Genomic DNA, 144,179 nt, shown 5'->3' with positions numbered 1-144,179 from the left:
TTAATGCTAGACCAATTAAATTGTAAGAATTGGTCAATAAATTGAATCTCTGTAACATCTTGTAGCAACAAATAACACAATTTTTGTACGCACTGCGTGTCTCACATTTTATTATTTCTTCTTCTGTTTCCAAATTAAAGTCGTTATTATCTTCATTTGAATGATCTTCTGCAGAGCCGGATTAACCTCTAGGCACGTGCCTAGGGCCTACGAAATTCAGGGGTCTACGAAAAACTTGGGAGAAAAAAATTTGTTGACAAAAATAATTTAGCTTTAAAAACAACAAGTGTATTTTGCACAAAATTATGAAGATACAAATAAAAATATAATATATTTCGGTAATAAATTATTTTGCAGAATCTTATGATCTAATATATTACTTTTTTGCGATTTTTGGATAAAGTTCGATAAACAAATTTGTAAATTAAAATCCATATTAATAAAAATGTTAAAAAAATATGCAAGAAAATTTTAGCATATATTTTGAAAAAAGGGTAGGAGTGGGGGAAGGAGGGGAGGCCCCAAAAACGGCTATGCCTAGGGCCTACGAAAGGTATAATCCGGCTCTGATCTTCTGTGATTATTTTATAATCTTCTATGTCTGAATTAGTTTTTCCCTATGTAAAGCTAAATTTCTTAGTTCAATCCGCAAATTTTTACCCATAGCTGTTTCGTCAAATTTTAGCAAGAGTTTGCTTAACTTATTTAGTTCGCCAGATTGAAGCTTGTTAAGACATATTTCCGGGAAACGTTTCGGATCTAGATAGGAAAAATCGGCACACAATTCTCCATTTGCGAGATACTGGCGTTCCATTGACGCTACAACTGTGCTGAAAATAATGTTATGGACGTTTATCTTAAATGCAGTGGTTTCATCATCAAAAACTGTTTCACTCGACGCTGTCTAACCCGGCATCAAGTTTCTTTTCTTCAATCTTTTTGGTGGAAACTTTGTTTGATCTTTGAATTTCTATTTCAGTTTCTTCAAATTCCTTATTTGCGCGAATAATAAAATCAACTGTAACTTTTTGTACACCTTCAAAATCTCTTACTATTGTTTTTGTGATACCATTCCAAAAGCTTTTTAAGATGTCGAAACAGGAGGTTTGCAAATATTGGGAGAGCGGTGTAGTTAATTCAAATATTCATGAGAATATTTTGGCGGTGATTACTGTTTCATGTTTGTAAAATATCTTGCGGATATCTGACTTGAAATTTGAATTTCGTTGTATAGTTTCTAAACTTGTAATCAATGTGACATATAACGGCTTTATAGTTGAATCTGAGTTTGAAAATGAACCAAAAATTTTCTTTAATGCAGAATCTTTGAACCACCAACGTGTTTCTCCAATAGTTGTGAGCCTTTTTTTATTTCTGTGCTCGTTACTTTGTTCCCAGATGTTCATGCGTTGGTATGATTCACGGAAAAATACTGCGACGCTATTTAGTAGGCTGAAAAACGATGCACTTTCAATTAGTGCTTTCATGGTACCTCCTAAAACTAAATTTAAGACATAAATTAAGTTATAAAATACCGGGTGATTCAGATCATGCGTGCCACCATTTTTTTCGAGAATGGAGCGAATAATCGATTTGAAATAAAAAATCTAATAACTAAATCAACCCCAAGGAATTCAATAGTGATATTGTTAATTCCCTCAAGTAGCCGGAAGTACCGTAATTTGAATACAACTTTGATTTTTTAAATAAAAACCTATTTCTTATTTGGTATCATTAGAGAGAGTTTTTGAAAAGAAATAACTTTTACTTAAAATATTTTTTAATATCTCTTTATTTTCGAGATAATAGATAAGAAAAAATACATATTAAATAGATTTTGACATATTTACTAAAAAGGTTTTTTTCGTCGTAATGTCTTATATCTTCATTAAAGCACATTTGTGCTTTTCTTCCCTTGTTTTATAAAAATTGAAGCGATTTTGATAGTTTAAGTTAATTATTTTTGGTAAAAATGATAAATTGAAGTAATTAATCAGAATTTTTCGTATTTATTATCTTGAGAACAGTAAGAGATATAAAAAAAGTAAAAGTTACTTTTTTGCGAAAACCCTCTCCAATGATGCCAAATAAGATATAGTAGGTTTCCATTTAAAAAATCAAAATTGTATTCAAATTCCGGTACTTCCGGGAATTAACAATATCACTATTGATTTCCTTGGGGTCGATTTAGTTATTAGATTTTTATTTCAAATCGATTATTTGCTCCATTCTCGAAAAAAATGGGTGGCACGCATATTCTGAATCACCCTGTATATTAAAACAATATTATTACTACATATATCATATATATATGTTATTTAATATTATTATTATTTACGCAGTATTATTTTAAATTCATGCAATGTATAAAAAAAAAAATTGCGCTGCTGGCTCGGCTCAACCGGCCCTCAGGCCTGACCGGCCCACCGGGCATTTGCCCGGTCTGCCTACTGGCCAATCCGGGCCTGCATAGGCGTATGGTATCTTGCCATACAAATTTCTATGGTAGCCATAGGCTTATGGGGTTCTGCCATACAAGTCTCTATGGTAACCTTAGGCGTATGGTATCTTGTAAAACAAATTTCTATGGTAGCCATAGGTTGCCATAGATTACCATAGGCTTCTCTATGGCAAATTTTCCTAAGGGGGTACTTTTAATTTTTGATATGTACTGGTAAAAAATTACTTTAAAAAAGTACTAAGCTGAAAATAAATGAAAATTTGATACTACGAGGCGCATCCCGAAAGTAAGTTTGCCTTATTTATAAAAAAAAAAAGAACTCATACTTTCAGGAACATATTTATTGGCAACAAGTACAGCAATGCTCAAGCTATTTTTCAACATAGCCACCACCGGAATTGAGACACTTATCGTATCGTGGGATCAACTTTTGTATCCCTCTGTTCTAGAACTCTGCCGTCTGTGAATGGAATAAACGTGTGACAGACTTATTCAGCTCTTCGTCGTTGCCAAAACGCTCACCGGAGGACAGGGATTTCTTGAACTGCAGGAAAACTTGAAAATCGTTGACAGCCATATCGGGACTGTAGGGATGATGATCAAACAACTCCCAGCCAAATTCCAAATTCAAAACAGCTGCTGTGCGTCATGCCGTATGTGGACAAGCATTGCCACAGAGGAGCGCAACACCTGCAGTAAGCATTCCACGACTCTTGTTTTGAATGACAAGTCACGATTTCCGCAGTGTGTCGCAGTAGCCGTAAGCGTCTGTCACACGCTAGTTCCATTCACAGGCGGCAGAGTTCTACGACAGAGGGACACAAAAGTTGACCCCACAATACGATAAGTGTCTCAATTCTGGTGGTGGCTATGTTGAAAAATAGCTTGAGCATTGCTGTACTTGTTGCCAATAAATATGTTCCTGAAAGTATGAGTTCTTTTTTTTTTTATAAATTAGGCAAACTTACTTTCTGGATAACCCTCGTATATAATAGTGTGTTGAATAGCTTGAAAATGAGGAAATTCGATGTCAATATTATGTATTACATCGTGGCCCTATATCTCCCCGTAATATTGACCCATAATATTCAAATTGGATCACGCATTATATTACCGGGTACTAGTGTAACCTGCCGAAGGAAATAATTATAGGCTTATTAGGGGGTACACAATGGGGTCCTATTGATTACAATTGATGTATATATATAATAGTGTGATAAATAGCGTTAAATGAGGAAATTCGAAGACAATATTCTGTTTTATATTAAGGGCCTATATTTCTTCTTTATACTGACCCATAATATTAAAATTGGATCACGTATTATATTGCCTTATAATAGTGTACTCCACCAGGGGAAATAATTATAGGCTTATTAAGAGTTATACAATGTGGTCCTATAGGTTACAATGTGGGAGGCAAAGTTACTCGCGTCCGTAGCATCCCTAAAGCTACACGTGCCTCCTGGGTGGTGCTAAATGAGTAACAACTCTGCAGCCGAGATCTCTCTGTTTTTGATTTTGAACTGGGTAAGTCTCCTGGTCCTGACCATATTTTTGCTGAATTTATACATCATTTTGGAGAAAAAGCAAGGAAGACGCTTTTGAGGCTTTTTAATAAAATTTGGAATGAAATTGATGCTGTTCCATCTCTGTGGAAAAAGGCCACAATCATCCCTTTGTTAAAGAAAGATAAATCAGCATCTGATTTTAATAGCTATCGACCAATCTCTTTAACCTGCATTATGGCAAAGTTAATGGAGAGACTTGTTACTAATAGATTAAAATGGCACCTTGAAACCAAAGAACTCCTGCATCATGCGCAGGGTGGTTTTAGGAAAAACCGTTCCACTGAGGAGCTTGTTACCACTTTTTCTCAGAATATTAAAGACAATCTTGATAAAGGCAACATTGTGGGTGCCATTTTTGTGGATTTTAAAGGAGCATACGATACTGTTTGGAAGACTAAGCTCCTATATAAATTAGCTAGTAAACATATATCAGGTAACATGCTGCGGTGGTTCAGTGACTTTCTTGATCAGCGTCTTATAAATATTCGATATGGAACCGCACTGTCTGGTTTTAAGACATTGCAAACTGGTCTTCCCCAGGGCGCTGTGTCCAGCTGTTTGCTGTTTGATGTGTATGTTGATGATCTGATACGATCTTTGATTGATGAAAATATAGGTGTACTTATGTATGCTGACGATCTCGTTATTTGGACATCTAGCCCCAAAAGAAGAGCAAACGAGAGACTTGAAATTTCCCTAAACAACGCCATGTCCAGACTCTATTCCTGGTGTTTAGAAAACAATATGATCGTCAACACGGTGAAAACAACCTACCAAACCTTTTCATTATGTCATCAACCATTACAACTACATATATCGTATAATAATATAGCCCTACCGTGTAGTGAGAGTACTAAGTACTTGGGGGTAATTTTCGATCGTAAACTCACTTGGAAATTATATATTGATGATATCAAGCAACGGGCTGAGAAGCGTATGATACTCCTTAAACGCCTCGCAGGAGTTAGGTGGGGCTGTGCTACATCAACTGTACTTGATACCTATAAGACTTTTATAAAACCTGCCATGACTTACTGTAACGCTCCTCTTATTACAGTATCTGAGGGAGGTATAAATAGACTGGAACGACTGCAAAATAATGCACTTCGTCTTGTCACCGGTGCTGTCAAGACCACACCTATTGACGCACTTCTACTATATACCAATGAATTCCCTATGCAATATGAAATAAAGAAATCGGCTTTGAAGCTTTATCAGAAGCTAATTCGTCTTCCTCATAGCGATATGTTGACCAAATCTGAACCTCGTAGGCTGAAGACTCAGGACGGCTACCTTCAAGCTGTATTAAAAGTGATGGATGAATTTGATATATCTTCCCGGATTGAACCTTTGCTTCCCCCCTTAAATCCTATGGAAGCTAGCAAAATATTATATCACCTGGACCTTATGAGTCCTGTCTTAAAAGCCCAGGATTGTGCAGCAGCTTTGTTCAGCGCGGGCATGGAGACCATCCACAATCGTTTTCCTCTTGAAGCATGGTTGCACGTATACACAGATGGCTCAAAGCTTGAGATGGATGGCGTTGCCGGTGCTGGTATTTTTTGTGAGCATTTCTCCCACTATCTTTCATTGGGAACAGCCAAGACTGCCTTTGATGGTGAGGTTGAGGCAATCAAAGTAGCTTTAACTAATTTAAATGCTCGTCCTTCTCTTTACGATCAAGCTGTCATCTTCTCGGATTCCCAAGCTGCGATTCTGGCCATTTCCAACTACTCTCAAGCCCCTAGCTCTTTGTCCATTGTGAAATGTAGATCTTTAATGACAGAGATAGGTGAAAAACATAAAACGATTGCCTTACAATGGATCCCATCCCACTGTGGTATCCCTGGCAACGAAAAAGCTGATGCACTGGCCAAAAAAGGTTGCTTTGTTAATCAAGCCCCAAATAACTTGGTTAGCTATAAGTCCACTTCATTAATGATTAATCATGCAATTAAGACAACACATATATCATTGCTAAAGGAACGAACAAAAGAAAAATCGTGGGGAAATGACATCTTTAATCTCCCCGATTGCCCAAGAAGCAGTGCTGTAGCTGCCTTTCGTCTTGCTACCAAGCACGACTGCTTATACGACCATCTTTTCCGTCTTAAAATAGTGGATAATCCTGCCTGCCCCCTCTGCCGCAGTGGTGCGACGATGAATGCTGGACATCTTCAAAACTGTTCAGTTCTGACAAAGAACTGCATCTACTCCCGATACTGGGAGGCCAGAGAACTTTTGTTCAATTTAAGTTCTTGAATTAATTTCTGTGTTTGATGTTTTGCTTTTGTTTTTGTATTTTGTATATTTCATCTCCTTCTGTATTTGTATTTTTGTTTTATTTCGATCTCTGTACGGCGTTAGGATAATGTCCGTATCGCCTGCTGCATTGGAAATAAAAATAAAAAAAAGGTTACAATGTAGGGGAGAGGGGGGCACATGTGAACAATTTTTTTTATTTCTTCATTTTTCAAAAAATATCATCAATTTCTCACAGTAAAGAAGTCCACATGTTTAAATAGTCTTTTCTTTGTCTTATGGAATTTTTTGAGATTTTTCAATACAATATTTTTTTACTTTATGATATTTTAGAAAAATTACTTCAATTTGTTCACATGTGACCCTATTAGGGGCACATGTGAACATGCCTGGGGCACATATGAACAAGATTAAAAACGCAAAGCAATCATCACATTTCAAAGAAGAAAATCTTTAATATAACAGATATAGATACGCATTATACTGAAGGGGTTGTAGCTAACTATGTGAATTTAAGTTGTACAGTCCGCAAAAAAAAAAAAAGATATCACCCTGAATAACTTTCGTTCTAATGATCGGATTTTCACGAACTAAGCGTCAATCTTAATGGTTCCTGGGGGTAACCTCAAATATACTAATTAATTAGTGCTAACTACTAATTAAGTTACGAAATCAGACACAAAAACGTACTTTCTCTGAATAAACATACATTTTTTTTACATATTTGGATTTTTCATCTTCAAAATATAGGGGGTAGCCGCAATCTAGGAAATGTGGTCCCCATAGTTTGGTCAGGAGAGCGATTCAAAGTTCGGGCCCCTTAATATTAATTTCGCTTTTTGCGTTTTCAGTCATATTTTAAAAACTAATAAAGCAATTCAAAACAAAATTTTACCCACTCATAAAACTCATTTACCCAAAGATAATTTCATGAAGAAAATAATTTTTAATAATTATTTATTATTTTTTATTATTTAATTAAAGTGAGGATGAAAAAAAGTTGAATTAAAAGGTATGAATTTTTTTATACCACTTTAATCAACATATTTTTCAATTGAAAAATCTAAAGTTTCAACTGTTTTTATTTATTAGAAGATGAGAAAAATTAAAATTAATTATTTAAGAAAAATAATTTGGCGACAATGAAGAAATGATTAAGTGGGGCGATAAATATTAAAATGTGATAAACTTACGAGGAACTTAACTTAGCGCGCGCAGCGAAACTTTCATTCATATTTTATTCGCTAATAATCGTTTGCAAATCTTTTTATTTTTATTTTTTTAAAACTATAAAATACGATGTTTCTTTTTTAATAGTCTAAAATTCTATTTGCAATTTAGTAAAGAAATTTGAATAAAACATCTTATTGAATAAAAAACATTTTATTCAACGAATGTCGAGTTTTATAAAAGCATGCTTCTGATAGAATATGATTATACACCAGATTGTGCTTATTTAATGTGATTATTTTTTAGTTTTTAGTTTTTTCTTCTCAATAACTGATACAATATCAATAATATACATACGTATGAATTGATTTGGAATAACATATTTATCAATTTCTTGAATATATTTTTTATAAATATTAATAAAAATACGTAGTAAACATATTTAAGCATACCTCACATCATCGCAAATTTCTCAACATTTTATATATCGTCTTAATGTTAGAAGTAATTTTTTAATTACCTGTCCAGAAGTGTTTCGCAGAACTATTTTACCAACTATTTAATTAAATTTTAACATTTTTAAAAATCTTATTCTTTACCCTACTACGCTTATTATATCCTCATTAATATACTAATCAATTTTTTAGTACTTTAATTTAGGTTTTCTTTAAAGTGAAGTTCCTTTTTAAATTATAGTCAAGTTTTTTTTAAACGAATTATTGTCTGCTAGCTAAAAATAAAACCTTGTTAAGAAATTAAAAACATTCCACTGTTTACAATTAGTTAATGCAAAACAGCTGATTATTTACTAAGCATACTATTTTTTTCGAGAAAGGAATATAAATCATTGATAGTCTTTCTTTTGTTTTGTTTCTTGTGACTTCAACATAGATTATCTAAAATAGTGTTGATGTTTTAGAAGTCACTACAAAGAGTCTAAAGATACCGAACATAAAAAGCTGTCGAATACGTAGCCAAAATTTTTAAGCGTCTTAAAATATTTCAGTATCTTAAATGTCGTCCTAACATCTTAGTTGTGAAATTAAATTTTTAATTATCTGACCACGCGTGATTCAATAATTATTTCATTATCTTTTACTCTTTCTTTATGATTACATGTAGATTTTTTTCCGGATAATATGCTAAACTATTTTGTTTAATTTTTTTCTTTAGCACGATTAAGAAGATATTATTGCAGTATAATTTGTTATCAGGAGAAATGCCTTATTTTGTTAAGCAGGAAATAATAAAAATTGAACTTTGTAAGAACATTCCAACGCCGTGGCAATTTTAGAACCATCGGATTTTTTAAAAAAAAATTCAATAAAAAATACGCAATTTCCGATCTTATTTTGATTAAAAATAAAAAAAACGTGGAAAGAAGGCTAACATACTTTTTTCAGAAATTGTGAAAACCAATTTTTCCTATATTTCGTCAAAATAGGATAAGAATAATATTGCTCCAAGGGACCTACTCAATAATTTCGCTATTTCCAGAATGAAATCTGTTTGATCGAAACATATTTCCAGGAAAATTAAAACGAGAAAACAATTAATTTTATTATTTATCTAAGCTTATTCCATTTATTTAATGATAGCGATATCAAGGTTAAGGATATGCGATGGAAGCCCCGTTTACTATTATACTATAAATGCATTAAATCAGGTAGCTTGAATATTTTATTTTAAGCAAATTATTTAATAATTTTAAGCAAATAAGGATGTAAAAATAAACTCGATCAAAATACTCCGAAAGTATACCCTAAAATATATGTAGAATAAACTTTGGAATCGATAGATAAAAAATACCTTTTCAAACAACTTCGAGTAGGACGGAAACGCTAACATTTTTTTTTGAAATAGCTGTCCTTGAAACTATTTAATTTCGATTCCTGGTGCTAGGGGACATTCCATTTTCACATTCGACTTTTAAAATTTATAGCTTGCAGCAAAAAAAGAAAAAAAAATGCGTTGATTTTTTTAAAAAGTAGTGAATTATTATTTTTTTCAATCAAAGAACCTGTGCCTATAGCTTATGTAAAACTTATTTTAATATCGAGTGAAATAATTTAATATGTTGTGTAACTAAATAGATAATCCTAAGAAACTGAACCGAAAATATAAAAACTTCATTGATTTAAAAAATAATAGATGATAATAAAAATAGACATGTTTTGAGTGTCCAATAATAAAAGTCACAAGTTATTCAAGCTTGACAAGTTTTGAGAATGGGCGATTATATTTGAACGCTCGAAACATGTCGACTTTTACTTCCCTCGTCATATTTTTTGAGCCAGGTGAGTTTTTATCATCAATTATACCGTTTTACATTTGAGTCTTGATCATTATTTTGATAAGGATTTTACACTCGTTAAAGTAAACATAAGCATTTCTATATTTTAACAGGATTTATGTGGTCTTTAAAAACGTAATAGTATCAATATTGTAAAAGTTATAAGTACTTAAAAATTAAAATTTTGAGACCAGACATTTTGAGTTAATGAAATTAAATATTTTATCTTTTAAATTTTTGTGCCTCCATTTCAGTATCTTAAGGATCTTACGAGCTCTACTTAAAAAGAGAGTATCAGATATATATAAGAAAACAAAAATAATCATAGTAGCAGTATTTGGGGGTAAATGTATCTTATCGTAATTAAAGAATATGCTGTGCGACATTTTATGGTGAATTTGCGAAGTTTCAGAATGTATCGAAACATGAGGATGCTATTTGCTAATAATCTTTATCCAAAGAAAACCATGTAACCTAAGTATCTAGCAGAATGAAGCGATTTTTTAAACAATGAATCATACAATATGCAACATATTATTTCAATATCTTATTCTTAAATATAACATGTTTCAATGTTTTTAGAATGCCACTAAACATTCAGCAATTCCTTGAGTTATAGAAAAAAGAAATATCGTAAATTATAGAAAACCTTGTGAATGTGTATTAGAATTACTATACAATCTACATTTTATTTTTCAAGCATTTTTTGTTTCTACAAAAATTCTTGCCTAGAAGACTCGATTAAATCTGTAAAAATGATTATCCCTAAAATTTTGTATATAGCTATAATAAGTTATGTCAATTTGATTTTAGTAAGAAATCCTCGAATAAATATAGCAAAAACAACATATCTAAATAATATCAGATAAAAAGTTCATGTATTTAAATTCTAAAAACTTAAAAAATCATAAATAATTTATAAATCAATTCAAATTTTCCTTTCAAAGGAGATTTAAAAAATTTTTTTTTTTTGCTTTTTGGACAGAAATCAGCTTAAAAATTGTCTATTGCCTAGAAACTTCGAGATATTTTCTATTAACAATTAATTAAACCTCTCCCAGCAATTACATTATGAAATTAATGAACATTATTTCTTTTTCTTTTACATTCAGAGTTCTTTTACTAGCAACCTCATTACTTCAGAGTTCTTTTACTTCAGGTGTAACACCTAGCAACCTAGTAAAATTAAGCATTAAGTTTTTGAATTAGTCAATGGGTTATCTTAAAATATTCATTTGCGCTGGCGACTTTTTTTGGCGGTTTTCTGGACAATCGCCAAATATATAAACCTTTATTGCGGCCCAATTTACCACCCAATTTTTTTAAAATTTTGTCTACTCCCCTAATTCAAGTGTCTAGATTCCAAATATGTAAAAAAAATTATATGTTTATTCAGAGAAAGTACGTTTTTGTGTCTGATTTCGTAACTTAATTAATAGTTAGCACTAATTAATTAGTATTTTTGAAGTCACCCCCAGGAACCATTAAGATTGATACTTAGTTCGTGAAAATCCGATCATTAGAACGAAAGTTATTCAGGGTGATATCTTTTTTTTTTTTTGCGGACTGTACAGTCCGCAAAAGAAAAAACGAATCTTAATGGTTCCTGGTTTATCAATCTTAATGGTTCCTGGGGGTGACTTCAAATATACTAATTAATTAGTGCTAACTATTAATTAAGTTACGAAATCAGACACAAAAACGTACTTTCTCTGAATAAACATACATTTTTTTTTACATATTTGGAATCTAGACACTTGAATTAAGGGGGGGGGGTAGGCAAAATTTTGAAAAAATTGGGTCATAAATTGGGTAGCAATAAAGGTTTATATATTTGGCGATAGTCCAGAAAACCGCCAAAAAAAGTCGCCTGCGCAAATAAATATTTTAAGATAACCCATTGACTAATTCAAAAGAGGAGTGCTTAATTTTACTAGGTTGCTACGCAACCAAGCTTTGATAGTAAAAAAAATTGAAATAATGTTCAGTGATTTGCTCGGAGAGGTTTAATTTATTGTTAATGGAAAATATCTCGAAGTTTCTAGGCAATAAACAATTTTTTTAGGGGATTTCTGTCCAAAAAGCAAAAAAAAAATTTATTTTAATCTCCTTTGAAAAGTAAATTTGAATCGATTTATAAATTATTTATGATAGTTTTTAGAATTTAAATACATGAACTTTTTATCTGATATTATTTAGATTACACTGCTTTTACTATATTTATTCGAGGATTTTATACTAAAATCAAATGAACATAACTTATTATAGTTATATACAAAATTTGAGGGATAATCATTTTTACAGCTTTAATCGAGTCTTCTAGGCAAGAAAGTTTGAAGAAGAAAAAAGTGCTTGAAAAATAAAATGTAGATTGTATAATAATTCTAATGCACATTCACAAGGTTTTCTATAATTTACGATATTTCTTTTTTCTATAACTCAAGGAATTGCTGAATGTTTAGTGGCATTTTAAAAAGATAGAAATATGTTACGTTTAAGAATAAGATATTGAAATAATATGTTGCATATTGTAGGATTCATTGTTTAAAAAATCGCTTCATTCTACTAAATATTTAGGTTACATCGTTTTCTTTGGATAAAGATGATTAGCAAATAGCATCCTCATGTTTCGATACATTCTGAAACTCATACGTTCGCAAATTCACCATAAAATGTCGCACAGTATATTCTTCAATTACGATAAGCTACATTTACCACCAAATACTGCTACATTGGTTATTTTCGTTTTCTTATATATATCTGATGCTCTCTTTTTAAACAGAGCTCGTAAGATCCTTAAGATACTGAAATGGGAGCACAAAAACTTAAAAGATAAAATATTTAATTTCATTAACTCAAAATATCTGGTGTCAAAATGTTAATTTTTAAGTTAAATATAACTTTTGCAATATTGATGTTCTTACGTTTTTGAAGACGACATGAATCCTGATAAAATATTAAAATGCATATGTTTACTTTAACGAGTGTAAAATCCTTATCAAAATAATGATCAAGACCCAAATGTAAAACGGTATAATTGATGATAAAAACTCACCTGGCTCAAAAAATATGACGAGGGAAGTAAAAGTCGACATGTTTCGAGATTTCAAATATAATCGCCCATTCTCAAGACTTGTCAGGCTTGGATAACTTGTGACTTTCATTATTGGACGCTCAAAACATGTCTATTTTTATTATCATCTATTATTTTTTAAATCAATGAAGTTTTTATAGTTTCGATTCAGTTTCTTGGGATTATCCATTTAGTTACACAATATATTAAATTATTTCACTCGATATTAAAATAAGTTTTACATATGTTATAGGCACAGGTTCTTAGATTGAAAAAATAATAATTCACTACTTTGTAAAAAAATCAATGCAGTAAAAAAAAAAATTTTTTTTTTGCTGCAAGCCTTAACATTTTAATTTAGGGTCATAAAACAATTCCGTTTACAATTGAAATTTCAAAAGTCGAATGTGAAAATGGAATGTCCCCTAGTACCAGGAATCGAAATTAAATACTAGTCACAAGAAAAACTTTTTTAAACAAGTTAGCGTTTCCGTCCTACTCGAAGTTGCTTGAAAAGGTATTTTTTATATATCGATTCCAAAGTTTATTCTACATATATTTCAGGGTATACTTTCGGAGTATTTCGATCGAGTTTATTTTTACACCCTTATTTGCTAAAAATTATTAAATAATTTACTTAAAATAAATTATTCAAGCTACATGATTTAATGCATTTATAGTATAATAATAAACGGAGCTTCCAACGCATATCCTTAACCGTAATACCGATATCATTAAATAAGTGGAATAAGCTTAGATAAATAATAAAAGTTAATTTTCCCCTCGTTTTAATTTTCAAGGAATAATATGTTTCGATCAAACAGATTTCATTCTGGAAATAGCGAAATTATTGAGTAGGTCCCTTGGAGCAATATCATTCTTATCCTCTTTTGACGAAATATAGGAAAAAATAGTTTTCGCAGTTTCTGTAAAAAGTATGCTAGCCTACTTTCCACGTTTTTTTTTTTTTAATTTTTTCTTATCAAAATAAGTTTGGAAATTTTGCATTTTTTATAGCATTTTTTTTAAAAATCAGATGACTCTAAAATTGGCACAGCTTCGGAATCCTTACAAATTTCAATTTTTAGTATTTCCTGCTTAATAAAATAAGGCATTTTTCTGATAACAAATTATACTACAATAATATCTTGGAAATCATGCTAAAGTAAAAAATTAAACAAAATAGTTTAGTATATTATCAGAAAAAAAATCTACTTGGTATCATAAAGAGTAAAAGACATAATGAAATAATTAGTGAATCACACGTGGTCAGATAATTAAAAATTTAATTTCACAACTAAGATAGTAGGACGACATTTAAGATACTGAGATATTTTAAGACACTAAAAAAATTGGCTACGTATTCCACAGCTTTTTACGTTCGATATCTTTATCCTCTTTGTAGTGACTTATAAAACATCAACACTATTTTAGATAATCTAAGTTGAAGTCACACGAAACAAAAAAAAAAGTCAATCAATAATTTATATTCTTTTTTCAAAAAAATAGTATGCTAAGTAAATAATCAGCTGTTTTGCATTAAATATTTTTAAACAGCTGAATGTTTTTAATTTCTTAACAAGGTTTTATTCTTAGCTAGCAGACAATAATTCTTAAAAAAAAAACTTGACTATAATTTAAAAAGGAAGCCTAAATTAAAGAAAATCTAACTAAAAGTTCTAAAAAAATTTATTAGTATATTAATGAGGAAATAATAAACGTAAAATGGTAAAGAATAAGATTTTTAAAATGATAAAATTTAATTAAATAGTTGGAAAAATAGTTCTGCGATAAACTTCCGGAAATTTCTTTTAAGATTAGGATGATATAGGGTAAACCAACAAATGAAGGAGCATTTCATAGATATTTCTTAGAAATAAGATTTTAAACGTTTTAATTTAGATTGATTGGTAACAGTAGCTTACTACCTAACAATAGGAAGTCATCTAACAATGCATTTAGTTACCTGGTCTTTGAGTCTTCTCTGGAAAAAGTGTCGAATTTGTTAGTATCTGTTCAACGCCTTGTTTCTTTGACAAAATTATAAGGTCAGTGTTTGTTGTTATCCGTTTAAACTACAATTAATTGCATATAATAATGCTTTTTTTTCTCATTGTGAAAAAAGAATTCAAAATATGGTCATTGAAGTTACGTTTTATTTATTTTAAGCATCATAACATAAGCAAGTGCTGAGATTAGGGGGTGTTTATTAACTGGATTACCGAACGATGAAAAACCAATGAATAAACAAGTGTTCCTTTACTGGGATTTTTTCACGTTAATGAAAATAAAAGAAAAATTTTAATTTTCCTGTACCTTTTGTCACATTATAAATCAAAATTATGTTAAAAATAAAAAAAACAACTTCTAACCAGTGAAGGAACAGGAATGCTTCTTCACTGAGAATAGATTTCCCAGTGAATGAATAGTATGTGTGAAATATGATTTTACATGGATAATTAGTAGTTCAGTGACATAGAGGACTCCTAAAATTCAGTTAAATGTTGTTTGAATAGTTCCTATAACAATTTCATTGAAATATGCAAATTTAATTGCTAAATTTATTTAAAGAATTATAATAATAATTAATTTATTATTTATCTTTATAAATGTAGTGATTAGTTATTACATCATACCTTAGACACCTTAATAAACTATGTTTATTAACTAAATATAACAACTAAATATAATAATAAAAGCTTGAATGGAAAATTTCTTTGCAGGATTTTATGCCAATAATTAGCTAAATTATTATCTTATTGCCGTCTTTAATGTCCTAACGGGAACTGGTAGGAAAAATCCATTTAAAGACAATTATCTAGGTGAAAAATGGGTTAAGTTTTTTTTAGGCGACATCCACCGATAACTCAGTGCAATGCGAAGATAATTTCAAAAGGTAAAACTTCCCTTAGAGAAGAATGTTCGAAATACTGGTTTTAAGAACTTCAGAAGAATCTTTAGGAGGGAAGTAGCCCTGGCATCCTTTTATAAAGTGATTGCATTTACAATGCGAATGAAACAAGAGTTGAATACTGCCATTAAACGGGAAAAATCTTCGGCCTTAAAAATTATAAGGATTTATTTTCTAAAGTACCTAGGAAAGAAAAAGTACCTCCATTGGTAGTTTTTCCTTACAGAAGAATTCGTTGAGATATTACAGAATCAGTCCCTGCTACATATTTCATTGGAAAAAGCTATTCATGAAATGAAACGATGACCGCAACAACATTTTACAAATATATTGCAAATGTTTCTACCCATGGCTAATTAAAAATGCAATCAAATTGCTTTTGCAAATAGATTTTGCTTCTTCTGGATAGGTATAAATCTCATATCAATTTGAAACTGAGCAAGTTTTGTTCCTCAAAACAAATTTTCTGGTTTAGTTTTCTACCTAATTCATGGAAATCTCTCGTTAGATCTTGAAAACAAAAGAATTGTAAAACAATATGTCTAGAAAATTTTGCATCTATTTTTAAATAAGATTTGAGGCATCAACTGATGAAGTTAAAATGCTTTTATGAAATGCGATATTTTTCCATTCGATGTAGAAAACGTTGACTGTAACAAATGCATGCAAAACAGACACCAAGAGTTAATGAGCAAGACAACTTATCAACAAAACACATGCTTCGAGAGTAACGTTGCGCTATTTCTTCAGAAGCTTGAGAAGGAAATCTCACAAGTTATGTTGCAAATTTTTAAAGGAACATTGACAGAAAAGTTTAATCTCCCAAATATCCAATAGCCTGTGCTTTTCTCAATATTGAAGAATTTATTTCAAAAAGAACAATTGTATAATCAAATTTTGGCTCTGAAGCTGAGACAACTAACATTAATAATGAAAGTATCTTGAAAACTGATTTTGAGATAAGTCCTCTTGAGGCATTGTTAGTTGCAAAAACAATTGGTTTCATAAGTGACTACTGGATATAAGTCAATGAGAGATGGGTTTAACTCTTAGAAACTCCTTTTTCTCACTTATTATCCAGTGAGGAATTCTGGAAATGGTACTGGAAAATCAAAAGAAATTTCGAAGATACATTTACATTGGCCAAAAATTTGGAAAAAAGAGGAAGGTTAAATCAAAAGAAAAAGAAATAAATTACTCATGACGAAGAGAAAAAGAATACTTAAAAAGATTTTAAAAAAAAGCTTAAAAAATATGGGGAAAAGAGTAAACAAAAAAATGATCGAATTATAATAATAATAAAAACATCATCGGATTACAGAATGATAAACATTCATAATTTAGAACGGACTATTAAACTGTGAGAAAAAAATGAAAAACATTTTTTTTAAATTATGTATTCAAACATATTTTACTTTCCATTCCATGACTGAAAAAAAATTAATATTATCCGCATTAACTAAGGTTATCTGTCGTAATTCCAAGAAAAATCTTGTTTTTAGACATTTGTGTGGCCTATGGATTCCTATCGAGGATCAAACATTCTCAAAATTAAGTGTTCATTCACTGGAAAATTTGGTGTTTATTCACTGGTAAGAACTGTTCTTTCACTTGGTCATCTTACTACTTATTATTTAAACCACCAAAAGCTTAAAACAATATTATGTAAGTTATCTAATTTTTTTTTACATAATTTGCATTTAATAACAAATATGTCGACACCATCATTTAGCTAAAATTACAAATTTTGAAATATTTATGAATTTTTTTTAACGGCAAGCTAAGCTTAAGTGTTCCTTCATTGTTTAGTTTACCCTATAAGATGTTGAGAAATTTGCGATGTTGTGAGAGATGTTTAAAAATGTTGACTACGTATTTTTATTAATATTTATAAAATATCTATTCAAGAAATTGATAAATATATTATTCCAAATCTATGCATACGTATGTATATTATTGAAATTGTATCAGTTATTGAAAAACAAAATAAAAAAAATAAAAAATAATCACATTAAATAATCTGGTGTATTCTATTAGAAACACGCTTTTTTAAAACTAGACATTTGTTGAATAAAGTGTTTTTATTCAAAATTCTTTACTAAATTGCAAATAAATTATTAAATGACTAAAAAAGAAACATCGTATTTTATAGTGTGAAATAAATAAAAATAAAAAGATTAGCAAACGATTATTAGCGAAAAAAATATGAATGAAATTTTACGCTACGCGCTCGAAGTCAAGTTCCTACAAGTTTAACACATTTTAATATTAATCGCCCCAATTAGTTATTTCTTTATTGTCGCCAAATTATTTTTGTTTAAATAATTAATTTTAATTTTTCTCAGCTTCTAATAAATAAAAACAGTTGAAACTTTAGATTTTTCAATTGAAAAATATGTAGATTAATATGGTATAAAAAAATTCATACCTTATAATTCAATATTTTTCATCCTCACTTTAATTAAATAATAAAAAATATAAATAATTATTAAAAATTATTTTTTGCATGAAATTATCTTTGGGTAAATGAGTTTTATGAGTCGGTGCAAATTTTTTTGAATTGCTTCATTAGTTTCGAAAATATGACTGAAAACGCAAAAGCGAAATTAACATTAAGGGGTACGAACTTTGAATCGCTCTCCTGACCAAACTATGGGGACCACATTTCCCAGATTGCGGCTACCCCCTATATTTTGAAGATAAGAAATCCAAATATGTAAAAAAAAATGCATGTTTATTCAGAGAAAGTACGTTTTTGTGTCTGATTTCGTAACTTAATTAATAGTTAGCGCTGATTAATTAGCATATTTGAGGTCACCCCCAGGAACCATTAAGATTGACACTTAGTTTGTGAAATCCGATCATTAGAACGAAAGTTATTCAGTGTGATTCGTTTTTTTTTTTTTGCGGACTGTACAACAGTACTGTCAGTAAGAAAATAATTTTTCAGCTATACAATAATTTTTCCGCTGTTAGGTTTTTCGCAACTTCATGTTCCTCAGGAGTTGTAATGGGCCTTTTTCTTTCTTCTCTAATACTCTTTCATGCTTTCTTTTTCATTTTTTCTTTCTTTTCATTTGTAGCTTTAGCAATTCCATCTTTCTCAGGTGTATGAGTTAATATGCGTGATGAGCGATCAACCATTTAATAAAAAAAAAAATTTAAGGAAAAAATTTATAAATTAATTATGGAAAATTAAATAATAATAATTTTAAATGCATATATATTTTTCAAACGCATAATATCATGAGGATAATAATCTTAATACTATGTAGGGGCACATGTGAACTGTTCACAACTGCCCCAGATGTTTTGTTCACAAGTGCCCCATCTTCCTTCTTAAACCTAACTTGAAAAATAAAGAATTTTTAATTGAGAATTAAAAAAGAATAATTGTCATAAACTTACCTAAATGTTCATATAATGGTCTGCAATAGTTAATTTTAGCTTATTAGTTGATTTATACTATGCTTTCACTTGAAGAAGTGAGCGATTAAAATATATACAACACCAGCTGATACAAAGAAATTGTCAGAATAGAACAACAAAATTTCTCATTGCTCTGAAAGTTTAGCAAAGAGTTAAGACTAGTACTGGTATCAATTGAAAATTTTTCAAGATTTTTTATTTCAAATCATATTGGTAAAGCATACCATGTTCACTTGTGCCCCCTTCTCCCCTATGTATATAAACAATAGCCTTTAAATGAGGAAATTCGGAATCAATATTATGTATTAAAACATGGCCCCATATCTCCCCTTAATATTGACCCATAATATTCAAATTGGACCACGTATTATATTAACGGGTATTAGTGTACCCTACCAGAGGAAATAATTATAGGCTTATTAGGGGGTACACTATTGTGTCCTATAAGTTACCATGTATGTATATATATATTAGTGTGTTGAATAGCGTTAAAATGAGGAAATTCGAAGTCAATATTCTGTGTTATAACATGGCCCTATATTTCCCCTTAATCTTGTCCCATAATATTCATATTGGACGAGGTATTATATTACCGGGTGTTAGTGTACCTTACTAGAGGAAATAATTATAGGCTTAATAGGGGGGCCCACAATGCTGTCCTATAAGTTACAATGTAAGTATATGTATAATAGTGTGTTGAAAGCGTTAAAAGGAGAAAAATCGAAATCGATATACTGTATTACAGTATCATAAGTGGGAGCTAATATAAGAAAATATAGCTTTTCTTTAAACGTTAATGAACCACTACTCGTCATATAACTTTTCACATCATTGCAAAATCTTAGAAAATCATCCAAATTATTAGACTCACTGTACGGTTTTATGTAAAATTAGAAGGTGATACTATACAGCATTATTATTTTTACGCGGCTGAAACCCATTTATACTAGTTTATGTTCATGCATCATGAGGTTAACATTGTAATTGCAATACGTTATAAATAAGGAGTATATAAGAAAACTCCTTAATAAAAACCCATTACATGTATGTTTAAATATTAAAATATTGCCTATAAACTCGTGAAAAACGTGCCATTATTAAAACACTACAGTGAGTCTAATAATTTGGTGTAAATATTATAATATACTAACATGATATAATAAATATTCTATGTTTATATAATATATCATCTAATTTATCCTATCGTTTAATTTATATTATATGTCGTCTAATTTAACCCATTGATACACGAACATAAGGAAGTGCAAAGCGGTTTCAGCCGCGTAAAAACAATGATGAATGAGATCTCCTGATAATCTTACATTCTATGTCTAATAAATTGGCCAGGGACTGTAGAATGACAGGTGTTAAAATCCGTAAACGTCCTGTAGTGTGGCAATTTGTGAATGTCCCCCCAGAAGACGCCTTGGATAGCCTTGCAAATTCTAAAAAGCAAGAAGGCGGCCGTCATCATTCGAGATCGAAATAGCAACTTCCAGCATCTCCACAGAGCGACTTACTTTCTTCTCTCTCTCTCTTTATCGCCCTCTCCTCATCTTCCGCAGCCTCTAAACTTTCCGTGAGTATTTATTTACCTTTCACATCTGTAATAAGTCTTCTTTTTGATATTTTAGAATTAAAATGTATGCTCCAATTGCTTGATCACGAATTCAAGAGGGTTTAGAATGAAGAAGCAAATGTCGTTATTTGAATAAACTTTGTGATCAAACTGCATATTTATTTTTTAAAGGAATTACAGTCCCTGACCAAATGATTAGACACACTATAAGATTCTATGTAAAATCTTAATTATCAGTTGATACTATACATCTATATTGTTTTTACGTGGTTTGCACTTGTTTACGTTCGTGTATCAATTGGGGTTAACATTGTAATGCAATACATTAAAAATAAATACAAAAAGAAAGTATATAAAAAAATCTCCTGCATATAAACCCATAACATGCGTATTTAAATATAAAAGTATTGCATATAAACATGTGTAGAAAGTTTAATTATTAAAAAGCTACATTGCTTCTAGTAATTTGGTCCAATTTTTATAATATACTAATATAATACGTGATATAATAAATAATCCATATTTATGTAGTATATCGTCTAATTTATCCAATCGGGGAATTTTCATTTATCGTCTAATTAAACCAATTGATACACGAACGTAAACAAGTGCAAACCCATTTCAGTCTCGTGAAAACAATAAAGCTGTATAGCATAATTAATATTTAACATATAATCTTATAGTGGGTCCAATAATTTGGCCTGTATTCCAGTTTCTTTGAATGTTATTGGAACTTAAAGTATTTTTATAAACAAGTATGAATGATAGGCAATCAACGGGTGTTGGAGCATCCTCCTAACCATATGCAAAATCTTTAAGTATATAATTTGGATTTAAATTGAATGAACTTTTATTATTCGGTTTTCCATGGTCACACAGCTGCAAAGATTCTTTTCGTTTCTGAAATTTAAAATTTTTCATCCTGAATTATAATTACATTATTTTATGACTGTTAGCTATTGAATAAAAATATAATACAGCATTTCTTTTTAATTATTTAGCTTACATTATTTAAAATAGCGTTATGGGAACTACAAAGATTTAGCATGAAGAGAGAGGTAAAATAATAATAAAATAAAATAAATATTCATCGACAAGTGTACTTTCACTGAGGAAATTATGAAGAACGGTTAAATATTCAGGACTGTTAAACTTGAGATGTGTTAACCCACCCCCCTCCATAATGTTTACAGTGATAATAAAATGACAACTAAGCAATCAGTTTTCATAAAGAAAAAAAGAAAAAAAAACCGTTGCCAGCGTTTAAGACGGTTATAACATAATTATCTGGTCGTTTATTTACATCTTTTAAAAGAAACTGTTTATGCGTCGTAATCTAAGTTTTCCAATTGAAATAATATTTCTTAAAATATTCTTTCTTTGTCTTAATTTCAAAAACTTTAAACGTTCGGTGAGATGTTATTTATAATATACATTTACATGTTTTTTGAATTAACGGTATAGCATTTTCGACAAATTTGTACTGCCAAAGCTTTCGTTCAAATTGATAAACTCTCAACCAGGGTTGGCCACAACCGGAAAAAAAATATAAAGTAGTGACAAATAAAGAGTTTAATAAAAGGTGCTATTTCTAGGTGCTGCAGTTTCTATAATCTGTGTAAGAAGAACAAGAGTGGTGTCAGAACTATTTTATTATAGTTTTATTAAAGCGTGGGGATAAAATTCCTTTGCCTTTTATTATTTATCATTACCAAATTTCAAATAGAAATCATGCAAGTATACTCAAAATTAATGTGAATAAGTTATGTCAAGCAGTGTTGTCTCAGGGGAGAGAGCATTCTAATGAGGTGAGCCGGGTTTGAACCCAAACGATGGCTGGTTGATTCGAATTCCGCATCCAGCTTGCACTGACCACAGTGCTGACGTAAAATATTCTCAGTGATGGACGGATCCTGGGTTAGAGTCCGCCTTTTATCACGATAATCTAGGGAGGTTTTCGTGGTTTTCCTCTCCCTGTAACGTAAATGCGGGTTTGTTCCATCAAAAAGGCTTGCACGAATTTAAATTTCTCCTCATACTTGATCCAGGTGTTCTCTTGTTTTTTGGATTAGATTCAAAATTACAAGGCTACGGAGTTGAGCATTGGATATAAGTAAACCCAAAATTGGGTCGGCTGTTAAAATAAAAGAAAAGAAAAGAAGTAAAATCGGTTATAAAATAAAATAAGATTAGCTATGTCAAATTTAAAGTGATAGCAAATCTATATTAATAATCAACTATATAAATAATCTATATAAATCTAATGAACTGTATTAATTATCACTATTGCTTCGAAATTTTAAAGTAAGCATTTTCCTTTATGCTTAGCAACGGAACTAATTAGCAGGTATTCAATAATAATTATAATTTTTATAATGCTTTTATAAACAATATTAAATTAACAATTTTAAATTAATAACATCAAACGGGCTTTTAAAAAAAGGATAATTCACAGGCAGGGCACAGTTGTTTGAAAGCAATTTATTACAATAACGATAATTACCATTGCTTCGAAATTTTGAAGTAAGCATATTCTTTTATGCTTAGCAACGTAACCAGTTAGCAGGCATTCAGCAATAATTATAATTTTTACGATGCTTTAATGAACAATACTAAATTAACAATTTTGAATTAATAACATAAAAGAATTGAATTAATAACATAAAAGAATTGAATTAATAACATTAAATCAACTGTTAAAAAGGATAATTCCGAAATTTAGGTATAGTTGTTTGAAAGCAATTTATTAGTAACAAAAGCAATCATTATGATTGTCTAAAGATTTCCCAATATGCGTTTTCTTTTTTTGTTTAGCAAATAAACTAGATAGCAGGTATTCGGCAATAATTATAATTTTTACGAAGCTTTAATGAACACTATTAAATTAATAATTTTGAAGCATTAAATCAGCTATTAAAGAGGATAAAGTTAGGCACAGTTCTTTACTAGTAACAATACCGATATTCTATTGTTTCTAAATTTTACAGTATGCATTTTCTATTATGTTTAGCAACGAAACTAATTAGCCACGAATCCGACACAATGAAAACGAAGCTTGCCAACTTTTCCCTCTACCGTCTCCCACAGAGAAATATAAACATCGCTAGTCAATGCTGCTATATATAGCGACCACCTAGTTATAGCACAACAACTCAGCATCTCGGATGAGATGAGTGCAATAAAATAATGCAATTTTAAAGCAGAAAGAGAACGACCCCCTCGCTCCATTTCATCGTTCGTTTTTAGTGACTACAGCTACTGGAATTTCGATGAAACATTTTGTTCTAAGAAGATTCCAGATATTTCCGAGGACTCTTAAAAAAAATTCTTTTTATTGAGAATGAAAACATACATTGCTATCTCTTCATTTTCCCTAATTACCGAATCTTTATAGAACAGAAAATTCAAATAAAATGAAAAATTTTTAATATAAACTCTTCAGTTTCTTGATTTTATATTCTTATCCTTTGTTTAGTTTGAAATACTTCTGAGAACACTTAAAACAATTTTTCTTTACAAAGTTAAAGTCTATTGCATTTCTATGGAATTATATTTTTGCTAATTACTGAAAACATATCGAAATGAAAAATTAGAAAATTCAAACAAATTCTTGAATGAATGTTCTTTGCGTTATTTTAGCAGATACATATTTTTTTGAAAAATGTTTGTTTGTTTTTTAGTCAATTTTCTTCAAAGATGTATATTTCTAAATGAAAATCTGATTTTCTGTCATTGTTTAAAGCTTGAATCTCCGAAAAACACAACTACTTCTGAAAAATCTTAAGAATTTCTTTTTTTGTGGTTGACGTTGTTTATTAAATTAATGAACTAGTTTATTGCTAGTATCATGCAAATATTATTTTATGATTTGGTAAAGTAGAAATTTTATTCGACAAATTCAAAATTTTCATCCTGCCCAGAATATCAATAAATATAATTGAAAACAAGATAAGCTGGTTTTGAAACAATACTCTGCTTACTTCACAGTCATAGTAGTGTTCTGGAACTGGGCACCAGGTCCGTGAATTGGCTTCTATGAATTTGTTTTAGCACTTTTTTTCGAGGAAATAATGTAGGTAAGTGTAAAGAAACAAGTTGCTCAAAATTTTAGTTTTTTGTTAGCAGATGAGAGTAAAGTATTAGCATGAAGAAAAACTTCGTATTCTTTTTTTTTTTTTTTTTTTTTTTTTTGCAGGTTGAACAGTAGCAGCAATTGAAATCCCATTTTTTATTGTGCTTATTTCAGAGACAAATATCTTTATATAGATAAACTTATTTTATAAATGGACATGCGGATGATTCTTCTTTTCCTCTTTTCTTGTTCCTCCTGAACTTGATGGACAGAAAGCACTTGTTGGTACAAAGGATATCATTTATTTTAGATACACTAACATTTGTCTGGTAATATGTCAGGTTTTGGAATAGTTCCCGGCATTTATTCATAGTTCATTCGAAGTGACAGTTGCAGATAAAGTGAGACATGTTAGCTTTCATATCTGATTAACTTCAATTTTTCTTTTTCTTCATAACTTATTCACTTTATTGGAACAAATGTGATTAGAGGTATGTATGTGCATATGCGCTTTTGTTCTTCAGGCTATACACAAATTAAAAGCAAAATTCACGAAAATAAACTTACAAACGAAGAATTCTGAAATGTTTCAGACTGGAAACCAAAATAGAATAAATTGTTGAAGGTCATCATCATCATAATTGGCCAGAAAGTCCAACGTGAGCCTTCCTCTGAAGATTTCTCCATAACGACTTATCTCTGATCTCTAATTCTTTTCACTGATTGAAGACTCCACCGATTCAGCCCATCTCAGCAGCGGCCTTTTCCGCTTTCTTATTCCACTGTGTCTAAAAAGAAATATACTTTTTTTATTACGTTGTCTAATCACGTGGACCATCCAATTCATTCTATTTATCTTTATATATTTAATAATATCAGGTTGTTTATAAATCTTCCACAGTTCAAACTTAAATCTCCTACTCCAGTAATTGTTTTCATTTACACCACCCAGTATACTCCGCAAAATCTTTCTCTCAAGTATTTGCGATACAATTTTCCTCCAGTTCTGTCCAAGCTTCAGAAGCATTTGTCAAGAGTTTTGTAAATCAAGAACTTTGTTTTTCTAAATCTGTAAATTAAAAAGATTTCAGCTTCTAAATTTCGTTTTTTAAATCGTTTCCATGAGGTCTTCCGAAATTTTTCTTCAAAGGATTTCGTAACAAGAAGTTTTTGCAGGATAGAGGTGTCAACCCTAAGCCCCAACTTGGAGTCCCCTGATATAATCCCCAGGGGTAAGGTGCTACCCATACACTGAAAACCCATTTTAGTCGCCTTTTACGACATGGATGAGGGGTATTGTGACTATTCTTTCATACTAGGCTACCACACGAGTAAATTGTTGAAGGTCTCTCACGTTAATTCAATCTTAGATTAAAAAAATTATTTATTAAATATATTATTCGTTTGATAATATTTATGATCCTTGAGACATGAACTTTAATTGAACGCTGATTAATATAATATTAAACCTCCATAATCATCATATCTTCAAGTGTATAAAAATAAATACAACATAATAATGTTTTGAAAATTAAAGGTAATAATACTTTGCAACATGTCTACATCGAAATTGTTAAAACTTTTCGTTTATTAAGCTTATTACAAACCCCGTTGGGGACAAAATTGGGTACTTGCAACTCCAGAAGAAGAATACCGCTGAAATCACATGGTTGTGCCTAATCACTTGATTGTGCCTTGCATATTAACGTTAAGTTATTAATTTTGGTTTATTACCAAACTGAATCTATTTTCGGATCACATTTAATTAGATGCCTACAATAAACGTCACACAATTATGTCGAAACTGATTGGCTGCTGAATCGGGACAGAAACAAATACCACGATTTATCCACGCCTGACGTCTCTTGCAGATATCCAGTTGTGCGAGTTAAATAGTAATCCAATGCGTAAGAAGTGATAATACATTTATTTACATGTTATTTCAAACTAAGTAAACAATTCCTTTTTATAATTTTTTAAAAATTCACTGCAGCTTAAATTAATAATTTTAAATTTAATAATTTTAATTATTTAAAAATTTAAATTGATAATTTTAATTTAATAATTATTTTAAATTAACAGTGTATTCTAGTGGTTATCGACTATCGTTAATTTCCTAGATAAATACTCTCATAAGGAAATAATTTTCCTGCCATTTTTTTTACGTTAGAGCTTTTGAGAAAAATAAGTACTACTTATAGTTATCATAAGAAAAATAATTCTACTTTTTTTATATCCGGTCTTAAAGAAACAGTCATAAAAAAAAAAGATACATGTTTGCAAAATTTGGAAATTCCCTCCAGTCTGATTCTTTTAGTAACTTAAAGTATAACTCGTTTATGTCAGATTTCCACGCATTCCAGTGTTTATGGACGTTGACAGCGTTAATGATCCAATGAGGAGAGTTAACGCTAAACTGTCTGGACTTCGCGAATAGGGGAAAAAAATCTCGCCAAAAGTAGACGCTAAACATAGCTGTATTAAAAGGCATCCGAAACCCTGACTGCTTTTTTTTCTTCTTAAAGTTTAGTAATGTAAACAGCTGCCCGTGATTTTCCGACCTTGCCCTATATATCAGGTTGGCATTAGTTCTAAAACTACGACTAATAGCTATCTGGTTAGTGAATGAAGAAATAAAAATAGGGGGTGTTCATTCTCTTGTCGCGATAGAATCTAACATCTGTGTGTTTTGTCAATGTTAACTATTTGTGTCAATGAAAGATGCATTCTCGACAAAAAATAGTTTAAATTTTTTTTATTATAACCTTCGTTGAACAGCGCCGACCCAATGTTTTGGGTTTACGACTGCTAATGTTTAACTACGTAGCCTTGTCATTTTGAGCCCAATCCAGAAGACAAGGGAACTCCTGTATCAAGCATTGGGAGAAATTTGCCTTCGAGGAAGACTTTTTGATGGGACTAACCCGAATTTGCGTTAGAGAGGAAAACCACGAAAACCTCCCTCGGTTAGTCCGACGGCAAGGGGACTCTAGCCCATGATTCGTCTACCATTGAGGTTATTTCTCATCAGTGCTGTGGTCGGTGCAAGCCGGATGTGGAATTCGTATCGATTGGGATTCGAACCCGGTTCACCTCATTGGAAGGCGAATGCTCTATCCCCTGAGCCATCACGGCTCAAATAGTTAACATTAACATTACCAGCACCATGGCATATAATTACTGAAGATAAATAATAAAGGGAATAAGAAATTTTAAGTACTACTTTTTTAAGCATGCCTTAAAAAAAATTATTTTATGTGTAAAAAAATAAACGGACCACCCTTGATAACTTTTGATCTAATGATTGGAACCTCACGTTCTAGGACTCAACCTTCATGGCTCAAGGGAGGGATCTCAAATATGCTTATAAATAAGTGCAGACGATAATTTAAGTTACGAAACCAGAAACAAAAACGTACTTTCTCTGAATAAACCATATCTTTTTTTCGACGGATTTCTAACCTCCAAAATAGCCGCAATCTGGGAAATATAATCCTAAAGGGGGATCGATTTGATCAGGAGAGAGGTTGAAAGTTTGCACCCCTTAATGTTAATTTAATTTTTTCGTATTTCGCTATATCTCGGAAACTTTTAAAGCAAATTGAAAATTTTTTGCACGCAATTATAAAACTCGTTTGTCCAAAAGTAATTCCATGCAAAAAATAAATTTTAGTAAATATTTGTTATTTTTAATTATTTTATTAAATAATAGTAAAAAAAAACTGTAAGGTATAAAATTTTTTGCATTATTTTAAAGAATATAATTTAACATAGCAGAATACAAAGCAAATTAGGCCAAATAGTTTTTGAGAAATTGAATTTTGCATATCCGACTTTTTTGAAATTTTTTAAAATGCATGACGTCACATTTTTTATTTACTTACTTTTCCACTGTTCCTATTTACTTTCTCACTGTTGCAATTTCTATTTTTTTTCTTAAATTGCAACTCTAGATAGTGTTGCGCGTCGGTTAAGTGGGGAGTAAGCTGAGCTTGTTTTGATTAACGAAAATTCGTCATGTAGATGGATATGCGTCAGAATTTGTTTGTCAATCTCGCAGTTAATTTATCAGTACTGTTAAACTACTGAAAAGTCATAATATAACAATGATTTAAACCGTCATTCATGGCTCTCGAACTATTTGTTGCCGATTTCTTAACAATGCCGAATATCCTACTTTTCTGGTAACATATATACAAATAACGAAGAAAAAAATACCTGTTTGTTTCAGTTTATTTACTACTTAAAATAGAAAAAATAATAATGATACTCAAGGTAATTTGATTCTAAAAATTGTATGTTATATTTTTTAACTTCCTTGTTTTTTTCACAGGAACAGGTTGCGTATTTGGGGGAGAATAAACGAAAAGGTTCCAGCGAATTATTTTAGCGCGCAGAATAGAATATAAGTATGAGTGACGGGGAAGAGTACAGTCCTGTTGAATCTCCAACACTCGTACCCATAAGACGAAGGGATGATGTATGGCCACCAAGAGTAAGTATAAAAAAACTATTTCATTCCCTATTGATTGACTGATCAATCATTATTCACGAATGATTCATTATTAATTGATATTATTGATTTGAAAAAAAAAATAAACTTTTCGTGTAGAAAAGATTCTTACTCGAAGCAGGATTTCTACTATCCGGAAAAATGAAAAATAAATTGTTACAGTGGCTTGAAATCTTTTAGATTTAGTTTTGACATATACTGAGCTGCCAACTACTATGCATTTTGAAAAATATTTTATAGAGTGGTAGAAACTTAAGTTTTCAGAATTTATGGTCCTATTATAACATTTTAAGAGCTTCACCTTGGCAGAACAATTCACATGAACTCATGAATCATTTACGTGTAGTGATGTGGATGGTAAGTTTAAATAAAATTTATAAAACAAAGAATTACATTAAAACGAGCTTTACCACAAGAAGAAAATTTCCGAAAAATTTGACACATCTGCATGTAGATTTCTTTTAACTAGAAAACACTCACAGGTGAATGTCAACAATCACATAGTCGCTTTGGTGAATGTCCGATATATTTGTTATATCCGATTTAATATTAGTTTATTCTCTGATACTATTATATTTATTCGATATTTTAATGTCTGGTGAGGATAGATTAGGAGAAACATCAGTGTTCGGAGTACCGGTTAAATGCATACTGGGCACTGGCAATTGACATATAAAAAACATTGATGTAGGGTATACCGAGCATTGGCACTTAACTAGACCTAGTATATATTTCGAACATTCACCAAAGCTACTATTTGATTGTTAACATTCACCGTTGGATGTCAAGAACCACCTATTTCGGTCATTCACAGTAACATACTTTTTGATACATAAAAACTAGTTAAACTGATTTTCTTCCACCAATTTTTCTGCCACTTTTTAAATTTTTTCAAATTCTAGTCACCCTTATAAATTAGTCTATATAAAAAATTTTACACGAATTGATCTCAACATAAAAAAATTCTTGATCAAAATGTTACTTGACCTCTATGAACAGAAATTTCTTAAATGTTTAAGTATGAAAGTTTTTTTCATAATTTAACTTCATTTTTATTTCATTAAATAAACATACATTAAACAATACAAAAATACTTATAAATACAATAAAAAATACTTTTAAAAGCAATATAATGTATCTTTTATAATAAAATAAGAAAAAAAAATAATTAAAAAATTGTAAGTAAAAATTAACAGAAGTATTAGACGGCGAGATATAAAAGGCGGAAGTGATGTCATCATGGAAAGTCAAGGGGTGTTTATTTCTGACCGGGTGGAAAACGAAAATTTTTCGTAAATGGAAGTCAGCTTATTTCTACCCGCTCGCTAATTTTGATTTTAACTTCGGTTTCTGTTTATTATTTATTTTATTAGTTTTTTGAGTATGGCAACAATTATTATTTTTAATATTAGTTTTTAAGGATGGCAACCTTTATGAAATTTGTTATTCTGACGTATGTTATGACGTCACATACTATGATGTAATTAATATATAATTGTGAAACTAGTAGAAACCTTGAGTTGAGTTGTACAGTTGCTGCTGCTAATAAGAAATGTTATGTAGGGTGACGTTTTGATGGACTTATTTATTCCCGCTCGAACATTAGTATTACTTGTATTCAGATGGCCACGATTGTTATTTTCTACGTATATGTATTCTGATGGCTCCATCTAGTAATTAAAATATTTACTATTTTTTCAATGAAATTAGAAAATGTTTAAAAATTATATATAAATAAATAAATGGTGATATTTAATTTTGACGTCGGACTCACAACCTCAGAACAAAATTGCTTTCACAGGATACTAGTTTTTTGTTTTCGTTAACCAGTATCCTGTGAATGCACACAAATCAGAGGAAAACTTAAGGTTTTAATAAAATAAATTTGATCATTTTAAAAAATACTATATGTATTCTAATAGTGCCAGCTATACTTAAAATGTTAGAAAGAAACTATGTTAATAACTCTTCATTTTAGTTATTTTTTAACATAAATATAGTTAATATAAATGACTATAATTATTATTAACCTACTCGATATTAATTAACACATTTTAAATAAATTGATTCAATATTAAAATAAAAATTATATTTATTTTTAAAAAAAAACTTATAATAAAAAAAGTGAATTATTTATTCTGAATAAATTTTTTTTACGATTAGAAAATAATTAACTCTATTATTTGTATTCAATTACATATTAAATTTAATATATGTACTTAAATATTATCTCGTCGTCGACCATTTATGCCAAATATGGATTTGTATAATCAACTACTATATAAAAATAAATTTGAAAGATACTAAAAAATCTGCGATGTTGGCGAAAATGGAATAATACTTAAGTAATGTCAAAAATTTTAACTAAAACTACTCACATCCGGCATTTCATTACAATAAAAAAAAATTTAATTATTAATATGTTTGACATAAATTCGAAAAATATTACAACACTACATTGTCTGTCTTCATGAAAATTATGCAAAAATTAAAACTGAGCGTCTTAATCAATTTTAATTCTTTTTTTCCTTTGTGGAAAAATTTTGGCAAATAAGCTATTTTACAAATTAAAAAAAAAGTTAGATTATTTTTAAGCAAGGAAGTTATTTAACCGTTTTAAAAAGAATAGTGTAGAACTCATGAAGACTTTTTAACTGTGGCTTTTATATTTTAATCGGCTAAATAACTTTAAATTACAAAGCCTCTTTACTTAAAAAAAGATATTATCATAAAAAATTCTAACAAAATGTATTCCCAGAGTTGTTGTTGGCTCAAGGGATAGAGCATTCACCTCCCAATGAGGTGAACCAGATTCGAATCCCAGGGATGGCTGGTAGATACGAATTCCGCATAGACTACAGTGCTGACTTAATATATCCACATTGGTAGACAGATCATGGGTTAGAGTTCTCTTACCGTCAGACTAACCGTGGGAGGTTTTCGTGTTTTTCCTCTCTAACGCAAACGCAGTTTAGTTCCGTCTAAAAGTCCTCCACGAAGGTAAATTTCTCCCAGTTCCTTTGTCTTCTGGACTGGGTTCGAAATTACAAACCAACGGAGTTGAACATTAGTAGTTGCAAACCTGAAATTGGGTCGGCTGCTCAACGCCGGTTATAAAATAAAATATAATAAAATGTATTCTTTTTTTTTTCTTTTTGCAGACATCAAGCGTACGATATCTTCCAAAAACAGGCTTTTCTCCTACAATAGTGCGAGAAGGTAAGATTTTAATTCTTTCACACGAAACCAATCAGAGATTGGAAATTATGGTTCTGAGAAAAAATGGTTCAAAGTTGAACCATAATTGAACTTAAATTTGCTGAAAATTTAATAATAGGGGGCCGGAAAGTAATGTGTATTTGATATTTGTTATCAAGATTTTATTTTTAATCAATAATGTATTCACCCTCGTTATCAACAACCTTTCATTGCAGGATCGAAAAGGGAATCGAAAAAAGCGGTTTTTAAGTCTAAAGAATATTGAATGCTCCAACTTTCTGGTCCCCTTAATATTAAGCCATGTTTCCGTTTAAAGTGACCCGTAGTATTGGTAAATTAAGATTTAATTTTAACGAAAACAAGATGCAACTGCGTATCGTATTAAAAATACTGTGAGTAAGAAAAAGCCTTGAATAACTTTTTATCCAATGACCAGAGTTTTATGTACTAAGACTCAATTTTAATACCTAAGCATAAATAAAGAGCTCATCGTGGGTTCGATTCTCGCCAACCGAAGAATCCCCGCGTAGTAACTGATGACTGATGCACGTTAAATCTGTCGAGTCGCAAAGTCCTCCATATTCCCGTAACAAATCAAAACCTCTGGAGGTACTGATCCAGGACTTCTCTTGTCTTCTGGATTGGGTTAAAAATTACAAGGCTACTGAGTTGAACATTAGTAGCCGTAAACCCAAAATAGGGTCGGCTGTACAACGACGGATATAAAAAAATAATAATAAAGAGCTGAGTGGAAGAAGCAGGAAAGTTACACAGGGGAAAGTTCTTATTTCAGTCTTATTTAAATATATATCATTTATTAATATTACTAAATCTATTAGTAAAGAAAGAGTACTCAATGGAAGAAAGAGATAATTAGCACAGTTTGAGTTTTTTAGAGCAAGGTAAGTACTCTAGGAAACAAATATTGAACGAACAACCGTACAAAATCACTTGTTTGTCATCGAACGGTAGGAGCAAAACATTTTAAAGATTGGCAGATAATTAAGAAATAAGACTTTTAGAACTTTTTGTAATTTTGACAAAATTTTAAAAATCTCACGACGAGAGAAATGGAACAAAGTAGCGATTCATATGCGCTTTTGACTCATTTACATGTATAGTGGTGTGGAAAAAAAATTTTCATCAAATTTAGAAAATAAAGAATTGTAAACACAACAAAGAAAACAAAGAATCAAAACATAATTTTTCCAATTTTTCATTTTTTTCTCCAAAAAGAGTGAAAAATTTGCAGACATTTATATGGATACTTATTTTAGCTTTTCTAACAAATTATTTGTGGAAAAAAAATTATTTTATGAAAAAAATCAGATGCTATAAAAACCATTAAAGATTCTTAAATCCTCCTCCATAAAAAAATTTGGGTCGAATAGAGACATAACTCAAAACATTTGAGTTACGTCTTCAGAGATATACTAAAAACGTAAAGATTGAGCGAATTATCAATAAATAACGTTTAAAGCTCATTAACTCACAATCACCTAGATGTCACTTACCTGCTTCTTTCACTAAACTCTTCAAATAGGCTAATTAATTAGGACAACCGATATATTAAGTTGTTAAAATCAGACTCAAAATGTTAAAATCAGACTAAAAAAATGTATTTTCTCTAAATAAACATACTTTTTTAGACAGGCTTAGGAACCAAATATTTTTTGGATAATATTTTCTGGAATGGTCAAATTGTTTTGAAAGGTATAGCAAAGAGATCGACAGTTCGGAATCCTTTATATGAATTTCTCTTTTTCAGCGCGGAATTGAAAGTTTATGCACTCAATTATAAAATTAGTTTTATCAAAGATTTATCCAGCTTCATCCAAGCAAAAAAATTATTTTAATAATTATTTATTACTTTTTAATTATTTCTTTTTGTTAAATTATTATTTATAGTAATAGTCGAAAAAATTTGGAAAACTAAAATATAAGTATTTTTTACCATTTTAAATGAATCTGTTGAAAAATTATCAGAAGAGTACAAATTTTAAACATACGACTTTTTAAAATTAGATATCTCAAAAACTATTCAACCGATTTATTAGGTTAAATCATAATACACGAAAATACGATCATGGGATCAAAAGTTATTCAGAATGTTCACTTTTTTTCGTACTGTACATCAAATTTTCTTCATACTGTTGCTAAATGATCACTGAAATTTCTAATAGTAAACGCTTACAAGGAAACATAGAAGTCGTAGATTTCGTGAAAAATATTAAAGTTGTCAGTTAAAAGAAGAGAAATATCTAGTGAAAAATTATTTACTATTTACAGCTGAAAATCATTAATCTATTTGAACCGAGCGTTCTTTTTAAAGTTCAGTTTCCTTCTTTTGAAAAAAGTAGTAGCACAGGGAGTAACAGATAAGTAATTTCCAAATCGATGGGGCCATACGTTCATGTTTATAGTGTTAAAGATTATGTTTGAATCGAAAGGGAAAGAATGCCACCTTCTCAAAGCTGAAACACAGTTTTTACAATAGACTTACCAAATTTATAAGATTTCATAAATAATAAATTTCAATTTCGTTTGATTTTATGTCTATAGTGACAAACATAAGTTATCCTCTATCGAAAATTTAATTTAGGGAATAAATTTTGGAATGTAAAGAAAAATTAAAAAATCTCCTTTAAAAAACTGCTTTCATTGAGAATTTTAAAAGCCGTATTAATGAGTAATTTGCGTTTAATTTGTGCTTGTATTGTGTGTTTATAAAATGACACTTCAAGCAATTTTCAGACAGCTCTGTCAAAACATGAAGAAAAAAACTTTAGCAAATAGCATGATAATTTCCTAACAGCGATAACTTTACTTGTTAGGTTAAGTTAGGCTTATCTTTAATCAATGCCCTCTATTCTAATTCTGAAAAACGTGCAAAAGTTCAATACGAATACAAACTATGTTTTTGTGAATAGGAAAAGCGTTTATGATCTGATTTTTAATATTTAAAAAGTTATTAGACGCTACATTATTTGAGATAGCAAAAATTTGCAAAGATTTAGAATTATTTATGGCGTAACTACCACTAAAAATATTAAAAATCAATTTACTAGTAAATAAGACATGGTAATTTATCTCTATTTAGGGTTACCATTTGATAGATGAAGGTTGATATAGTAGATAATAAAGGTTGACATGGTCGTAAGCACTCTCCTCCTTATTGGTGACCCAGACGTGATATGAGACTCACCAACATCGATGGATGGTACACATTGAACAGTTGATTTGCTCTCAAAATAGGGCTCAAAAATCCCGTTAAGTAAATGCAATACTCCAGGCCAATAAATAAAGAAGGAAAGAAAATATAATGAGCAAAAGAAATATAAACAGCATTAATCAACTAGTCGTATTCGTTCATCAAATTCTATCAGAGATAAAACTCTGAAGGGATGTAATTCGGCGTAACTACCACTAAAAATATTAAAAACCAATTCACTAGTACATAAGACATGTTAACTTGATTCTTTTTTGAGGTACCTTTTGATAGATGAAGATTGACTTGGTCGAAGGCTCTCTCCTTATATAAATTGATTTTGATAATTTTCATCAAAATCTCGCCAAATAGACAATTTTTTTTTAAAAAAATTGTTCTTCAAAGCTGAGTGGATACTATACTCCCGGTTCTGGTGTTGTTTATTCAAAATACCAGATTATTCTTTTAACGGCAAGATGGTATGTATAGTAGTTCAAAATTACAGCTTTGCATCAAGTTTAAGACACCTAAACTGCGGCTTTTTTTAATTATTTTCCTTCGAAAAACAGTGCTAACACATTCTTCTTCCTGAGCTCTTTCATTTTGATTGCATCTACAGAATTCACACGAATAGAGCTATTAAATTAAATGAGTGTTTAATGAATTTAATTTACTTTTCTCTTAGGAGGACCAGGTAAAAGATTCGTATGGCCACCTCCGAAGCAAGGTCAAGACCAAATGCAGAACGATGTAGGTCTTTTAGGTCATGGCAAAGTAGGAGAAGCCTGGAATCCAGATGCCAATGCCCTAGGAAATAGACCACCAGCTTTTGCTCCAAGAACAATGCCAACTAAGCGATGCAACGACGATATATGGCCACCTAAAGACAGCGAGTACCAAGCAAACAGAAAACCATCACCACGACCTGTACAGACAGTGGGGCGATTTGAGGACTATATTCGGTGCCGCGCAGGACCAAATGTTCCCCCTACCTATAGGACGCCCCCTGGAACACAGCATATACTCGTACAACAACTGGAAGGCGAATATATACATGAATCTAAAACAACCACTACTGTAATGTCCAATAGTACATCTGTACAACAACAAAGGGTTGTCACTCAACCCCAGCCTGTTGCTAGGAGACCGGTAGAAGAGGAAGAAGAAGAAGAAGAGGAGGAGGAGGAGGAGGAAGAAGAAGAGGAGGAAGAAGAGGAAGAGAGTGAAGAAGAATAAACATTCATTTAAGAGAGGAGGAAAATTATTTTTATTATTCCATATGGATGTGATCAATTATATTACTTTTAGCTACGAAATATGCATCGAATTTCTTTCTGTTTTGGAGATCTTAATGAATATCGAGTTCAGAATTTGAAAAGAAAATGTAAATTTATTTTATTTAAGCATTAAAACTAACTAGTGATACATAAATAATTATAGAAGGAAACTTTTAAGGTATAAATTTACCCACAGTGCTGATTCTTAGAAGAAAAAAAATTTTGCTCCCAGTTTCTGAAAATTCTGGCTATAACATGCTTGAGAAGCATGCAGGAGTTACACAATGTTTACACGTAAACCTGAAACGATTAACGTTTTTCAAATGTGATATTATTTAAATGCAATTACAAACAATAAAAAATAAAAAAAATTGTTTTTGGAAAGAACAATTCTTGCTCTTACAGTTATATATAACTGTCCTATAAACTATTTCAAAGAAATATAAAACATAAATTGTTGTAAATTAATAAATAAGAACTGATTCTGATTTCGTAATCATTAGAGATCATTGAAAGTACTAACTCACAATAGTTTCATGCTAACGAAAAGTTCAAGACAATATCCAACCAGATGTTATGATTGTGCATTAAGAATTCTAGTTCTTATATGTTTTCGTACGTCCAATCCTTATTCCTTATTCTATTTCTTTTTTTTTTTTTTTTTGTAAACATGTCCTTGCTAATTATTGCTTTAATTACTGATTGCTCTCACATAAAATTATAGCTCTTATTTCGATAACGAAATAATTTTCAAACAAAATCGGAAATTTAAACGATTTTTTCCAACAGGACATACATCATACTACAAGTGTAAACTTCTTCTGAAATTATTTGATCTCATGCCTCATATTCAGATGACTCGAAATTTAGTTAAATTGAATAAATAATGTTATATACGTAATTGCGTTTTGTTTTCTTTTGTATGCAATTTATTCTTATAGCAGACCTGCCTATTCTTAACAGCTTCCCTTACCAATTGTTTTGAAGAAAAAAAATGCAAAAAATCACCATATATTTTTTTTATCTCATTCATAAATACAATGAACTAAAAAAAAAACATAATACACAAGTTAAAAGTTGAAATTTTAATTCTTTTTTATGCGTAAAATATATTTAATGTACCGTCAGTTTACTATCCAAATTATCTCGGACAAATGAAAAGATTTAAATATTAGTCTTTGCATATGTTCACATCTTCATAATCTGAAAAATCATCTACATTACTTTCACTTTTGCTCGCGAACGCCATTTTTTTTTCTATGTAAATTAATACATGAATTTTATTTCTATGCAAATTCATCAACCATCGTTTATACAATTGTACAAAACACGCCTGCAGTCCCACAAATAGCAAAACTCCCAAACAAAAATTGGCAAACTTCCAATCAAAGCAGATTATTATTATTTTTTGTCTTGCTTCCTGCCGGATAAAAGCGTGATAAAACAAAACGTGTTGACGAAGTTTGCTATGCCCGAGTTTACTCGGTATAATAAACATTTGCAATCTATACATACCCGTGTTAACTCGGGATAATCAGGGAAGCTGTTAAAGATATGCAAAAGATGATTTTTTTAAAAATCTTTTTAATCTCCCTTTTCTTAATTTATTTTTTTGTCATCGTCTGAAGTCTTTTTTGAGTAATTATCGTCAGGTATTGCACAAAATGTATAGTTTTAAATTTTTTTTTAAAGCCTTAGGCATATCTGCTCTAATTGCGACTAGTTACAACCTTCCTATATATTATATATAGCTAATTTTCAATAATATTTATTTTTATTTCCATGTTGCTTTTTGCACTTTAGTATTGCCAATGACTTATTAAGGTATTCGACTGGGTGAAAATAAGCAATTTCGATTATTTTTTTATCCATATTTGAATTTTAGTTCATTAGTTCACCAAAACCCTTTAAATTTCTTAACTTCAATTTTTTTAAATGGAGTTACAGTTGTTTTTTCGTATACTGGCGAACGAAACCGAAAATAAACGAATGAAAAACTAAAATTTTGTTTGTTTATAGTGCGTATTGAGTACTTTGAGTATTTTAACCTTTTTTTTTTTTAAGTGAATAAAATATATTTTTAAGATTATTAAAATTTATTTTTAGAAATTAATTGTGGAATTATCAACTTTTTTGTTGTCAGACTTTTTTTACATTTCAGATTCTTGTATTTTAAATAAATTTTGTAAAGCAAGCTGATTTTGAGAAAATTTCTTTACGCTAACACTAATACAAGAAAAAGTTAATTATAGAATTGCTTGAACTTTTATATGTATATTTTGTGCAGTATTAGTGATGTTTTGAAGTAAAAGCTAAGGTCTAAGTAAGAATTTGTTATTTTTATCCAGGGCTAAAGAGAATAAAAGGGCTAGTTCATTCCTCTCTTGAACTGAAGCTACGATTTCCCTCCTCATGACGTCACGTTGTACACAGATCTCGGAGATTGCAAGCAAAGATATTATGAAAACTTTGCATCATTCTCTCTGTAAAAATAAGTTCGAATTTTTTTTTATATTAGATTTCAAACTTTATACGATTGACACATTATTTCCTTTGAAAAACATAGTTTGAAAAAATTTTCTTGGCTAAAATATTTAATTAAATACCATTTTAAGCTAATAAAAATATTTTACTAGTCGTCATAAATGACGCTGTAAATACTTCATTTTAAAATTTTCAGTTTTAACTTTTATTAGTAGACTTTTATTTTTTAACTTTTATTTTTAAAAACTTTTATTTTTATAAACTTTTGTTTTTATAAATTTTTATTTTTATTATTATTTTACTATAAAAAAAAAAGTTTAATGCATATATTGACACTTTTTTAGTTTCATATTGTTCGATAACAATACTTTGTAAAGTTGGGTTAAATTTAAAATCCTAATTTCAAAATATGCTGTTAATGGCAATTTGTTTATACTTAATCATTAGGAAACAACAACCTCAAACGCTACTTATTGTAACAAAATTATAATTTAGATTCATAATAATATTAGAAATTTTACAATTGTTTATTGATGTTTAAATTTGAAAGAATATATTTAAAGAAATCATAAACATTTAGAATAACTACATTGAAAACTACGCTATGAAATTCGGAGAATTTTAACTATTAATTATTTAAACTTTTCATTTAAGTTTTTATTTTCTTTGACTTTATCCATTTTTTAATTTTTTCGCCTGCCATTCTTTTTGAAGAAACTAGGCGGTTTCAATTTAGATGGCGAATTCTTATAAAAGTTCTGAAAGACAAAATAAGCGTATTACTGTTTTATTCACTGCGCGATATCGTCCCTCTAATTCACTTATAAGTTCTTTAATGGCACTTTTTGATTTTCTGTAAGATGTCCCATGTACACTTTGAAAAATATTCTCAAATTCCTGACACACATCCATTCATGTTGCTGACAATTAATCCTCCCTTAGATAGGAGAGCATTTGGTAAAGGTAGGGCAATTTTAAAATCATTCTAATCGGCAATCCAAGCAAACAATTTCTTATATCATCTTCATAATCTTCTTTCAAGAAATGCTTACTACATATTCGTGCATATTTAATATTAACTGAGCCTTTTCGTTTGCAACGTTGAAGCCATTCTTTACATAGTTGTTCATTTACTTTAGGGCACACGTGGAAAATTATATTTTTTTCTTTTGTGTTTCTATCAGAATCTTTGCAAGTTGCAATCGCACTAACTGGCATTTCGTTATTAATTTAAAATTTTTGTAATTCACTTAAAAAAATTGAAGGAAATCATTATAGAAAACAACGAATGTCTTTGAATATGTCACAAAAAGGAATGCTCCAATATTAGTTAGAGCAGCTTGTTAGACCGAACGCTCCGTTTTTGAAGTATAATTTCAAACTTTGCGTCACCATGACGTCACAGGCGTAAATTGGAGGTTTGGCGCAGCGAGAGTTTCTTCAAAGGAGTGAACCAGCCCTTCTATCTATCAAGTTTAAAGTGCGAATATTTGATTTTTTTTTCCTTCAAAATTCAAAATTAAACTTTATATTTAGTTCTATTTTACTGTTGTTTTGAATTTATTTTAAGATTTTAGTTCGAAGCACGGGTAATCACGTTATTGATCATGAAGAAAAATTATTATGAAATTTATGCATTACTTTTTGCTGTGCGTCTGTCCCAAGTAGCACAGGGATATTGTAACAGCTTTAGTCTACATCGACCGACATTGTCAATATTGGCGAAAATCGAAATTGTGTGTACGATATTGTACGATTCCCGTCGATTTCACATTAAAAATCTGTTTGTAAAACTTATCATTTAAAACTTTATTGTGTTCTTAAATCAAAATTAATCATTTAAAAGACAAAAAATGACTTCAAATTGTTATAATTCCAAAAAATAAGTTTAAAATATAAATTTAGAGATATCCGAACCACACCCGGACAATATTTGATATCAATATTGCAATCGTGTTTTTGTCACAACATCGATCGTTTTCTCTAAATACTGAAATCTACGATCTATTCCACTCGGAACCGTAACTATAACCCGTTAAGATGCTGTTTATAATTTTCCGCTACACCTGCGGTCTATTTATCTTTTCTCTACTTATATTTAAATCTAATTCCGTCTCATAAGATTTATACCTTAGCACATAATGCAAATGGAATAAAAATTATTTCGATTTAGCGAGCCCGAAAACTCAAACCAGCTGAATATGAAGGGGTATTAATGCACCTTGTTGAAGTGAGCGAATTCTCTGATCTTGGCAGGTATGTGCTGTTTTTAATATATATATAATAATATATTGCAAGAATTACATTGACTTCCTCCTTTTTCTTGTCCAGGCTGCTTAACTATTTAATTATATCACGTTATTCAATTCTCATATTCACAAACTGTGGCGAAATTTTATAACATGTTTGGAGGTGTTAAGCCTTCTGGCATGCTTAACTATTTAATTATATCACGTTATTCAATTCTCATATTCACAAACTGTGGCGAAATTTTATAACATGTTTGGAGGTGTTAAGCCTTCTGGCATGCTTATGTTTATATTTTTTCACACCTGCCAACTTGTAAGTTCGATGAAAAATATTTTTCAATACTTGAACTAATTAAAAATTTAAAAGCTAAGTGAGCTAACAAATAGATCATATTTGCATATTTTTTTAAATTATTAATTTGTCATGGTAGATTGAAATGTTTTTTTTCGAAATTTTAAATTGAAGATTTAGTATGTCTACTAGATTGATTTAATATGTCTACTGAAGATTTAATAAGATATCTAATGTTGCTGCTAGTAAGAAGTTTTCTTTTCAACCGTACAAGTTTGCAGTAAATATATATATATATATATAATATATATATATGTGTGTGTGTGTTTAATTATTATTTAATATTATGCTTAATGTATCTAATTAATATATAATGTTTAAATTACAACAAAAATAATTGAATCATGAAAATTTTATGTGTCTACATCTTACTTACCGAACCGAGTAGCTCATTAATCAAGTGATTCATAATTTCAGAAGGGGTTTTAACTTACATAAACTGAAGTTTGTTAACTATTATATTATATCAAATTAATCAATTCTGATATTCCCAAAGATCTTGTTTACTTTTATTGTTTGTTTACTTTTATTGGTTCTGTGCACTATAACAATTTGTCTGCTCTTCTCGGACTAAAAAAATGTCTGAATGACTTGAAAGATGACGAACTTGTTCAATGTTTCTCCCATGTACTCGTGCCAAAGAATAGGGTATCTCTCCTGATACTATTCTTTGGGTACATATATGTATTTATTAGGCTACATATAGGGTATCTGCACACCTAGAAAGTCATGGATTTCATTATTGAACAAAATTTGTCATGATCTTAACTATTTTTTTTAAAAAATTGCGGATTTAGGTAACTTAAAAATTTTAATTTTAAAAATGGAATCCCCCTAATTTCACAGCGTTCTGAATATCTGAATTTGTAACAAAATATCCAATCTCAGTCGTATTTTATTAAAATATAAAATTTTTTGATTGTGTTCTTTAAAATAATTAAGGAAAGGACATCCTTTCTTGAGCGAATTATCTTTTAAACTTCAGTGATTTCAGAATCTTATAAATTAGATTTTATTTGTTTAATTTTTTTTTTATTTTAATCAATTTAAAATTCTTGTTTAGGCTTTTTATGTTACACTTACTTTTAAGAAGAAAATAAGCAGCTTTAAATAACTATATAAAAGTTATTTGCTTTTGTATTTTTTTCAGCTATTTAAATGCTTCAACTCTTTCTTTACTCAATTTTTAAGTTTAATATCAATGAATGAGAAGATTCAGAGCCCCGTGGCAGATTTGCAGAGACACAGAAACATTTTCGCTGAACGTTACAGAGTCAGTTCTTGCAGAAAGATTTTTCTTTTGAAAAGTTTTAAAAAAAAATTTAACTTTATTTAGTTTTTGACAGGAATTTACCAGTTATATTTGAATAATGACTTTTAGACGAGCTCAATATACGTCGATAGTAGCGTCAATTGATTTATTTTTTCTGCTGTATTTTCGTCAGTTATTGATGTTGATTTTCAAGTGGATTTTAAATATCCCGATAAGCAACCTGAAAAATTTGAATCTTGTATTTGGATATTTACTTTTTAGGTCAATAATTCTGTCGAATTTTATCAGTTATTGCTATTGATTTCTCCATAGTTTTTAAATCTGATAATTTTTATACGTTATTTTTATACAACAGCCTAATCAAGAAACAAAACACTCGTTTGAGGTGACATATTCGTGTGAATTTGTCGTCAATCTTTTTTTTTTTTTTTTTTTTTTTGCCAAGTACTTCTGCGGATTTAATAATTTGCAATTTTTTTCATTGTGATGATTAGTTACAAAAGGCGAAGGAAATAATTTCTGTGTCCCCCTGCCTCCCAACAAAGTGCAAAAATTTTACATATAATGTTATTATACAAATTACACGTTCAATTTAAAAAAAGTTATATATATATATATTTTTTTTTTTTGGTAAACACAGAGCTTTTGTTATTTTAAATTAGTAACATACATGTTTATTATTGTGAAAAGTATCTTGCAGAAAGATATTTGTGCTAGAGAGTTTTGTCGCAGATAGCTCGAACAAATTCTGCCTCAAGGAGTAGTATAACAGCTTTGGTTATATCTATCATTTCAATTAATGTTATAATGCTTTTTTGAATTTATTGCAGTGTTATTGTCGGATAAAATAGTAACTTCGGTAAGTCATGACAACTTCTTGGAATTATTGATGGAAAGTCAGTGATTTGAAAATCTAAATTGTCGCAGATATCATGTACATATCAAAATGAAAAGCAATCCATAGCTGAATATGTCCCAACTTTGCAACATATTTTAACTTATGTGATTCTTTAGTCAAATATGACTGGGATAAGTGTTTTGATGGTATGGGTATTTCTCCGCACACAATTTATACATAGAATTCTTGATAATTGGATTCGTTAACATACAATCTGATATTGCAATGTTTAATATATTTAAGCAAAGGCCATTGCTTTGGAAGCTTCTCATTCATTTACAAAGTAGAGAACTAATGCAAGAACTCTTTTAGAGAATAAAGTGACTGAAATAAGAAATAATATATTATAAAAATTTAGATAATTCCTTCCTTCAGCAATCCCGTGCCCGTTTTACTTGTATGGTCTTAATTGATGATAAAATATGTGGTACATTTTGTAATGGTTATTAAAACATTATATATATACACATCTTTTTTTTTCTTTCAGATATGTTATTTTGAAACCATCTGTAAAGGCTATCAATGCTCTTTTACTTTAGCACCATCTTGGAATTGGCGATGATCTATTGTAAATTAAAATGAAAAAGGAAACAGTGTTTTGAAAGCCTCTCAGCGGTTACAAACGCCATCTTGGGTAATTTTATAAACTTAGAATTTTAAAATTTGTAATAAGACTTTACTTTTTCATGAGTCATTATCTTGCACTAAAATGGATCAGTTGTTCCTTAAATTATTTACCCTGGTCCTTCCTGTTTTATTTTGCTTAGTTTGTGTTCTAAACTCTGATACTTTTACATTTTACAGCATTGTATGTTTCAAAGTTCAAAAATTAGCCACTCTTAAAGTTTTGTAATATTTTTCATGGCGTCTTTTCTCAACTTCTAGCTATCAGGGTTTGTTGATTTAAATCAAATGATTTTTTTTAAAAAATCATTGATTTTGAAAGTTAAAAAACAGTGTTTTAAATTATTGATACTTTTATTGTTTTCTTTTCTTAGTTTTAAAATTTATTTTAAATAAATTGCTGCATTAATTAATTTTAGTTATTAAAATTACTTTCTTTCTTGGTGAGTGTTAAATTCCAACACATTTGAAATTACATTTTTAAAAATCTTTTTGATTCTTGAGATTGATTGGATAGCATTAAATGTGTACAGATTAAAGTACACATTAAATGCTGTCTTAATATAGACTGGCATAGCTGTAGAAAGTAATTAATAAACATGATTTTAAAAAAAATGCTTTTTATTAGTGGAAAATGTATATTTCTAAAGCTTGAGGTTATATTAGAAGGAAATTACCCTAATATGTCAAAAATAGAAGGGAAAAAAAGGGGGGCTGATGAATTCAGATGTTTTTTTCCTGATTTAGTGTCATTCTTCCTTTTCAAAGTCTATTTGAAGCAGTAGAGTTATTAACTGGTAACTGGTATTTTTTTTTTTTTTTTTTTTTTGTCATAATATGTTTATAGTATCTTTGACATTATCAGATTTTCTATAAAGAAATTTTGTGAAAAAAAATTCCAATGACTACATAAATTTTTTTAAAAATTTTTTTAGCTTCACTTATCTATTTTGATATAAGATTAAAAAGGAATATTTTAATATAAAAATATATAGATTAAATATTTATTTATTGATGAATGACTGACATTTATAAACACAATCTGTTGCATTTTTTTTGTCATGTTAAAAATCAAGAGAAAAAAGATCTCACTTTTTAATTAAAATTATGGTTTGCTAATTGAAGCTTTGTTTTAATAGTTAAAGAACAGGGATCTGTGTCCAAGCCAAATTTATTACCACTTAGCTACAATGCAACAAATTACTTCATAGCCGATACTGGGATTGGAACCCGGATCACCTCATCGAAAGGTGACCAAATAATTTTTAAAAACTATTCAAAGAAAAACTTTTTTCCATCTATTATATTATAAAATATAATTTCCATATGTTATAAACTTACTCGTAAAGGGTCTTAAGGTTCTTACTATATGAACTTACTCGTTTTCCATATGTTATAAACTTACTGAAACCATAAAAACTGCTCTGATTCTATACAAAAGAATTGTCAACCTAGGGATTAGCATGAACGCTGCTAGTAGTACTTGCGTTATGCTTATGTCTACTTTAGTTCATGTAATGTTTTCAATATAGCTATTTGTCTTTTAATTTAAAAATATTAAAATTAACTACAGTTCATGTCTAATTTTTTTTCAGCTGCTACCTTCAGACTGTTTAAAGAAACTAGCTGACTAGAAAAAGCTGAAAAATTTGGTGAAGCTCTTGCCACCGCCAACGACCGGGAAGGCAGGAAGACTAAGTTCGCCTCAACTGACACAGTTTTGTTTTAGAAACAATTGATTGTATTAAAGAATGCAATAAATTATAGAAATTAGTATATTATTCTTTACTGTTTAATAAAATGTATATTTCATTTACACATTTGACAACCGTTCAAGCCCTAATAGATATTTTGGCAACACTTTAATGGACATAGGCTATAAGTAAATTAAATTGCAGCTTATTCTACCATGCTTACCCTTTTTTAAATCAGAAATCTGAGGATGTGACTCCTGTTATTTTATTATGACAATATGAGTGTAAATATTGCTTTTTTTCTTCTTTTTAATCAGTTTTCTTAAAATCGAACCTGATGCTGTGAAGATAAGGAATTTTGTAAGGAAATACAGATTGTATAATACTAAAACGTCACAGCAAAAAAGTTTATCCTTTTAAATTAAACATATTGTAATTTTAATCTGCAAAGTAAAATATAGATGCTGTAAAAATGATTGCACAAATCACTTAAAATATTAAAATTATTTCACAGTATAAATGGCTGCTTGTACCCTGAAAAAGAGAAGAAATATCTTAACAAAACTATTTACTTTCTAGCTTATTTTCTAGAATAATGGTAAAATATACCTGCCTACCTAAACTTATTAAATATTAATAACTAAGCTGCAGACTTAAAAATTCTATAAGTTTTGGTAATAACAAATAATTTAATTTTAAAAAAGCTAGAACGATTTTGTTATCAGCTTTTTCCAGGTTACAAACAGGCATGAATATTTTCAATAACTAATTTTTATTTTCTCAAATAACGTAATTTTGGAGATTGTCGGCATTCCACAGCATTTTTTTTTTAATATCGTGTTGACGATGTCGGACGACATAGTACAACGTTTGTAAATGCAGAGAGATGTCGATCGACGTTCCCGAACGTTTTCACAATATCGAACAATATTGTTTTGCAATATTGAATATACGTTATAAAAGGGGTCCATTTTTATATAGTACAATATTTCGCTACGATATTGTACAATGTTCAAAGCTAAGTTTTTACGATATCGTTTTTGTGAATTGTGCTACTTGGGGTTAGCGTGATATTTATAGCTTTTTAAGCTTATATTTGACCTTCATTAGAAAAACACTTTATAGAATTTTAAACTTCACTTAAAATTTATAATTTTAGAACTCCTGCTTACCAAAAGTTAATTAAAATTTTAATTAGGCTCTTTTTTTAAAAAAAAAATTTTGTAGAAACCAGTCGGTTACCTTGAAATCTTTTCAGATAATCTTAAAAAATGACATATTGTTCTAGCAACTGGGTTTCCATTTCTTTTTAGTGAAAAAGTGTTTAAATTAAGAAATGGTATTTAAGTTCAAATGTTTAAAAATTAAGTTTTACAGCAATTTGGGGGGGGGGGGTTATATGTATAATATGAAGGTCTAACGTACAATAAGTTTCTCATTTTATTAGATAACAAAATTATGAAAACATCACAAATAAAATTTAAGAATTTACATACATTATTCAATTTTAACTTTATATACAGATTCTCACAAAAAAAAGAAACTACTATAGTATTTGTTAACATTAACAAAACTTAAATCATAAGGTCAAAAAATTATTTACTATAGTCAGGTTCAAAATTGCAATTTTAACATGATTGTTGGTGAAAGTTAAATTCAACTGAAAATTTCTACTTTTGATGAAATTTATGAATTTGAAATTTCAGTTCTAAGTCTCGAGATCTAACATTTTTGTTCAAATAAAAAAATATTAACTTCAGACACATAGGAAAAGTTCTTTTTATTTAATACTTAAATACTGAAGAAAACAAATGAGGATTCTATTGATAAGATTAGTGTTAAGCATGAGATATTTTTATAGTAAACATGATAACCTTATTAGAAAAACTTTAAAAACACGAACTAGTGAAACTTAAAATTAAAATAAATCACTTAGCTCACTTAAAGATATTACGGACACTTTTATTCTAAGCCTTCTTCCTATTTCTGCTACTTTTATTTTCTCTGTCCACATTTCTCTTTATCCATTAGCCCTTTGATGTAGAATAATCATTAAACATGTTTTTCATACATTTTTTATTATTTTGAATTAATTTAGGTCAAAATAAGTGAAAAATATTATATTTATCATTTTAAAAATTACTGGTTTTGAAATACAGCATGGGACACCGATGTATCTTTTTGTGTACATGGTAAAATTGTCCAAACATGGCTAACTTCCAAAAAATATAGTTTTTCAAATATTCAGTTACTTATATCTAAGAAAAACAGTAATTATTTGTTGAAATTCCTTCAATTTTCAAAATAAGTTATTGATAAATTTAAATATTCATCAATTATTAAGAATGAATAAAAAAAATTAACTGCTTTTTTTCATTTAATATTTTAAGACAACTATAATCCTCAGAACCTAACAGATGTTTTCAGTAACGATTAAACGTTTCCATGATTAATTGGCAAATTAATATGCAAATAATTAATTGGCCCTTTGATGCAGACGGAACACCGAAGTTTCTATATATATATATATATATATATATATATCAGAAACTTCGGTTTCCCGTCTGCGCCAAAGGGTTAAAGATGCAGTAAAAATATTTTTATGTTTGAAAAGTATGGATATTAAAGTTTGACTTCTCACTCATACATATTCGATAATTATTTTTGCGAATTTAAATATTTAAACTTATTTTTTCTTCTACAAATGTCTCGTTATGGACGATAAACTAGTAAGAATTTTTATTATTATAGTTTCATGCATTGTTTAGATTGGCAAATTATTTGAGTGTTCGAGTACATTTTTCAGTGAAAAGTTTCATCCTTGCTGTTTAAATCTTTATCCTAAGCTATTTTTTGTCCTTTACAGTTTCAGTACTTTCCATAACTATAAGAACTACTGATTTATATAGCAATATTTTTATAATATCGGGTGAATCGAACATTTGTATATCGGTCCAATACTGGCCCTTTAAAACCTTGCTGAGCCAAGATTGGTGAATATTGGCCCAATGAATTCCAAAGCTATTTTGCTGCTAGGGTTACTTCATTTGCTCAACGCTAGTAAATGTATTTCTTAAGTATAGATGGCAGCACTACGAAGTTACTACGAGTAGCTTTTAAATGCGTTAACGAATTTCCTTAAACCCACTGACTTATTCATATATTCTAATTTAACATTCAAATTACAGATTAAAATTTAAAAATTTATGAAATCCAAGCCTTATTTTTTAAGTTTGATACATATTTTATAATATTATCAGTTCGCCACACTATTGTAAGATTTTTTTTTCTCTTGTGACATATTTTATAATATACCAATATTTTACTATTTTTTCGTTTTTCTCTTCCAAAAATGAGAAAAAATTATTTTTGAGCTCATGAGGGCTAAACGTGTAGTCCAAAAGCTTTTATTTTTAACTTTATTGAAGACCATACGGATGCTTTATAGTTGCCACACAAGAAATCTCATTTCTTCTTTTGCAGAAATCGGACAAATATGCAGGAAAAATTTTTCCTGTAGAGAGAATCTGCAATTTTTTGTACCGTCTTTACGTATAGGCACACTAGGGCAATGCCCGGTGGCCCCATTCACTCGGGGGGCCCTTGAGAATCTGACTTTTTTTAAAAATTGTATTAAAAAAAGCTAAGAATAAAATCATTACCTTGTATATTTTTTTTAAATAAATTTTTATAGAGTACGCATTTTTTTCTTCCTTAAAAATAGTGATTGATTTTCAAACACAAAAAAATTTGAATAGTTTATCACCAAGAAAACCTAAAAAGTAAACCGAAATCTATTTTTCATCGTTCCAATGAAAATTTTCGGTACTCATGAAAATTTTATGTTCTTGGGCATTGCAAGATGTTTTAATAACTTGTAGTGTGTCGAGCTCTACAAAAATACCATTCCAAATCACGAGTATATAAGACATGTTAATTCGATTCTATGTCGGGGTACCTTTTCATAGGTGGCGGTTGACATTGTCGATAACTACTATCCCCACATGCCGGACTTAATGTGAACATTCACCGAAACGCCCACTCCGATTTGAGCACGCCTACTTCGATGGATGGCTACATTGAACAGTTGACTTGCTACTTATGACTGCGACATTACCCACCTCCTCACGCTGTTGCTACTCAGTCTCGATCAAACACAACGAACAATGTATACAATCGACTGCTAAAGTAATAACGGAGCGACCACGATCGTGAACTTAATACAGCTCTCATGATCAGCACTCAAAAGTACGGTGATCTTAATACAGATCTCCCGACTTTTCACAAAAAAACAGCAATGAATCAACTAGTGGTATTCATTCATCGAATTCTATCGCAGCTATAATTCTGGTGGGGGAGTACTGCAGTGTGCTTACCACTACAAAATTAAAATTCCAATTCACTAGAATATAAGACATATTAACTTGATTATATATCTATACCTTAACAAGTGCCATTTAATTCTTGAATTTCATGTAATATGTCTATTGTTTTTGCTTAAGTTCTCATGACAGGATGAATGAGAAAAAGACGATTGTTGGGCCTCAGGAGCCCAGCTAGACTAAGCAGAAGAAGAAGAACTTGATTCTATGCGGAGGCGCCTTTTCATAGATTTATTTTTACTTTTGACAAAGTAATTGATACCTTTTGAACTTTTTTTTATTTGTTATACCTTTATGTTTAGTTTGTTTAATTATTTTAATTTACTTCCATGGTTTTGAAAGTTATTTTATTAAATGAGGATTACAACTGGTTAGCATCTCAGTTTTTTTTTTTTTTTTTTTTAAATAATGCACAGTTTAAAAAGGCTTTGAGTTTTTGTGGTAATCAAAATGAATTAAAATTATTGCATCCTATCTTAAAAATGATTTATTTTATGTATGTGAAGTTTTTTAGTTTGTTTTTAAGCATTATGGCATGTCGTAGGCCTAAAATATTTTTGTGCCCTGCATGCTATTAAGACGGCCCTGTTTAAATGTAACTTTATTATATATATACATATAAATAGATTTTAAAAAAAGATAAATAATACCGTGGTTAATTTGTCAAGTTTTAGTTCTTAAAAAAATGCTAAAAGCAGCAGAAAATGATTCATAGGCTGCTCACGTAAGCAATTAAGTGGTAGAAAATTTATAATGAAATCTTAACACAATTACAAAGTGAAATGAAATCTAGGTGTGACTTTGGCTAGAGGTACATGTGTTACCGTGAATGACAGAAATCAAGAGAATGTCGACTTTTACCGAAGAATGTCAACAATCACATTGTCGCTTTGGTAACATCACACATCACACAGTCGCTATTATAACATTTTAAGAGCCTCACCTTGGCAGAACAATTCACATGAACTCATGAATCATTTACGTGTAGTGATGTGGATGGTAAGTTTAAATAAAATTTATAAAACAAAGAATTACATTAAAACGAACTTTACCACAAGAAGAAAATTTCCGAAAAATTTGACACATCTGCATGTAGATTTCTTTTAACTAGAAAACACTCACCGGTGAATGTCAACAATCACATAGTCGCTTTGGTGAATGTCCAAAATATTTGTTATATCCGATTTAATATTAGTTTATTCTCTGATATTATTATATTTATTCGATATTTTAATGTTTGGTGAGGATAGATTAGGAGAAACATCAGTGTTCGGAGTACCGGTTAAATGCATACTGGGTGGCACTTGACCTTAAAGAAAACATTGATGTAGGACATACCGCACAAAAGTATACCGGGCAGTTGTCTTTAACTAGACCACGTATATATTTCGGACATTTACTAAAACGATTAGGTGACTGTCAACATTCTCCGATGGAAGTCAACAATCACCAATTTAGGTCATTCACAGTAATATTTGTCCTTCTTAATATTAAGAAATCTCTCTAAGTTTACCTCAGTACTTCAGATAAATAAAGAGAATTTTCGTGATTCGTCATTGAATTAAATTTAGAAAAGTTAGAAACAAGTAAAACAAAAATAATGTTTTTTGTAGATATTTAGGAAATAAAAGAAATTTTGTTTTCTTTGTGTGAAATTTAAAGAATTATTTATGACTGAGCAGTTTTAACTTCGAAAATGAGATCTGCGAAGCCCATGAATGAAAAGAACTTTAATTTTACGAATTCAAATTATAGAAAATATTATTTTTAATTATTTAAAAATTAAATTTAAGTTAAAATTTTTTTTATCTGACAATTATATTCTTATCAAATTGTGGACCGCTAAAGAAAAGTGAAATATATAGAATTTATATCATATATTTGTAAGAATAGCGTCCGGCAAGGATAAATATCAGATCAAAGCATAGTAGTAGAAATTGTGCATGTATTTATGATTTAGATATGAAACACCGGGGTAGCCTAAATAATTAATCGGGTTTCAAAGGACGATAATTATCATAGTAATTATCAATAATTACAGTAAGTATATGACGTACAAAGAAGGGTGATACATTGAAAGATACATATCCATCAAGTTTCAGGTACATATTTGTATAAAATATGTGCTACTGATCACCCAACAAACATCCCACCGGAAATCCATTTCTGTTCACACGTTCAATTAAATAACTTTTGATCTAATTGTCGGATTTTCACACAATAAGACACAATCTTAACAGTTTGATGGTCTTACCATAAAAATGCTAATTAATTTGCAAAGACTATATTTTAAGTTAGTTACAAATGAGTGCGAAAACTATGTTACAAAAACATAGTTTTTCTGAATGAACGTAAATTTTCTTCGAATAATTTAAATTCCTGATCACCTTTTTTTTTTTTAATATAACTATGTGACCGATTTCTTTGAAATTTTGAATTACCTTCTAAAATTAAGTAATTTAAAATTTTTTGGATGTTTCATTTCAATTGACCATTAGTAAATTCAATCCACCTTCAATAAACAAGTTTTATGATTTTGTCCACTAAGTTTTTGATTAACTAAATTAATTCCGGAGACGTAGCGAAAGTAATATTATTAATTGTTAATTAAAATTAATATTAATGGTCCCTTTCCGATAAAAAAATATTTTATTTCCTCGTGTTTATTCAGTAACTTATTAATATTTCCGAATAAATTTTGTTTCCATTGAAATATACTTTATTGAACTCGCTTACAAAGTTTTATAACCATTGAAGTTGTAAGTATATTTCCAAAATTTAAATATTTTAAAGTTTAACAAAGTTTAAGTTTCAAGAATACATAAGTGCTTAAAGTTTAAATTTAGTAACTAAGTTTAATGAACAAAATGAATAAAAGTATTCAAAAATCTTAATTTGTTACTGAATAAACAAGAAAATTCCAGTCACATATTCCTCCGTTACTCTGTCCACGTTCCTCCGTAACCGTGGAGGAAGTAAAGTTCTTTTTGTGTTTGAAAGAGACCTTTTTGACATACATGGGCCACCGGTGTCCCTTTTATCTATGTATTTTTCATAACTCTCTAATTAGAAGCAAAAATACATATTAGAATTTTTTAATTTTAAAAAACAGTCTAATAGTTTCTGAAAAATCAGTTAGATAACCGGACTTACATTTCTACTGATAAATAAAATCTAAAAAATCTAAAAACCTAAAATAATCTAGAAAAGTTTTTTTTTTCAATCAAATTTAAAAATTTATTAACAACTGATTTTGTGAACTATAGAAATTTCAATGATGAATAAATATTTCCCTCAGATTTAAATAACTGCAAATTAGTGCAAGTTTGAAAAATTATTGTTTGGAAAGTGAGCCGTGTTTGTAAGATTTTACCTTTAACGCAGAAAAAAACACCAGTGTTTCATGATGTATTCCATAACTATACATTATTAAAATGCTAAATATAATATTTTTTACTTATTTTGAGCAAAATAATGAAAATAGTATGAAAAATAGGTTTAATTAAAAGTCTGCGTCATAGGGGTTATGGGGATCTCTTACAAATAAGCTTAACCTATTGGAACCATAATTTCTAAATTGCAGTACCATTATTTTCTGGGTCAAGAATTCAAATAAGTCCGTAAAACAAATGAGCATGTTAAAAAGTTTAAAGGGTTTCAAGGTTTCGATTACCAATTATGTAAATGATAATATTAAATTATTTCATTAAAACAAAAGTTAAGTGAAGAATTTGAAGAAATAGCTTAAAAAATATAATAATATTACTAATTTTTAATACAAAAAAAATTATTTTTCCCCTCTGCCTTCTTAAGCTAATGAAGCTGTTTCCGATTGCATAAGACAAGATACCGATAGTCAAATATGAAAATGATGATAATATCAAATCATCTCATTATTACATTCCGCCGGTAACGGAAGTTAACTGTAGCCGCAACGCGTTGCAAAATGCTGCATTATAAAACTCGTTAAGTGTTTTTATTTTATTGATAACGCAACAGTTTTCTGCGTGATGCTCCGAGCAGAAATGACCATTTATCTCAAAAATTAAGTAGACACATTGCTTAGGAATTCAGTCAGATAAGGAACTAACACTAGCCCAAAACGTTTACTTTGGAGAAAAAAATTCCACAAATAAGAATTAAAATAGTTTCTTACGTAGCATTTATGTTAGTAAGAAAAACCACAAATGGAAGCTGTAATGTTATAACTCCCGCTAAACATTTAAAATTTTTGGAAACGCGATAGAGAATTTGCGATAATATTCAAATTGTTTTAGAAAATAATATTTGTAAAAGAGTGTACTTCTTTGCAAATCAGAGCTAAACTTAAATTAGGCATTTACTCATATTTTGTCCAAAAAATGAAGTGAATACCAAACCAAATTACCATCATATGTAACCTATTAAGTTCTTGAAAAATCAGATAATTTAATGAAAAGTTTCTCAAGGTGTTCACTTTTTTATTTTACGCACAACTTTTTTCTGCAAATATTACATCAATTTTCAAAAACTTTCTATTTTTTTTTAACTTTAATGTTTAGGTGCAAATTTTTATAAGCTTTTATATTTAAAAAATATGGAGTTTATCAGTTGTAGTTTTTTTCTCTTTATTTTCATGTTCAAATTTTTAATTGTATTCCTTTAACAAAAGAAAAAGTTCTGCATTAAAATTTTGCATTATTTTTAAACTAAAAATATACATCAAACGTTTCAACGACGTCAACGACGGTTACAAAATAAAAAGATTTATCCAGGAGTCCCCCCTGTCTTCTGAGTTAGGTTCAAAATTAAAAAGCATTAAATATAAATAGTCATTAACTCAGAATTTTGCCGGTTGTTCAACGCCGATTATAAAATAAAATAAAGTTTAGTTCTAATACAGAAACGGCACGTACTTTTTTATTCTGGCGTATTTATACAAAACCTACCCATACGTACATTTCTTATACGAAATCAGATAGTAAAGGACAGAAGAAATGTTCAAATCTGTTGTAAATAAGAATAAAACACTTACTATTAACATCAGAATCTTCACGTATTCCAATGCATGATATGCGCTCTCCTCTTAGTGAAGGGGATAAAAATTCCTTTTTCTGCTCCTGATTTCCAAATCTAAGATTGAACACAAGACATTTCAGTGATTAATTGAGTTAGAAAGGCATAATACCTTTCGATATCTCTAAATTGCAGGGACGCTGAAAGAATTTCGAAATAGCGAGTTTTCGTGATAGCAAGTTTAGAACTAAATATGCTCTAAAAAGTAAAAAAATATATATTCTAAAATATTACACTAAAAAGTAGAAAGAAACATAAGAATAACTTCTATTAAATGTCATGATAGTTGGCTATAAGTGTTTAAATACAACAATGATAATTTTATTTTTAAAAGTAAGACAGTAACAATTATGCATCAAGTAGAAAAGAATTGAACATGAACTTGCTTTGTGATTTTTCCGAAAAAATTCAATGAAAATTCGACACAAAAAAGGTTTTGAGAAGAAACCCTTCGACAAAGGAATTCAAATTAACATTAGGTGGATATGTAATGCCAAAGGGAAAAACAAAGTTTTCGGGATATGGAGAGTATATTGTATAGCTGAAATTCTTCGTCAAATTTTCCTTTTCTTTTGCTTCAAAAAAATTGTCTGATTAGTAAGTTTTTTTTTAATTACAACTAATCTTAAACCCATGCGTAATTTTGTGATTAGTTGTTATGTTCCTTACTTTTACTGTCAAAAATAGTGCTTTTTAGGCATAAAAAAGCCTCATAACTTCCAAATTATTGAAACTACTGACCCGAGTTTTGCTTCTTTTGATACAGCGTTCCATATGCAATGTATACTCCATACTAGCCTGAAAGCTAACCTATATTACAACCCGTTAACATCATTTTCCAATCGACTGCCAAATGGCGCTTTTTATCGCTGAATTCGGGGGCTTTTCATGCTCAGTGACTCAAATGTCGTACCAACAAATGCAATGTATAAAACAATAATAATTAAAATCACTATTCGTTCATCATCTGCTAGGAAACATTCATAGAAGAAAAAATATTTTACTTTACAAAAATATCTTCTTCATTCAGTGATCTAACTTATCCAGAAAGGTTCATTTCTGGACATTGTGCATCCCAATTCATTCATTTGACCCCATACCAATTTAAAACGGACCTCAAAACGTGAGTACTTACACTGCGTCGTGAAGTTATGGATCCAACCAGTACATACAGTCCCTGGCCATATTATTAGATGCATAGTCTCACCTGATAATTATAATTTTACATAGAGATTCCATGTAAAATTATAATTATCAGGTGAGACTATACAGCTGCATTGTTTCTACTCGAATGAAACCGGTTTGCATTTGCTTAATCAATCCTGTATCAATGGGTTGACATTGTAATGTAATACGATAAAAATAAATACAAATCGGAAATGTATAAAAAATCTCCTGAATAAAAACCCATGACACGTATATTTAAGTATAAGAGTATTGCCTATAAACTCGTGCAAATCATATCATTATTAAAACACTACAGCGCGTCTAATAATTGGGTCTAATTATTATAATATACTAATATAGCACTCGATATAATAAATATTCTATGTTTATATAATATATCGTCTAATTCATTTTATCGTCCAATTTATATTATATATCGCTTAATTTAACCAATTGATACACGAACAAAGACAGGCCGGTTTCAGTGGCGTCAAAACAATAAACCTGATAATTAAGATTTTACATAGAATATTATAGAGTGCTTCTAATAATTTGACTGGGGAGTCATAATCTAATAATCCAGGGTCTAATAATTTGGTATGGTCATTTGAAAAGTTTTGTTCGGAAAAAAATTCCACTTCAAAACGGATCTTGAAATATCATCTCTTTTTAACTTTCAATAAATCTTTTTTTTCCCTCTGTCGCAAAAGGGCCTCTAAAGAGTATTTTTCGGGCCTCTCTTTTCTCGACAATCAAACTTGAGTTTCGATCCAATTGCTTGACTCACAACTGTTTGATTTTCTTTGTGTCGTCATTATTTAACTTGGGTCAATCAAGATACTCGAAGATCTGCTGTAAAGTGCGCAAAATAAAAAAAAACGAACCACCCTTAATAATTTTTGTTCTAAAGATCAGATCTTCACGCTCTGGGACTCTCGTAGGGGTAACCTCAAACATGCTGATTAATTAATGCAGACGTTATTTTAAGTCACAAAATCAGACACAGAAACATTCTTTCTCGGAATAAACAAAACTTTTTTTTTCTCGACTGATTCGAATTTCTAACCACCGAGACATAGGGGGTAGCCGCAATCTGGGCAATAGGGTTCCAAAAGTTCTGTTTAGAGAGTGGTCGAAAATTTGGATCCCTTAATGTTTTTGCTTTTTGCGGTTTTCCCCATATTTCGAGAAATTTTTAAACTGATCGAAATTTTTTTTCATGCAGTTTTTAATATTCATTTATTCAAAATTCCACGTAAAAAAATTAATTTTAATAAATATTTATTATTTTTTATTATTTTATATAATATTAGCCGAAAAAATTTAAAATTGTAAGGTATACAATTTTTATATTATTTTGAAGATTATAATTTTACGTGGCAAAATACAAAATTTGAGTGAAATCAATCTAATAGTCCTGAGAAATCGAATCTTTAAAATATGCCTTTTTTTATTAAACCGAACGATTAAGATTAAGTCCTAGAACGTGAAGATCCGATCATTAGATCAAAAGTTTTACAGGTTTTTTTATCATCATACATCCTTTGTTAGTTTATAACAGTTACAGAATTCAATTCTAAATCTCTTGTATGAAAGTGTTTGCTTCCTTTTGCGACAATTCCGTAATTCCTTAACGAGATTTCTCAAGTGTTTAACTCAAAATAAATAGTTCCTTCAACTAATCTTCGGAAAGAACGGTTCATAAAACTATTCGTACAAAATTAGAATGTAAAACAATAAATGTGGGCATTGCTAACTTTGAAAACAGGCTTATTTTGCTATCACTTTTACCAAGGTTAGTCTAATTACATATCTAATCAATTTCATCATCAAAATTTATCTGAAGAGTTGTTAAAAAGAATGAAGATTTCCTTTTTAACAGAAGTTTAAAGTACCACAAAGTGTTTGGAAAATCATTTTGTTAGAAAATCATTCCTAAATTAAATATATCACTGAAACTTACTCCATATCTTATAACGAATAATAAAATTATTTTTAAGAAAAAAAAATACAACAAATAAATATTCCTTATCAAAATTTGTTAAAAAACTTTGAACTCATTACTTAAAGAAAAATGCTGTTCATTTCTCATTAATTCTGAATTATCTTTTCAAATGATTTTCACCAATTTTTTCATTGCATTCATTTTTCTTCCAAAATGATATCGAGTTTAAGTTCAAACCTCTCTTTTCTTCGTTTCTCTCCTTTTCTTTCTTTCTTTTTTTCTTTTGAAAAATTTTCTTATAAAACAGTTTTTATACATCTTAATACCGGTTTAGTTTTTATATATCTTGTTTATATTAAAAGCTATAAATATTATAATAAATGTGTTTTCTACTTATTTTATTTAATTCGTAAAACATTCCTAACTTTAGATCTATCTTAACAAATCAATAAAAACAAACTTCTAATACCAAATCATTGATTTTCTTCTTAGGTAAATAAGCAAAGCAACAATACAATTAAAACTCGATAACCAGGATAACGTTACCAAAATTAATATGACCATAAATTATAAAATCTTCTACAACTTTTCACACAAGAGAAAGTTTTTAAAAAAATGTATCTAATATTTCCACTTTTGAAACCTAAAAAGTCCTTTCAACGGAAAATACCTTCAGCATTCAGACATTTACAATGCATTGCGTTACGTATGCCTTATTTACTAAACCTCATAGTTTAACAGTTATTGTAACAGTATCATTTATACGTAGCTTAAGGCAACAATATAATTAAAACTCGATAACCAGGATAAGGTTGTGTTACCAAAATTAATATGACTATAAATTATAAAATCTTCTGCAACTTTTCACACGAGAGAAAGTTTTTAAAAAAATGTATCTAATATTTCCACTTTTGAAACCTAAAAAGTCCTTTCAACGGAAAATACCTTCAGCATTCAGACATTTACAATGCATTGCGTTACGTATGCCTTATTTACTAAACCTCACAGTTTGACAGTTATTGTAACAGTATCATTTATACGTAGCTTAAGGCAACAATATAATTAAAACTCGATAACCAGGATAAGGTTGTGTTACCAAAATTAATATGACCATAAATTATAAAATCTTCTGCAACTTTTCACACGAGAGAAAGTTTTTAAAAAAATGTATCTAATATTTCCACTTTTGAAACCTAAAAAGTCCTTTCAACGGAAAATACCTTCAGCATTCAGACATTTGCAATGCATTGGGTAACGTATGCCTTATTTACTGAGCCTCATAGTTTGACAGGCATTGTAACAGCATCATTTATACGCAGTTTAGTTTATCAACTTCCTAATAAAATTCATATTAAACTTTTCTGAGTTCCATTGTTTTCACTTCAAATAAAGCCATTCACACTTGATATCGTCTGACTTCATAAACAAAATCAAACTTCATTGCAACTCAATTCAGACTTTAGTTCTTTTTTTTTTTTTTTTTTTTTTCGGGGAACGGACGGGAAACAATTCAAAACAAAGAAATATTGTTCTTCACTGTGCGCAACATCCCAAGTGCAAAAGGAATTGTTGAACTGCGATGGAAAAAAGTAAATTGTTTCGCTAGAATTTGGTTCATCGTCTGACGTCATTCTTGAGTGAGATCGCTTTTCCATCTCTTCCTCACCCGCATCCATCTCCAGGAATAACTCTGCATGGCATAGGGATTTTTATGGGGAAAAACAAGTTAGCTACGGAAATTCTGGTCTTCATGTTTCGTATCGTATACTCTTTTGAAGGTTAAAATGATGTGACAAATGGTTATATGTTGGAAAGTTAAGATGGTCCCTTTTAATTTATTAATTAAATGAATTAATTAAATAGGTGTTATTTTTTTCTAAATGAAGGACTGTCTAATTCTTTTCATTGGTTTTTATTTTGGCATATCAATAAAGTTTGTTTCATGTTTAGTAAAATGTTGGGAAAAAATCAAATCATACTGCCTCCATCACCAAGGGCGCTGAGATAGAAATTCACTGCGACCTTCCAAAATTTTCACCCCGTAATTTGCGCCGTGATGGCTCAATTGGATGAGGGAATGGAGCGTGCGCCTTCCAATAAGGTGAACCGGATTCGAATCCCGGCGATACGAATTCCGCATCAGGCTTGCACCGACCACAGTGACATCGTAAAATATCCTCCGCGGAAGACGGATCATGGGTTAGAATCTCCTTGCCGTCACGCTAACCGTGGGAGGTTTTCGTTGCTTTCCTCTGCATGTAACGCAAATGCGGATTTGTTCCATCAAAAAGTCCTCAACGAAGGCAAATCTTTCCCAATATTTGATCCAGGAGTTCCCTTGTCTTCTGGATCGGGTTCAAAATTACAAGGCGACGGAGTTGAACAATAGTAGTCGTAAACACAAAAATTGGATCAACTGTTCAACGACTGTCATTTAGAAAAGACTTTTAAAAAAAACTGTAATTATTTAAGCTAAAAAAAAGAAAGCCTTTTTGAACTCTGACCAATCATTATTAAGGTCTAAAAGTGCAAAAGAGATATTAAAATTACCGAAATCCGGATAATTTGTCTAATGAGATTACAATATACCTTTGAATAAACTAAACTTAGATGATTTTAATTCCACCCTTGCTCTTATTGAACTCAATAGTGATTTGTCAAAGCTTGAAAACGTTTTTGCTCTTTCTTTCTTTTATTCTTTACTGTCAGCAAGAAGTAATTCTAAATTTTTAGTCTGAGGATTTCTCTCCCAACGAACCCCTTTCTTCTGCAGATCCTGTTTATCAGTCAATCAGTTATCAACCCCTCTGAGATCTCTTGCAATCAATCTAGTTTGGAAAGTAGAATCAATCAAAACATCTTAGACTGCTTTTTAATAATAACTAGATGGCAGCACTAAAAATATTCTTATCGTCCTGATAAGAATAATTTAAATACACAAACGAAAAGATATAAGAAATCTCCGTATTATATTTTTATGTCTTCCTTTTACTATAAATTTTCAGATGAAAACAAAAAGGGGTTGTTTAATGCACTCACATGTAATCGTAGAATAATTTTTCTGCGTTGTAGCTTAAAACAGGGTGTAATTAAATTCTAGAAAATATATTTTACAACCAACAGTTAACTTTATAGTACTAGATTTAACAGTAAATATGCATCCATGAATGACCGAAGACAAGAGAATGTCGACTTTCACCGCTGAATGTTAATAATCACATAATCGCTTTGGTGAATGTCGGAAATATTTGTTATATCCAATTTGATATTAATTTATTCGCTGATATTAGTATATTTATTCGATATTTTAATATCTGATGAGGACAGATTAGGAGTGTTCGAAATACCGGGCAGTGGCACTGAACCTTAAATAAACATCATTGTCGGTTATACCGGGCAGAGGCACTGAAACTTAAAAAATTCAATTGTCAATATTCACAGGTCAACAATCAAAAATTTCGGTCATTTACGCAGTAACATATAAATACACGATCACCAAACTCACCTTTAAAAGGCTATCAGAGCTGACCTATCAAGCAATATTGGAGCAAAAAAGTTCACAAGTTAACGTTATGTTAGTATTGTGCTTATGTTAGCTCTTTGGAGCTAAAATAGATGATGAGTCGGCCTGTCTAATTCAGGGGCTCTAGGCATCACCACTAATGAATTAGTCACAATTAAATGACGAAAGAAATATTGTAAAGCTCACTGAAAATCTAGTGCTCGCAGTATCATTAGAATTTGAAATCGTTGCCCAAACACTTTTATTCTAAAATAAAAATGAAAATAGGTGTAATTTATGTATTGCTTAATATATTTGTGTATTGAAGGAGAAGTTGGGTGTTTTATTTATTATTAAATGGAAAGACAGATACCACCATAATTCACAGAAAGGCATAACAAAAGAGACAAAATATTGCACCCTTAATTGATATTTTAATTATAAACTAGGCCGAATTGAAAAATATAGCATCAGGCAAAAGAACTCAATCATTCCTTTAGCAAATATATATTATTTAGCATATATTGTATAGCAGATACCTTTCATGTATATTGCTTAGCAGATCTAATGGTGATGAAATTAGAATATGGAGAAGGGTTTTTTAAACCAAATGAGAAAACTAAATATGCGTAACCAGTTCGGTAATCATCAAAAATTATCTTTTACAAGTTATAAATGGTAACCAAACCGAAATATTCTACACCTTAATTAGTTTTGAAATATATAGTATTAACAAAATGTTTTTCACCGATACGCACTTTGATTTCAGTTCCAACTATTCTCAAAAGTGATGCCCACAAAGCTCTTTATGTACTGAATTTCAGAAATAATTCAAAATCTATCACACAAACCACCATAAGTTCGAATATATAGCACAATAAAGGCAAAAAGACGAAAATTATTAATTTTTATTTTCAGCCCTTCAGTACTGCAGCGTGCTATGAAACAAAATTCCTCTATTTACGCTTCTAACTCCATTTGCGCTCCTGTTTTTTTTTTTTTTTTTTTTTTGTAATCCGGCAATATTATGTCGAAAATATTTTAAATCATCAGTATTTGCAAATATTTTAAATCACGTATAAGTTCATTTCAATTCCCAACTAGCTTTATAGACTTCGTTTTGTGATCTGTTCTGTATTTTCTTTATATTTTATTTTCTGGTTCCTTGCATGATATATTTTTTTACTTAATGTGTTCGATTTTCGCTACAATTTTTTAGTGCTCCAAACACTATTGTATTTCAATTGAAATTCAGTTAACTATTATGTGGAAAAATATTCTCGAAAACCGTGAAACTCGGTAGTTGACAGGTAAGGTTTAAGTTAGCATGCCATGTTTTATTTAATTAAACAGCAAATTAAAATTATGCATCGTAATTTGGGCTGAGTATTAATTCTAAAATATTTCTTTCCTAAAAGATGCTGGTTACCAAATATTCACGATGCAATTCAGATGAATATCAAAATCATTTGAGTTTCAAGTACAAATTAAAAAAAAAAAAAATTCTGACGATGATAAAACCATATACAAACAAAACGCGCCTAAATGTCGTCTGCTTTATGCATTCATTCTTCAAAATGTTTTTCGAACGAGGAAAAGAAAAATAAATTCCCCATCTGTGATGCGTAGGGAAAAATGTCACTTCCGCCAAAAGATTGTAGGAGGAGGTCAGGGAAAACTTTCTCTTCTTCACGGCGAGAAATCAGCCAGCATTCTAAATTGAGTATTCCTTACCGGCGAAAAGATTTTGAGAACGCTACACATTTTTTCGACTCAGCTGAAATCTCGAAAAGCGGCATTTCGTCTTTGTAATTTACCCTGGAGATTTTACAGGATTTTCCTTAAAAGTTTTTTCCTCTACTAAGGGATGACAGCTCAGACACTGACCGTGAAACTTTTCAGGGGGGATAATACCTCTTGGGGTTTTCGGTTGCAAGGTGGAAAAGATTTCAGTACTCCAGTATCAGTACAAAAGGTATGTAACTATTTTTTTTTAATGTTAATTTCTCTCTCTTCTACCAAATGAATGCCAAATGCCTATTATACATATTTAATATATATATATATATATATATATATATATATATATATATATATATATATATATATATATATATATATATATATATATATATATATATATATATATATATATATATATATATATATATATATATATATATATATATATATATATATATATATATATATATATATATATATATATATATATATATATAAATATATATATATATATATATATATATATATAAATATATATATACTAGCTGACCCGGCAAACGTTGTTTTGCCTTATGGATTATTTCTAGAATATGAAAATATATCTTATTTATTGTAAGTGTGTGCGTATGTGGTATATGAGTGGAAGAGGCATGGAGCACTGTGAACGATGACGGAATGTGAAAATAACAACACACCAAATAATAATTTTTTTTTAATTTATTGTAACTTTTTTTTTATAAATTATATATACAACGAATTCAGAAAATATTAGTCAACATTATTACTCTCTTAGTGCAATGGAGTGTACAATATTTTTTGTCATTCCATCTTTAGCTAACGCAAATAAACTGGATGATTTTCCCACTCGAGAGCATGCCACGTCCGTGTGAAAAACATGGTGTGCTCAAATCTAAGACACAAACAGACATTGCTTGGCCTTGTCATTGCAAATTCCAATCTAATGGGGAACTGAATGCGTTTAAATTGAATTGGCACATCTGTGGGTATAATAGGGATTCGTGGAAGTAATATACCTTCACCCCGGAATAATGACTAATACATCTATAATAAATAATCTAAATAAATAATCTAATACATCTTAAATAATGACTTCGATAACGTTGTTCATTAATTTTTTACCGACTAATCACGTGCAGTCTGGTGGGTTCAAATTACGAAGCAAAATAACCGGAGATGTAACTTTGAGTACTAAATTATGCGGTGGTATGCCTGGTAAATCCAATGAGTTTAAAAACTCTGTTGGAAAATTTGCAGCTTCAATGAGATCGCAAACTGTATCAACAGACTTATAAGTCACCAAGTTACCTGGCAATAACTGTTATATCTTCAGATTCAATTCGTTGACGTTCACATTTTTTGCTAATATATTTGATGCTCTTCTTTTAAGGGCGAGCATAAGTATTAGAGTTTAATATGACTTGTTGCAACGTGAGTGAATATTGTTTTTTAATTATGTTTCAATGTCTAGTTTGGATCCGAATACGATTAAATAGAGATATATTTAAAATATGCGTTAAATCTTGTCCAAAAATGAAAAAAAAATAGTTATAAACCTATTCTCAGACCTACTGAATATACATATAAAATTTCATCAGAATCGGTCAAGCCGTTTAGGAGGAGTTTAACCACTAAAACTGTGACAGGAGATTTTTATATATATATATATATATATATATATATATATATATATATATATATATATATATATATATATATATATATATATATATATATAACGAGAGATAAAGAGAGCGTAGTCTCCTTAATCATTAATGAACCGCAACAAAGCAAAAAGTGCATTAGCAATTTATCTGAAACTCATAAGAAAAATAAAAATAAAAAGCGTGTCATCAAGCTGTTATGTAGTCCAACAAGTCAGATATAAATACTAATTTATATTAATTTTATAGTACTTATTTTAGTTTATACTAGTTTATATATTTAAAATTATAGTTATTATATTAGTTTATACTAGTTTATATATTTAAAATTATAGTTATTATATTAGTTTATACTAGTTTATATGTTTAAAATTATGGTATTTATATTAATTTACATATTTAAAATTATAGTATTAATTTTGTATCAGGGTAAGTTGTTTTGTAAAACTGTAATCTTGTTTCTGTAAAATAAATACTAGCTATTAAACATTTGTAATCCCACTTTTAATTTTTTGAAGGAAAAAAAAAATAGCCTTTCTTACGAAAGGTATAAATGGGTTTAAAATCAGGCAAGATGCAATACGAGCGAATGCATCACAATGATCGTTTCCTTGTTTTTTCACCGGATCTTTGAATTGCATAACTAATGAATTAATAAACAATCCCGTATTACTAATTATTTCGCATGTTTCGAACTAAATTCAAATTAGTAAGGATGAATTTAGCAGATTTGTAACGAAAGTGAAATTTTGAGAACTATTGTAATAGTGTATTTTAATTTCATTCCCCCCCCCCAAAAAAAAAAGTTAACACATGAGACGACTGTGCACCACTAATTATTGCAAAAAAAATTATGTGAGCACGCTTAGAACAAAAATAAATTCGCAATGTTAGAATTCAAATGTATGCTGCTACTTTTTTCTTCTTTGTTTTATACCACACTGTGTTAATTACCGTTTTAGCATTAAAAAGCACTATTCCAAATACTTATATCTATTATATCTAAATGTAGATATTTACGTTATTAATATATAATGACGGGAAGAACAGTCTTGTTCCTACAAAATAAATTCTAACAATGAAAAACTGTACAGTCATTTTAAAAGGACGCTAAGCACAAATGTGTAAGTTCCGATGAAATTAATTGAAAATAAGCATACTCTTTGATTTCAACTAATTGCTCTTGCTTGGGCCTGGATAACCTGGTTGGTAGGGCACTGGGCCCATGTCCAAGAGGTCGTGGGTTCGATCCCTGTAGACCGAAGACTCCCCGTATAGGAAATGGTGACTGATGCACCTTAAATCTGTCGAATCACAAAGTCCTTCATGTTCACATAACAAATCATACTTCTAGGGGTACTGATCCAGTCTTATGGATTGGGTTCAAAATTACAAGGCTACGGATTTGAACATTAGGAGCCGTAAACCCAAAATTGGGTCGGCTGTTCAACGACGGTTATAAAATAAAATTTAAAAATTACTCTTGCTTCGGAATACAGCCCTTTAGTTTCATTCAATACCACCGTGTAAGTTTATTTATTTATTTTTTGTTTCGAAACATTAGCAAAGGGACCTTAAGAAATATAACTCTTTTTTATTTAATAAACTCCTTTTTATTTACCGAGACACCACTTTTGTGAAATCTTGCCTTCGTTCTCCACTTTAATGATAAGCAAGATCTGAGTTGGAACCCAGAGATCCGATTTGAGGAAAAGTTTTTTCAATTGTTAATTTCAATTATTGTAAATTCCTTTTTAAGTTGTTTTTCTCATCACTACATGTAAACAATTCAAAAGTTTAAATAAAGCGACAATTAGTCCAAGTTGTTTCGTGCCGCGAGCAGCCCCAGTTGCCCAGAATCAAGATCTAGACCAGTTGTTTCGTGATGAGACTTCTAAAATAATGGCGAATTAAACCAAATTTCTGAAAATTTTAGTTTTTAATTTTATAACAGCAAGTAGCAAACAGTTCTGGACTGCAAAACTCAGTTTATTCATGACTTCATGCAAGTGAAAAAATTTCAACTATGATTTGCCTAACTTTATCTTCTGAAATTTCTGAGTATTTAGTGGCGAAAAAATTTAAAAAGCATTTAATATATTTTATTTTGCCGAATGCCGTAATTAACCATACGCACGCCACTAACAGTGGTCGGAAGTAGTTGAGAAATTACTGTAGTCGCTAGTTTGTTTGTTTTTTTTACGTAGTTTGTAGTGTATTGTTTTTCAAAAAAAAGCAGTGCGATACAAAAAAAATTATCAGTTTGTAGCGATTCCTCCTTTTAGTGATAGTTTAGTAAAGAGCTCTTTGATGGGAACAAATCTTCGTCCGTCCATGGACCCGGCTGATCAGGAATTACAGAATTCAAAATTACACATAACAAATATATTTAAACTAAACATTACGAATCGCTTTGGTCACACATTGGCCAGTGTACACTCGTGAACCGTTGATGTTATTTAAAAGAAACGTACTTAGGGGAAATAAAAGAGTACTAAACAATTAAAAAAATTCAACAATTTCGTTTTTCTTAAATTAAATATTCGCTGTCGAGAAAAGCATGAAAAGTTGAAGGTTAAGCGAATAAATTTTACAAAATTTCCGAATAACAAACTGGCTCATGTAACCATAAATAAATATTTCTTAATTATTCCCTTACTTTTTAAAGTTCGTCTCCTTAAATTAACGAAGTAGTTACAACAGTTCCAAAGTAGGTCGTAGTCGCTACATTAAAAAAGTAGTTGCAGTTAACTACATTTGTAACAAAGTAGTTGTAGTTAGTTGTAAACTACAAAAATAAATAGTTTTCCTTCCACTCCCCCCTACAAACTGGTATTAATTCTCCTCTTACTCATCTTGATCTTATTGATTCTTATCAACAAAACTTTATTTTGGGGTCAATTTCTAATTTTAAAAAAATTCATTACGTTTGAAGTTCCATGGTATTAAAAAATAGCCCGACTCATCATCCGCAACGGTCAGTATATTTTCAATATATATTAGAAATTGTATATTACTAAAAAATTCCCGTTAGTTGAATTAATTTATCATAGGTTTTGAGATGTGAATAAAAAAATATGTTAATCGTGCAACAGAATAATTCTGTGCAGTGAAAAAAAGTTACAGCTATGGCATATGTATTGGCTTCCAACTCTAATCTATGCAATTTGTATAAATTCAAGATATGCTCTCGTATTATTTTGATTTTGAAATAAATCAATACATTGTTACTACTCATGCTACAATTTTACGTATGACGTTGTATATCATATGTTTACTATTTACATGTAGATGGATAAATAATTCTAATTTATTAAAAGATTGAAACATCACATTTACTACCACTAAGAAAAATACTTTCACAAACTACTGTAATTCCATAGCAGTAGTGTATAGATGAAAGCAGTTTACATTGAATTTTCTACGTATGTTTAGCTTTACTGATGATCAGTCAAAAAACAGATTGGAAAATGCGATTTGAATATCGTGCTATTCGTCACGATCGACCGAAGTCAAGTAGTAAAAGATTTATTTGTGTAGGACGCGCATCAAATTTCCGAGGAAAGACTTGACTGTCTAAATCTTTCCGCACTTGTTTATAAGCTGACAATTTGTCATAGGAATATCACGACAACTTTTTTCGCTTTTTTTTTTTTTTTTTTAATCTTTCTACGTAACGGAGTTATGACGCTGAACATCACATAAATGCCACTATTGTTTTCGAAACAAAAAATACACCACATTTACAAATAGGTCGTTCCCCTCTTTTTCTGATTTCACTATTACCTGCTGGCTGATAGATTTTAAAAAATATGTTTTACAAGAATTGCAGTAAAATATTGTGCTAAATATGAAAGGAATTGTTTTGACATCAAATTTTTAAAAGGACTACTATGAAATCTATCTTCAATGTATTTATCAAAGTTTGTTTATTTTTCAGAATGTTCACACTCTTTCCTATGAACAGAAAAAATGTATTCCAATATTTTAGTCCACTTTTATGAAGTTTTAGATAGCATGTTTCCTTAAATCAAAGATAAAATATCTAAGCATAATTTTTACTTCCAATTTAGATTTAAAAATAAAAATTTTCCGCTGGACAGTTAGCAGCTACGAATTATTATTTAAATATATCTTGATTTTTTTTTTTTTTTACTTTTTATTCATTGGACGAATTCTACATTTGGAACAGCAGAAAGTGATAAAGCGTAAGTCATATGAAAAAATGAAAACCTTTAAATGTTTCTGTCTGATATACATGTTACCGTGCATGACCGAAATCAAGAGAATGTCGACTTTCACCAGTAAATGTCAACCATCACAAAATCGCTTTAGTGAAAGTCGGAAATATTTGTAATATCCGGTTTGATATTAATTTCTTCGCTGATATTATTATATTTATTTGATATTTAAATATCTTTTGTGGATAGATTAGGAGGAACATCAGTGTTTGATGTACAGGTTAAATGCATACTGGACAGTGGCACTTGACCTTAAAAAACATTGATGCATGTGTACCGGGCAAATGTATACCATGCAGTGGCCTTGAACCTTTAAAAAAAATTGGGGGGGGGGGGGGCATACCAGGCAAATATATACCGGGCAGTAGCACTTAAGTATATATTTCGGACAACTACCAAAGCGACTGTGTGATTGCCAACATTCACCGGCGGAAGTTAACAACCACCCATTTCGGCCATTCACAGGCGTAAAAATGCCTCGACTTTTTTTCTTTTTTTTTCACCTCTTCTTGAAGTAAATTATATTTGGAATAGAAGGGAAAGCAAAGAGTAATAACAAATGATACGAAAAAAAGAAAAAAATTTATATCTACTGTTTGAAATGCTTTTTTAACACTAAACATGTCATAACCGGTCAAATGACCGTTTAAGAACTCTTGCGTCGAAAATGTGCTTATCGTCTTATTGTTTTTGCACATTTGACTTTTTCTACCAATTATATTCAGTTAATATTCTATTATTATTTTTTTTTTTTTTGTATTTTGTTTGTTTCGAACAACACTTGTCGTATACCTATTTCTATAACAACCGGTCATTTGACCGGGAGAACAATGTATTGCTTTCGAAGGTTATCGAATCAGTAATGACGATGTAATGCGTGTTCGAAGTATTGCATCCGATGAGTTGCACATTTCTGCAAAGTACAACAAAGTTTGTTGCACATTCAGCGTAGTTAGTTCAATCAAAATAACTGTGAATTCAAATTTCAAGAAAGTACCTAAAATTTTAGATTAGCATTTTTGTGTCAGAAAAAGGGACTAAAACTAAATGTTTTGGTAAGTAGTTAATATTTAATTTTGATAACTTTACTTCATTTCTAACCTAACTGTTAGTTTTTATCCCAAAAATATGTCGAAATAATCAAGACAGCACAAGTTCTTAGAAGAAATAATATTAATTATAAGAATTCTTATATATTCTTATAATTATAAGAATTGAAGAATAATAATAATTAGAAGAAAAATATTTGGGGAAAATGTATAATGGAAACACCCTGTACATGTAAAAAATGCGTTGAGCACTGAATTAAAAATTCTTATTCTTTGTGTTTGTAATACATAAAAATTGGCAATATACAATTTTGCTTAATTATACTAAAGTTTTTTTAGTTTATTTAATTCCTGACATCCATATTTCATACATTCAATCAAGAAACATAAAATCCGGTCATTTGACCGCCGATGGTGGAAATAGGTATTAAGTGTTGGTGTGTTTAGTGTTAAGCGCAACAGTCAATTGCTGTTATTTCTTATCATACTGGTTCATCTGACTATCTATCTTGATGATATATTTTTTGTTAAGATTTGTACACATCAGTGCACTTCCTGTTAAAGCTCAATGCAGTAACTTTCTATTTTTAACTCTTTATCAAAAGATTATGGCGAAGATAGGCACTGAATGTTTCTATAAATCTAAGAAACGGAAAACATTTTTTGAATTTGATAAATCAGGGATAATAGTAATAAATACTTATTAAGTTTTCATTTTGAAACTGTAGTATGTTTGTTTTTTTATCAATTTTTATGATTAATTACGACTTTCACCATCATTTGTGCGTTTCTAATGTCCGATTCTTACTCAATAAATCTTTTTTGTTATATAAATCATACTTACATTTCACGTTTTTAAACATTCTCATTCGTTTTTAACTTCATTTCTCTCATTTTTCTTTTCCTTTTTAGAGATGAGAAACTATAAAACTTCTACAATCAAACTTTGGCATATAGAAGTGATTTCAGCGTTCAATAAAATATTAAAAAATTTTAACTTTTAAGCTATCAAAGTACATAATAAATTAATTATGACATTATTTTAAAAATAACAGTTTTGTCGAATTGGGAACTTAGTATAATAACGTTAATAGTTCATTGCCCTGCTGGACGTAATATCTCATTTCCCTCACAAATTGACGAACATTATCTTAATTGTCTTATCGCTTTTTTTATTTTTATTTTCAATAATAGTGTTGAGGGGGAGGGAGGCTAGTGTGGTCATGTGGCTTGAGTAGACAAATTGAATATTTCTGTTCTGGATTTACAACTAACAAATTCTTGTTAACTCCGGCAGTTACATATGTAGTTGACAAGATAGTACTTTCGTGTGTAGTAACAAGACATACCGCTAGACTGTGAAGCAGCAAATTAAAAAATAAGGTTTTCATGATCGAAGAGTAACTTGTTAATTTTTACTTTAATTATTAATTTTAGACCGTTTTTATTTATCCTCTTTGACAATATAAATATTGTATTATGAATGAATATATGTTTATAGGAAATATTATATTTCGTACAATAGGAAATATTATATTTCGTACAATAGGAAATATTATATTCTGAATACTGTAGGAAATATTATATTACGTTTTTGTTCACACTAGCTCCGTAACATGGAGCAACTGTGAACAAAAACATTTTAAAAAAAAGATTATTAGTAAAAATTATACATGAAATTATTATGTTCTATTATTCAAACCAAACTGATGATTAGTGTTCAAATTATAAAGAAAAAATACAAAACACTGGAATCAGGAAAGAGAAATTGAAACTTAATTTAAAATGAGGACGCAATAAAAAATAAGAAGATGAAAACTTTTTTATTCCCTTTATTTTCTATTCTAATGAGTAAATGTAAAGCAATTTCGACTTATGGTAATTTAATAAACCTTTCGATACTAAAACCGGTAAAAAAAAATAATCTCAAAATGACTTCCTTTTCTAGAGTGCCTCTTTTTATGGTTATGATTCTCAGACATGGAGTCTGGCTGTCTTGTTACTCTCTCATCGCTTAGTTTCTCCGCGGTTATTTATTTCCAACTCGATCAACCTCTTGCACGTGTAATGTAAACAAATGATGCAAGCAAAGCAATCTTTCTTTAATTAATTCATACTTACTTTAAAAAACGTGACGAGGAACTTGTGGCCGGCTCGCGGTTGCGGATTTACATAAATTTTTTGCTCCCTGTCTAAAAATATTTTAATTAAGCGGTTCCCAAATAGTGTTCTGCGGAACCCTAGGGTTCCGTGGAAGAGGGTTTCGAGGGTTAAGCCTTTTTTTAGAAATTTTTTTTTAAATTTGTAACTTTATTTAGATGAAATATATAATCCCTTATTTACTTATTATTCATATTGCCTTTATTAATTTTATTTAAAGTAAAATGCCAAAAAGAGAAATGAAATTTTAAAAAAAAGAAGAAAAGAAATCGGGGGATATTTCCATATTGTGATCTGTCGCGCCAACTACAATCGCCAAGGTGCCAAATAAATATTAAACTTGCAATTAAAAAAAACAAAAACATGTAGTTGTTTGCCCGTGGGTGGCTACGAGTTATACATTTCGAGTTAGTCCTTTTTTCTTTTTTTTTAAAAGTTTTTTGCAAGTTTCCAAGACTTGACGATTATTTTGCCGCAGATCACGAAACGGAAATCTCTCCAAAAATGACAACAATTATGAAAAGCATTTGCATTCATTAATGACTGTAATAGTTTTTCTCATTCTGATTTGCAAATCAAAATAGAATAACTGAATTTTTTAATAAAGAAATATGCTTCCCTAAAACCCATTTTTGATGTTTATTGCATTTTTTTCATTTTACATCAATATACAATAAAAACAAATCAATATACATATATTTATATTAATATACAATAAAAAAAATATTTAGCTAGACTAGATTTATCTAGAATGAGAATTCGACTCTCGAACATGAAATCTAATATACGTTAAACGATAAAAAATAATGATGAATGACAAAACTATTCATTTCTCTTAATAAAAATAAAACAGTCAAAAATCTCAATAAAGTTAATCACTAGTAATCTAGAAATATCTTGTTTCATCCGAAATTAAACGAATAAGATTGTATTTTGCCAAATCCTCAGCGTATCTGAAGAAAAATTTTAAAAAGCATTTTTGTAAAACAGTTTTAATTCTATCGTTTTTCATTAAAAGTATCCGCGACTACCATTATTTATTTAAAATCATAACATATATTCAGTTTAAGGAAATATAGTGCCATTAGTACAATCAGATGGATGAGTTAAAGCCCTTAAATAGGCTGTATACTCAGATAACAAACTCATATAGGTATAGATAGTGCCATTAGTGGTTCCAGGTGCCCAGCTTCAAGATCACAGGCAAAAATATACGTTATATTAAGTTATTTACAATTAGTTCTCCCGAACCAAAAGTTGAAATGAAATATTCTTATTACCAGTTTTTTTATATATATAGATATATATCATTTACTTATAAGTGGTAGATCTGCAAATGCTTTTGCATTTGGAAAAGCATTTTTCTTATCTATAACTAATAAAATGTATACTTTAACAGCAATAGTAAAATTAGAAGCTAACAAAAGAATAAAAATAAAATTATCAATTTTTATTTTTTATTAATTTTAGGTAATAAAAATATACCAATATGTCATTCCCTCACTTGTCCCCACTGCTGATTTAAAAAAAGAAAAATATTGTTTCTGAAATAAAAAAATTTTTTTTACAAATTTGTGTTTTTTATTTGAGAATATTGAAATATAGAATTCAGAAAATAAATTTTAAATTTAATTTCTGATAAAAATATTAACACAGCACTATTTTAAACTTTGTCCCTAGTGTTTCGCGTCATTCCCTCACAACAATGTTCTTATCACCTGCAATTATCTTAGAATAAAAATATTTTTATAAAAACTTCAGAAGTTAACAACTGGCATCATAGAACAAAATTGCTGTATGTTTCCATCTTCAACTTAAAGAAGCTTTGCTGTGGAATAAATTTGAATGAATCAAACCAGGTAAAATTTTTTACATTTGTCATTCCCTCATGTCGTTTTTTAGAGTAAAATAAAATACAACTTCATCGAGAAAGTGGATAATTATATGTTGCTTTCTTGTATGAATATAATTGTATGTGATTGACTTCAGAGATTAATAAAGCCTAACTGTTATTTTTAAATTTTATTGAATTCGTCATTCCCTCACTAGTGTATAAAGTGAGGGAATGACGTTGAAGTGAGGGAATGATTCAAGATGAGTATATTATTACATTTTTTTTTGTTCAATCGTGCCAGCCAATTTTATTTCCCAAACCTGTAAAAACTATTAAATATATAAGACTAAATTATAATAAATATTAGATATACTTAGTATGTTATCATTTTCAAACTTTAGGTAGATGTAACTTAGATAAAAACATGTATTAAAATAAAATATCATTCCCTCACTATTAGTGTCAGTCCCTCACTTTTTAAATAGTGAAAATAATTAATTTACTTATTAATTAATTTGAAAAATAAATTAATAAATTGATTTATTAAAGTAATTAATTTATTTATTAAATTAATTAATTAATTATTAATTATTATAAATTAATAATTATAAATTAATTATTTAAAAAATTAATTAATTTAAATATTAAGTATAATTTATAGGATATATACTTTCTTTATAATGCCATTACATATTTCTATTAATATAGAAAGTTTCAGAGCTTTTTATTCACTTTACTTTTTTGAGATTTTATGAACTGAAAAATGACAGTTTTCATGAGAATGACCCATATATATATATATATATATATATATATATATATATATATATATATATATATATATATATATATATATATATATATATATATATATATATATATATATATATATATATATATATATATATATATATATATATATATAACAAGATTAACGATGAAGTAAGTTTTTTTTTTCCTTTTCTTTCTGTGCTTACTCCATTAATCTTTGTTTCGATTCAAAATGCATTTTATTGGGTTTATTAATTTTGCTCATATCGGGTTCATTGCAATTTTGTAAAGTTTTGGCAGATGTTTTGTTGAAATTTTCCAATGTTTTATTGAAATATCACTATATTTCGGCAGTAATTCATGCTACCACGGTGTTCCACGCTAACAGAAATGGCGCCAAACATAAGACGCCAATTTCACCAAGGGGCACCCTCAAGTATATTTTTACCCCTAACTCAAATCATTGTTGATCTTATAGGATGACCTGTATGGTGCTTCATCTCTCCCCCCCCCCCATTAATTTAAATTTTATGCTGAAAACAATTAAAACCTAATGAAAAAAACTTTAAATATGGCAAACAATTTAAAACATGTAATATTAATAAGTGATGCTGCGTAATATTTCAAAAGCAAAAACCATTGCAAGTAATTGTCCAATTAACTTCAATACTATCAACTGACAAAATATTTTAGTTTCAATCAGACATAAAGCAAATTATATAATAAAAACATATGTAACTGAATTCGACAAATTAAATTAAGAAAATTTAATTTTCTTTTCATATTGAATACTAATAAAAAATAAATGTAAAATGAAATAATTATGTTACCAATGATCAACAAACATTCCTGTCTGAATTGCTATAAGACAATAAGGTTGAAACAATAAAATTAAAATTTATTTGAAATAGATCTCTGAATATTCACAAAACCTACCTATGTACATCTTTCATTGACTTTTCTTTTCACATCATTTTGTGTACCAATGATTTGCACTTTTATGCATTATTTACGAAATATCTCAAACAAATATGAACTGTTAATTAATATTTCTGGCTAAACGATTTTTCGAAAATAAGTAAAAAACAATTAAAAAGTAAGAAAAAACAATGATAAAATTAAAAATTATTTACAAAACCTCCTTATATACAACATTTTTTATCAATTTCTTTTCCATATTATTCGTTTTCATTTAAATGTCTTGACTCTTCAACGTTTCATCGCCGCGCATTCCGCTGTCTCATATTGATAGCACTACGATTATTTTCCCGGTAATTTTGTGCTGCCAAATTATGTTCAGCCGTATGTCGCTGTTGATATCGCCTAAGATATTCACGGCGATCCAATTTTTATAAAAGATATAAGTATTTTATAGTAAACTCTGTTCAATATATTTCACATATTCAATACAAAATAAAAATTGCAACAAGATTTAGCTGGTAAGTTTAGTTGTAACATTTCTGCAGACAGCATTATTAAAAATTATTACCTTTTCACACACATGCGCTCAATTTTGATTGGCTGTTTTGTGCGTTACTAACCAGAAGTCTTCTGTGATTGGCTATGTGTTATCATTCCACTCTCTTCTTATATATATATATATATATATATATATATATATATATATATATATATATATATATATATATATATATATATATATATATATATATATATATAAAATATCATAAAGTGGTGGAACACTGAAGTTAAATTGCTCAAATAAAAGTTAAGCTTAAAACACTGAAATTTTCAGAGTTTTAGAAATCTCTTTAAGGGCCTGAGAGGGAAGACCTTTAACTTCCCGCAACGAACCTTATCTTATAATTGTTTCTCAATATCTAGTGTGACTAACTGGTGCGTCATTTTTTCGAAACGGGTCACAATTCGTCGGAAATGGAAGAGACACAAAAAAATATGTCAAATACTCGATCATCCAGTCATTCGTTCGTAATCTAAGAATTCCTTCCTGACGAAATTCCACGCTCATTCAGACTTGCGAGACAAAGTGAACTCAAAAATGGTTCTGGATTAAGAGTTCAGAGATTGTTATCGGTTTCAAACTTAGAGGTTAATGTCAGACGTGTTTTGGTATTTTATTTTTTATATATGTATACGAGAAAATCATTCACATTCTTTGTTTATACTTAACAGCCAGCTTTTACGGGTTTTCGTAATATTTTATTTTTATGCATGAAGTGGTAATAAAATTTATGCATTTAATTTAAATTGATTTTGATAACCATTACACGCAAATATATGAGGCATAAATAAATAAATTGATTTTTAGCAAAATCATAAAATATTTCGCCAGGGAATGTAACCGGGAAATGTAAAAAATCCAAAGTTATTTGATAACAGTTTAAATATGTTTTCGGGTATTAAATTTATGACAGAATGTTGCGAACTGAAATAATCAATCAGTTCTACGGTAAAAATGCAATAAATTTTGTTGCAGGAGGTGTGTTAAGATCCAACAATGAAAGTAATTCCGGAAAGTCAGAGAAAAACCCAAATCTTTAACAACAAAAAAATTAGACGTAAAATAAGGATGTTTTGCAGTGGATAATTATCGATTTAAGCTAACACTTTAATTTTCAAAATTATGTGTGGAGAATATCAAACCTAAGTATTTTTTCGTTCCTATTATATTGCGTCTTTAATTCAGACAACATAAACTACAAACACGGAATTTTACCACTTTTTTAAATTATATTTATTTTTTCGTTGTACCTCACACAACCAGAAAAAGACCCTCTTTGACTCGTTTTACAAGGGTTTAATCAAAATAATGAAAACACTTCTATGCTTACTTTAAACAGTTTTTATTATAGCAACAAATTTTCTGGAAGATTTTTCATGGTAAAACTGTTAACAATAATTAAAAAATTTCGTTTAAAGCTTTCAGAAATAGTGCCCTTTTTAACCATTAATTTATTGAAGTTCGTGTTGATTAAAGTGAGCGTTTGAAGTTAAAGCTTATTTCCTTTTTTTTTAAATACCACTACAATTCTAAAAGCATTCCTCATTAAACATTACAATTCTAGAATGACTTCGAAATTGGTTACTTGCACTTCAAGAAGAAGACCTCCTATACCCACACATGTGACGCCAGTGCCAGTCAATCATGACGTATTAAAGTTTCTCTATACATAAGTTAAGAGTGTGAATTAACGATGAGTTAATTAAATACAGAGCCGTATCACACATCGAGTTCTTTCTCGTCTACTATTCCTTTATTTAACTTAGATTTATTATTTCTTTATTCATTTTATTGTAAATAATGTGATGTATTTTTGTTTTGTGTACCTGGCAAAGTAGTTAGTTTGTTTATGTTCTACTTGGAATCCTGCCTGTCTTTGTGTTAAGTTTCTATATATAATGAAAGAATTGAAATCTTTGAAAAGGAATTTAAAATGTGTCACTTAAGAAAATTGATACCTGACGGACTTTGTTTTCTCGGAATAGAATAGAAAGAACAGTTGCTAACGTAAACAAATGCAACGTTTCGACAACCCATCAGGACCGTGGTACCATCAATAAGTCAGCTTTCATGTATCCCATTGCTAGTATTAAAGACATAAAAAGTAATTAACTTCTAATGCTCATTTTAGTGCAAACTTTGTATGTGTCATAAAAACATCATTTCTAAAAGCTCCAGGCATGATCTTTCAAATAAGGAGCCAACAGTTTTGCTACTTAAAATCTACCACTAAATTTGCTGCGAAAAGGAAAATTGTTTACATTTATTGTTACCTAATACATTGTTTACATACATTGTGACATTGTTACCTAAATATAAAGTTTGCCATAAACGAAATAATACGAAAAGTGATTAAATATCATCGATTATTAGTTTGTTTTCTGGTGAATTTGTTTTATTGAAAACCATCATAAGCAAATTTACTTTTTCTCCTAACGGCATACCCTCCAACTTATGATGATTTTGAAAATAATTCTTTCTAGTGGTAGCGAACCAAAGTAGAAATTTTTAAAGCAAATGGATCTCTCATGAAACTTTTATCAGAACTTAAGAATCTAGCCGTATGGCCTGCACTTTTATTAGTAATAGTGGATAAGTTACGCTAAAATTAATTCTTTTTAAATATTAAGACATTAATTTTGCTACCGTCTGAAAAGAAGATTTCTGAAACTACGGAAATTCCGTAGCAGTTGGAGGGTATGTAACGGTAGGATGTATTTATCAAACTTAAATCCGGAAGCTCTTTATCAGTCTGTTACTGAAAGTTGCTTCTCTTTAAGACTGTTTACATAACACTTCACTCACAAATGTATTCAATAAAGCTTTCTTTCTGAAAAATCCCATACAGTAGTTATTTACTACAGATGCGTATTTTTATTTCACTTGGGATAAGTATTCTGATTGCTTTGTAAATTTAAGTTGCCGACGAATAAATATTTACATTAATCAACGTCAAATAAGAACAACCAGGTGTTCCATTTCTATGTTCGTTTCTCTCCCCCTTTTTTTTGTGTATACCAGGCAGTGCCCCTGCCTGGTATACATTTGTCCGGTATGCTCTACCTACACCAATGTTTTTTTAATGTCAAGTGCCAGTAGGCATTTAACCGGTACTCCGAACACAGATATTAAAATATTGAATAAATATAATAATATTCAACGAACAAATTAATATAAAATCGGATGTAACAAATGTTTTGGACATTCAATAGAGCGACTATGTGATTGTTGAAAGTCGGCATTCTCTTGATTTCGGTCATTCATGGTGACATATATACTTTTTTTTCTTCAATTTTTAAAATAATATGTATTAAACAAAGAAATTTTTGAGTTTCGCTAGTTACTATTTTTAGTTATTCATTAGTTAGAATGAACTGGCTTATGGCATTTCTCCCTAACGATTCTCCGAAAGTCAAGTTCTACAAGTGAAACGTGGTAGCTCAGATAAATATCATCATTTTAATTAAATAATTTGATTCATTTATACAGAAATGTCATTTTTTGTTTCATTTTAATGAAACCCGCAAAATTAGGTTTTTTTTCTGCTTAATGATACATTAGAAAATAAAATAAAAAACAAATTCAAAATTAAACTAGAAGTCGTTTTCGACATGCGAATTCAAGATTTTTGATTAAAAGTAATTACAAGACTTTATAGATGAATTCGAGTAGAATAGTATTCATGATTATTGTCATAAATATTATATGACTATTGTAGAAAAGATGATATAACTTCATTTCATACATCAAGTATTTTCAAAATAACAACTCATCTCTCTAAGTTTAAAATATTCACAATTTCTAATGAATTTATTTTTGAAGCCAAGTTTTCGCCAAAAGAAAATCGATCATTTAGGGTTCCGTAGCTGGAGAAAAAAATTAGAAACCACCTGCTCTCATGTATCTAATCTGTGTCAGTTTCGAGTATAAATTCGACTTTTCTTTCAAACAAATCAGTGGTGAATAATGCAAATCAAAACATCGCTATTCCGCCCAAAAATAAATATCTTAACTGCCGTGTATCCTGTACTAATATCACCACTTATGCATTAAGATACTTTTCTAATCATGAAAATATTTATGGCAATTAATGGAGTTAAGAAGAGACTTTGGGCTAATGTCTTTCTAATTTAAATAAGAGCAACTATTTCGCTTAGATCAAACGTTTATCTCTCCATAGGGGTGCTCCTCATTTTCGCAGAATAGAACGGAAGATTTCTTTTAACCTTTCAAGTGACATTTATGACTCACTCCTAGAAATTTATAGAACTTTTAAACTAATTAAACGTTTAAATTGAGTGCAAGGATTAAAACGCTTTGAATTTTTTTCAAGGAATTAATTTAGTGTCCTGAAATTTTTACAACCCAGCGTCATCATTTAAAGAGAGGTATAACGACGTTGAGAAGTTACAACTTAAAGAACTTTGTAAAGAATAAACTTAACGAACTATTGTACCTTAACGATCTATTTTAACTTAGCTAACTATTTTAACTTAACGTAATACTTAAAAATAATTTTAAGTGGTTTTAATTTTCGAAGTGTGGTAATATTTTGAAAAGGTAAATAGTGATAGTATCATAATTTTATTATGTACATTTATTAATGTTAGAAAACATTATATCTTCATATAATGCGTTTGCAATAAAATTTTTAATATGGATATGAAATTATAGAAATTTTTTCTTTTAAAGACTAAAGTGATAGAAAAAAGCATTAATTAACACTTTGACGCAGATTGAACACCGGTGTGCCTTTTATATATAGTTTTCCTTGATGCTCGAATTACAAGTAAAAATTTATTTTGGTATTTTTAATTATAAAAACTCTCTAATAGTTACTAAAAAAATCTGTTAGATTATCGGAATTATGTTGTTAGTAAATTTTAATATCCCAAAAAATTTATATATAATTTTCTTTTATTCATATTCAGAAATTTATAAATAATTGATTTGATAAATTAAAGAAATTTTAATGATGAGTAAATGTTTCTCTTAAATCTAAATAACTGTAAATCAATGCAAATTTGAAAAATTAGTGTTTGGTAGAGAGCTATGTTGGAAAAATTTTACCTTTAACGCAGAAAAAGACACCGGTGTTTCATGGTGTATTCCATAACCATCCATTATTAAAATGCTAAATATAGTGTGTGTACACTTATTTTGACTTAAATGAATACAAAATAATAAAAAAAATGCGTGAAAAATATGTTTAGTAAGATCTCTGCTTGAAAGGGTTAATGATTTCGAGAGGTTTTGGTACTTAGTTTAATTGTAAATAGGAGCACTTTTCAAAGAAGAGGGTTTTTTTCATAACTACCACCTTATCGCTGTAGCTATTTGGCTTTAGTAGCAATTTTGCATTGTCGCTATTACGCTTTAGTAGCTATTTTGCTTTAGTCAAAACTATAAGATATGATTCTTACTTTTAAAAATTTATCATAAAACGTTCATTGTTACTATGCGTGTTTAGAAATATGACATCTACAACAGTGGACTTCAATCTGCGGGACCGGTACAAGGCCGCCCAAGGAGCATTAAATTATTTCCATTTTTATTTTTTGTGGTGTATTTCTCCCGAATTTGTACGAATTTCTTTGGATGATAGTTTAACCGGGAGTTGAGGAATGTCACCTAAAGCCGCACCAATACTGCGCATGTAGTTGTGAAGGCATGTTTGAATACAATTATTAAAGTTATAAAATAAAAACAATCTATACAATCAACGTTCCTTCCCCACAGTGGATCGCGGAAAAATTATCTATCAAACGTTGACCGGGCAGCCGCGATAAAAAGATTGGGGAGCATTGATCTATAGGATGAAAATTATTTACATACATCAAAGTGGTTATTTAACCAGATAGGTAAAAATCACTTGCTTTAATGATTAGTTTACCGTGACTTGAATCATTTTTGGCAGACCCCTTAAGTTTGTGGAAAATCAAAATAATTATAATAATTGTCTTAGCCAAAACTGCCAACCTGGAAGTTCAGCTCTCCACAATATAGCGAAAGTAAAGGTCAGATTGAACTTTGGTTATGCTATCTAAAGCCTTGCTGAAAGTTTTAAGAGTTCTATTTGTTTTAAAAAAAAATTTAGCCTTACCCTTAATTCATTACCACTGATAAATAATTTTTGACCGAAACTCAAATGTTTGAGGATACGAAATAGTTTTGCATAACTTGTAAAAAGTAAGTAGCATTGTCTTTCAAAATTACTATGTCCAATTTGTATAATAATATTTTTTTTTTAAAAATGAATCAAATCTTCCCCTTTTTCAAACTATGTTGTGTCACAAACATTATCCGTTTCAGTTTCCAAGAATAAATAGTCCATGTAAGTATAAAAGTCACCCTTTCTTTAAATGAAAAAAAAAAATGAAATTGTGCTCTATTTTTGTTCTATTTTGTACACACTTTTTTTACCGCATAAGAGTTCAGTGACAAGCAGATAATGTCTCCGAAGAGCTGCCAACTTCGAAATGATGACACATTCTCTTGAGCAGTTCTCCTGGGTTCGAATGATCACTTGACGTAATTTGTCTGAGTATTTCAATTCCTTTCAAACGATTCGTAGTTAGTTCTTCATTATTATTTTCAGTAGTATAAATTAGAACTGCCATGATTTCAATTTACGGTATCTTTGATGCAGTTTAACTGCGAAGCATTCCCTGTTACAATTGATGTTTAAAATAGCTTCTTTATAAAGTACAAAAATCGCCTTCTTTTTTTCTTCGGATTTTTGTTCTTTTGGCAACTAAATATTGTTTCAAAAACGTTTCTTTTTTACTTTTCTTTCGAATTATTTAAATATATGGGTAAATGCATTCTGTAGGAAACGTGTTATTCAACAAAGAATCTCCTAATTTCCAAATATGAACGCCAATTTAGTATATTCAGTTGCAGAAACATGTTAAAATGGTTCCAAATTTTTTTCACTCCAATGCGTTCATTCAGATGATCAAGTCGTTTTCGCTTTTTTTTTATCTCCCGAATTATCAAGTACAATCATTAAAAAAAATTCTATTTCTCAGATTTTTTAGGGAAAAAAAAGAAATGTTTTCTTAGTTTAAAAGGATGCTCATAACTAAACGCAAATTCTAAGACTTAAGATGAATATATTGATTTCTTTCACACCATAAAAACGTAATAATACTTTACTGGTCGTTTCATAGTAAAAAAGTCCATTTATATATATATATATATATATATATATATATATATATATATATATATATATATATATATATATATATATATATATATATATATATATATATATATATATATATATATATATATATATATATATATATATATATATATATATATATATATATATATATATATATATATTTATATATATATTTATATATATATATATATATATATATATATATATATATATATATATATATATATATATATATATATATATATATATATATATGCTGCTTCAATAATTTTTTAAAAATTTAAGTCACAAAATTGTTGAAATATATTGTACTAGACAAATAAGAACGCCTTCACATCTTTTTTTATAAAACATTAATTATTTATATGAACTTACAAATGCTTCTATGTGAGTGATTATTACTATTATTATTTAATATTGCTACCATTTATATGAACTTAATATTACTCTGAAACAGCAATTAAATATACTTTTCAATATTAAAATCAATATTTTCAAATAGTAAGGGTTAATTTAAGTTATCCTAATCGCGAATTCGTTTTCATTTTTAAAATTTCGCAATTTGTTTATGCTCCTCAGTAATCATTCGTTAATCATCACTGCCGATCACGAGATAATGATGATTATCTAAATTACCTAAGTTTCTATTGGCAACTTCTGATTAAAATTTGATTGTAATTTTGAGTTCTAGCACTAATGCGACATTTTATTTCGGCAGGATCTAAATATGAAACTGAGCTCTTTCAAATCAAAATATTCAGTTTTAGTAAATTAACAAAACATTATATTCTTACTAATTTAGTTGTTTGGTTTATTTAATTTACTCCTCTATACACATATCTGTACTCTTTACTCATTCATCATTTATATTATAACGATTCTCTTCTTTTTTTCAAAATATTTCCTTTTGTTCTAAAGATGTTTAAAAAAAATTACATTACATTACATTGATTGAAAATTGTAAATATCATTAGTATGAAACAGAAATAAATTTAGATTGCATAATATACTGGCAAGTATTACACATTTATATTATTGTATCAGAGGAGAAAAAAGGCTAAAAACTATAAATGCACTACCATCACTAAACAGGGAAGTAATGTTTATTTTTAAATCTGGCTTTTTTCCAAAATATTTTTCGGTCTAACATTTAAGCATCCTTCATACTAGTGACACCGTTTTCTGACAGTTTGTCTTAACTTCCTGCATTGTTTTAGTTGAACTAAGGAATGAATGAGAAGTAACCACCAAGAATTTTTTTATCTAATCTGTATCTAAAATAGAAGTATTCTTTGGAAAAACAACTTATACGAACAGAAACTATTTGTTTATTTTTCATAATTGTTCGTTAAATTAAAGGTCTGATTGAAAAACGCCTTGTTAACGTTTTGTCTAATGATCGAGTTTTTAAGCACTATAATTGTTTAAACGGAAGACTTTAACTTTGTTGATTACCTCATGGCAGAATCACCGCGACACGGTAACATTATCGCAGAATTTTTCATTCTTGCCGAAAGATTTTTCTTTTGAAAAGTAAAAAAAAAATTCCTTTTTTTCTACAGAAATTTACATATTTAAACATATTTAAAGAGATATTACAGAAATTTACATATTTTCTGCTTCTATATATTTTCTATATTGATTTTCACGTAGATTTCATATATCCCGTTACATTTCAAACAATATGGAAAATTCGAATCGCGCGTTTGCGTATTTACTTTTTATGCGTATTTTAAGGCAATAATTCTATCGAATTTTCGGCAGTTATTGCTATTAATTTCGCCATAGTTTTTAAATACGATATTTTTATGCGATTATATTTATTACAACAACCTAATCTCGAAACGAAACACGCATTTGAGGAGTCTGATTTGCGTAATTTCGTCGTTGATATTTTTTTCGGCAATTACTACTGCGGATTTCATGATTTTTAATTATTTTTCTATTGTGATGATTGTTTGCGAAGCGAAAGGAAATAATTTGCCCCCCCCCCCACACAAAATAAGAGAATATCATTCATAATAATAGAATAAAAATTTGTTACAGATAACTCGAAAAAATTCTGACATAGGGATTGATTTGACAGACAATATTTCAATATATAAAATTTTACATAAAATAAAAAGCAGTTTTTCGGTAGATTCCGATTTTTGTATCATTTTGTTTTTCAAATACAATACAGTCCAACTAATACAGTTATCTGATCCAATTATTAGATTGTAAAGATTGAATTAGATGCAATTACACTGTATAAATTCCGACGGTAAAAAAAAACTGGCACTCAAGATGCCGGTACTTCCTACCATAAAATCCATTTTTACCAGAACCTGTTACGATACAAAAAATCTAACGATTATAGTAATAATTACCGCAAAATCACTGAATCACTCTTATTATATAAATATTACTGTAAAAAATTGCAGTATAATATCCTACGGTGAAATGGATTTTATGTTTGATGCACCGAAAGTGTTGGTACTTTATACCGTAATGTGATTTTTTACTCTGTATCTGCAATCAGAAAAAAATATAGTATGGTGCCAACTTGTTTGTCAAGAGATAGGTCGAAAATGATTTTTTTAATGTTAATTTCACTGTCTTTTTACTTCGTCATGTATCTGAACTATTATTTAAAATCTGAAACTGCTTACTTAAAATTGTCAAACTAGTTTGTACAAAGATAAATAATGTAGATAATTATTTATAATTACTATTTATTATTTTCATAATTTTATTTACTATTGATTAAAAAAATTGCGTCCATACAAGTTTTTAGATTTTTTTTAATCTATGTAATTTAAAATGACATAAACCAAAATTAGTTCAATGATTCACCTTATCGATATGAGATACCAATTCAGTGAAACCATACATAATTATTGGTATTTCGTATTAATATAATTAAATTATTGTTTATTCCCGTAATTAAATCGGAAGAATCACAAGCGTTAATTTTTTAACACTGTGCATCGACTAGTACAGCATTGTATCTATTCTTTCAAGGATCATACATAAAAATATTTAAAACTTGGCATTGAATTGCTTTACACTAAACCCTTCAGCTAAATAGTACTTGATCAAGCTGTTAAATAGGATTTGGATTAATTTGTTATTTATCAACAAATAAATCAACAGATTCGTTTAAGTGATTTTTAGTTAGTAAACTTGAGCTAGTAATTTGAATTGGACCGTGGAATTTAATTCCAATAACACATGTAAGAATCAATGCCAAAATAGCTGTTCGAATTTTAAAAACATTTGTTCAGCTATCCGACTTACTGATATGTGATACCAATTCAGTAACCTAATTATTGAAAGTATTTTGTTTGAAAATAACTGAGTGCAAGGAAAAAATGAAGCCTTTTTAGTTAAAGTAAAACAATATAAATTGGGACAAAAAGTATAAATAACGATATTTTTAAAAAATACCTTTTTATTATCATCATCAATGACTCCACTGTCCTGGATGGACCTTAGCCTTCGCAAGAAGTTGAAGAACGTGGCCTGCCCATTTTATTCTTTGTCGTTTAATAAAGTAGATAATGTCAGGTTCATTATATGAGTGATAAAGCTCTAAATTTGTTCTTCTAAGCCACTCAACATTTTTTTAAATTTCTCCAAACATACTTGTCAAGATTTTCTCTCAAAGGTACCCAACATAACCTCATCCGTACAAGACATGGTCCAGATTTCACAAGCATATGTTAAAATTGACCTTCTTCAGTAGAAGAAGTTTTCTGAGAAAATTCTCGCCATTTGAAAAGAACAGTTTTCAGAAATTAAAGTAATTCTATATCAGTTGTTCAGGGAGCAAATTTCAAAAGTCTCTCTCTTTACAATCAAGTCGAACTCTTATGTACAATCACCTTCATTGAACAGTACAAAATGCAGATCTTATAAATAAATTTCTAATTTTAAAAATAGTAAATCATCTGCTTCGTTATGTCATAAATAAACTAAGTAAACTCTCTCGATAATATTCTTTTAAACTCAAAGTATCGTTTGCAGTTTCAGTTTTTTATTTCGCAGTGTTGCCAGATTCAATGGAACAACTTTAAAAATAAAGTATGTAATTGTTATATTTAACACCTGCCTGCTTTAAAAATATGTATACATAAATTTATGCGATAAAAATTAACAGTCGAAGAAATGTGAGTAATTAATACTAAAACCAATATTATCGTATCGTAATAAAGTATTACCGCTTGGCTAAAACAATGAACTCAGTTGTATGCAAAAGAATCTTTTTTTTTCCATAGGGCGTGTAAATGGCTAGAAATTTGCCCAAGGTTATACGGCGCGCAAATACAACATTACGCTATTACGCTTAACTACGATTAATTAATCTTTTGCTTTTTTTATTTTAACTGACTTTATAAAGTTCTTTTTAATCGTTTGGTTATTTGTTTTTTTTTTTTTTAATAATACAATAGGCTTGGCAGTTTTTAAATCAAGGAGTGTTACTAAACACAAAGTACGTTTTTTCTTAGATTATAAATTACAATTTGATTTAAATATTTTTAACTTCGCCATATTTTTATTGTTTTTACATTTATTTTTATATGAAATATGATGCATATTTTTTCGCTTGATATGTAATAGAAGAATAAATATTTTCTTAAATTCTTACTGGTACTGCATAAATACTTGTCGATAAAATGTCAATATAGATTTTTTTTTCTCTGTTCATAGTTTAATACCTCATGTAAAGAAATGAATAAAAACAATGAAGGAGTACGTAAAAAAAATATATGACATCGACACTAAATTGTATTATATTTACTCTTTACATCTATAGCATCAGCCAAATGTTTTCCATTTCACTGTTAGAATTTTCGTTCTTAAATTATGCGATAATAACCAGCAGCTGTCTGTACATCCGATTAACCGTAAAGTTTACGGTAAAGAACACTTTTTACCTTTACAGTTTTGAAACCGTTTAAAACTAGCATGGTTATAAAATTATGAATACAAAACAGTATGTTTTTTAACCATTTACAACTAGCATGGTTTCAGAACCGTAAAAAAAGAAATTTAGCTTGACATAGGAGCTAGGCTTTTCGTTGTGTAGTAGGCATTAGAGAGCAAGACACTGGAAACTCTTTGAGTGTTGGACGCAATGGAGGAAACATTGTGGTGTCAACGCTGGGATTCGAACCCCAGTTCTGTCGCTCACGAAACTGAGAGATTAACCCTCTCGACTATAACATGTACGCTGTTGTAAGGAACTAAGTGGCTTCAACGCATGAGCTTAGTTGGTGAGATAAAATTCTGGTTGTGTAACAGTATTAGGTAAAAGCAGTTAGTAAACGGTTTTTCTCACTGTTAACAGTTTGATTACCATCTTATTTATGGTTATTTGACAGTTTTGTTTGAAAATGGTAAAATAACAAGGACCCTTTTTAACCCTTTTTTTGGAGAAAATTTTAACAGTGTGAACTTACGAGATAACTCTTCTGCAGTGTTTCCCAAACTTATGACTTTTATGTACCCTTTCTAAATTTTTCGTAACGCCGTGCACCACTGATAATAAAAGGAATGTATTTTTTACTATAAAAAAATTGCACAAAAGTTAAAATCACAACTGGCTGTTGACATCACTAATTATTTACTGTTAGCTGCAAAAAATAGCCAATAGAAATATACGTAATCATAAATTTTCATTGCTTACTTTGTTTTTAAATAAAAAATTTTGAAATTTTCGTGTTGCGAGATATTTCGCATAAGAACGCGTACCCCAGCTAAACAGTTCCCGTACCCCTATGGGTAAGCGTACCACACTTTGGGAAACACTGCTCTACTGTGACAAGAGAAAAAAGAAATTTGAAAAGTACGTTGCTTTAATTATGAAGTGTTCTTAAAAGATAATTCATGGCTAAAACTTCATGGTGATAAACCGCGAATTCGGCAAGATTTTTCCGCATGGGAGTGACGAAGATATTTCGTTTCTTTTTTTTAACCCTTTCCTTTGAAGAGATTTCCTATCTCTTCAAAGATATAGATATTAGATAATGATAGTTTAATTAAAAAATCTATTTATGTTAGCTACTGATGGATAACATTTGCAGTAACAATAAATGCACACATTGTTAATTCATCAACAAGTGAATGCGTGGTAATGCTCACCAACTTCAAAAGCATAGTTTTGTGAGGGGAAAAAAATTATATACTTCATTAAAGAATCCAGAATAAACGTTTCCTACTATTGACTGTTTAAACGTAAAATACTTGTATAAATATAAACTTAATATGTATAAAAAGTAATTCATACAACGAAATAATCGTGGTATTAACTGTTTATTTTCCTCTATTATTTTGTAATTTTCAATCTTGATGGATGATTAAAGTTGGAATACATCATTTTCTAATGAAAGCAAATATCTGTTTTTCAAACATTGAATACTTGTAAAAAGTTTACTTGAACTGTTTAAATAAAAGGATGTAATGCATTCATTAATCCTTATAAAAACAGTCGTGATTTCAATGTATATTTAATTCCATCATTTTGTAATTTTTAAGACACATTCACTCTTGGTAAAATCGGCAATGATCGGTAAAATCGGAATACATCATTTCATAATGAAAGTAAGTCTGCTCTTTAACAGTTTTAGAAAGTTTACTTGAAATGTTTATATAAAAGGAGATAATTCTTTAATTAATAAAAATGAAAATAATTATGATTATGAATGCTAATTTCATTCTTGATTCATGATGGATGATTAAAATTGGAATTCCTCATTTCCTAATGAAAGCAAACATCTGTTCTTCAAACATAAAATACTTGTAAAATATTTACTTGAAATATTTAAATAAAAATAATAATTCATTTATCAATCCATATAAAGACAATTGCGATTTTAAATGTTCATTTTACTCCAGGGTTATGTCATTTTTCAGACATATTCTGTCTTGACAAATGTCAACAATAGGTAACAAAGAAAAAATAGAGATGCATCGTTTTTTTAAATTAAAGTAAACATCTGTTCTATAATAATTGTAAAAAAAAACTACTTACAGCCCCTGGCCAAATTATTAGACACACTGTAAGATTCTATGTAAAATCTTAATTATCAGGTGATACTATACAGCTTTATTGTTTTTACGCGACTGAAACCGGTTTGTACTTGTTTACGTTCGTGTATCAATTGGTTAAATTAAGCGATATCTAATATAAGTTCAACTATTGGACAAATTAGACGATATAATATATAAATATAGAATATTTTCATATTAGGTATCAAATTATTATATTGAAATAATTAGATCAAATTATTAGACGCTCTGTAGTTTTATAATAATGACATGATTTGCACGAGTTTATATCAATGCTTTTTATATTTAAACATAGGTTTCTATTCAAGAGATTTTTTATACATTTCCTATTTGTATTTATTTTTCTCGTATTGCATTAAAATGTTAACCAATCGATACACGAACGTAAACAAGTGCAAACCGGTTTCAGCCGTTTTAAAGCAATAAAGCTGTATAGTATCACCTGATAATAAAAATTTTACACAGAGTCTTATTGCGCGTCTAGTAATTTGTCCAGGGACTGTATATTGTTCAGATAAAAAAAAAATTCATTTGTTAGTAAATATGAAAATAAATATGTTTTAAGTGTTTACTTTATTCTATTGAAGAGTTGAAAATATGATTCTCGTATTTAATTCACATAATCTCTTTAATTCAAAAAGTAATCATTAGAATCCATAAATGACACTTGTTCGTACATTCTTCTTGATAGACGATGAGGATCAGGCATCATCCAAAACCTCACCACCCCCTCATTTGGCATGATTCTCTGGTTCCATATTTGGCCGCCGCACCACGTAAGAGCTTGCTCAATATTCGGTTACAGTGAAAGGGAGACACTATACACAGAAGGTTATTTTAAGGAACACTTTCTTTTCCCCATTTTTTCTTTTAATTTTATTTTTCTCCGAATAATTTCGTTCCACCTTTTCAGTTCAACCTTTTTTTTCTTTTCGAATTCCTAACTTTTGACGGCGAATATTTGGAATATTTGTTTTATTTACATTTTTATGAAACGGATAAGAAAAAAAAGGAGGAAGATCAAGGGTTAAGACAAAAATCAAAAATAAACCATCCCCAAAAAAAGATTGAATATGATGAATACGATTTTTAAAAGGGATGTTATGAAAATACATAAATGCCTCATTTGCTTATCATTTATAAGGAGAAATTCTTTCGCCATAGCAAAAGTATCCATTAACTTTTTTCTTCGATTACAATAGTATAGCAGAATATCAATTTTTTAATAAAGAGATAAAAAGGGGTTTTAATTTTTGAGGTTTTGTTTGGAGGTTCTTATTAAATAATAGATAATAATAGAGCAATAAGTGCCTTAATGAACCTAGTTACCTAATAACTTGGGGCTTTTTAAACATTACCAACGAATATTTCCGATGATTACACACATCCTCTTATCAGCGAAAAAGACCCAACGCAGCCTCCACACTCATGTACTTTGACTAATCACTATTGAGCTCAATAAGAGCAACGTGGAATTAAAATCATCTAAGTTTAGGTTATTCAAAGGTATATTGCAATCTCATTAGACAAATTATCCGGATTTCCGTAATTTGAATATCTTTTTTGCAGTTTTAGACCTTAATAATGATTGGTCAGAGTTAAAAAATGCTTTTTTTTTTCTAACTTAAATGATAACAGTTTCTTACATATATATATATATATATATATATATATATATATATATATATATATATATATATATATATATATATATATATATATATATATATATATATATATATATATATATATATATATATATATATATATATATATATATATATATATATATATATATATATATATATATATATATATATATATATATATATATATATATATATATATATATATATATATATATATATATATATATATATATATATATATATATATATATATATATATATATATATATATTTATATATATATATATATATATATATATATATATATATATATATATATATATATATAAGAAGAGAGTGGAATGATAACACATAGCCAATCACAGAAGGAAGACTCCTGGTTAGTAACGCACAAAACAGTTAATCAAAATTGAGAACGCATGTGTGTGTAAAGGTAATAATTTTTAATAATGCTGTCTGCAGAAATGTTACAACTAAACTTACCAGCTAAATCTTGTTGCGATTTTTATTTTGTATTGAATGTGTGAAATATATTAAACAGAGTTTACTTTAAAATACTTATCTTTTATAAAAAATGGATCGCCGTGAATATCTTAGGAGATATTAACAGCGACATAGGGCTGAAGTTTAGCAGTACAAAAATCGCAGTACTATCAATACGCGACACGAAATGCGCGGCGAAGAAACGTTGAAGAGTCATGACGTTTAAATGAAAACGAATAATATGGAATCGAAATTGATAAAAAATGTTGTATATAAGGAGGTTTTGTAAATAATTTTTAATTTTATCATTGTTTTTTCTAACTTTTTAATTGTTTTTTACTTATTTTCGAAAAATCGTGCAGTCAGAAATATTAATTAACAGTTCATATTTGTTTGAGATAGTTCTTAAATAATGCATAAAAGTGCAAATCATTGGTACACGAAATGATGTGAAAAGAAAAATCAATGAAAAATGTACATAGCTAGGGTTTGTGAATATTCAGAGATCTATTGTAAATAATTTTTAATATTATTGTTTTCACCTTATTTTTTTATAACAATTCAGACAAAAATGTTTATTGATCATTGATAACATAATTATTGCATTCTACATTTGTTTTTTTATTAGTATTCAATATGACAAGAAAGTTAAATTGCTTAATATAATTTGTCGAATATCATTTACATATGTTTTTATTAGAATATAATTTGCTTTTTGGCAGATTGAAACTAAAGGGCGGAGCCCTCTAGTATATACACTCTATAACAGAAAAATCGACGCACCAAGAAGCAATCATCTGATTGCTTTGAAATTTCGTATGCATGAATGTTTTGAACAGATCAGCCAGGAATGATGCCGACTGGGGACGTATAGTCTTTAGCGACGATTCCCGCTTCCAACTGTGTCCTGACGATCATCGAAGACGTGTTTGGAGACGCACAGGTCAGAGGGGGGGATCCTGCCTTCACTATTGCACGCCACACCGGCCCTCAACAAGGCATTATGGTCTGGGGTGCCATTTCCTTTGACAGCCGGACCCCTTTGGTCGTCATTAGAGGTACACTTACTGCACAGCGGTACGTCGACGACATCCTAAGACCTGTTTTGCTACCGTTCCTTTTGCAGCACCCTGGGCTGGTTTTTCAGCAAGACAATGCCAGACCACATACGGCACGTGTTGCTGTGAACTGTCTGCAAGCTTGTCAAACTCTTCCTTGGCCTGCCAGATCACCAGATCTCTCTCCCATTGAGCATGTCTGGGATATGATGGGAAGGCGATTGCATCTGGCACGGAATGTTGATGACCTCGTTCGACAATTGGATCGAATTTGGCTGGAAATACCGCAAGAGACCATCCGGGAGCTTTATCGGTCTATGCCACGCCGTGTGGCAGCTTGTATCCAGACTAGAGGCGGGTCAACACCTTATTGAACTTGTTACTGTAACTCTGCAATAAACAGTTCAATTGTTCTGAAATTTTAATCATTTACTATTCTGTACATTGTCTTCCTATCCACCAATTTTCGTTTCAATCGGACAACTCCTTCTTGGTGCGTCGATTTTTTTGTTATAGAGTGCATATATATATTGACGTGTCAGTGTGGCCGAGAGGTTGGAGTCGTCGTCCTGGAAAGACTGAGATTCAGGGTTCGATCCGCAGAACTGTAAGAAAATATAAAACTCTAAAATAAGCTTTTATTTATTGTTTATGTTTCTTCTAGAAGTTTCTAGAATGTTCTAGCATATCATTTCCTGTTCCTGTCACTTCCTGTTATTATTCCTATAAAAGACTGGATGTCTCTAGCCGAGGCCCAGTTACTTTGTTCACTGTACCTTGTAGGTGTTGAATAAAGCTCTCCAACTTTGTAGACTAAGTCCTAGTTATTCTACGTGACATTTGGTGGAGGCGCCAGGTACTCGAAGCAGATCTGGCCGATGATTTAAGAAGGAGTCGCCGTTTAAGAGGTTTGGAGCCCGAATATCCAAAAATGGCCGAAACACCTGTCACTACTCCAATTTTTCAACACATTCGTAATCCATCTTCTTTCTCTGGAGAATCCAACCAAGATCCTGGAGCTTGGTTAAAAGAATATGATCGTGTCGCTAAATATAACAATTGGGACGACGGAACATGCCTTGCAAATGCTTACTTTTTTCTAACTGGAACAGCCAAACAGTGGTTTGAAAATAATGAAGGCAGTTTAACATCATGGGAAGTATTTCAAACTAGCTTGAAAGGTACATTCTCTGATAGTCTGTAATCAGTACATCGTGCAGAAGAAGAATTGAAAACCAGAGCTCAACTACCAGGAGAAACAAGTCTTTCATACATACAAGCAGTGCTGGGATTATGCCATCGTATCAACCCTAGCACGAGTGAAGCAGACAAGGTTTCTCATCTTATGAAGGGCCTCGCGGAAAATATTTATCAAGTTCTACTGACAAAAGGAGTAACCACGACTACAGCTTTCATCGAATGCTGTCAACATGTTGGCTCGTGGCAGCAGCGACGCATTAATCGAAGGAAATTTGCCGTTTCCGTTGCATCTCTCGACGACAATTTTGACCTATTGTCAATGATACGCCAAGTGGTTCAAGAAGAAATCGCCCGACTATTTCCTGTTACTGTTCCAACTCCTGAACCAACAATTGACAGTTTAGAAGAAGTTATACGACATGAAGTTGTGAAGACCTTAGCACCCTTGACCGAAACAAACTTCAACCGAAACAAAGATTTCTTTAGTTTTAAACCAACGATACCTGTTTTATACTCAGAAGCACTACGCCGCCAGCCATCTAGAACTCCAGTTGCTCCTTCTCGGCAAACTTATGAGCCACGCCGTCCCCAATTACCCCGTCGCAAAACCGATATCTGGAGAACAGAGGATAACAGGCCAGTGTGTTATCACTGTGGTCATCCAGGTCATGTGTACCGACACTGCCGTGAAAGGCAGACATTTCAAGACTATAATCCATGACAAAGAGAGACGATCATTTCAGACAAAGGTGCTGGTCCCAGTTGTCAACTTAGGAGTTCGTCGCCACAATATGAAGAACGAAGACGATCACCATCCCCATATAGGAGTAGAAATAGATCACCCTCTCAATACAGGCGTTCTAGTCGCTCACCATCTAGGCGTTCAATGGAAAACTAGAAGAAACGCCCTTCTTCGGAGGTAAGGTCGCTAAGGAAGAAAACCCTCCAACAGTGGCCTAGATGAAGGACAATAAACTCGAAATAATTATGGAAAATAAACCAGCGACAGCTCTTATTGATTCTGGAGCATCTTTTTCTGTCATTTCTGACGAATTTCGAAAAACTGTATTAGGAAAAACTATGCTGACCGATAAGTCTAGTTTATTCATAAAAGTAGCCGATGGAAAATACGTTAACCCGATTGGACGTTGTACCATAAGATTGACAGTTAGCAACCGAACGCAGCCGTATGAATTCATTGTACTGGAAAAATGTAGCCATGATGTAATTTTGGGTTGGGACTTCTTACACGCCTCACAGGCTATAATTGACTGTGGCCGCAAGGAACTAGTGCTGGAAGATACTTGGGACGAAATAGCACATAAGGAACTCCAACAAAGCCGACTTTTTGTTGCAGAGGATTGTGATATTCCTCCTATGACCATAAAAAGAATTAAAGTGGAAACAACAATTGGGTGCAAAGAAAGCAAAGGTCTACTGGTTCAATGCGGTAGATTTCTAACACTGCAACGAAATATAGTGTTCCCATCGTCTATTATACAGAAGGATAAAGATGGACTCCACGTATGGGTTTCTAATTTCTCTTATCACTCCACTTGTCTTCCCAAGGATATATGCATTGGGCATGCGGAAGAAATTGAAGAACACAATCTCTGCAGTTTTGACTCCGAAAATGTAGCTGAATCAACAGGCAAAGGATTACGACCTGAAGTAAATTTCAATAGTATGCTCGCCCCAGGCCTATCAACTGAACATAGAACTAGCTTGAATAATTTGTTAAGGGAATTCAAAAACGTTTTTCTACCGAAGAAAAATCGATCCGAAAACGTCGTGAAACATCGCATAAATACAGGAGATCATCAGCCTATGAGCCAAAGACCATATAGAGTTTTAGTTCTGAGCGGCTTATTATTCAAGACGAGGTAGACAAAATGCTTACTCGAGACATAATTCAGGAATCTCAAAGTCCATGGTGTTCTCCTGCAGTTATTGTTCAAGAAAAAAGATGGAAGTTGGCGTTTCTGTATCGACTACCGGAGATTAAATAAAGTAACCAAAAAGGATGTATACCCGTTACCCAGGGTAGACGATATTCTAGATTGCTTAAAGAACGCAAATTACTTTTCATCTATGGATTTATTTTCTGTATATTGGCAAGTAGAAGTCGATGAAGCTGATCGTGAAAAAACTGCTTTTGTAACCTCTGACGGCCTATATGAATTTAAGGTTATGCCGTTTGGACTTTGTAATGCTCCCGCCACCTTTGAAAGAATGATGGATAATTTACTACGGCATTTGAAATGGAAAATTTGTTTGTGTTATCTTGACGACATTGTAGTATTCTCAGATACTTTTGCCGAACACGTACGACGCTTGAAGATTGTTTTAAATTGTCTTGATACAGCAGGATTACAACTCAATGCGAAGAAATGTCTCTTTGGCTCAAGGAAACTCAAGGTACTTGGTCATGTCGTTAGTACAGAAGGAGTAGGGCCAGATCCAGATAAAGTCATGGCAATCGCTAAGTATCCTGTACCTACTTCAATTTCAGACATCAAAAGTTTCCTCGGACTTTGTTCCTACTATCGTAGGTTTATAAAAGACTTTTGTCCCAAAGCGTATCCACTGCAGAAACTGTTAAAAAGTGATGAGAAGTTCATGTGGTCAGAAGAACAGCGCTACTCGTTTGAAATTTTGAAGGCCGCTCTTACCACCGAACCTGTATTGGGTATATTCGATCATGATGCCCCCACAGAGATACACACTGATTCCAGTGGCTATGGCATTGGATCAGTGTTAGTTCAAATTCAGAAAGGAAAAGAGACTGTAATTGCATATGCCTCTAGAGGCCGACCAAGGCCGAAAGAAATTACTCGACAACGGAACGTGAATGTCTTGCTGCTATCTGGTCTACCAGTAAATTTCGCCCTTATCTTTTTGGAAGACCGTTCACCATTATAACAGATCATCATTCTTTATGCTGGCTTGCAGGATTGAAAGATCCTTCTGGTAGGTTAGCTCGGTGGGCTCTCAGACTACAGGAATTCAATGTAACTATTGTTTATAAGTCCGGTCGTAGACATAAAAATGCTGATTGCTTATCACGACATCTGCTACCAGCTACTGAAAATGATCCAGAAAAGGGTATAACTACCATCACGAATCTCGCGGAAGAACAGGACAGAGACCAGGAGATAACAACTTTGAAGACGAATATAGGGCAGCGAAGTAATGATTCAAACTATAAAATTATGGATGGTATACTCTGTAAGCGGAATTATGAATCGGTCGGAAGACAGTGGCTGCCGATTATTCCTTTTAAGTTACGCCGGGAAATTCTTCATCACTTTCACGACGTGCCAACAGCAGGTCATTTGGGATTTGCCAAAACATTGGATAGAATAAGAAAGCGCTTTTATTGGCCTAGACTGTACCGGAGTGTTAGGCGGTACGTTTCTCATTGTAAGGAATGTCAACGGCGTAAACGTCTGCCGCAAAGGCCGCCTGGAAGCTTGATGCCGATCCCTCCTGCGGAAGCCCCTTTTCATAGAATAGGTATTGATTTGTTGGGACGCTTCCCTAAGTCACTTTTAGGAAATAAATGGATTGTAGTGTGTACAGACTATTTGACTAGATTTGCCACTACGAAAGCTCTACCCAACGCTGAAGCCCCCGATGTAGCAAAATTCCTGCTTGAAGACATTCTGTTAAAACATGGCTCTCCAAGAGTTCTCATCTCGGATCGGGGATCTGTGTTTCTCTCGAGGATTGTATCGGAGCTATTGAAACTCTGCGACGTGGATCATCGCACTACAACAGCCTAACATCCTCAGACTAATGGCCTCACGGAAAAATTTAACAATACGTTAGCTGATATGCTGTCTGTGTATGTTGACGTTGAACAGAAAGATTAGGATGCTATTTTACCCTTTGTCACCTTCGCCTATAACACCGCTAAACAAGAAACTACTGGCTTCACACCATTTTATCTTCTTCACGGTTATGAAGCTGAAACAACTTTAGACACAATGTTTCCTAACCAACCTGGATTTGAAACTGATTATGCTGCGCATCTTGTCTGCAAAGCAGAAGAAGCTAGACAACTTGCTCGCCTTCGTACCATTGATGCGCAAGAAAAAGACGAGAAGCGATACGATGCAAAACACCGACCAATGTCTTATGAACCAGGTGAACTTGTTTGGATTTTTAGACCAATTCGAAAAGTTGGGTTGTCCGAAAAACTATTGAAGAAGCATTTTGGACCTTACAAAATAAAGCGAAAGTTATCTGATGTTACTTACGATGTCGAAGACGTTGCCCCATCTGCAAGGCGCTAAACTACAGACACCGTCAACGTGGTGCGCATGAAGCCTTACCATGACCCATCGTTTCAATTAGAACCATGTGAAACCGAAAATGCAGAAAAACAGAGAAGCTACAAAACAAAGAAACAATCTAAGAACGAGAGTAAGTTGGAGTATCGAGGACCAACCACCCGATCACGTGCCAGAGCAGTCAAAGAGTGAAACAGCGAGGACGCTGTTTTTTTCCTAGGAGGATGCTATGACGTGTCAGTGTGGCCGAGAGGTTGGAGTCGTCGTCCTGGAAAGACTGAGATTCAGGGTTCGATCCGCAGAACTGTAAGAAAATATAAAACTCTAAAATAAGCTTTTATTTATTATTTATTTTTCTTCTAGAAGTTTCTAGAATGTTCTAGCATATCATTTCCTGTTCCTGTCACTTCCTGTTATTATTCCTATAAAAGACTAGATGTCTCTAGCCGAGGCCCAGTTACTTTGTTCACTGTACCTTGTAGGTGTTGAATAAAGCTCTCCAACTTTGTAGACTAAGTCCTAGTTATTCTACGTGACAATATATATATATATAAACATAGTTGAACAGCCAACCCAATTTTGGGTTTACGACTACTATAGTTCAACTCCGTAGTCTTGACATTTTTGGATCTAGTGACTCCTGGATCTAGTGTTGGAAATAATTTGTTTTCGTGGAAAACTTTTTGATGGAACACTAACCCGCATTTGCGTTACATGGAGGGAAAAAACCACGAAAACCTACCGCAGTTAGCCTGATGGTAATGGGACTCTAACCCATGATCCGTCAACCACTGAGGATATTATACGTTTGCATTGTGGTCGGTGGGAGCCGGGTAGTGAATTCGTATCAACCAACCATCGCTGGGATTTTAATCCAGTTCACCTCATTGGAAGGCCAACGCTGTAATCCCCTGAGCCACCACAGCTCGAGCTCTTATCCGGTAAAGAAGACAAATGCTGCAATATAAAGAGATGAGTTGTAGTTGAAAGAACCATTAAATAGACTTCTGAACACCGAGTGTTGTTTGGCAAAGAAAATATAACTGTGTAAGAACATTTGTTTTTTACCAGACCTCAGAGCTATAAAGTGGTATCTTAAAAGAAATTTCTGTGATCACTATTAAATTTTTCTAAGACCTGTGGAATAGTCCATTAAGGCAGAGGGGGTATGAATTGTTTTTGTTTTCCAGTGGCGCCATCTATGCCAGGAAATCAACTTCTGCTACACCCTTACGTCACACCTGCTTCATCCACAGATCGTAATTTTGATCCGAACCAGAGAACAATCAATCTCCAATCCAGTACCCCTGAGATATAGTTGGTTATGGAGGATTTTGTGCCCCGACAGGTTTAAAGTGCACCAGTCACCATTTACTACACTGGTCTTAGGTCAGCTGGATTCGAAATCCCGTTCTCACGAGCGTGAGTCCAACGCCCCACCAACCAGTGTTTTCCAGCCTCTACAAAACATTTATTTAGTTTAAGCAATAAATGTCTGCCACCTTCTTTCAAAAATGTACTTTTTACAGTATTGCAAAGTATTGCGTTTTTGCAACGTTAATCTAGAATTGAAAAATATTTTTGTCGTTAGTCTTTTTTCGCACACCAATCTGTTGTAAACTAATGACTTCTGTTGGATTTACGTTTGAGATCATATTGTCTTGGCAGTTATTTTTAAAAAGAAACACAATGGGTCTAAATGTCAAAGAACTATTAGGCACAGAAGGATTAAAAAAAAAAGAATCAAGGAGCTAAGATTTCTTAACAGAGCTTTTCTTGAATGGAAAGCTTAAGTACTTTCAATGTGTGCGCTTGATGTATACGAACGTTGAGTTGTAGGAAGTAAAAATAGGAATAAAATCTATCGTAGACACCCCTCTATATTTATAGAATACTCATTTTCAGAAACGCTTTTAAAACTGTACCCTAAAAAAGAACTACTGAATGACTAGTAGGTTGAATACGCATAATTTTTTCTCATAAACTAGATTTCTCTAATTTTATGCTAGTTCAAAGTTTCTGTCAAGTTTGTCTAATTTTTATTTAAAAAAAAAAAAAATTACAATTAAAATGGTAGAGAAATTTATGTGTTCATAGTTTCCTTTTATGAATTGGCGAAATGTGAACACAGATGGGCATTGGAAATAAAATAAAAACGTTTCCTTTTATCTGAATAAATTTAGTTTGAAATGATTTTGATCTTAATGATATATTTATCTTAATGCTATAACCGTCGTTGAACAGCCGACTCTGCTAATATTCAGACTCCGCAGCCTTGTAATATTGAACCCAATCCAGAAGCAAGGGGGAACTTCTGGATCAAGCAATGCGATAAATTTGAGTTCGTGGAGGACTTTCTTAATGATACTAACCCGCATAAGCATTACATGGCGATCAAAACCACGGAAACCTCTCATGGTTAGCTTGACGGCAAGGGTACTTTAAACCCTGATCCGTCTGTCACTGAAGATATTTTGCGTCATCACAGTGGGCATTGCAAACCGGATGCGGAATTCATATCGACCAGCCATCGCTGAGATTCGAACCCGGTTTACCTCATTGAAAGGCGAATGCTCTATCCCTGAGCCATCACGGCTCTAATAATATATTTATATCATTGGGGAAAAAATCTTTATGACTAAGCCAAAAAAAAAAAATTTGTAACTGTGCAACTGATGAAGAGGGCAATATTAGATTACCGCTGACGTTGCGTTTTCTTTAATACATAAGTAATACTTTTTGCTAATGTATAAATTAACATTTTGGAATAAACTTAGGAGTATGGAATTAAGGGTTAAGCTGAAATGATAATTTCTGATGTTTTTACCAATATTGTAATTGTATGATAATATTGTAAAAATATTGTAATTGTATGATTCAAATTTAAAAAAAATATTTATAATTTTAATATAATTTGATGAACATGAATGTCTTGTTTGACCCAAATAAATTTCAAATATGAAATAGTTAAGTTACCAATATTTTATACATATTTTTACACACACACACACACACATATATATATATATATATATATATATATATATATATATATATATATATATATATATATATATATATATATATATATATATATATATATATATATATATATATATATATATATATATATATATATATATATATATATATATAGATAGATAGATAGATAGATAGATAGATAGATAGATAGATAGATAGATAGATAGATAGATAGATAGATAGATAGATAGATAGATAGATAGATAGATAGATAGATAGGTAGATAGATAGATAGATAGATAGATAGATAGATGGATAGATAGATTAAACCTATTTCTATCTAGCTTCATTTTAAAATAAAAAATAAATTGTAAGTTAGTGCAATTTTAAATGCTTTATTTTGTAAACATTTTTGTTTTACATATTTTGTGTTGCTGGGCAAAAACTATAAGACTTAGAATCGCGAAAGTCTGTAGAAAAATGTGTACGACGGACGGAATAAAAAGAAAATTATATTCAGCTATTCGTTCATGAATTACCAACTGTAAAAATCGTAAAAATTACTATGCTGGCTGCTTTAATTTAACAACTGCTTCGAAATCAGTCGAGCTGAAAGAGTCATCCTTATTTATGAACTTGACCCAAGTATTTTCCAAACTAACAATTTTTTCGAAAATTATTGCAATTTTAAATGCATTCATTACATTTTTTTCACCTATTTGTTTTAAATAATAATTCTTTATCCATCATTGTAGACAAATCAATTTCTCGAGACCTTCATTTTATAACTAGCACTTGACATAATGCTAAAAGTAATAAAATGAATGAATAAATAATTAAAAAATAAGATATTAATATTGCTAGCTATATATCTTGAAAATGTTTACAAAATTTTTGAAAATATTAAACTTTCGCGAGGGTTCGAAATCGTTTTCAATTTGAACTATTATGCAATGCAAAATTATTGTTATATATTTTTAAGAACTTTATTTCTTCATTTTGTGTCACACATTCCTAAATTCAAGTATGTCCCTGAAGTGGACTGATCGTAAAGACACAGTAGAATACGCGGGTGGGTGACCACTTTGATCAGCCTACGAGGTCTTCGTTCTACCATACGCATAACTGTGCTCGCATGTCGTCAGGCTACCAAAGCGGATCATCAGAGGATCAAACTTGTGGTGGCATTTATCATCCTAGGGGGTGTTTCCCAGACCATCGACAATGTCCCATTGTGCAGCTCTAGTTCAACGTAAATAAAATACCTACCTTTTTCAATTACAGTTGATTATTTTTAAATGTAGGTAATGGTTTATTTTGTTACGAATAATATATTAACAAATTATTTTTACGTAGAATACATATATAATAATTACATATTTAGACAGAATAAGCTTTATTTTTGAAAAATATCGACTTTTAAGAAAAGACTAATAGAGATAGTTTTTTTAAAAATTATTTAGACAATTTTTAGTTCATTCATTAATTTTCTTCTTTGTTGCAATTAGGTGAATCCTGGCAGTCTTGCTGAACAAGCAGGCATGATGACGGGTGATGCCATCCTGAAAATCATGAATAAAAGCACTGACAGCATGAAACACAAAGAAGCTCAAGATGCCATTATCAGAGCTGGAAACAACATTGAGCTTACCATTCAAAGGTCAAAAAAACCATGCTTAAAAATTTCACTAATTTAATGCTCTTATTTATTTGTTCAATTATACAGGAGCTTTTTTGAACAAATTTTTTGTTTAGAGAAAATGTTAGTATTGAATCAAAAACAATTAGGTTGATTTTCTATACTTAAATGTGTTTTTCGTTCCTTGGGTACAACTTTTTTCTCACTTTATGTATTTTAAGAGAGATAAAATTGTTATGCTTATTTGGGTGGCCCTATAGCTATATCCTAATTTCCAGAAATTGCAATTTTGCTGCTCCTACATTCTAATTTTATTCCAAACAACATCAAAAAAACGCTATAAAATTTCACTTGATTCGGACCTACTACAAAGCGATCGCCTTTTAGTTCAACAACTCAATAAGAATTTAAAATTATATTGCCTTTTTCTTCTATAATACACTAATTTTTACTATGGAACCACAATATATGATTTATATAGAATCAATACATACTTGTAAAAATAATTAAATGTTTCCTTCCTAAAAGGTGATTTAAAAGCTCTATTTGTATTTTATTGTATTCCGAAACGATCTGTTAAAGATATTGTTTTTCATCTTTTTCTTGCATTTGTTTATTTTTAGCATCATTTACAACTCTAATCATGTTTTTTTCATTTCATTTTAACTTTTATTTTATTTTAACTTTCATTTCCTTTTCATTTTAACACAACGCTCTTCAAATTTTGTTTAAAAAATTTTTTCTTAAAAATGGTATATTTTATTGCTACAAATTTAACGAAGTTTTTATTCTTTTAATTTCACTAAGTATTTTACAGAAATGAAAAAATTATTTTCTTGCAATTCAAATTAATTTGAGATGGATTGTGAAAAAGTTGACACTTTTAAAATCTTTTTTCGCCCTAAGCAATTATTTTATGAATGCTTTTTTATATTATTATAGTGGGTATTTTTAGCTCTGTGTGTAACAAACAGCAGAGCTATAAGATTTTTGAAAATATAAAAAACTTGTGGTATAAATTGTTATTTCAAGAGAAGTAAATTATCTTGGAATGCCACTAATTATTAATTTTTGAAATATATATATACCTCCCATAAAAAGTCAGTGTGATTACAGTTCGATCTGAAGTACCATTGGTCAGTAAAGTGGGTCTCCCAGTGATCCACCACTGATAGCAAAATTTCTTATTTAAAAAATTTAAAAGATTATTAATCACCACGATAACCCTTTAACTCAAAAAACTCAAGCAATATGCAGAACGTCTATTGGATAAAAAGTAGATTTGGTTGCAAATTCACAGAAATTTCATTTTTTTTTTTTTAATGAATAGTTTACTACCGATTAAATAATTTCTTTGGACAACTGTGTGGTCTAATTTTCTCACTATTGATTAAATGCAACAAAAAAAATTATTTCAATATTAATTTTAAATGGATATTCTTCTGTTCTGAAAATTGCTTGGGTTATTAATGTCCATGTTATTAGATAGCGAAATAGTGTATAGGGGAGAAAAATTCTATCAAATTTGCCTCTCTGCCAAATCGCCAGTGGGTTAAACTCAAACAGTATACAGAAATCTCTAAACGACACTCTTTTTATACGTTTATTGGAAGAAAAGTAAAAATGGTAGCATAATCTCCGAAATTTCCATTTTCTTTGATGAATAGTTTACTAGTGATTGAATAATTTCTTTGGACTACTTGGACATCTGTTTTACTTGCCATCGATTAATTTCAAAAAAAAAAAATATATATTTAAATATTAAATTTAAATGGAAATTCTTCTGTTGTGAATGATGTGTAGGGTAAACGACATTCTTTTTTACATGTATTGGATAAAAAGTAGAAGTGGTTGCAAAATAAAAAAAAAATTCCATTTTCTTTGATGAATAGTTTACTACCGATTGAATAATTTCTTTGGACCCATGGGTGGTCTCCGTTACTCACCATCGATTAATTTCGAAAAAGAAATTATTTAAATGGAAAATATTCTGTTGAGAATAATGTTTAGGGTTGCGGTTTTCTGGTGTGAACGATACATTTTTTTTTTACAGGGGTGGTGTGAGAGTGTGGAAGCCCACTGTCACACCTGTAGGTGACATGCCGACGGTGACAAGCCCACCCGCCTCAGGCCTCTACACGAAGACTTCTTTAGCAGCCAAAAAACAGGTAAATCTATTCTGTCTTATACAATCAGCTGTCAATATTTGCTTTTCACGCGGCCAAATCTTGCGACAGCTTAGTCAATATGTGTCTACAACTACGATTGTAATTTATTCAACAATACTATACGATGTCTGTATACTTGTTGCAGGAAATGGGAAAATTTTTTTGAAGAAATTTGGACAATTGCTGTCTTTTTATTTTGAAAGCTTCCGCAAACTTTGCATACATTTCTTCTTCGTCACATAGTTGAAACAGTTATGTTGAAAATAGAAAACTTTACATATACTACTACTCTATTTAATTAGGTTTAATAGATCTCCCAAACTCTTGTCAGTTTTCAAAAAATTAATTTAAAACTGTGTATACGCACACAAAGAATTAGAGTAAGTTTTATTTAGAACTAAAGTTGAGTTTCTCTGCAAACAGCTTCAAACATTTTCCAGCTATTAATTTTATTTTATTATTGAATTTATTTTATTTTTGATTTTATTTCATTTTTGATTTTATTGTATTTTTGATTTTATTGTATTTTTGATTTGATTTTATTATTGATTTTATTTCATTACTGATTTTATTTTATAATTTATTTTATTTTATTTTTGATTTTGTCTGTTTGAAAAATATGGGGATATTTTTTAATACAATTGGTTGCAGCATCCTATGCAAAATTTGAAAGCAAATTTATGTAAAAAGTATTTTAAAAATACCATGAGAGATTTCACATATTCTGAACTAAATGTCGATCAAAATCTTAACATATGTTCCGATAGTCAAAACATAAATAATTTCAAGCATAGACTAATAAGAACATGCCATCACTCTTTTTCGATTTAAATATGCTAATGCAATCCCAAAAAAATTAAATAGTAAAATTATATTATCCTTTTTCATTTGTCACACTTTAAATAAATTGCAATAATTTATTGAGATAAATTAGTACGTCATAAAAATTTCGGCGATTTATTTTTTGTTAATAGTTGCATAATGAAACAATTTTTAAAAGTGGCACATTTTGCAAATCGTTTTTTTTTTTTTACTACCAATGGGAATTCAATAGATATAGTCTATAAATAAAACTTAAAATACAGTCTTTACAAGTTGATTAGCATTTTTGCTTGTCTAATACTTGCGTTAACTCTATTTGTTTCCCACAAAATTTTGAAGTGATAGTGAAATAACAATTGAGGCAAACTTAATTTTTTTTAAATTTTGCCCACATTTAAAAGTTTGCTGTATCAATATCAGGTCACAACTATAAGCTCAAATTGTTAATATATCGTAATAAAGCTCTTTGCGAAACATAATTTATTCAATAAAAAATGAAATGATAAAGAATAAAATTTGCTGCCACATTAAACATTTCAGGAAAACCTCCTGATATCATGGCAGAAGTTGATATGTATGTTCCTATTTGACATTAAAACTACTTTACATATATGTTACTGAGAATGACCGAAATTGGTGGTTGTTGATTTCAACCGGTGAATGTTGACAATCACATAGTCGCTTTGGTAAATGTCCGAAATATATACTAGGTCCAGTTAGTTGTCACTAAACGGTATACATTTGTCCGGTGAACCCTACATCAATGTTTTTTTAAGGTTCAGTGCCACTGTCCGATATGCCCTACACCAATGTTTTTTAAGGTCAAGTGCCACTGCCCAGTATGCATTTAACAAGTACTCCGAACACTGATGTTTCTCCTAATCCATCCTCAGCAAATATTAAAATATCGAATAAATATAATAATATCAACGAATAGATTAATATCAAATCGGATATAACACCGACATTGACCAAGGTGATTATGTGATTGTTGACATTCACCGGTGAAAGTTGACATTTTCGTGATTTCGGTCATGCCATGATACATACAAATATTTTAAAAAATTAATTTTTTTATTTATTTAATTTAATTAAAATTTAATTTTGAAAAAATTTGTTTTTGTTCCTTTAGACTCACTGAAATTAGTAATCTATTATATATAATTCTCTTACGTGGCTCCCAAATTTTGGCTGTATTTCTTTTCCGCCGGTGGCAACGTTTGCTTTGTTTTGAAAACACCAAAGCATTCTGCCTTTTAATGATGTGTTTCTGATCTAATATATATAATTCTCTTACGTGGCACCCAAATTTTGGCTGAAGTACTTTATACAACTAAATAAGATTCTTTTCACAACAGTTAAATATTTACTTTATTTTCTTCATTCATAGAGAAAACAGTCGGCAAAGAAATCTGTCAGGTTAAAAAACATTTTGCTAAAAAAATAACGAATTCTAAAAGAAATAAAAATAAACAACTTAAAAAATAAAAATGCTGTTGCCAGCCATAGAATTTTTTGAAAGTTAACTTAGCAACATAAATCAAAATGACATAGAAGCGCAACTAGATCAAAATTATGATACCTGAGCGCTTGACGTAACAAATCCTTCAATTCTAAAAGTGTTGTATCACAAAATGCCCAAATTAACAATTGTGTTTTTAAAGAAATTCTATAAAAAGTTTTAAATAAACAACCTACTTCTACAACTGATTCTTGAAGAACTTGGCTCATTGATTAAAAATATTGTTTTAATTTTACAGTACTAACTTTACTTCTACTTTCATTATTGCTATGACCCTCTTTCATTACATTTTACAACTTCATGTTAAATTTGAGGACTTTAAGTTGTTTTGTGGTTGAATACTGACATTTAGAAATGTGTACATAAAAATAATAATATTTAGAGGTTAAGAGTTGCCTCAGAAAAATTTGAATTGTTGACATTGAACTTAGCAATGGAAACAATCGTTTTTGTGAAAAATTGAATTGTATTGTTGACATCAAAACTAAAAATATTGTGTTTTAACTTAACAATACTACCTTAATTTGTACTTTAGAATTGCCTCGGAGAAATTTGAATTGTTTGCAATGACTTAAACAAAAAGTTTTATTTTAACTGACAAATACTATATTATGATTTTAACTTTTTCTATGACTATACTCATTTTCTTACTCTTTTCTTTGTTTTTTATACATTATATATTTTGTCATAAAATAAAAAACTTATAGTTGTTCTGCTTCTGAACACTGATGAAAACACAAAATGATGGGCTTCATCAATAATCAAAAATATATACATTTATTTTACAAATTCTCTATTATTAAGGTTTCGCCCTTCAGAGAATTAAAAATACAAAAATATCTTCATCAAAGCCGATGCCTTACATCCGGCGTTCAGTGGCAGACTACTGTTTCATATTGTTTACAACACATGGCTTTAGCCCTCTGGAGGGAAAGACTTTAAAACAAAACTTACAACAGTTACTTTTCTCAACAACTGAAATTTAGAATAGTGTGATTGAGAAAAATATGTGAACTGTTTGCAATTTCAAATTAATATTGAAGTGTACAGGTTTAGAATTTTCTACAGTGAAAAGTTTTCGGAACTTCAGCATTCAAGTAAGTATACAAAAACTAGACGCTAAGAACGTATTCAATGAGCGAGCAAAGCGAGCATTGGATTGCGAAGCAATCTGAAATGAACTGCGAAAGCAGTTCCGGGGATTGGTGAGCGCCAGCGAGCAGGGGGCGAAGCCTCCTAGTTATTAAGAATTAATCACAATTATTATCAGAACTTCTATTAGTATCTACCTGGCACATTTACGCATTTTTAAAAACTATAAATTCATAGTATTTACACTTAGCTGGCATCTTCTACAGATTTTTCATTTTATTTTATTTTGATATGTAAAATGATGGCCACAAAATGCTTGCCTATTTTATTTTTTTTTTTTCAAATTTTGGAATTTTTAAATCCTTTGAAACTTTTTGAGCATTCGCTACAGTATCTATACATAATAATAAACGCGGCTGTGTGTGTGTCTGTCTGTAAATCACAATATATCGCCCCAGAAGCCTCGCCCAGGCACGAAACTCGGCACATAATTGAGTTTTGACATAATGAAGAAGTATTTTTCATCTTTTTCAAAAATTTGGATCAGTTTTTTAGTTATCAGTCATTTTGTAAGAAAATCTATGCTTTTTCGTCTTCAAAGAGCCATATTAAAAAATGCATATACTTTTCTCCACTCTTATAACTGTATGCTAATGCGAACCTTACAATTGAAATATTAATTTTCGACAACTTAAAGCAATAATATACGAAGGAATTAATAATTTAATTGTAAGGTTCGCATTAGTTTACATTTATCAAAGTGGAGAAAAGTTTAACTTTTATATTAAAAATATGGCAACATATTCGGTACGTAAATAGAACGCTTCGCTTTGATATATTTGTCACTGTTCATAATTGGGTATACTATAGCCTACGTCACAGGTTGTGTTATTCCTACTAAATTTAACCCATGAACGGCATTTTTTGCAAGCCTAACTTCAAGCCACAAATAAACAAACGAAGTGCTTGATCGTTTAATAGCTGCTCGCCAGATTTTATTGCATTATAAAGAAAAGTAATTGATATTCGATTTTTGATTAATAATTGATTTATGTGGATAGTGGCATTTATGTGGATAGTGGCATAGAATTTAGCATTGCGTCATGGTAAATGTTATTCCTACTAAGTGGAAGTAGTTGTGTTTTTTTTATATTATACCCAATTGTTATAATAAGTTTTTCTTCTAATTTCCACGCTCTATTTTTTTTCTTAAGCGAAGACGATAATTTTTGTAGCGATATAGAAATAGAAATTGATACCATGAAAAATTATATAGAAATAGAAATTGATACCATAAAAAATTATTTCGTGTTCTTTTCATGTATTTAGCATTTTAGTTTTTTTTTCTTAAGCGTTGTAGCTATATAATATATAAAACAGGAATTTAATTGTTTTTGAAGGAACGATCACACTTACCTTGGATCTCTTTGGTTTTTCTATTCTTTATTTTAACAGTTTTTATTAAATGTAATAAGTTATTTTCAGAAAGTTTCAGTTTGCAGGTAAGCACTTAGATTTTAATATTGAAGTTTCATGATTTGCTTTCATAGTAATTGTTGTTCTAAAGTATTCGTTGACTTCTTAAAAACCCGATTACTGACATGGCAGAACCGCCTTCCAAAAAACTTTGTATTTTGTCAAAGAAAAAGATATTAAGAGATTCTTAAAGAAGAAGAAGGGCCCAAGAAACGTCTGTGAAACGTCAAAGAAGGATGGAACATGACCGAATTTCGACATGCAATTCTAGAGCCCAAGAAGTATCAGACAAACGTCAAAGAAGAGGTTTTCAGCTATTGACCAATGATGATTTCGAAAAGCAACTTTTGTATGCTTTTACAATTTCTGAAACTTTATTTAAAAAAAAAGTCTCCACCTGATAGTTATATTATAGGTTAGGTTACCATAGGCCTTAGGTTACCATAGCAGAGTTACATCTTCAAACATCCTCAAGAGCTATAACACATCTGCAGCAGAACTGGATATGAAGACAAAATTGAAGGACAGGAACACTTTAATTGTCCACTAATCTTCAGATTTCCTGCTATGTTTTAAAAAACTTTATTTGTGAAAACCTTTAGCGTGGCGGACAGCTGGCCGCCTTTGGCGGCTAGTACAAAATAAATGCATGATAATCTCAGGATGGTATGTTTAAGTTAAAGATAAATATACTCCAGCTTACGATTCTAGGTGGTGTCACTTATCAGATATTTGACTAAATATTCTAAAACTTAGTTAACTTTATTATAAACATATTTATACGATGTGAAATGACTGCTAAACTTTCGTGTTTTCATGAATATAACTTCTCTGAAAAAATTTGTTTCTTTTTTATTTTTAAATTTAGGAGACTACTCCAATAGGAAGTAAACACAATGTTGCTCCTCGACCCTTTGCTCCCCTCGGAAGCGGAAAAGTATTGGTGAACAATCAGTACAATACTCCAGCTCCACTTTATTCCATGAACAACATTGCTGACACGCTATCTGCTCACACGGAAGTACTTTCATCCGGTGCTAAAGGGTAGGCTTTATATTTATTTTATTTTATAAACGTCGTTCAACAGTCGAACCAATTTTTTGAGCTTAAGACTACTAATGTTCCGTATTCTTGTAATTTTGAACCCTATCCAGAAGACGAGGGAACTATTGGATCAAGTATAGTGAGAAATTTGCTTTCATGGAAGACTTTTAGATGGATCTAACCAGCGTTTGCGTTACATGGCGAAGAAAACCACGGAGACCTCCCACGGTTAGCCTGAGGGCAAGGGGACTCTAACCCATGATCCGTCAACCACTGAGGATATTTTACGTCACTGTGATCGGTGCAAGCCGGATTATATTTATTTCAATTGGTTTTTCGTTTTTTAATATCTACTTTTAAGAGAGCCTGGTCATTCAGCGGTCAACATTCTCTTGATTTCGGTCATTCACAGTAACATGTATATAGAAAGTAATGATCTTTAAAATGTGGTGCAGGTTGTTTTTTATTATTGATATTTAATTCAAAATATTCAGAATTTGGCCTTAAAATATATATATACTATGATAAAGCCTTTATGACTTACTGTAAAATAAGTTTTTTTTTTTTTATAGCTATAAATTGCAAACCTACCTATGTGTTTTAAATCTATTATCTATGAGCTAAACTTATGCGCTTATTGAAACTTTCCCGCCCTTTCACTTGATCAGATAGAATTGTTTCAAAATTTTCACTTACATTCTCTTAAAAAATAGTTAGAATTCTATTAACTTAAAATAAATCTTGAAAATACACCCGAATCTATTGTTTTACTAATTTTCTTATCCCAGTTTCTAAATCATTGGTATCTTTTTCACAGTAGGAAAATAATCTCAAATGAATTAATATACAAAGCTTTTCTAAATTCTTGATTATTTCGCTCACATCTTTAGCTAAAGTTTTACATTTTTACAGTAAGGAATCACTTAGCGCAATTCTACTCTATTAAAATTTTTAGAGCGAGTCGAACCATAATATTGCTGAAATTTGCTCTCATTTCAATATGTTGTGTTAAGTTGAACCATAATATCGTACTTCTTAACACTTGACACTATACTATGGTTCAATTTAAACGCTAAATTGAACCATAATATCGTACTTAACACTTGAGGACCCGATAACATTTTTCACCTTGACGTTAAATTGAATCATAATATCGTGCTTCGTAGCACTTGTTACTTGATACTATGTCTCAACTTAAACGAAGAAATGATTCAATTCCTCAAGCGTCTCATTATTAATCCACAAAATTTACAACGTATTGCCATTCATGGAATATTATTTATCGTTAAACTGATTTTTTTTCTGACATTCATTTGAAATACTCGAGCTTCGATCATTTATTGACCGATAAAATTTGTATGTTTGCAGAATCAATTTTATGAAAGAACCACAACCTGTGAATAAAGACTCGGCTGTTTATCGTATGATCATGGAAGAAAAAGAAGGTGGCAGTGCAGATCATTTCAATCACGTTGATCAACAACCTTCCAGAAAAGGTAAAAAATAAATAGACGCACATAAAGTTTAAACTGTGGTTATTTTTAAAAAAAATATGTGTTAAAAGTATATAAAAATTTCATGTCATTAAAAACATACAGGACTAGGTACATAAAATCGTTACATAGAATCTTAGAAATATAATCTTGCGTAGTCTTTTACAGTCATAATATTGCATTGTACATAATTTTACCCAGTATATAATCTTACTTAGTAAACAATCTTAGGTACATAGTTACATCTTAGGTACATAAAATTGATTAACATTTATTGCCTGTATATAGAAAAAAATATGTTTTTTCAATTATAGTGTCAATAATCTACTGTATTCGGCCCATTGATCACTGATATGGTTTTGATCTCAGATCATTTTTCATCGTTGATATGGTTTTGATCTCAGATCATTCTTCATCGCTGATATGGTTTTGATCTCAGATCATTCTTTATAGATGATATGATTTTGACCACAAATCTTCTTCGCTGATGTGGTTTTGAATATCGATCTTTTATCATTGATGATATGATTTGACCAATAATTATTGATCATCGATTATACGATTTAACCATTGATCATTGATTATTAACGATACGATTTGACCATCGATCGTTAATCATTGATGATATGGTTTCTAACATCAATAATCGGTTATCGGTTGTCTGGATTGGACATGCATCATTAATCTTTTATAATATGGACTATGACTTTCGGTCATCAATGGTATGGTTTAACCATCGAATATATGGTTAGACTATCGATCAGGGATCATTGATGATATGGTTTTATCCATCGATAGTTGTGTATTGATGGGATTTATCATTAAGTGTGGGTATGGGCATTTATTGTTGATCAACGAACAGTGATATAGTTTCATTCATCATTGATGATCATCGATTATATGATTCGACCATCGATTGTTTACAATTTAAGATATTAAGCTAAGAATTTGCTAATCCAAAGAATGGAGTCTATCAATCAGTTTATAATAATTCACTTTAACCTTTTTTTTTACCTTTCAGATTCACCAATGATTCAACCTCAATCTGTGACATCTCACGTGTCAGCACCTATCACAAAACCGCCATCAGAAAGATCAGAGAAACCTGGTGCACCCAATGCCTGTGTAGAATGCGGGAAAACAATAATGTAACTTCAATATTTTTTTTTATTCATTGTTTTTTATTTGTTCATTTAAGAATTCAGTTTGACATTCCTTTTTAATTATTTTGTGTAAATATAATCAGGTTAAAATTCTTTATTTCTATCACTGTGATCGCCGATTGCTGGCCTAGTGGTTACTGTACCGGACTACGAGGCCAGTGGTTGTGGGTTTGAATCCCACCGTGGGCATGGATGTAACTTTCTCTCTCTCTCTCTCTCTGTGTTCTATGTCCTTTCTTCTGAGCCATTGTGTGAATGTAACCAGCCCTATAAAAGGACGGTTACGTTCATACAATTGTATGACGAGGGCGACGTATCTTAGCCACAGGTTACTACTGGGTAACCATAAGAGAGTAGCAATTCTGAGGCTTATGTGAAATAGACCCAAGTGCCCACCATTAAAATAAATAAATAAAATATTACTTTGGATTATATAATCTAATTAATTTTGATGCATGCCGTATTCGCATAATAGCTTGTGTGGACAAGTTGTATTCGAGAATTATGTTTTCTATTTTACATACTTTTTTTAATATAATAAATACTAATATTTTTTTGCTTTGATTCAAAAATTGTGTCATTTTTCAGTGGCGTTTTCGTAAGGATTAAAGATAAGAACTTGCACCCAGAATGTTTCAAATGCAGTACTTGTGGCACGTCTTTAAAAAATGCTGGTAAGTCTTACTAACTAATACATTTTCTTTCCATACTAGTCTAACGTACATTAATGCAAGTATATCAGAAAAGCTTAACTTATAAATGCGTACGGGTCAGTTTCTTATTGGGTAATAAGTGTAAGATTTCGCAACAGCAGTCACATGAGTCATGGTGGCACAGGGAATAGAGCGTTCGCCTCCCAATGAGGTAACCCGGGTTCGAACTCCAGTGTTGATCTCACCAACCACAGTGTTGACGTAAAATATCCTCAGTGGTTGATGGATCATTGGCTGGAGTCTCCTTGCCGTCAGGCTAACCTTGGAAGGTGTTCATGGTTTTTCTCTCCATGTGACGCAAACGCGGATTAGTTGTATCGAAGAGTCCACCACGAAGGAAAATTTCTTCGAATGCTTAATCCAGGAAATCCCTTGTATTCTGGATTGTGTACAAAATTACAAGGCTATGAATCTGAACATTAGTAGTCGTAAACACAAAATTGAATCTGCTGTTCAACGACGGTCATAAGAAAAAAATTTAAAAAAAAACAAGTCACATGCTGTACTATATTTTTTTAAATAAATGTCTTGATACAGCAGAAATAAATAATAAAGGGAAAGGCGAAAGCACTTCAATTACTACAGGCAAATAAACTGGTTTTTAAAATGTTAATCCATGCATTGTTTTTTCGACCTCCATGATGATTGTACAGGTTGAGGAAGCGCGTTTTTCCTCACACAAATGTTAATTTACGACTCGAGTGAGCAATGTTTTTAGCTCTATTACACAAGATGATAAGAATCTACATTGATAGTGGTTAATTTTATTACAAATATATCTCTTTCTTCATAGGTTACTTCAATGTAAACGACAAATTGTATTGTGATGCTCATGCCAAATTAGCCGCCAAGATAGCTGCATCTATGCCAACTTTTGAACCAATTACAATGAGTCAGTAAGTGTATACTTTTCAGAAGAAAAATTGAAGCATTGTTGAACTTATTGCACAGATAGAGTTAAACATTTATAAATAAAACTGCATTGCATTAATTGTATGCGTTGTAATAAAATTTTCAAATACCATTTGAAATGAAAATAAATATAAAAAAGATTAGCCCTCTGACGTTTTAGCAAAAGGGTGAAATTGACAGAATTTCTCCTTTACCTATCTAATAACACGGAAAGACCGGTTTCACTGTGCGGGGAAGACTGCTAGTTAAAAAAAAAACTATAATTAACTTTTCCAAAACTGAAATTAACTGTTGCAAGTTAAGAAGGAACAATTATCCCTATGGAGAGAGCCTGTTTGCATCTAATGGTTAATGGATGCCAAGCTCCAAGAGCGAACGAATATCAACATCTCCAACTCTTGCAACGACATTCTTTTTGCTTATAAAAAATAGCACAAATTAAATTTCTGTTCTACGAGTTGAACTATTCAAAACATTTTATATTGTTTCGAAAGCATAATTATATAATTTGATAGCTGAATAAAACGGAACTATATGCAGCCGTAGATGATTACTTAAATCCTATACCGCAATGGTCTTTTCTTAACTTGCAACGGAGTGTAGAAACCCGTAAGTGACGTCAGCATTTGTATCGATCTTGACTAGCTGTTGGTACGTGCCATTTGTTTATGTTAGCAACTGTTCTTTCCATTCCACTTCAAGTAAGCAGCCCGTTAAATAGGAATTCTCTTAAGTGACACAATCTATATTCTTTCAAAAAGAAAGATTTAGTTTATTTTTTCCTAATTCGAAAATAGATACAAAGCCATGTAGAGCATAAACTAACTAATTATGCAGCGAAGATGACGTATACGAGAACGAATTGTGTTTTAGCAAATTCGATATACGATACGGCATTGCATTTAATTACTTTATGTTAATTAAATAAAACTGATGTTACATGCCATGTTGTTTATAAACAATAAGTCAGTGCTGTGGTCAGGTGTCTGTGTATCAGTGATCTTCTTTTTCTTGAGTTACGAGTACCTATTTGATTCATATTCGTAAACATATAACAAAACAAATTTTTACCATGAAGCAGATTAATTTTAAAGCGACGGAATTTATACCGAGACTAGGAGTCAAAAAAGTAAAAGGTGCGCAGTCATTAAAATATGATTCGAACCCAGTGAGATGGAGACCATATCTAACGTTTTAACATTACTAAAAAATTATAATTTTTTATAGTGGTGGTTATATATACTTAATTTTCTGTGAAAAAAAGATGGCATATTTTTCTACAAGTTTTTTATCTTTTCAAGATTAGTAATATAGACACCAGGAAATACTAATGCCAGCTGGAGTGATAAAAATGAAATTGTAAATATCATTCATGTAAAATAAAGGATAAATCGGAAAATTCGCATTAGAACAGTTTCTGAATCACTAGAACGTCGTAGTACAATAATAATCTCGATGTATTTAAATTTACTTTTTTTCTTTTCTCAAAAATGTTTCTATTTTTAATCTACAATATCAATAATTTTCTTGTGTAATTTCAGCTACACTTTATTTCTTTTCTTGAAACTAGTTTTATCTTTATCCTGCCCAGTCTATATTTATGCCCGGTCTCAAAAAGTGGTTGATTCATGAAAAACACATAAATGTAGTAATTAAATCATGTTTGTGAAAATTGCAACGCCATGAAGGACTTACGCGAGGGAGCTGAAATTTTCAGGAAATGCAAAGTAGAGCATGATATGCAAATGATTAGAATTTCAGACCCGTAGCGCATGCGTATGCTGAGCAGTGCCCTCTGAACGGCGGATGGATCCGAATAAATAGACGGCTGTAGCCAAGCGAGTATGGTTATCGGTGGTTATCTGCTAGTGGTAACCGTTAGCTTAGTCATTACTTATGCCTATTCGACGAAAGAGAGCGAGATTTCAACAACTTACGGAATTTAAACGGGGGAGAATCATCGGCCTTCGTGAAGCTGGATTATCTTATCGTGCAGTAGCCGCTCGTGTGCAGCGTAACAGCAGCACAGTGATGCGGGTTTGAAAGCAGTGGATGGACGAGTGTCGGACAACTCGGAAATCCGGGAGTGGACCCTGCCATGTCACGTCAGCTCGCGATGATAGACACCTGTTCGGCGTTGCGCTAACGGACCGTACGGCTCCCTCTAGACAACTGGCAGCACGGTGGTCAATAGCTACAGGTGTTTCATTGTGTGCTTCATCAATTCGTAGACGTCTGCTGCAGCGTGGACTGCGAGCAAGGACTCCTTTATACAGGATCCCCCTCACGCTAAACCTTTGCCGCTTGCGGCTGCAATGGGCCAACCAGCATAGGGACTGGCTTGCTGATTGGCAGCGTATCGTGTTTTCTGACCAATCTCGCTTCAATTTGGGGTACCATGATGGCCGCATTCGTGTCAGACGCTATGCCGGTGAACGCCATCTTCCGGAGTGCGTTATCGAACGCCACAGAGGACGAACACCCGGGGTTATGGTCTGCGGTGACATAGCATATCATGGACGATCTCAATTGCTACGAATTGTGGGTAATCTGAACAGCAACCGGTACATCTGTGAAGTTCTACAGCCCCAAGCTGTTCCCTTCCTTCAAGCCTTGCTAGGTGCTGTATTTCAACAGTACAATGCCAGCTCTCATATTGATAGGACTGTTCAATCCTTCCTTGCATCGCGACAGGTACAACTTCTTCCTCGGCCGGCGTATTCCCCGGATATGTCGCCGATTGAACATGTGTGGGATTTCGTTGGTCGGCGTCTCGCTCGTAATCCTCGTCCTGTTGCTTCTACAGACGAACTTTGGTTACGCATACAAACAGTATTGAATTCTCTTCCTCATACAGACATTCAAAGTTTGCTTGACTCCATGTCGTGTAGCAGCACATATTGCGGAGCGTGGTGGTTACACAAAATACTGATTTCGATCTCTTGTTATTGCTTGTTTGCTTTGAAAGTTTAATCATTTATTTGTACCACTACCACTCAACTGTGTATTAAATTTCATTCAATTATGACGATTCCTTCATGGTGTTGCAATTTTCACAAACAGGAGTTTATCTATAGATAAAAATGTAAAATTATCTTTTTCTAAATGAATGATTACTTTCTCGTTATTTACAAGTACATGACTATAATGAGCTATGGACGAATCTCCTACGACAATTGCGTATCTTATTTCCCGAATCAAAATTTTTCATGGTTTTTCATTGATGGACGAATATATTCTTGATGGTAACCATCAATAATTCCATCATGAGCCATTATATTTCTTGATGGTAATAATCACCTTAATGTAGGAGTTCGGGCTGATTTTTAATGGTCCGACATAAGAATAGCAACTTGTTTTGATGGTTTGTTCATGTTGAACCATCACGAATTTCTATCAAATGTTGGAAAGAACAACCACCATCCCAATGTAGGAATTCAGATTGATTTATGATGGTCCAATATAAAAATACCCGAATTGTTCTGATTCCTGAGAACCAAAAAGAATTCCCATTAAACCCTCATGGAAATGCATTGTTGGAACCATCATATATCATCACGGATCATCATGGATCCATGAGAGTCAAACTTCTCTTTTTGGTTAACCATCAAAGTATTAAAGTAGCATTTTCTATCATGGAATGATGAAAGTTTGCTGGCATATCAAAAATCATGAACACGTAATGGAAAGTGTTCGGTGATGGGGACCATCATGAACCGCACTGAAACCAACATAAACCATCAAAATTTTTTGATAGGACCATCAAGAATTTTGACTTGGGTTGTGTATGGTATGAAGTTTTCGAATTTTATTTATTTATTTATTTTTCCAGACCGGATGTTCCACCTCCTATGACAATTCCAACAAGTCCAACTCCTCAAACACCGAGCCATCAAATGTCAGCTCCACTTTCACCAAATGCTTATAGAAGTGTTTCTCCGGTACCTTTTCATGTATGTGTTTGTTTGAAGTGACATTATTTTTTTTTTAATTGCATTGTTTTTTAAATTGGATTTGACACATTTTTGTGATACAAAAAGAAACAAAATAGATATGTTTAAGCTGACGTTACTTCATTTACCTGTCCACTGGCAATCTATCGTTGATTAATCAGTAGGATAGCTACCGATAGAATTACGTTTCTGTTGAGAAAAGAATACGTAACGTCCACTTGATCAATGATCTATCAAATGATCAGTCAGTTAGATAGCAACCAATAGAAATACGTTTCTATTGAGATAAGAATACGTAACGTCCACTTGAGTACAAACAGCTAGTTGCTATTCTCAACCACAAAGTTACTTTTTCTACTCTCGTTTGCAATCATTATTTAGTGTTTAGATTTAATAAATAACAAGAAAAGAATAGATGGGGAAAATGTTCACTTTCGAACTTTAGCATCTTTCTTAATTCCCAAGATCCTTTCAAGAAAAACACGATTTAATTTCTTTTCAACATTAAAAATCGATATTTGAAGTCTAGATAAAATGTCTATAAATGTGAATAACGTGGTCTTAAAAAAATCGCTGTGAATTTTGAATTAATTGTACATAGGTATTTTGCAAAAATGTTGGTTTATAGTGTTTTTTCTTATACCAAAGAATATCAGTATTACACGTTGTTAGCATTGTAACCTTACATCTTTAAATTAATATTTAAGCATAATACCTGCAATCGGAAGCATTTAAAATGCGATTCGATAGAGAAAGGTATGAGAATAAAAATACCGTAGCAAGAACAGGGGCTATATATTTATTTTTGCGCCAAACATTTGATCTTCTTCTTAGTTTTCTAATACTGAAACTTGTATTTCCCGTTTAGAACTTAATTATATTAACCACTTTCGGCATTTAATATACAGCATATTATGAACACCTCTACCATGGCTCATTTATAATGGTGGTAACACTATTTGTAACCTTGCACCAACTCTTCAATTAAATGACCATTATAACCCCTGATGGCTATGCTTTTTCCAAAGGTGTTTCAGAATGCTGTTAGTTACAGAAATTTTTATAGAGGGAAACAGATGTATTTTATCTCAATAAACTACATAGATGTTTTTTACACTTAAATGTAATTTTTCATTTTTACTTCAGAAACAGAGTGATATGCACCACGTTGATGCTCCGCAAAGCCCACAGCCAGGTTTCACCTCCCCTGTTTTCAAACCTTCTGTTGCACCTCCGACTGCACCTTCTTTCAAAGCGGTAAATTCTGCTTTTTCTTCCGGAATACACTCTCTGACCTAAAGTATTCGGACACCCAAATGGTTTGGCACTCTCCACCAGTCTTTGAATAGGACTTCCATCACAGATGAAGTGAGTGAGTTGCAGTGAGTAATCTGCTCTCTAATTCGTCCCAAAGGTGTTCTATTAGGGCTTTGAGAAGGCCAGTCCAACCCAAGTCGAATGGATGGAGCAGTCATCCTGGTGGAGGAGAAATGGGGATTGTCGGGAGTGCAGTATGGTCCATCTCAGAGTTCCAACCACAGTAACTAACGGCCAAACACCATCATAACATGTCCGGATACTTTTGTCCAGATTTTGTATTCTGCAACTTTTTTACATTCACGTTTACTTCAATGTTTGCACACTTCAATTTATTCGTTCTTTCATCCTTTGACACCTGTGTCCCTTTAATGTATTGTTGTCAGATGTTCTAATTACAAAGATAAATATATTTTCATAATTTTTGTCAGGCAGATAATGGTCTGGCAGTTACTATAAAACTCTATTGAACAATCGGAATTATATTTCTACTAAAATATGAAATCAAAAAAAAATTTGTTCATTTTTTTTTCGTTTCTAAAGTTTTCAAACTACTTTTATTGGATTCTAAATCATAGCACAAATTTGATTCCTATAATTTAGCCTTTATTTTAATTAATTTTATTTGATAACCGTTTTTTAATTTCTGATCAATTTCATATTATTATATTATAATTATGACCGTCGTTGAACAGCCGCCCCAAGTTTTGGGTTTACGACTACTAATGTTCAACCCCGTAGCCTTGTAATTTTAAACCTGACTCGGATCCAGAAGACAAGGAAACTCTTGAATCAAGTATTCGGAGAAATTCGCCTTCTCGGAGGACTTTTTGATGGAACTAACCCGCATTTGCGATTCAAGGAGAGGAAAACCATGAAAACCTCCCACGGTTAGCTTATCTTACGATCCGTCTACCACTGAGGATATATTACGTCAGCACTGTGGTTGTTGCGAGTCGGATGCAGAATTCGTATCGACCAACCGTCGTTAGGATTCGAACCCGTTTCACCTCAATGGAAGGCGAACGCTCTGTCCCCAGAGCTATCACGGCTCACAGCAACTTTATTCAAATAAAGTATTTTCCATGATTAAAAATAGCAAAATGCAATAAAAGTGTCAGAAAAAATATTTAAAAGGGACACATCTGCAACTCAAAAGGTTAACTGCATTTATCTAACTCAAAACTTTTAATGCTCGTGAAACGCGATTTTTCCCTTTCATTTCAGAGGGACGTTAACTCAAAGGATTCATAAAACTTGAATCTACTTTCAGAATTTTCAAATGACTTATTTGTTTCAGCCCGGAACCCCTGTCAATCAAGCTCCCCAGATATGTCCTTCAGTACCCTCTGGAAATATTTCAAGTACTCCAGGTGGAGGCCCAGGTAAGCAGTAAATGAGCTGACTTTAAGGTGCTATACTAACATCAATATTTTGACTCTTTTTTTTTTCAAAGTTAGCTTTAATCGAGCAAGGATCTGGATTTTAATTTTAATTTAATAAATTAAACTTGTATATGTATTCATATTTTTAGATTTGTTTAGTTAAATGCGGGGTTAATGAGTGTTATGCTTAATATAATACAATTACACTTAAAATTGTTTGAGAGTTTTAATATAATTAGACTAAATTTATAGTATGGAGATTTAAAACTAATGTTTCTAACTCTAATATATATTAAAAGTCAGGGTCTCACAAAAAGAAGTTGAATCGTACAGGGTTCCGTCACTGAAAAAGAATGTAAATCGCTGCTTTAGATCATATATACGTGAATTTTCGAGCTTATAACAATTTGATTTTGTTTTTTTCAAATTTGAGTTACCACTGTTAATTAATAAAGAAAATTTTCTGTGATTCACTAATTTTTAATAAATGTGTCTTGATTTTCTGAAAAGGTAAAATAAAAGAGCCAAGAATGCATTTTTTTTTCGTAACAGACAATGTTATTAAATTCATTCTTAATATTTTGAGTTATCTGGCTAATAGGCACAATGGTTGCAAATTGTAAAAATTCCAAATTTAAAAGTAAAACAATCTAAAAGGAGAAGAAAGAAAAAAGTCCTTTTATCCAAACCCCGTAAATATGTCATCATTAATTGAAGTAAATAAATTTGTTCTTATGCATTTATGTGTTACATTGTATGTGTAAAGTGGTCCTTATTGCTGTGAGCTGTTTAATATCCTCTAACGTTGAAGTGAAGGGGCATGTTTTTAACACTCCCCCCAGCATTCTATCATATTCTTTCTTTTTCTAATTTCTTCTTCTAACTTTATGCTAAAGTTTTAAGTGAGTGCTTTTTTATGAATACCAGCAACTTTATCCCGTTTATACATCAATAGTCTATCACAAATTATAGCTTTATAATAGTAAGAAACATTATTGTTTAATAAATACATTTTTAGAATTATGTTTGTTTTTGTTTTTTTAATTTTTGGATTTTTTTTTTAAATTTGTGTAAAAAACATTAAAAATAAAAATGAGAATTAATTAATGTTTAACATCATTTAAAAACTAGCTGTTAAAAAATTTAAGAGTTGTGAAGTAATATCCCTGTTTGCTTTTGAATGCATTTAAAACGATAAGTTCACGGATAATCGCACGTTAAATAAATAAAAATGAAAAACAGATTTTATACGCTTCAGGAAAAATTAGAAGTGATTGTAACATGCATTTTAATTGCATTTTATTTTATACTACCACAATATTTTAAATACAATAAATCTAAATTTTCAACTGCTTTTTACCAAACTGACACCAGTTTTTCCAGGGGGGTACAAACCAAGTAAAAAATATTTTGATAATTTACGGATGAACTTATATAATTACGGATGAACTTATTTTGTTTCCGAAATGAATTTTGAAGAACTATGAAAACAATTCCGAGGAAAAACACTTCACTTGTAATGACTTTTACAGTGTTCACAATGCTATAAACATGTTAAATAGTAGTATACAATTTATGTGTATAGCTCGATAAAAAATTAAATTTTCATATTTCATCTTATTTTAAAAGTATCAAAATTTTCAGTAGTGGAAATGAATATAAATTTGAAATGGTGAAAGAATAATGATAATAATATAATTCTTCTTCTGCCAGTTTTACCAGTTATTAGGAAAAACATCAGTGTTCAGAGTACGGGCAGTGGCACTTAACTTTAAAAAAAACATCAGTGTAGGGTATACCTGGCAGTGGTACTAAGCTTTTAGAGAAACATTGACGTAGGGCATACCGGGCACTTAACTAAACATGGTATATATTTCGGACATTTTTCAAAGCGATTATGTGATTAACAACAACCACCCGTTTCGGTCATTAACATACACAACTTGCTACAATTTCTAGCTAAAAGCTACTCTTAGTGTAACCAGAAAGAAAGAAAAAACATATTTAGTTTTCCTTTTTTTTTTTTTTTTCAATTTAAATCTGGTGAAAAATATCTACTCGTTTCAATTAAAACTCTGCCAAATCCATCTCATAAGTTTTAAAAAAACCTTTAATAGGAAAATATGAATGCAATTTTTGTTCATAACTTAGCATTAGAGCGTAATTGGTGAAGCTGATCAATCAGAAATTGATGAAATAAAAATCAAAAGTCAATTTGAATGAAAATATTACAACAAGGTTAATCGCATGTTGCAATTTATTGGCATGGACATAAGTGCATTGTTGTTTGGATTTATGAGCTTCATTCTTTTTCACGCAATGCCAGTATAAAATCTGCGTTTGTTGAAGTTTGCATGCTTGTTTTCATATAATGCACGACAGTTTGAAGTGTTCTATTTAACTTATTAATGAATTAAGAATTATGAACGAAAAACGAATTAGAACTGACTGTTACTTTGAAGAACTACTTTGTTAGGGCTGTTTTATTACAAAAGTATTCAATACAGATAACTAATCCAAAGCCATGGACTCATCATTTTATATCAATAACTTAAAATCTTAGCAGTTCTTTAGAATATGTGTTACATTACAAGTCTGATAAAAATATCTGTTAAAAAGTAATAGATTCAGGATTTTATAACTGTTGCTCGTTCCTCATAGTGAGTGGCTGATTTGTAACAGAGAAACAAATATTTAATAATCGTTTTAAATACCGAATTGTATTTAAAAAAAATCAGTTGCCACGATTTAAACGCATTTCGTTGGTTAGTTTGAAACTGAATAATCACAAACAAGTTGAAAAATACACCTGGTAGCTTTTTTTTTTATTTCAGTTCTTTTTATTTAGAGCTCTTCAGAAAAAAATATTAAATAACAAGGGAGTAGAAATCAAAAATTAGTAGAATTTTTATTTATTTTTCTTGGGGGGGGGGGGGCAAATATTATGTTCATCGCACTAATAATGAAAAATTTATGCTTGGAACAAAATTAATTCTGACATAAATTAAAAAGCACATCTGTGTTTTTTTTTAACAAATATCCCCCAAGAAAATTTACATAACAGTTGATAGAATACTGTAGCATTTAAAAAAATCTCTTCCCTTTGCAGAACAAAACGACAATCTATTTTTACCTGCATATTTAAAAATAAAATTATATTTATAGTTCTATGAATATCAAATTAATCAATGAAAACTATATATATTTCTAAGAAATATTTAAAATTATATACTAAACCAATCTTTTATATCGAATAAAAATTCTAGAGAAATGTGCTCGAGGCGAATGTCAAAAAATCAGGCGAATGAAAATTTCTGCTGATTTGAAGTCATCATCAGCTGGTTAGTATAGTAGTATAGCCAAGAACATTTCATTCGTTATAGAAGCCAAAATGAATCTGTCGGCTCAATGGTATAAATTTGTTGGCATCTGAAGCAAAAATAAATGACTGGCTTGCAATCGAAAAGTAGTAAATAACCAACACTTATGAAAACTGCATTATCTAACCAAAAGTGTCCTGAGGCTCATATTAATATGATGTTGGTCCCTCTTTTGCATCTGCACACTTGAATAGGAATTGACTTCCATCGCAGCTGAAGTGAGTGCGTTGCAGTCTGGCTATGTCGTAATCTAATTCGTCCCAAAGGTATTCTATGAGATTTAGATCAAGACTCTTAGATCAAGACTCTTAGAAGGGCAGTCCAACCCAAGTGTGTGAATGAAGTCTGCTGAAAAAGAAAAATGGGCCTTCCCTGAAATATTGCCATAGAATGTCCACAGACATATCTCAGAATTCATGTTTCCAGCCACAAGATTTAACGAGTCCAAACACCCCCACACTATTATGCTTCCACCATCATAGCAACCGCGTGTTCGCATACTTTTGGCGAGATAGTGTTACAAACACAAGGAAAGAAACTATCCACATTTTTTTTATGTAATTCAGTTTTACAAAATATCTTTATACATATTTTCAAACATTTTTTTATTACATTTTATTACTCTTATATATTCTAATTTATTTTTTAACGCAGGTGGGACGGTGATATCCCTTTTATATATTCTTTTTCTGGTGCTCTAATTACAAGCAAAAAATGTTATGTTATTGGAATTATATTTGTACTAAAATATAAAATGAAAAAAAAAATTCTTGATTCATATGCAAAAATGTATCAATATATTGATTTTGTAATCTAAATTATAAAATTTAAATACTTCAAAGTTTCAGGAATACCTGAATCCTTAAAATTTAAAATTCAGTAACTAAGTTTAATGAACAGAATGAAACAAAAAGCATTCAAAAATCTTAATTTGTTACCGAATAAGCAGAGAAATTCCGTGGAGGAAGCAAAATTCCTTTTTTCTTTTTATGTTTGAAGGGAACCCTTAACCCTTTGATGCACATGGACCGTATTTATATGTATATGCAGGGTGGTGTTTACAGAACACCCTGCATATACCTCCTTCAGATTAGTTTATTCGGTCATCGAGCTTATAGATCACATCATTCAGTTGCTGTTTCTAAAATGACCATGCCTCACTAAAATGATCAATGCCTCACTGAAAACTTTTTTATTTAAAATTATACTTCCAACTTTTATTTCTCTCTTTTCTTTTTCTTTCTTTCTTCTTGTATAGGTCACAAGTTTGTGTGGCCACCTCAAAAGAATGCCCCTGCTGTACCAGCAGATCCTGCACTGACTTCCAATATAACTCCTACAATACCCAGTTACCGTCCACCTCCAGGAACCCAACATGCCGCTTCCGTACCTAAATACCAATCCCCTTTGTCCCCTACCCCTAAAATACCTAGTCCCACCCCACCCTCTTTTACTTCTGGCCCGAAAGTGGCTCCCATGACCAGCCCAAAACCCCGCAATCCCGTTGTTCAGAGCAATAAGGCACAAAGTTGGAATGTAGGCAGCTCATTGACTAGCACTACTACTTCAGATTTTCAATCCGGTGTGGCCATGAATCTCGGAGCCGGTTCCAGGCCAGCACCGAAAAGAGGAAGAGGTCAGATGAAACAACAAGTTGCTGCTGGTGCCAGGATTCCTATTTGCCAAATGTGTGGAACGCCAATTAGGTGAGTAATCAAATCGGCTATTAATTTAGCAGTAAACTATAGGTGATTTTAAGCTCTGTACCCTCTGTGGTTACACTACATTTGAGGGTGTCCCTTGATTCTCGCCAAGTTGTGATCGAGGTTGATCGGCAAGCTGGGCGATGTTGTTTTATTTATGGGAACGTCTATAGTTTTTTTTTTTTTTTTTTTTGGAAACCCAGTCGTGATTCGAGTTGATTTAGATTTCAGCATTATTTTTTAATGTTCAACGCCATCTTCGATTCGTATTTCGCCGCATTTATGTGGCATGGAGGATAACAGATTGTACTCATGGTAAATTTAAACAATATCTAACTGTTATTAGAGAATTCTGTGTACCTAAAAGTGAGAATATGCAAGATAAATAAAGTGAATCGATTTTTTTCCCTTTTTTTCTGTGCTTACTCCATTAATTTTTGCTTCGATTTTATTGAAATTTCATTGTGTTCTGGTCGTTATTCCTGTTTGCACGGTGCTCCGCTCGAACAGGAATGGCGCCAAACAAAAATCGCCAATTTCGCCAAGAGGGCAACCTCAAATATATTTTTACCCCAACTCTGTATAAACCAATACTGAAAAGACTACCGCTGTCAAAAAATACAAAATTAAAAATAACCTCAAATAAAACTCAAAGGGTTTCGAAAAAATTAATAACGAAAACTCTACTATTACGTTTAATAAAAGGGAAAAAATTTTAACTCAAGAACAATATTACAGTATTGCCATTCCAAAGAAAATCTGACACTCATTCAAAAAAACTATTAACATTCCAAAACTATCACCATGGCGATCACAAAACTCTACTCGATCGTTGCCATCTACTAACTGACATATAATAAGTAAATTGTTTTACAAAAAATACAATGCGCATAAGCACATAATATCTTACAACCGCTCACAAGAGATCAAACTACTACCAAAATATTAATGCCGATGATGAAATATCCTCAATCTATCTCAATTTCTGGTAGGTTTTTTTCCCCACTAGGTCACTAGAATACAATTCTCTCTTTTAAGCCTGCTCTGTAATGACTGAAATTATGGCGGGCGAATATTTATAATTTTAGCATGGCCATATGCCATATTATTACCATATAGATGTATTTTCTTTGTATTGCATTTCTGCGATTGTGAAAAACGCGTACATTTAATAGACTCTAATAAATGAGCCTAAAAGTTAATGAAATTTGTTTTAACTCACCCTTTAACGAGTCATTTATTTTTAGAAATTGTAAATTAAAATATTTGGGGGGGGGGAATTCATTGAGCCTATTATATAAAATTAATTTAAATTTTTCTTCCGGGATAGTTGGTTAGCAGGGCGCTGGACTCACGTTCGTGTGAACAGGAGTTCGAATTCAGACGACTGAAGACTCCCCGTGTAGTAAATGGTGACTGGTGCATTTAAATGCGTCGAGTCACTAAGTGCTCCATGTTCGCATAACAAATTATGCCTCTGGGGGTACTGAATAGGAGATGGATCGTTCTCTGGGCTAGGTCAAAATTACGGTATGTGAAGGAATGGATGTATAAATGGGTCCACCTTAGAAACGGATGTGATGTAGTGGTGTGGCAGAAGTCAAATTGTTGACCGTAGATGGCGCCACTGGAAAACAACAACGGTGACACCCCTTGCCTTAATGGCCTTCGACAACACCAACAATTTAAATCTTAACGATATTTTTTGGTGCTAAGTACATTAAGTGTTATTAAAAAAAGTGGGGAGCTTAATAACTTTTATTTATTTTTACTTATAAAATACATTTTATAAATGATACTTACTGCAAAAGGAATTATATATTATATCTTTTGTCTTATGGTTACCAGTTTATAGGACGAAATATAAGGAAAATCAGGCATCTCCAGCCAAATAATAATAAGTGGAACTCTAATAATTAGTAGGATAATTGTAAAAATAGTTTACATTTTCCAGTTTGAGAGCTTTTAAAACTAATAAATTTTATTTGAGAAACTGTTTTGGCAAAATATAGAAAATATTTACCTGATTTTTATTGTGTTACTTATTATTTATTTATTTTGTGAACTTCGCAGCGATTACTTAATGTTGCTTTGAAGCATAAACATTGCAATGCTGCTCTTCTACAAACTATTTTTTTTTCGTTGCTTTTTGTGCTCACTTGCAAATCTAAAAAAAAAATGGAGAATGCGTTTAGAGGTTAGTTAGTGATATCAAGAAAAATTAAGTATGTTCTTTCTTTGTCTTCTATTTTTAATTTATATAATAGTTTTGGTAAGTTTTTGATAATTCGGGAAATACACAACTGGAAAGTCGTTAATACAGAGAGAATTTAGAGAACTTAAAATATTATAACTAAAAATTATATGAAACAGCTAAACAAGATAACTTCAACAATTTAGGAACAGCAGTGGGCATGAACTCAGGTGATTAGAACAATAACCCATTATTTTTGATCAACTTTTTGTAACATGGTAAAGATAAATGTATTTAATTATAGGTGTTGCGTTGAATGGTAAATATAATAAAAATATAACACGACTATTCAGATAAAGACAACAAACAAAAGAACTAGAACTGAAACGTTCTGAAATTAGATAACAGATTGTATTAGTAAGTAAAATTAGTAACAGAGTATATCTTGTATTGTATAGTTTAGAGAGAATTCACGTAACTTTAAAAATATTATAACTAGAAATAATGCAAAACAGCTAAACAAGAAAACATCAACAATTTAAGAACAGCAAGTGGGTATGAATTCAGGTGATTCGGAAACACGACAAATTGTTTTCGACCAATTTTGTGTAACGTGGTAAATATACAGGTATAGGACAAAATAATAGGAACACCTGTGAAAAAATGAAAATATTTTATTAATAAGGAGTTGGACCACCTTTGGCCTGAACGACAGCTTGCATTCGACGTGGGATTGACAAATAAAGGTCTTGAACAAAGTTCATTGGAATTTGCAGCCATTCCTCCTGCAGGGCTGTCTCGAGTTCAGAGAGTGTGCGTGGAGGAGGAAACCGAGCACGGACTTTTTTCTCCAAAAAACCCCACAAAGGCTCAAGGATATTGAGATCAGGGGACTGAGGACACCACGTTAGATGGTCCACTTCATCATTATGCTCATTTAACCATGTTTGAACACAGTGAGACGTGTGAACAGGGGCGTTGTCATCTTGGAACACAGGACGTTCTCCCGGAAAGAGAGTATGAAGCATAGGGTGAAGATGATCTGCAAGAATGCTTCGGTAATGGTCCTCTTTGACCACCCCCTCAAGACAACGAGAGGCCCCAATCCACGGGCAGATATAGCACCCCACACCATCACAGAAACACCTCCATGTTTCACGGTTGAAACCAGGCAGTCTACATGAAATGCTTCTGCTGGCGTTTGCCACACGAACACACGTCCGGTGGTCTGGAATAGTGTAAAAGAGGATTCATCAGACCAGATGACTTGTTCCCATTGCAATTGTGTCAATTTTAGGTGGTCTTGGTACCACTGTAGTCTCTTCAAAGCATTCCGCGCTGAAACTAACGGTTTTGGAATAGCTACTCTGCCATGAATGTTAGCAGCATGCAACTCCCGTTGAATAGTTTTCATGGGTACAGGGTTCTGAAGATGGGTATTCATCTCGGATGTTATCACCGGCAGTATAGTCTTGCGTTTTCGAGCGACTATCCTCTTCAACACCCGTCTATCACGGTCTGACAACTTCGACTTCCTGCAGCTGTTGTGCCTCGCCGAAGACATCTTACCCAACTTTGTGTATGCCGAAAGAGTCCTTCATACAGTGGTCCTTGAAACACCTACAAGGTTCGCTGTTCTGGACACGGGCGCTCCAACCAGGCGAGCTCCGATTATCATGCCTCTTTTAAGGTCAGAGAGGTCGGACATAATCTCGTTTTGCTAGAAACAGATTTTTCTCATGCAAATCTCACACTGCCAAATGCTAGACAGATACCTTGCCTTTCATCACCACTAGGTGGCACATTCTTGCGACACATGCCCGCCCAGTACCGTCTTTACGCATGGGCACACCCGGGCAGTGCCCAGGGGCCCCAGGCACTCGGGGGGCCCTTGAGAATCTTACTTTTTATAAATTGTATTAAAAAAAAGCAACTAAGAATAAACAACTTTGCATTATACAATTTTTAAAATAAATCCCAAATAGCAAAATATGGTTTATTTTAACTCAGCAAAAACCTTTTAATGTAAACCTAAAAAGGTTGGTTATGCGGCTTACGTGTAAATCTTCTAACCTTAAAACGAGATCTGTGGCAATCTGCTCTATTCTACGCACATTACCCTAGTCCAAAACCTTGGAAAACAACCTTCTATATAAAAACCTTAAATCGAGGTTGACTTAGAGTTTTCAAGCGTGAAAAAAATCCTTTAGTAAAGCTAGTCTCAAGGTGAAAATACTCTTAAACCTAGGTAATTATAAGGTTTCTTCTCACAAAGTCTTGCATGCTCAGCTAAAATCCACCTTGTCATGAAATTTTAATGAGCAATGCAGTTTGATCCTATCGTTAGTGTGACGTCAGCTAAACCGTCATTATGGACCTAAGTGACCATTTTACTTAAGTGACAACACTTATTTAGAAAAAAAGTCACACTTTAGAAAACACTTATTTAAAAAATAATTTGTAATCCTTTTAGGATGAAAGGTTTAAAAACTGCAATATTTTTGCCTTATTAAAAAAACGTTTTTAGTACAAACACTTTCGTTCGACAATAAGACGAAAATTCTGACAGAAGGTAGCCGTAAGGTTGCATGCTTTCTGGGATATATGCTAGAGTAAAAAGTGCGAATTTTTTTCCTAAGAATAGTGATTCATTACCATGCAAACACCAATAGTTTGAATATTTTATCACTAGGAAAAATAAAAAGTCAGCCGAAATCTATTTTTCTTCGTTAAAATGAAGTTTTTAGGAGCTCAACTCCCTAAGTGATAATGCCTCTGAATATGCTTGAGATCACCGAAGTCAGCATCACTGGCTACGGTCAGTGTGAGGGTGGTTAACCACTTGGATCAGTCTGCGTAGGGACCGAGGATGTGCGGTATGGGTCTTCGTTAAACTGTTCTACCGTAAAGTGCTCGACTTCGCGTACAGGTCATTGGGCTACCGAAGCGGGAGTGCCATCCCCTCATCAGAGGATCAAAATTGTGATGGCATGTCTTCGGATCATCCTCAGGGTGTTTTCCCAGACCGTCGCCAATAGCCCGTTGTGCAGCTCCAGTGTGACGTAAATGAACTACTACAACAACTAAATATGCTTGACAACCACCAACTCTGTTTAGTATTTACAGGTAATTAAAGTAATAATTGAAAGTGTTTCGAATCATACGACAGCAACTTTTAAACTGGTTACGTCTGATATGCATTGAAAGATGTTTAAATATTAATGTTATAATAACTGACTTTTTAATAGTTTGACGAAACAATTCATACCTTTTAAATTTTTTTAATTGCTATACCCTAGCCGCGATGGCTCAAGGGATAGAGCGTTCGCCTTCCAATGAGGTGAACCGGGTTCGAATTCAATGATGGCTGGTCGATACGAATCTGCATCCGGCTTGCACGGACCACAGTGCTGACGTGAAATATCCTCAATGGCAGACGAATCATGGGTTAGAGTCCCTTTGCCGTCAGACTAACCGTGGGAGGCACTCGTGGTCTTCATCTCCATGTAATGTAAATGCGGGTTAGTTCCACTGAAAAAGTACTCCACGAATGCAAAATTTCTCCCGATGCTTGATACAAGAGATCCTTTGTTTTCTATATTGAGTTCAAAAGTAAAAGGCTACAGAGTTGAACATTAGAAGTCGTAAACCTGAAAATTGGATCGGCTGTTCAATGACGGTTATATTTTATTTTATTTTATAACCGTCGTTGAACAGCCGACCCAATTTCATGGGTTTACGTCTACCAATGTTCAATTCCGCAGCCTTGTAATTTTGAACCAATCCAGAAGACAAGGAAACTCCTGGATCAGTACCCCCAGAGGTATTGATTTGTTGTGGGAACATGGAGGACTTTGTGACTCGACAGACTTAACGTGCATCAGTCACCATTTACTACACGGGGAGTCTTCGGCCGGCGAGGATCGAACCCACGACCTCTTGGATATGGGCCCAGCGCCCTACCGACCAGGCTATCCCGGCCCCCAATGACGGTTATAATAAAAAATGAAAAAATTGTTTAACCCTTGGTCGGGATAGCTTGATTGGTAGGGCACTGGGCCCATGTTCGTGTGTTCGATCTCCGCCGGCCGAAAACTCCCCTTGTAGTAAATGGTGACTGATGCACGTTAAGTCTGTCGAGTCACAAAGTCCTCCATGTTCCCATAACAAGTCATACCTCTGGGGGTACTGATCCAGGAGTTTCCTTGTCTTCTGGATTGGTTCAAACTTACAAGGCTGCGGAATTGAACATTGGTAGACGTAAACCCAAAAATTGGGTCGGCTGTTCAGCGACGGTTACAATATAAAATACAAAAAAAAAAATTATACCCCTATGCTTTTTAATTAACTTATTTTAATTAGCTTCTTCGTTTTGAAAATTACTTACTATTTGAGGATTGCAATTTGTTAGCATCTCATTTTTTTAAGAAAAATTATGCCTAGTTTAAAAATGCTTTATTTTATGTGCATTGAGTTATTGGGGCTATAAAAATGTGTTTAACTTTGTTAAAATTATTGCATATCTTAAAAATGCTTAATTTTATGCATGTGAAGTTTTTTAGTTCTATTTTAAACAGTATGAAATGTAATAGGGACCCAAAACATTTTGTTGCCCGGGGGCCCTGCTTGCCATTAAGACGGCCCTGTGCCCGCCGCTTATTGGACGGTCGAGAACGACTCCATTCTTTCACAGGTATTCCTTGTCCTATACCTGTAAATGTATTTAATTATAGGTGTTGCGTTACATGGTAAATATAATAAAAATATAACGCAACTACTCAGATAAAGGAAACAAATAAACGAACTAAGACTGAAGCGTTCTAAAAATAGATAACAATAGATAACAGATTGTACTAGTAAGTAAAATTAGTATATCTGTATTAGTAAGTAAAACTAGTAACAGTGCAATCTGAATTAGTAACAAAGTATATTAACACTAAAAAGTAGATAACATAGTATTTCATACACTCCTGATTAGCATACGGAAAATTTTTTGAAATACCTTATAAAATTCTATATTCTGATAGAGAATTTACCGTTTTGTAAACAACGTACCGAAAACTAACAACATTTAAATTAAATTTACTTTTGTCATTACTGTTCGGAGAAGTAAATTTCACTCTTGTATTTATTTTTTCAGAGGTCCATTTGTGGTAGCCCTTGGTAAATCATGGTGTCCTGATCACTTTGTTTGTGCCAACAACAGATGCCAAAATTCATTAGTCAACATTGGATTTGTAGAAGATCGTGGTCAGCTTTACTGTGAAAACTGCTATGAAGTTCACTTAGCTCCTATTTGTTCAAAATGTTCCTTAAGAATCAAGGGGGTAAACATTTTACATTAATAATGAGCGATTAAAAAAACTATAATTTTTTTTAAAAAATAATAATGTCATAACATTCAAAAAATACTTGCAAAAAAATAACATAAATAGGCAATTTCATAGAATCAAATTAAACTCTTAACAGACATATGGGTGATTCCTTGCAAACATGACAATTCGGAACAAAAAATGTCTTCAAATTTAAAGTCTACAAAATAATCTAAATTTTTTTAGTATATTTATTTAGTTACATTTGACGCCCGGTGGCTGAGCGGTAGCGCTTCGCGCTGTCATGCCACAGGTCCCTGGTTCGATCCTCGGGCCGGGCAAGGTTGACTCAGCCTTTCATCCCTTTAGTGGGTCGATAAATGAGTACCAAGCATGCTTGGGAACTAAACACTGGGGGTTCCGCGTTCGGCTGACCACCTGACTGGAACATCTGCTCCTGCACCCCAGAGCCCAAGGTCAAGAAAACTGAGATGGGCACAGTAGGCCTTGGCCCTCTTGGGCTGTCGCGCCGCTGAGTTTAGTTTATTTAGTTACATTTATTAATATCTTACAGACAGCAGTGTAGTTTATTGACACTTGCTCGAGAAAAAAAAAAAAAAATAGAAATTCACCAAATTTTGAAAATGACAATATTAGCCTAGAAGTTAAAAAAAAAACAGTCATTTTAAGCTAATAGTAAGTAACTCAACTTAAGCCTTTGTGATAGATGGACTATGAATTGATTAAATTAATTCTTTTATCCACTGTAGAAAGAATCAAAAATGTTTTTGTTGCTGATATGTACAGAATAAAATTGTGTATAATAATCAATCATAAAATAAAAAAAAATAACTTTAATTATAGTATTACAATCTTACATAAACTTGGTATTAGGTTAATATTTGCTTTCGCTCTTTACATTCAACTGTTAAAAACATTTTCTGGTAACTGTGTCAATGTCCTGGCATTCATAAGCTGGGAAAATGATAGCCAGGATAATGACAATTTGCCATTATATAGCATTTAACTTTACTTTAATTTAACACTTCGGCCTAAGATGTTTACATTCCGCAGAAAACAGCAGGATTTCTTGAAATAACTCAAGTAAATCAATGTAGTTTATGTTATTAATGATTTCAAGAAGTCAGGGAAATGACAGCATAAAAACCTACTCACCTTGAAAAAATTTTTTAAATAGGTTTTGAACCAAAAAGTTGGTTCTTTATTCATGCAATAAGACATGTTCAGATAGAATGGTATTCTAATCAATCTATTAACATAAGATATTGATTCCTGGCGCTATCTATTTTGGTTATAAATCGCAAAATAAAAGTAGCCAGGAAAGTGACACATTTTTGTGACAAACAAATTATTGACAGAAAAAATTATTTTCAACAAAGTTTCTGTAAATAATACCCTCTGCATATATTCTAGAAATGCTTACAACGATTGATATTAAAAAAAATAGATATTGAAAAATTTATGGGACGTTTTGAAGCTAGTTATTATTGGAAATATTGTTTGTGACATACCAGGAAAATGACATTTTGGAATTCAATTAAATTTTTAAAATATGCAAAACAGTGTGTGCTAGTACAAGGTCATTTTAAAATAGTAATAACAATGCTATTTATTAAACTTTTTTAGAAAAAAGTTCTTTTAGAAGTATAGTATTAGATCTTGAAGCAAGAGATTGTAAATTGTCATATTTCATGAGAATCACCCCTATATTTCAGAAAAAAATGAACCAAAAATGGAAATTTTTTTTGACTGTCTAATTTTGCTCTTTATATTATTATACAAGTTGGAAAATGGTTTTTTATTAAAGTTTTAAATGCAATAACTACTGTATTTATAATTTTTGGATACACATAAAAATGTTATTGATCACACACACACATCTTATTCAATTAAAGCAAATTAAACACAATTTTGAAGCTAAATATAATATTACTAGTGTAATATAATATAAAAACACAACAATAGGATTCTCAATACATTTATTTTACAAATCTTTTACAGTATGGTATATCCCAAAAACCCTACCAACATTATCCTTTCTCGACTGAAGTCGTAATCGGTGAAAACTAGGACCACTAATGCCATCTATTAAGAAAAAAGTGAATTAAATATCCTAAAGTAGAAACGAACTCTGCTAGGGCTTCATAAAATAGAAACGTTATTTTTTCCAGCTCGGGCATCACAAATACTGCACGCAGTAGTTGCCCGAACTGGATTCGGGTGACACTGGGTTAATATCATCAAAGATTGATCGAAATTATTTTAAACATTCATTTTTAATAATAAGCTGAAAAAATGCTCCAAACTTTTTTAGATAGATAACTTTTTTTTTATCGCCTTTCACATTCTGAAGTTCTTTCGCTGTAATTCTTAAACAGTTTAATTTTTGTTTCAGGATTGTCTAAATGCTCTCGACAAACAATGGCATCCAAATTGTTTTGTGTGCTGTTTCTGTTCAAAACCTTTTGGGAATAGCTCTTTCTACATGGAGGATGGATTACCTTACTGTGAAAAAGGTATTACTTAAAATACCACCCTTAATATATATTTTTAGAATTTTTGTAAAATCAAATCAGGAACAGATTAGGAGTTGCAAGTTAATATTTAAGCGAGGAAATAAAACGCCACCGAAATCGGACGAATCACTTCAGAGGAAAGTGGTACTACTGAAAATATCGGACTTGATTTGATTTTCACTTGATTTTCGGAGGAAACAGAGAGGAATTGCAAAGGAAATTACTAGAAACTCCTTCACCAGGCAGTCAAACTGGTTTTCATGTTTTCACCCTGCCTCCCTCACTGGTGAATCAAAGTATTTCAATAGAGTTTCTGCTTTTGCTTCGACTAATATATTAAAAAAAGTATTAAAAAAAATATTTTTAAGAAAATCGTCAGAATGATTTCTTTTACCTGGAAAAATATTCTTAATTCGCAATTTGCGAAATTCATTTGAAAGATTTCTCGTTCACCTGTAAAAAATTAAGAATTCGACTTAATTTTTTATGATTCGGGAAATTCCAGATTTTAGTCTGATATGGAAAATTTTTGAATAATTTGAGAAATTTCTCATTTTAGTCTAAGAGCACAGTGGCAACTGCGACCGTAGATTTACATTCAAAGATTACAAAGAGGTAACTAAAACAGGAAAATATTCATTAATATTTATCATGAGAGTAAAACCAATTGTTGTTTTTTTTTTTTTCAACTTTTCTTTTGTGTTTACTTCAGTATTTTTGACTGCCCTTCGTGGATTGTGTCGAATCTTTTGTAATAATGCCTGTTAACCGAATGAATGAACGAAATGGGTGATTGCTGACTGTGAATCTCGAAAACCACATAGTCGATTAGGTAAATGCCCGATATATATTAAGTGCCCGGTATGCCCTACATCAATGTTTTTAAAGGTCAAGTGCCCAGTATGCATTTAAACGGTACTGATGTTTCTCCTAATCTGTCCTCAACAGATATTAAAATATCGAATAAATAAATATAAAATCAAAGAATAAATTAATATCAAATCGGATATAACAAATATTTCGGACATAGATCAAGGCGACTTGTTGACATTAAGTTGTGAAGGTCAACATTATCTTGATTTCGGTCATTCATCACGGTTACATACATATAGTGTCGTCACCAATCAAAAACACGAAACTTTCGGAACGGGCAAGGGAGGTGCCAACACCACCTTCCCTAAACTATTATTAGTTAAGTTTATAAGACAATGGTTAAAAAGTAAAGTTAACTATATAAAGCATCTATTTATGCATTACTTTTTATTACATTGATTTATTCATTTTATTATTCTTCAGTTGTTTTTTTTTTCTGAGACAACGCAAATTATATTTTATCCGTACTCGAATTCAAAAAATATTTGTTATTTAAATACGTGTCAACTTATCATTAAATACTTGTCATTCTTTTAATATTTTCTTCTTCTTCTATTTTTAGATTGGAATGAACTATTTACTACGAAGTGTGTGGGTTGTGGTTTCCCAATCGAAGCAGGAGATCGCTGGGTTGAGGCTCTAAACAGCAACTATCACTCACAGTGCTTTAAATGCACAGTAAGTAACGACTTCCACTACAAAAATATAATTCACTAGCAATGTTAACTCGCGATTCTATGTTGGGGTACCTTTTCATAGATGAAGGTTAACACAGACGAACTCTTCTAAATAACTTTACAACGAGGATTCGAATCCTGAAGAGCTTTGACACCAAATTTCCCGTAGCCTGAAAAGTAATTATGTTGTTGTTCATTTACGTCGCACTAGAACTGCACAATAGGCTATTGGCGACGGTCTGGGAAACATCCCTGAGGATGACATGCCATCACAATTTTGATCCTCTGCGAAGGGGATTGCACCCCCGCTTCGGTAGCCCGACGACCTGCACGCAAAGTCGAGCACTTTACGGTAGAACAGTTTAACGAGGACTAATACCACACGCCCTCGAACCCTACGCAGGCTGATCCAAGTGGTCACCCACCCGCACACTGACCGCAGCCAGTGATGCTTGACATCGGTGATCTGCTGGGAACCGTGTCTTAACGATCAGTCCACTGCGAAGTAATTATGAACTAAACAAACTACTTTAATGAGCATACCATTTCTCGTAAGCTGAAAAGTTTGACGAACTTAACAAACTAAGTTCGTGAGAATAAAACAAAACAACGTGAATAAAGCATGTATAAAAGTACAGACAGTTTCTATAAACAGGAACCTTCGTCAGTTATGTTCTATAAACAAAATGTTTTAGTGTTTTTAACACATAAAATAGGGCCTTAACACAAAAATATGCGAATTCAGACCCGCTTCCCTCACCAATATTTTTGGAGGAAAAAAAAAATCAATTTTTGCTTTCATTAATAAATACAGGGAACTAAAACAAAACATAATACACAAGTTCTAAGTTGAAATTTTATTTCTTTTTTATGCGTAAAAAATATTTAATTTACCATCAGTTTACTATCCCAAATTATCTCGGGCAAATGAAAAAATGAAATATTGGTCTTCGTATAGGTTCACAATCTGAAAAATCATCTGCATTTCTTTCGCTCGGGAACGTACTATGTAAATTCAACAACCATCGCATATAATACAATTGCACAAAACACGTCTGCATGTCCCGCAAATATTCCCACACAAAAATGGGCAAACTTCCAATCACTGTAGATTATTTTTTGTTTTGCTTACGGCAGAGTTAAAACAAAACATGTTGACGAATTCTGCTATGCCCGAGTTTACTCGGGATAATAAATATTTGCAATATATACATACCCGAGTTAACTCGGGATAATCAGGGAAGCGGTTAATATTAATATGTGTTGAGAAAGTTTCTTGTTCCGAAACTACATTTCAGTACCTTCATTTGTGTTTCATTCATACGTAGCACAAAGTATACCCTATCCTTATTCGGATACGTTCATGAGCTTTGACATAAAATTTCTCGTAGACTATAATCGAACTAAACAAACTACTCGTTAGTAAGTTTTGAAATACAATTTAATTGTACTCTTAAAAGTAGGATACCAATTCGAATATATTAACAAATCACGTGCAGATCCCAATGTGACAATGTCAATTGGAAATTAACATTTTAATTGTTAATTTAAAAATTAACACTTATATTGTAGGAAAAATTTATAAAAAAAAATAATGATTTTTTTTTTCCTTTCAGAAATGCCTAAGAGGATTAGAAGGACAAAGTTTCTATGCCAAAGGTGGCAAACCATACTGTAAAGCTCATTCTAGGGATTAAATTTTTTTTCAAAGGAACTTCATATTCTAGTCAGGAAGGACTTAAAAAGAATTTTTCAAAATGTGCCTTAAAAAACAAGAATCTGTGCCTATAAACTTAAGGGTCAAAAGTGCAAGCAACATTTTAACTTACAAAGCTTGTGAAGTAATTTCAAGAATGTACAAAGTTATAAACATTTTTAGCTTGTTTTAGAAGAGTCAAGAAAAAAAAAATTTTTAAACTTAAAATTGTTATTCATTAGGATTCGTTTAAGCAAAGAAAATTAAATCCGAAATGGAAAAGTTTTATTTTGAAATAAATGCTTGCAACATATAAAAAAATTTTCAGATAAATTTTTTTTTACTGTTTGCTTTATTGATTTACAATTTTGAATTTATTCAAAAAAAAAAAAAAAAAAACTTATTGCCAGAGTATTTTTAAGTTGTTCTGATTCTTAGACATCTATAATAAAGAGCAACTAGACAATGATCAAATTGGTAATTTATTGTAACAGTTTTAGCTCTGTATAAGTTATATTTTTAATATGTAATTAAAAAAATAGAACAATTTAACTTATGTAAAAATAGTCATTAGCCAATTAAAAACCTACTACACAAATACCTTAATGTATATTTTCAAAATCTTTGTCTGAAATGAAGGAAAAAATATATTTTGGGAATTACAAATAAAAATTTAAAGGCGGGAAAGACAAAGAAGATATCAAAAATTGTCAAATCATTTGAAAAGAAAAATATGAAAAACATCAAAACCTGTCTAATTGCAGCATGAAACTAAAAGCTGTTTCTAATCAATTCCTGTTTCCTCCAACAAACAGGTTTTGACAATACAAGCCTCGTTTTCTTCAACAATGATTCATGATAGTTAATTTCATTTTTTCCCTTGCTTAAATATTAATTTGTAATCCTTAAAGTGCATACTCTGTTTCTGACAAGGAACCAAAAAATATATATTAAGAGTAGTGATTATAAAATAACCTGTAAATGCTTTGATATACCATGGATATAATTTCGAAAATTCTTAACTAATAAATAAAAAGAAATAAGTAGTATTTTTTTCTTTTGCTGCTTTACTGTGATTGTTTTAGCACAATTTGTAATTTGCATGACGTAGATAAGGAGGCAATGCTAATGTTGCAAGGTTAAGTTGACTTTAAAATTTTATTATCTATGTGCAATGCAATATTTTATTGTAGTTTTGTTATGCTTCATTGTTTCAAATAAAAGCATCAAAATTTTTATTTCATTTGTAGTTTAAAAAGCTTTAAGCATTTTACAAATTTTATTTCTTTTGTTAAGTATATATATGCCTACTTACTAATAGTATCTTTTTAATATCCAAAAAATGTGACAAACTACTTTCAATATTTGCACAAATCATGAATTACACCAGAATTTATTATTTTTTTTATTCAAAAAGTGTCTTGATACGTTTTATTTAATTAAAAAAATTCAGGCAAAATCATGAAATTTTAAACTGACATTTTTTATCCATCTAAGAAACTTTTTTGAAAGGAACTATTATGATAGATTATACCAAGAGGCATATTTGAATATAAATAAGATATTTTACAGT

At 30.9% G+C, this 144,179-nt stretch overlaps 3 protein-coding genes, 1 long non-coding RNA gene and 1 pseudogene across 7 annotated transcripts; all 5 read left to right on the top strand.

Moving 5' to 3' along the window:
- Positions 1-20,673: 20,673 nt before the first annotated feature.
- LOC107442324 (uncharacterized) lies at positions 20,674-37,936 on the top strand. Its single transcript, XM_016055860.3, has 4 exons — positions 20,674-20,746; positions 29,152-29,313; positions 32,493-32,550; positions 36,444-37,936. Exons 2-4 carry the CDS (start codon positions 29,230-29,232, stop codon positions 36,992-36,994), a joined length of 693 nt encoding a protein of 230 aa, XP_015911346.1. The 5' UTR covers positions 20,674-20,746; positions 29,152-29,229; the 3' UTR covers positions 36,995-37,936.
- A 3,677-nt stretch (positions 37,937-41,613) lies between these two features.
- On the top strand, positions 41,614-46,693 carry LOC147807411 (uncharacterized). The gene is made up of 3 exons (XR_015435682.1): positions 41,614-41,775; positions 44,779-44,925; positions 46,511-46,693. It is a non-coding gene; the product is annotated as an uncharacterized LOC147807411 (long non-coding RNA).
- Positions 46,694-64,227: 17,534 nt separating this feature from the next.
- On the top strand, positions 64,228-143,849 carry LOC107442323 (PDZ and LIM domain protein 7). 4 transcript variants are annotated; one of them, XM_087168497.1, is made up of 16 exons: positions 64,228-64,635; positions 105,044-105,195; positions 107,228-107,342; positions 113,123-113,298; positions 114,667-114,794; positions 115,813-115,939; positions 116,543-116,628; positions 117,461-117,563; positions 121,412-121,532; positions 122,679-122,789; positions 124,150-124,234; positions 129,185-129,320; positions 136,652-136,838; positions 139,240-139,360; positions 140,796-140,911; positions 142,527-143,849. In XM_087168497.1, the coding sequence occupies exons 1-16, from the start codon at positions 64,528-64,530 to the stop codon at positions 142,605-142,607; spliced, it is 1,953 nt and encodes a 650-aa protein (XP_087024623.1). In that variant the 5' UTR covers positions 64,228-64,527; the 3' UTR covers positions 142,608-143,849. The 4 variants fall into 4 exon arrangements, with proteins under 4 accessions (XP_087024623.1, XP_087024621.1, XP_087024624.1 ...); XM_087168495.1 differs by having other exon boundaries at positions 128,873-129,320; XM_087168498.1 differs by lacking the exon at positions 122,679-122,789 and having other exon boundaries at positions 64,301-64,635.
- On the top strand, positions 95,990-96,979 carry LOC147807410 (uncharacterized; annotated as a pseudogene).
- LOC147807409 (uncharacterized) lies at positions 97,067-100,636 on the top strand. The gene has a single exon (XM_087168500.1). It carries the CDS (start codon positions 97,219-97,221, stop codon positions 98,143-98,145), a length of 927 nt encoding a protein of 308 aa, XP_087024626.1. The 5' UTR covers positions 97,067-97,218; the 3' UTR covers positions 98,146-100,636.
- Positions 143,850-144,179: the final 330 nt, after the last annotated feature.

This window comes from Parasteatoda tepidariorum, chromosome 7, assembly GCF_982258835.1.
Source record: "Parasteatoda tepidariorum strain Cologne lab strain chromosome 7, Ptep-v5.0, whole genome shotgun sequence".
NCBI classification, from domain to species: domain Eukaryota; kingdom Metazoa; phylum Arthropoda; class Arachnida; order Araneae; family Theridiidae; genus Parasteatoda; species Parasteatoda tepidariorum.
Note: the sequence above shows the minus strand (reverse complement) of the source record. Positions and strands in the feature narration are given on the sequence as shown.

What these genes read in the sequence shown, in the direction of transcription:
- LOC107442324 (XM_016055860.3), top strand. Translation starts at nt 29,230, where the DNA reads ATGAGTGACGGGGAAGAGTACAGTCCTGTTGAATCTCCAACACTCGTA. An exon ending in ATGATGTATGGCCACCAAGA is followed by an intron (nt 29,314 to 32,492) that starts GTAAGTATAAAA and finishes TTCTTTTTGCAG; the next exon opens with ACATCAAGCGTACGATATCT. An exon ending in TCCTACAATAGTGCGAGAAG is followed by an intron (nt 32,551 to 36,443) that starts GTAAGATTTTAA and finishes CTTTTCTCTTAG; the next exon opens with GAGGACCAGGTAAAAGATTC.
- LOC147807409 (XM_087168500.1), top strand. Translation starts at nt 97,219, where the DNA reads ATGAAGGACAATAAACTCGAAATAATTATGGAAAATAAACCAGCGACA.
- LOC107442323 (XM_087168495.1), top strand. Translation starts at nt 64,528, where the DNA reads ATGACAGCTCAGACACTGACCGTGAAACTTTTCAGGGGGGATAATACC. An exon ending in TTTCTCCGGTACCTTTTCAT is followed by an intron (nt 121,533 to 122,678) that starts GTATGTGTTTGT and finishes TTTTTACTTCAG; the next exon opens with AAACAGAGTGATATGCACCA. An exon ending in ATTACCTTACTGTGAAAAAG is followed by an intron (nt 139,361 to 140,795) that starts GTATTACTTAAA and finishes TTCTATTTTTAG; the next exon opens with ATTGGAATGAACTATTTACT.